Source organism: Schistocerca cancellata, chromosome 1 (assembly GCF_023864275.1).
Source record: "Schistocerca cancellata isolate TAMUIC-IGC-003103 chromosome 1, iqSchCanc2.1, whole genome shotgun sequence".
Taxonomy (NCBI): Eukaryota; Metazoa; Arthropoda; class Insecta; order Orthoptera; family Acrididae; genus Schistocerca; species Schistocerca cancellata.
In genome coordinates this window covers 890,945,251-891,089,429 of record NC_064626.1, presented here as the reverse complement: position 1 = coordinate 891,089,429, position 144,179 = coordinate 890,945,251, and positions in this window count along the sequence as shown.

The window sequence follows — 144,179 nt, the reverse complement described above, 5'->3', positions numbered from 1 at the left end:
ATTGTATCAGTTAAGAACACGCAGTTTTTCAAGAAGGTATCGGAGATAAGAAGATTGTCGATTTTTCCTGATGCAAATTATAAAGTTATAGGGGCATTGGGGAAAAAGACACAGAGTATAAAATACCTGACACAGGTGGAAGTTTCATTGGGAAATGATCGCTTATTATGCACGTTCCTACTAATGGATAACGTGTCAGTACCGGTGCGTCTGGGTTTTGAGTTCTTTCGGGAAAAGGAAGCTGTAATTGATCTCCCCCGTGGGACATGTGCACTTAAGTACCAACAGCGACCGATAACATTAATGCTGAATCGGGTTTCTGTGCGAACCTTCCACTGATGAGAAAAATGAATCTTTCTGTCAGCAAACAGTAGTTCTTAGTGTTGGATCATAAGCTCCCACAGATATGTCACAATAATCGAAATAGTGATGCACCCAGCAACGTGAGTGACATCGTCACAACAATAGAAGAGAAAGTACAGGAGGCAATTTGCATTAATGCTTCAGAGACTAGACAATTAACAGAATTATTATCTGGATACCTCGAAGTATTCGTTGAACGCCCTGGAATCATAAAAGATGACCAACATAATATGAAAGTATATATGCACAAGACCTATTGCAGAGCATCTTACTCGCTCCCCTGGATTAAGTGAAACGAAGTTAATATACAAAGGTCCAATCAGATGTGCAAGTGCACTATCCCATAACAGTAAATATAATGTTTATGGTTAAATAATTATCTCTAATAATAAGATAATATTATGTATGTATTGGTTTATAAGCTTTTATGTCAGGTATTACACTGTAATATTCTTGAATTATTTAAACAAGGAGTAGAGAATCTCCATAATAAATGTATTTTTACTCTAGAAGGAATCAATAACTTGATATACACTTGAGTGTTATTGCAATAAATGTGAGAAATTTTACCTCTCTATACGTAGGATACAAATGATTAAAATGCTTAAATAATATAGTTGTTCGTTTCTAAGAATGGATATAACAAAAATATTTTCATAAGATTGAGTCATGTAGTCCACACACATAGCGAGTGTTGGTGGTGTGTGAGCTGTGTGACTGAAAAAAATAAAAAAAAACCTACTTTCACCACTAGTGAAGCGGAATCTGAATGTTTACTGATTTACATACACGGTTTCATTACGAAGTCATATAAAATGCTCATATGAGCAACATTCCGGTTAGATAAACCGAACATGGACATATGTCCCAAAAACATGGTAAATAAAAATCCCAAATAAAAAAAGGAATATATAAATATATGTATCTCTAATAAAAATGGAAATGTACTGTTATCTGGACAGTTCAGTAATGATCTCATGGTCAAGATAATGTAGCAGATTCTGAAAGTTTTATAAGCAGCCGGCCGGGGTGGCCAAGCGGTTAAAGGCGCTACAGTCTGGAACCGCGCGACCGCTACGGTCGCCGGTTCGAATCCTGCCTCGGGCATGGATGTGTGTGATGTCCTTAGGTTAGTTAGGTTTAAGTAGTTCTAAGTTCTAGGGGACTGATGACCTTAGAAGTTAAGTCCCATAGTGCTCAGAGCCATTTTATAAGCAGATGCTCAAAGTTTTATATTGTCTTTTTTATGTGGCAGTTTAAAATTTTAGATTTTGTTATTCAGTGTTGGTGATATGAACTTATATGCAAGTGTACCAGACCTCATTACCTGAAAAGTGTCATTTGCATATAGATTGTCTGTTAAGTACTGTGGAAAACTACCGACAGCAGTCAGAACAGTGAAACGTGTTTCACAGGAACTAGCGGACTCGTGAAGAACTGTGATTTATATTGTGAATAATGATGAACAGTGATAAAAACTGTGATCACGTAATCTTATGAACGCTCTGGGAGTGTCAAAGTTAGCAGCAACGATATGAACGTTGAGTACTATTGACTGTATTAATAATTAACTTGAACTGATAACCTTTAGTAGTTTGATACGAAACGTCTTCGCGTGCCAAATTTAATGTGACAGACTGTACAGCCATCCGAGCGGCAAACCAATGATGCAACGTTGGCAACTCAGCGCGTCGCGAAAATATTTATATTCCGCTTAAGTAAACGAAGCACACTACGGACCCTTGTATGATTAACGGTGCGGTGTTCAAAATGTGCATATTGTAATAAACTTATATGTGAATCATTAAATTGTGTTGAACAGTGTTAAAATACAGAACAAACTCCAAAAACAGTGTAATTCCATCCGTGTGAATGCAAGTGAAATGGACACTAATAAACTTTTCCACAGGATAAGAACAGTAATTATCTTGTCGTTGATGCTTATATTGACATGTCATGTACCCGTCTTAAACTGAGGGACGTGGGAAAGGAGAAGCAAGACCTGCTACAGCGCCACTTCTAGCCAGCAGCAGATCCAAACCACGATGCAGCCGACGGCAGCCGACGCCCCACCGACTCGGCCGGGGGCGGTCCAGCAGCAGCCACTGCCTGTCTGCGGTCCAACGGCTCGGCACGGGGGCGGTCTTACGTCAGCGGCAAATAGTTATGATATTCGATAAATGAGTGACTTTGCAAATTTTATGATGTACGACCATGAAAAAACATTCATTATCTCAGATCTCAGATGCTTACAACAGGGCATAAATTATCATTTCCCAGCATATTTAATTACATTCACGTCAAGCCTGACTGTTAAAAGTAGGTGGCTGTACTTTCTTGAAGCCACTTGGACGGTTTTATTCCCGGTTTTCCGAGTCCAGTGAACCCAAATGGGGGGGAGGGGGGATAAGCTAATCCGGGAATTATGCACAACAAATTTCGAGATAATAGTCACTGAAGAAGAAATTATTTTCTAATTAGTCACTGTAATGAAATAACATTATCATTTTGATTTACGAATTAGTTAAATACCAAACCACTGAATAACACAGCGAACGCCACATTTGTTGTTGCCATACTGCTTGCATTATACTGTTTCTGCTGAGAGGCGACATGCAGGCTGCTATGGAACACTTATCGTCTGATTTTAAGAAAACTGTGGGTGAAAAACATTGATTTTTGCGCAGCTTACAGTTTGATATCTTCACTTGATAAAGGGCTGAATTTATGACGGTCATATGGAAGGGACACCCTCCGCAGCAGTGAGAGGGTTGGTGGAACGGGATACATAAACACACCAATAACGCTGAGGTCCCAAGCAAGCAGTACAGGGGATTTTCCGCAGCCTACGGATAAAGAGGATGGACTGGCAAATTGTCAAAGCAGGTTCCATTTCTAGCGTATCCATAATTTTTTTCCATTCTATTTTGTTCCTCATTATGTTAAACTACTGGGTATAAAATTTAAATTCATTTGAACAGATCAGTTTATATACTTAAATCAATATGTCTAGTTTAGTTACGATTACTATCCTTGTAAGTCAAAAGCCTATATAAGCCGTTACATTGTTGCCCAGTGGTAAAATTTTACTCTAGATGCATTGATTTCAAGGTTATGAGAACTTCATCATCGAGGCCTCTAAGCTAGGAGAAATACAATTCCACATAGAATTTTTCACATGTAATAACGATTTACAGAGGCAAAAGTCAATTAACAGTGTATGATAAAGCTCATGTTTACGAACAAAATTCACCTTGAAACCTCTTCAATATTATTCCGGAATGCTCCTGGTGGGCCGCTATTCTACACCACACAAATACTTTAACTACTTTGATGTTGGAATTTCTCTCCTCACCCGTACAACACTTGGCCCACTACTTACTACAGTGCTGCTTTCATGGACTGTGTGGGAAAACCTCGGGGCATTAAGTCAACTACCGTCTCTTCTGAACCTAAAATCAGGTACCCACTTATTACATTTAAGAGCAACCTTGCTGAAAGCGCCTACACAGTAAACTGTCCTACGCAAGCAAAATTCAATACGTATTTTATCGATCTTCAGAAGGCCTCTGCTTCTACTACACGAAATAATATTTTCGGACAGTTCCACGAATGGGGTTACTGGTGACATACTTATTTTTTATTTTACACGTCTAGTTCCATAGAACCTAATTGAGGAGCAAGTCCCTATGGTCGTGGGACATGTCAGTACAAGAAATTACAACAAAAAGGTAATAACAGATAAAATAAAATGTTTATGAATCCTAAAAATATGTCAGATTACACGTTCGTGTAAATGCAATCAACAATAGAACACATGAACCAGGTTAATTTTTCAAGGAACTCCTGGAGTGAACAGAAGGAGTGACCCATGAGGAAACTCCTCAATTTAGTTTTCAAAGTGCTTGGATTACTGGTAAGATTTTTGAATTCTTGAGGTAGCTTACTGAAAATGGATGCAGCAGACTACTGCAGCCTTTCTGCACAAGAGTGAAGAAAGTGCGATCCAAATGCAGAATGGATTTCAGCCTAGCATTTAATGAGTGAAAGCTGCTAATTCTTGTGAATAAGATGATACCGTTCACAAGAAAAGATAGTAAAGAACGCATATATTGAGATGCCAACGTTACGATACCCAGACTAATGAGCAGGGATCGACAAGAGATTCGCGCACTTACACCACTTACTACCCAAACAGCAAATATCTGAGCCAAAATACCCAATGAGAATGGGAATAATTACCCCAAAATATAATATAACACGTCATAAGCGAATAAAAATAAGCAAAGTGGACTACTTTTCTTGTCTAACTGTTACTTATTTCAGATACTGTTCTAACAGTAAAGATGGCAGCAGTAAGTCTTTGAACAAGATCCTGAACATGAGCTTTCCACGACAGCTTGCTATGATTTGTTCAGTCTCACTAATCATCTGTGTAATTAAAACGTCAGGTTTTTGTTGAATTACGTATTATAATCCGTAAAAACAGTTTCTTACTGTGATTTAGCGTTAGTTCATTTTCTACAAGTCTTGGACTTATGTCTTGAACTGCACTACTTGAAGAAGTGCAACATCCTTTACTTCCAAGCTAGTGTCATCAGCAAAAAGAAATATTTTAGAATCGCCTGTTAATACTGGCATGTATATCATTTATACAAATAAGGAACAGGAGTGGGCCCAGCACTGATCCCTGGGATAACTCCCCCCCTCCCCCTAGACACTGTTTAACCGTGCTCCACTCGGACCCCTCATCATAACCATTCGCAATACTGTCGAGGACGAGTTTTTACCGTCTGTTCGTAAAGTAACAGGTGAACCAGTTGTGAGCTAAAGCCTATATTTCATAATGGTCCAACTTCTGGAGCAATATTTTGTGATCAACACAATCAAACACCTTACTTAAATCAAAAAAGATGCCTAACGTTCGAAACATTTTATTTACTCCCCCCAGTACCTCACAAAGAAAAGCGAATATCGTATTATCAGTTGTTAACCCACTTCTAAAACCAAACTGTGCATATGACAGCAAATATGTGAAATATAATGTTCAGTTTTTCGTTTTTTATGGTCTTATCTCTCTCCACATTATTTTAGATGCATTCCTGCTCACATAGTTTCAACAAAGGTTACATTCTGCGGCATCGTCATCAGAACTAAACGCGGCCTCCTCTTTCTGAGTGGAATAGAGGGGTTGAACCAAGACTTCGAAGGTTCAGTGACAACCTTGGCTCTGAGTTCCAAGGGCTTGCAGCGTAAAGGTGGAAACTGTATGATCCTTTAAAATGGGCCATACGCTACACAAGGCACGCTACTATCGAGATGGCCGTTTATGTGAGGTGCACACATATGGTACTCTTCATCTCATCCAGATTATGGCTGTGGAAGACTGCGAATAATTGATGCAAGGCCAAAGGAAGTGGCAGCCATAGATGAAGCGGTTATAATCCTGGTGTTCAGCTGCCGGAGCATTTGCAGCAGTTCTAGAATTTGAAGCACTCCTATACCCGGAATACACACTGAAGTGACAAGCATCATAGGCTACCTCATAATATAATGTCGGTCCTCGTTTTGCAGGCGAAGAGCAGCTATTTGGCATGGACTTAACATATCGTTGAAAGTCTCATGCAGACATTTTGGGCCATGCTGCCACTATAGCCATCCATAATTGCAAAAATATTGCTGGTGGAGGATTTTGTGCACGAACTGACCTCTAAATTATGTCCTATAAATTTTCTAAGGCATTAATATCGCTCGATTGGGGTGGCGAAATCATTTGCTCGAATTGTCCAGAATAATATTCAAATCAGTTGCAAACAATTGTGGCCCACTGACATGGCGCATTGTCATCCACAAATATACCAGCGCTGTTTGGGAACATGAAGTCACTATATACCCATTTCCAGTTAATGATCGGTTCAGTTGGATCAGGGATCCAGTCCATTCCATGTACACGTAGCCCACACTGTTGTTGGAGACACCGCCAGCTTGCACAGTGCCTTGTGACAACTTGGGTCCATGGCTTGGGTCCATGGCTTGGGTCCATGGCTCAGCTCTTATCAACCGAACACGGGTCTCATGTGACCACGTCACGGGTTTCTAGTCGTCTGGGGTCCCACCAATATGGTCATGAGTCCAGGAGAGGCGTTGCAGGCGATGTCGTGCTATTAGCAAAGGTACTTCGTCAGTCGTCCGCTACCACAGTTCAAACGCCAAATTTTGCAGCACCATCCTAACAGATACGTTCGATGTACGTCCCACAGTGAAAGTTACCTTCAGTTCCATCTCTGGACTGCCCATTATGCCTTACTGTTCTTGAAATGATACCTTTCTGGACATACGTTGGTACTTCGGGGCTTGCCTGGGGTGTCGTTGTTAGCGAAATAGAGTTCTTCTCACACAGACGCATCAGAAAATAGAAATACTCACATAGCCTGGAAAGCTCTAGATCGCTCATACGTATTTCTAATAAGGTAACAAAGCCATATGTCTTCCACATCAAAACACATCTACTATCTGCAGTTGATGTTCCCAATAGTTCTCAGATGTCCTCTAGAAAATTATCTGGAAATACTGGACAGTCAACTACTGTTAGCTGGAGACAGATATCGTGTATGAAGAGAAAGTGCGAATTCACTTCACAGCTCGATAACCTTACTTGCGGTGGAAATTTCTCAACTTAGTATCTCTAAGTGTTAACAGAATTCTTCTGATTATCAACCGATGTGTGCAGCCATTAAACATCACGTTTCCTCACAACAAAGACCACAACCACAGAAATATTTTTTCTATATTACTCTTGTGTTTTTAACAACTGTCAGTTTTGATCTAGTTGTGTCATTCATTATCCTGAATCGCACATTCACCCATTCATTCAAGTTCTAATCTCTATGTTGCAAGGGATTTACGTTCAAGCCAGGTCATCGGTGATTCTTACAGTGACAGATTCTTCAGATACAGATGAAATCCTAATGTTTTATTCCTTCGAAGCAGCAAGTTTTTCTTTCCTTTACCGACAACAACATTCCAGTATTTGTAAACCTAGACGGTCAGCTACAGTTCTTATTTTCTTTATTCGTTTCTTTTTCTCGTTTGCCATCTTCACGTTTTGACACTGTCGTGAGTTGTACAGAAACGCAAATTTCACTGTTACATTTTACAGCACAAATCAAGGAGTCTTTGGTTTGGTAAAAAATAGATAATAAAATTATTGGCAAAGGACCATCTAAGAAGTATAATGCCACGTGAAGCTACATTAATTTACAACGTTTCCGCAGTAAAACATATCTTTGCTATGCTATTTTATAAGCATACGTAATTCTGGCTCTAAACTCCCTGCCATGTTTTAGACTCTTACGGTACCTCCTTAGTGTACAACTTTACTTAATCGAATATACATCAGTCAGCTCTTTTTCTTTAGCCGGACGCGGTGGCCGTGCGGTTTTAGGTGCTGCAGTCCGGAACCGCAGGTTCGAATCCTGCCTCGGGCATGGATGTGTGTGATGTCCTTAGGTTGGTTAGGTTTAAGTAGTTCTAAGTTCTAGGGGACTGATGACCTAAGATGTTAAGCCCCATAGTGCTCAGAGCCATTTGAACCATTCTTTTTCTTAACCGTCTGATTTGAGAAGTTATGTTCATTAAGTAACCACAAACTCTGAAATCACTGTGCTGTTTCATCTGATAGAGTTACAGTCACAGCTAGCCTTTAAAATAACTTACACGGGGTCTTTCCCTATTAGTGCACTCTTTGATCGTCCTCAAACAGACGGCTAGGCTACAAATTCACAGAATTTAACATCTACTGCTCCACTGTGCGTTGATCGAGGAAAATAACTGCTTCTCTAAAATTTATATAATTTATTTTTATTGTATTTTCCCGTGATGAATAGGCACATGAGGATAACAGAGGACAGGGACAGGGGACGAAAGCAGTGAAATCCTCTCCAAATACAGTGATCAAATCCCAAGTGACGAAACGAGATGGCGATGAAAACAGTAAATAAAACAGTAAGACTGGCATTGACATAAAACAACAGATACATGTATCGTCAGAGGTACAAAACAGAACCGTGTTTTACGTGCACGTGCGCAATTCTTTCCGTGTATCCATTTTAAAGTACGTTAAATACTTGTCTGCCCTGGTAACGAATAACACACTACGTCACGTGATTAACATCAGGCACTAGCTTAATTTTTTCATCGTTGTGTAAAGTTGCGCTTTTAGTTAAATTTTGTGGTAAGTAATGTTATACGATTAATCAGAGAAAGATTTGCAAAATATTATCTGTCTGAATATCGCCATTCATTAAAATTAAAACTGATTAACATAAATTTTAGATTGAAGTTTATAATAAAAATTTCAAAATGCACTCTGCTATAGTTTCTATGTAGTAGACCCATATGTATAAATAAAAAAGTGTGTAAACAAACAGGAACGTCCTAGATACGGAACACAAACTAGAATGAGACAAGGACTTCGTATTCAGCTTTAACCAAGCTGTTTAACGAAACCCAGAATAAATGAACGTAGGTGGGCGGATCGGGATTTGTAGGCAGATTTTGTATCATGATTGACACCAGCGTTGTTGTAATAAACAGCTTACGTTCGTCATGACTTTTCGATATGAGATTATGTTAGAGCCCAGTTCTTTTCAGCTAATTAGATGGCCAGCTATTAGTATGTCAGAGGGAGATATAGGAGATTTCCATCACCTCCGGCACACGACGTCCATTACTTTTCTTTTCCTTTTTACTCCTCAGTCTTCTGATTAGTTCGATGTCGATGAATTCCTCACCTACGCCAACATCTTCATCTTACAATAGCACTTGAAACCAGTGTCCTTAACTATTTAATGGATGTATTCCAGCCTCTGTCTTCCTTTATAGTATTTATCTTCTATAGCTCCCTCTAGTACCGTGTAAGTTACCTCTTGTTCTCTTAACACATGTCCTATCATTCTGCCCGTTTTTCTAGTAAGTGTTTCCCTTATATTCCTTTCCTCCCCGATTCTGCGGACAGCCTCCTAATTCCTTATCTTATGAGTCGACCCAATTATCAACATTCTTCTGTAGCAGTACGTCTCAGTTACTCTGAGTCTCTTCCGTTTCCATTTTCCCACAATCCATTTTTCTCTACCATAGAAAGATCTTCTTCATGCGCACATTCTCAGAAATTGCTTCCTTCAATGAAGGCCTACATTTGATACCAGTATATTTAAAAAAAGACAAGAATGCGCTTTTTGCCAGTGGTAGCCTGCTTTTTATATCCTCCTTGTTCCATAATGAAATATTTTGCTGCCTAGGTAGCAGAATTCCTTTACTTCGTGATCAGCTATTTTGATGTTCGGTTTCTCTCTGTTCTCATTTCTGCTAATCGTCATTGCTTTCGTCTTGCTTCAAGTATAAGTATAATAATACGTACACAGCTATGTAAAACTTGAGAGTGAGGTAGATAAAGTAACGCGTTATTAACTCGATGGAGGTGAATGAAAGTGCGGGAGAATGTTGCCATATAGTTTCATGAACAGAAATCTGAATATCACATGGCGTGAGATCAGCGTGACTATAATGCCACATGGGCCTCGCCTCGCAACACAAGGCAGAACAGCAGACTCAGTCTGAGTAGTGATGGCGTGATAACAGGACATGGGGACCTGGGAGTGGAAGACACTGAATCCAAGAAGCCAATACAATAAGTTTCACTTCTCACGCTAGTTATTGCATTCACGGTAGCGATAAGTACTCTTGGCCATGGAAAAGTGAAACAGCACATATCTCAGACAAATCAACATATCATAATCAGCGTTTTAGTTTTACATCCTGGAATACACATACATACAATAATAAATTAATCCTTTCTGATAAAGAAACCCCATAATCATCAGTTACATAATGGGGCAAACAACAAAACTGTTTTGCTAAATCTTTACACATGCAGTATGTTAATCATTCAAAGCTTGAACTTTACATTTTAAATCAGAAAACTGCAAGGGTTATTAGAAAATTACCCTCAGAAAGAGGACCATGGTCAAACTATTTAATATCTCATATTACTATTTAATACCTCATATTACACATGCAGTATGTTAATCATTCAAAGCTTGATCTTTACATTTTAAATCAGTAAACTACAAACGTTATTAGAAAATTGCCCTCAGAAAGAGGACCATGGTCAAACTATTTAATATATCATGAACAATGAAGATGAATGCATTAAACAACATAAAATATACGATAGTAAAAAGTACACGCCGGCCCAGCAATGAGCCTGCACTATTGAGCCTCAGGTGGCCCAGTTTACGTCACCACTAAGTGCTGCTATACAAACCGACCGTCTTCTCACAGAACTCCTGCGTGAGAAGAAGACAATTCACTTTCTGAAACAGAGAAAACCAATTATTTCAAAGCTGATAGCGCTCTTAAAAGGATTGAGGCTGAAAGAAATATATATAGTGTCTCCACAACATTGTCTTTCAACTAGCAACTGTAGTTAACGTAGTCCTTTAGTGAACGGTGAAAATTACTGCACAGCTACAATTACTAACGGCCAACCCTTTGCCTTGAATTAGAGCTGTTGAGTGTACGAAGAAAATGCTGCACATTTAATTTTGCTATCGGCGAGGTTCCTGCCTTTTGAAAACGAAAGCTCTGGTTATACTATAAAACAGTCAGTCACAACACCAAAGCTACCGCGTGATTAAAATGGTTACCGAAAATCTGCTTGCCTTTCAACTACCATCAATCTACTTTTGCAAAGTACAGGGGAGTGTGGGATGAGAAAGTAAAGGGATGGAACTGATGATATCAGCTGATTCGGGACCTCATTCGGAACTGACTGCGACGAGTGAAAATGTATGCTACAGCGTGTCTCAAACACGGAATTTCCTGCTTACTAGGCAGTTGCATTAACCAATGCGGCAGAGTTTTTATCGAAAATGCATGATGCATGGACAAGTCTTTGTCCATATCCTCAGGGGTAGCTAGTTTTTAGATTCCCGCTGGAGATCGAACGATATTGCGCACCTGCACTGAAGATTGTGGGTTTATTGCCCATCGAGGCAAATGAATTATATGAATACGTGGCGTCTGTTCTTTCGGACAGGTCTGAGAGAACAGACACCATCCATCTATGTAACCATTAACCTTCTTCTAGAAAATCAACACGGTGTTCAGTGACGCAGTGAGAAGCATTGCATTTTAGAAACTTAAAAAACAACGCCAGGGAACTAATGTCCTAAGAAAAGCGCCTCTGGAAGTCTAAACCACTTATAAGCCGCAATACATTGGAACACCAGCTTATCTCCGTTTCACTACCAGCAATGACAGAATGACGGCAACATAATATAACATAAAGGCTCGCAATTACACGTCACTGATAACCAGGTAGCACACTATCAAGAACACAGTTTAACATGAATGCTCATCTTTTCTAAAACTGAAGTGCATATGTGTTGGTGCATCCGTAAGTGAGCAACTGGGGATAGACAGACACACACATATTTGCTCGATCGCACGCAGGAATTGACGACAATCCTCGTATGTTTCTATAGCATGTCACCCCCACACAGAGGAACAATTGGCCTTCACACATTGCCCTGTCCTGTCCGCTGACTTCACATGCGACCCTCTATTGGCGTCCTGATCCTTAGCAGCACTCTCCCAATCGAGCGCAGAAACCTAGCGCTACGCTAAGAGAGAAACTGAGCGCTAGTATCGATACAGCTGTATCAAACATGTAAAGCACCCAGGAAGGGCTTCAAACATAATTGTTTTGGTGACCAGGTAGTCACCGACGAACGTTATTGTGACACTATATTCCTTACCCATGTGCCTCTTTTCAAGGGTGCATTCAGCCCTGACTTCATTTTCAGTGATAACTTCGAGCTCACGCATCGAACAGCGTTGGTGGACTCTAGGAACGAGAAAATATTCGGCGACTAGAGTGGTCTACCCGTTCCTCAGACATAAGTCCCTCTGAGCACATGTTGGATGTGTTGTGGAGTGGTACCGCAGTACGTTCACATACACGAACGACCATCTAGCAGTTGTCAGTCTCACTGATGTGCCCCACCAAGACATCTCCATACCAGGCTTGTGGCTAGCATGGGAGCACGTTGCAGAGCATGCATTGCCGTCCGGATTGTCACATACCCTATGAAGGGCCACGTCCCGCCTTTTTCAGTGTCCAGGGGACCATCATAATTCATGCAGTTACTGTCGTTGAGTAAAAGTGTCATTTCTGTCCGTATCATTTCTCTTTTCCTTCTGTTACCCTCAGTATTACACTGTATATATGGCCCAAGACTCATAAAGGTATATAGTGACACACAGTGCGAAAGTTACTTTCAACTAAATTGGAATCCATTTGAGCCCCTCTGTGTGCCGGCTGGCGTGGCCGAGCGGTTCCAGGCGCTACAGTTGGGAACCGCGCGACCGCTACGGTCGCAGGTTCGAATCCTGCCTCGGGGATGGATGTGTGTGATGTCCTTAGGTTACTTAGATTTAAGTAGTTCTAAGTTCTAGGGGACTGATGACTTCAGCAGTTAAGTCCCATAGTGCTCAGAGCCATTTGAATTTTTGAGCTCCTCTGTGTGCAGCGACAGTTAAGAATTTCAGTATTAAGAAAAGGACAGAAATCGGACGTAAAACCTGTCTTTTATTGGAGCAGATGAAGATTTCGGCTATGTAATAATATAAGACAGATTTTACGACTGACTGCTGTCCTATTCTTAATACCGAAAGTTACTTTCCTCCTTAACTTTTGCTCACCATTTTATTTAATAGTACGGTGCTATACGGAATGGGATGGTCACGTAACGTCAGTGTTACGGCGGGCGAAAAGTAGACGTGGATTTGTTGGAAGAGTTCTGGGATTGCAAGACATATGTGAAGGAAATCACACACAAAACGCATGTACTGTCTCAGGGTTTGGTGTGGCAACAGCCTCTGAAAGAATTCAGAGATGCACTGCTGGGGTCGTAAGAGGTATGTATAGCACACAATAAAATGCAACAGAATTGCTCGAGGATCTTAAATGGGAGTTCTTGGAAGAAAAACAATGACGTTGTTGTGAACCCTTGTTGGGTGAATTTGGACAACTTGTGTTCGAAGAAGACTGTACGACCACTGTGCTGCCACCAACGAATATGTCGAATACCGATTACTGGAATAAAGTAGATAAATGCGTGTACAGAGCCATGTACTAATCCAGTCACATTAACGTGACCACCGCCTATGATAGATGTCAACACGGAATAACCACTCACAGACGGTAGGGGGCAGTACTAGCAGTTGAAGGTATATAAAGCGTGTCGTGGAGAGGAGGGAAACAATGCAGTCACTTGCAGTCACTGTCGTATTCTGGACACAGAGAGATTTACCTGACGTCCAAATTGGCATGATCATTGGCTTTCGGCCACGGGTGGCAGCATTTCCGAAACGGCTAAGTTTTTAAACTGTTCAAAAATGGTTCAAATGGCTCTGAGCACTATGGGACTTTACATCTATGGTCATCAGTCCCCTAGAACTTAGAACTACTTAAACCTAACTAACCTAAGGACATCACACAACACCCAGTCATCACGAGGCAGAGAAAATCCCTGACCCCGCCGAGAATCGAACCCGGGAACGCGGGCGTGGGAAGCGATAACGCTACCGCACGACCACGAGCTGCGGACTTTTAAATTGTTCGCATGCTCCCGTGGTTAAAGTATACCGTGCATGGCAAAATGGTGCTATCCCAAACCGGCGTCAAGGGAACTGCGGTGGACCACGAGCCATAGATACACGGGTGAACGACGGCTGCGGAGATGTGTACATGAGAATAGATGTCGAACCGATGAGGTACCGACCAACCATGTCGACCGAGGGGCTACCAACAGTGTTTCCTCAAAGAATGTTTAGCGTAGGTTGCTGCATACGTCCTCCGCACCAGGCTGGTTCACTCACCCATCCTTACTGCCGTTCATCGGCGAGGAAGGTTGGAATTTGCACGCCAGTACCGCAACTAGACATCCACTGTGTGGCGACAGAGGCCTTTTCAGATAAATTACATATCATGACCCATCGGACAGATGGCAGTCAATTTCTGTGGCGTGAAACGTCTGAAAGCAAACACCCTGCAATAATCGTCTGAAAGGTCGAGGCTGGACGAAGGAGTGTTATTTCTGAAGAATGTTTTTGTGCCATCACATGGATGATCTTATTATTCTGGAAGGCACAATGCATCAGCACAAGTATGCACCTATCCGTAGGGACCATTTCGACGCCTACATGCGACTTGTTTTACCTTGGCACCAAGGCGGCTACCATCAGAACGATGCAACGGGTGACGCAGCTCACAGTGTATATGGGTGACTGGAGGAGGACCAGGATGAATTTACCGAACCCCCCGGCCACCAAACTCCCCGGCTTAAACCAAATCGAGAATCTGGGGGACTACTTCCACAGAACAGAGCTATTCGTCCCACGGACCCTCAACTGAGAATTCTAGCGCAGCTGGCGACGACATTGGAGTCGGAATGACTCCATATCCTTGTGGGTGCCTTCCGTAAGTTCGCTGACTCTTTGCTGCACGTCTCACAGGGTTCCACGCTGCAAAAAGCGGTTACTCAGACTTGTTACAGGTGGACACATTACTGTGACTAGACAGTGCAGAAAGCAATTTTTCCTCTTTCAATACGTGAATAAAATGAAAAAGAAAATTGCTATCAGCTAAATATGAGGACTTGCATTCGCTTTCCAGATTTTTAAGTGGTGGGAAAATCTTGAAAGCCGCCACTTCTTCAGCTGAAATGAGAAGCTATGTATAAAAATATCCAAGAGATTACTTTTACTAGGCTGAGCCAGATGACAGATAATTTACTTAGTACAGAAAAGATTTTAGTCTCTGTTTCGACCAAAGTGCTTCAGTTAGACTCTGTTCTACGTTTTGTGGATTGTGACGGCGTGGTCGTACAGTAGGTGGCTTAGTTCCCCAGTCACCCGAGCCTTCACAGCTCCCTGCAGCTGGTGGTGTATTTTAGATTCTACGTTCACTGCTGAATCTATTAAGCTTTCAGGAAGGTATCTCTTCTTAAACGATACCATTTGCAACAGTGAACACTATGCTGCACACTTCACCATTACAAAGAACTAAACTAGAAAGATTCATATCTGATTAGAATATTACCGCATCTATCTACTACTGCTGTACTGAATCACTGTCTAAAATATAAACTCATAACTGGGTATTTGTATTTCATAACACTAATGCTGGAGTTATTAAAGATCTTAGAGAAACAGGTATTCTAAAACATTCACTTAAAGGCTTTCCCATATTCATAGCAAGTTAAATCATGTCCAGAAATGAGGTCTAAACGCGATAGTACAAGATAGAAAGGGTGTAGCATCTTACCAGCCTCGTCGATCAGAAAGTGAGATGCGATATAATGTAGAAATGGTAACTCTACCGTCGAGAGTGTTTTAGCTACGTATCCGCATTTTCCAGTAAGGTACTACCACAACGAATGCGGATTATGATCACACGGTCGAGGTTTCGCAGGAGTTTAGTATCACCTATTTAGCCAAATATGCCAGATTATACATCAACACTGACGTCCACCTACCCTCAGACGTCTTTGTGAAGTTCCGGAGTGTATGACTGGACACGTACATACTGGATCCTGCCTTCTACTTCACGGCTTATAGTATTTCATGTGGTACAATTCTAAGGAAGACGCATGTCACTATCGAACTTTTGACTGATGTTGACAAAAAATGGTTCAAATGGTTCTGAGCACTACGGGACTTAACATCTGAGGTCATCAGTCTCCTAGATTTAAACTACTTAAACCTAACTAACCTAAGGACATCACACACATCCATGCCCAATGCAGGATTCGAACCTGCGACCGTTGCAGCAGCACGGTTCCGGACTAAAGCACCTAGAACCGCTCGGCCACAGCGGCTGGTTGATGCTGACATGCTACTCTTCTTGCAACACAAGATTCGTGGGGGACTTTGCTAGTGTGTGCACAGGTACAGCAAGACGGATAACCCACGAACGACTGATGATTTAAGTTACAGCATTTACCTGGATGTAAACGACCTTCATGGGCATGCCGTGCAATAAAGTCTACCATAAGGAAATTTCCGATGGCTGTCTAAAATGGAGCTCGGTAGATTGACATAAGGTGAATGATATCTTCTAGAGGTAGAGCTGGAACATCCCACCCATTTGCCTGACGAAGACAGTGACTCGCCTCTGCGTCTGGAGCGCCTAGTCCCGCACAACGGTTCCATCCCGAGGTTGCCGACAACGATAGCGGACAAACATCACTATAATATTCACTACAGAAACCTCCAGCTGTGTCTCAGATTGGGGATGAAACTTGTTAGCATCACCTGCAGTATCTCCTTCACCCAGCGACACTGGAGGAGTCCGTTGATTTGAATACGAGGGCTCTCCCGACGTGCGATTTCGAAAAGACTTTTACAAATTAATGAATAATTCAGTGGAGAATTTTAGAAATTACCCGGAAGTGAAATTTGTTTACCTTTGGCATAGGCGTTATGACACAAAAGATTACATCGTCAGTCCAAATTTCAAATGGGCCAGCATATTCAATGAAGGGCAAGTCGCTGTGGAGATGAGTAATGTTTCATTGCATTTCACAAAACCTGTCTATATCGATATGTGAGTTCTCGACCTCTCCAAACTCCACATATACCGCTTTCACTATGACTCTGCTAAATCAAAATTCTCTGTTTCCAAGTTAGTTTATATAGATACAGAATGTTTCATCTACTGGGTGTGATCCAGATGAAGTAATTAGGTACAATCATTAAAAATTCGAGACATCCGATTATGCAGCCGATAATCCCTCTGAGGTGGCGCCTCAGAACAAAAAGGTTATCGGCCTGGTGAAAGACGAAGCGAATGGTTCACAGATTGTGGAGTTTGTGAGACTCAGGTCCAAGCTGTATGCCTACCGTGTGGATGCAGATGGCACCCACAGCCGGGTTAAAGGTGTGCATCGTGCGACCTCAAAGGCTGTAATGATCAGAGATTACAAGAGGTGTCTTCTCGAAAGCGTTAGCACTGCTCCACAAATTGTGCGCCAGGTAGTGTTTGTTTCACGGGGTCATGATGTCCATACCGCTATGCAACTGAAAGCAGGACTGTCCCATCATGACGGCATATAGATCATCTGTGGGAGCAGGATCCGAACCACCCTGCACTTACACTGTTACCTGGAGTGAATGAGTGTGTGGCTATGTGTAAGTAGTTAGTGTGCATGTGTGGAATAATTTGATAAGCCATTTGTCATATATTTGTGTGTGTGAGTGTACATTGCCTGCACACTATGTAGAAGATATTGTATATATTTCAGTGTGTGCAGTTTTTTCTTCACATGCTGCCGCTAGTCCCTGTTTCCCATGTACATAGATAAGAAACCAGTGATATAAATTGAATCGACCGTATATATTGTAAATAGAATGATTGAAAAAATGTAAATATTCTATAAAAATGTATACAGAAAAAAATGGAAAACATCGTATTTCCGTCTTGTACCTGCTTGCCATAAGTCCTCAGGAAAAAAAACTGAAAATTCTTATATATGAAAAAAGCTGTAAATTAACAAGAAATTGTAAAAAGTGTTTATAGTTAAAAATACGCTATGTGTTTAACAAAAAACTATTTCAAAGAAAAGAAGAAGCTGTTAACGAAAAAGACTGTAATTAAAGCGTAAGTTATATTCATAATATGATGGAATTTATAAACTCTTTCACTACAGAGAATAATAGAGCTTTATAGAGATAATTATTGATATTATTTCTAACAACCTTGCACCTCTCCCAATGAGGCTGAGACTTCGAATGAAGAGGCCCATGCAGTTATAAAAAATCATAAAGAGTTGGAGGAGGATGAAATTGGTGGGGGTTGCCACTGTTTTCAGTCAGGTGACACAATTGTGGTGATGATTCCCCTTCATAAATTCCCAGTTATTCCCAGGGGGAGAAGGAGTGACGGGAAGCAAGGAGCTCAAGTCTGTAACCAGACACCGGATATCCTTATCACTAATCTTGAGATAATACCGTCATCTGGTCTTGAACCGGCCCTATATTCCTACTTATAGATGACTGAGAAATTTTTCAGTTGGTAGGTACTACGTGTGGCTTTAATTCGACTGGCTACAAAGTAAAACTGATCTTGATTAACGGATATGTGTACATCATTCCGTATCACTACAACTATGTGGCAAAATCAATCTATCATAGTAGTTGGCGTGCCACTCAATCATCAATTCGTTTCAATTGGGGAAAGAGCTGGAGGACGCGTTGGCCTGGGAAACACTCAAACATCGTTTGAATCGAGGGAGGTCAGGAAACCAGAGGCAATATGCAGTCTTGCGTTATCTTCTTGACAGATAACGTCACAGATACTGTGAAGGTAACGGATCAGTAGTGTCACAAAATGTAGCTGCTTCATACGAAACAGTATCGCCTCGAACATCGAATGAGCTAGAATTGACTGTGTTAACTACTGACCATGTCTCTTTTAATTTACCGCGACCGGAAATTTTAAGTTAACTGAAGCCAGGTATACACTACTTCTCCTCAAATTAGCTTCACATTACACTCACGCAGGCAGGTAATAACCCAAAAACTGTAATATTACCAATGATCACCCATTACTCTAAACCCAACAGATTACCACTGATAAAATACTCTCCTAAACAAACTGCAGAATACATGTTATACTACTGCCTGCTAATGTACTGGCGGATAATGGGCACCTAGAATGCTTCATCGGCACAGCACAATTATTCATATGAGATCAAACACAAAATAATAAAACATGGAGATGAAGATAAGTCCTTACAAACTACATAAACAAAGAAACATTGGCAATTAAAATGGAATGGGAAGGAATGAAACTGCTTATGTTTTACTTCATTAGTAAGAATAGCAACTGTTTCCAATAAGGATTGTGTCAAAAATTATCAGGTTTCCAAAACTGCTGTGATTATGGAAAGAAAGGCTTTAGTGGATTAAACCAGATTTCAACTACTATAGAGAGGAAGTCCGAACAGCATTGCAAAATGACAATTTACTATCATGTAACATTAATGAATATTAAAAGTTACTGTTGTTTATGCATGTTGAGCTTTTACATCACTGATCAGAACAGTATAATTCGCAGTGTCTCTTAGGCAATGTTCCTTCCAAACAGTGTCCACTTAGCTGATGTTGCCGTCGAGTCGTCGACGTCCACGTCGTTAGTCCATGATCCTTGAGCATACAACCCAGTAATTGGTGTCATATTGCCGATCTACTTGAGTGTGGGCGCCTGTTGCAAATTTAACAGGAACGCTTGAAGTCTGTGGAATTACTTCTAATTTGCGTATCAGCATGCAACGACGAATGTAATACACGCTTCATTCCAATAACGCGTGACGTAACCCGACGTAATAATGTTTGTTACACAGCTCATCCACAGTTTTTTTTATTTATGTTTTAGTATTACTTCACGATGAGACACTTTTCACAGTACCTCCGTCCGCACTATGAAAATGTATAAAGTTAATTGTAGCATGAATCATTAGTCCGCGATTAATACCGAACCATAAGCGCCGTGCACAATATCTATCTACGGAATCACTTCAGTCACGAGTGATCAGCACACCATACATTCACAGGGGGAATTCTCTGTATTGTAAATAAAAGGAAAAGCCGTTAACGAAAAAAACTGTGAATAAACCGTAAGTTACTTTCATATCATTGTCATTATTTACAAAGCCTTTTACTACAGAGAATAATTGAGCGATATAGAGAAAATGTTTGATATTTTATATAACAACCCTTCAACTCTCCCCGTGAGACTCATGATTGTAGTAGCCCATGCACAGTTCAGCTAGTTATAAAAGGTGATAAGGATTTTGAGGTGGGGCACGGTGGTGGGATTTTGCATCATTTTTATCCCAAGTGACACAGTTGTCTTCGACAGTGAATGCGTTACCATATTTTCAGTTTGATTTCACAGTCCGTGGTGCTCACTGAACAGTCTGTGCAGTTTACAGTCGAAAACTATATCCTTAAGGCGTGCACACAAATTTCCGGTCTGTACATAGATGTTTTAAACTTAATAAGTCAGACTGCAGTACCGGCTGAAGAGTAAAGTGACACGTAAAGTTACTAGTTCCTTAATTGCCGCACACGTCGTAATCATGTATGTAGCACTGTTCAAACACTGACACTTTTCGTCGGCCACAAACACCATGTGTAGTAGCACACGCGTGCCACGACGTCACGTTCACTCTCTATGTTCTGTTCCCTCCAGCCTATTTGTTGGTGCCTTCTTCTGTCGAGCTATCGATATAGTGCAGCGTTCATACTTATCGCTCCACATACCACTTTGAAAGATTCTGATTGCATCGATTTACTGCTTTATATACACTGAAGAGCCAAATAAAGAGCTACAACTGCCTAATGTCGTGTAGGGCCACTGCGAACACGCAGAAGTGTCGCAATACGACGTGACATGGACTTGACTAATGTCTGAAGTAGTGCTGAAGGGGGCTGACCCCATGAATACTGCAGGACGTCCATAAATCCATAAGAGTACGAGAGGATGGAGATCTTTTCTGAACAGCCCTTGCAAAGCATCCCAGATATTCTCAATAATGTTTTGCCTGGGGAGTTTGGTGACCAACGGAAGAGTTTAAACTAAGAAGAGTGTTCGTAGAGCCACTCTGTGGCAACTCTGGACGTGTGGGGTGTCGTAAGGTCATTCTGGAATTGACCAGGTCCGGGGGAATGCACAATGGATACGAATGGATGCAGGTCATCAGACGGACGTTTCTGTCACCTGTGAAAGTCGTATCTAGACGTATCATGGGTTGCGTATCACTCCAACTGTACACGCCCCATGCTCTTACAGAGCCTCCACCAGCTTGATCTGTCCCCTGCTGACATGCAAGGTCCATGGACTCATGAGGTTGTCTCCATACGCCTACACGTCCATCCGCTCGATACAATTTGAAACGATACTCGTCCGATCAGGCAACGTGTTTCCAGTTATAAAGAGTCCAATGTCGGTGTTGACGGGCCGAGGCGTGGCGTAATGCCTTGTGTCGTGCAGTCATCAAGGTACAAGAGTGGGCCTTCAGATCCGAATGTAAATATGCATGATGTTTCGTTGAATGGTTCGCACGCTGATACTTGTTGATAGCCCAATATCGAAATCTGCAGCAATTTGCAGAAGGGTTGTACTTCTGTCACACTGAACGATTCTCTTCAGTCGTCGCTCATCCCGTTCTTGGAGGATCTTTTTTCTGACGCAGCGATATCGGATATTGATGTTTCTTCGGATTCCCGATATTCACTGTACGCTCGTGAAATGGGCTACGGAAAAATCCCCTCTTCATCCGTACCTCAGAGATGCTGCCGTCGTGCGCCGACTATAACACCACGTTCAAACTCAATTAAATCTTGATAACCTGTCATTGGAGTAACAGCAGCCGGTGTAACAACTGCGCTACACACTTGTTGTCTGATACTGTGAAGGATTTGCCGACCGCAGCGCCATGTTCTGCCTGTTTACGTATCTCTCCATTTGAAAACACATGCTTATACCATTACTGGGTACGTCGAAAATGAATTCAAATAAAGTGATAACAAATAAGAACACATACATCATTATAAATGAAAATACTCGTAGACATCACATTCACAGCAAACACATTATGTAAATAGGAATGTAATAATACAAGAAACAAATTTACGAAACTTATCCTGATATCTCATTTCAATGTGTCACCGAAATAGGACAGAAAAAAGTAACATAAAATTTAGATATCATGGTTGAAAAGTAGATAGCGACCAGTTACAAATTAACAGGAAAAGAAACAATGAAGACCGTAAATTGTCAATTACTTAAAAATGCTGACCGGTTCTGGCCTTTCTGCAGGCTATCTTTAGTTATACTGCGCTGTAAATATATGAAATAGCGCCAAAATCGTTTCACCCTTCTTCCTCATCGCTTTTTACTCTATTGTATTTCATGAATTTTCACATTTTTTATTGAAGACTGTGATGCGATAGTGAATTTCACAAAAAAAACTCTAATGTTAATTTTCTTATTGCTGTCAAGCAATGTGTTCATTTCATTTACCGTTGAATGTTTATTGTTGAATGGTGAAAGGATGCTGGATTTTTACCAAGCTCGGTGATCATAACTTCCGATTATCATTTAATATTATGAAAACTTCGGTTGTTAATCTTTATGTTTTTAGTTTTTATAAGTATTTTATACCTACTGTTTCAGTGTTTTAATTATCCTAGTGATATTATATAGGGACATAATGCTAAAGGAGAAGCTTATGACTGTCCCTTGCTTCAGTTAGCCACACTTTAGCAATGGCTTTATTGAAACTTGTGCAGTATATTGTAATACCATTACTATGTTGATCGACATTCTCACTTCGTTTATGAACATCCAACAAACGTCTTGGTGCTGGCGACAGCATATTAACACATCGGCGCCATTACAGCCTGCAACACATTACTGCCTCATCTTTGTTGGCGCATATCGACAACCACAAATCATCATCATAGCAACGTCGTCTTATGGTACATCTTTGACCATCAACAGCCATATTTGAGGACGTCTCTGCAGCATTCGTGAAAGTGCCAATCAATACCACCAGGTGGCAGTTGATTAACAGATGCCCTGTCACATTCTCTTTTGTATTTAAAATATTTTTTAGCTTATGTCATCATCATTAACGAATTTATACAGTTATCTGAAACGCTGTTACTTATATAATGCTTAATGAATACTTTCATGCTTTTTTTATATTTTATCCGCTCTTTTGAACGTATTTTCGTGGCTGACGTCATGCAGGTTAAGCGCGGTTTTTAATACGCGCCAGATATGCCATCAGCAGCAGTAAACGACCGTATCATTACGCAACTGTTCTCTGCAACGCCGGTTGCAGCCATCCGGGTAAATGCTATGCTACATTGTTTTAACTTCTGGTAGTTCTATTGTTTTGCACTACATATTATTGCCTGACTTCTCTATTTTGGCACAATTTTATATCTGTACAGTACCGTAGATCCGAAGATGGCCAGCGTAAAGGCTAAAACCGGTCATAATTTTTAAATAAACGATTATTAGCGATCGTGACTGTTTCACGTCTACATGGTTAGTCAGTATTTCACAATTAAGTGTTTAGCAGAGGGTTCATCGAACCATCTTCAAGCTGTTTCTCTACCGTTCCACTCTCGAACGGTGCGCGGGCATAACTAGCTTTTACATCATTTAATGGGTTTATTTTAGTACTACTGTGGATGGCTTCACACTTTACATTATTTAGGATCAATTTCCACTTTTCGAAGCATACAGATATCTTGTCTAAATCATTTTTCAACTTGTGTTAGCTATGATTTCTCTTACTTTATCGTGGTTATCATTTCTCCCTATGTAGTTGTGTGGCAACAAAATATTTTCGCGGTACGAGGAGAAAGCTGTGATTGAATTTCAGGAGAAGATCTTGCCGCAAGAGAAATACCTTTATTTTAATGATTGCCACCTCAATTCACGTATCGTATCTGTGGCACTCTCTCTCCTATTTCATAATAATACAAAACTGGCTGCTCTGCTTTGAACTATTTCAATGTTCTGCGTCACTCACCTTTGGTGCAAATTCCACACCGCACAGCAATACTCCAGAAGAGGGCGGACAAGCGTGGTGCAAGTAACCTCTTCAGTAGAGGAGGATGAGGAGATTTAGTGTTTAACGTCCCGTCGACAACGAGGTCATTAGAGACGGAGCGCAAGCTCGGGTGAGGGAAGGATGGGGAAGGAAATCGGCCGTGCCCTTTCAAAGGAACCATCCCGGCATTTGCCTGGAGTGATTTAGGGAAATCACGGAAAACCTAAATCAGGATGGCCGGAGACGGGATTGAACCGTCGTCCTCCCGAATGCGAGTCCAGTGTGCTCTTCAGTAGACCTGTTGCGTCTTCTGTTTACTTTCCTCGTTCCAATTTAAGTTATTCGTAGCTGTAATCCCTAAGTATTTACTTGAATTTATAGCCTTTTGATTTAAGTGTTTTATCGTGTAAGAGAAATTTAGTGGATTTCTTTTAGTACTACTGTGGATGACTTCACATTTTACATTGTTTAGAGTCAACTACCACTTTTCGCAGCATACAGATATCTTGTCTGAATCGTTTTGCAACTGTTTTGATCGTCTTATCACTTTGAAAGATGGTAAATGACGGCATCATATACAAAGAGTCTAAGAGAACTTCTCGGACTGTTTCCTCCGTTGTTCCTTGGTGAACGCCAGATATGACTTCTGTTTTACTCTATGACTTTCCGTCAATTACTACGAACTGTGGCCTTTGCGACACGGAATTTCGAATCCAGTCATACAGCTGAGGCGATACTCCACAGGCAGGCAATTCGATTAGAAGACGCGGTGCGGAAAGCCTTCTGGAAATCTAAAAGTGTAGAATGAATTTCAGATCCCATGTCGATGGCAGTCATTACTTCGTGAGAATAAAGAGCTAGTTGTGTTTCAGAAGAAAGATATTTTCTGAATCCGTACTGACTATTTGTCAATGAATTGTTTTATGCGCGTTACTTCATAATGTTCGAACACAAGTTTCAAAGTTCTGCTGCAAATTGACGTGAGAGATGTGGGTATGTAATTCACCGGATTTGTGCATCTTTGCAGTCTTTAGGTACAGATCTTTCAAAGAGCCAGCTATGTATATAATTGATGAATGGTGCAATAGTATTAGCATACTCTGAAAGGAAACTAACTGGTGTACAAGCTGGACCCGAGGCATTGCCTTTCTTAAGAGATCTAAGCTGCTTCACTACACCGAGGATATCTACTTCTAAGTAAAAGAAAGTACAGAAAAAAAATCCATTATCGTACTGTAGTGTTGTCTTCGAAAGACCTCGGAGACAGGGCACATCTACCAACATTCACAGTTCAGAAATGTAGCAGCTACAATCCAAAATGCAGCCTGTACTAACCAGAGGTGGTCATGTTGTTTACCTAATGGCGTCCGATATCGTCACACTATGTGTGGGGCAGTATGGCAACAAAAAATGTAATATCTGAAAGGATGACGTGCTATTACTCCTCTAGCCATGTGTTGGCATTCCCCACTCCGCTAGCAAGCGAAGGGAACCTGAAGCAAATGAGGCTGTGCCGACAGTCCGTGGTCCTTTAGGTGTCGTCCCACTGTCCATCTTGAGACCTGTCTGGCAGTACTCGTGTAGAGCCATAGAGACCATGGGTCTCATCGAATCCACATCCACTCGAAAGTTGAGGAGTAAGGGCTAACTCGAGTAGCCATAAAACCAAACAGCAAACTGCAGTCTCGATAGGCTACGAACCATCCTCTGTCAAGTTCCTATTCTTGCTAATTCAGTTACTTCTTGTTGCATCAAGCATAAAAAATCGTCTCACAAACAAAGGACATTTGTATGTAATTCATGATTGAGAAACGCACTGCGTGTTCTTTCCTCACGTAAAGACTGTAGTTAGTGTTACTCCAACACGCGTTATGAAACTGCGGTGAAATGTTAATGACTTGCAGATCCAAGCATGTTGTGCACCTACTCCCAGTTTGACGTTTCTTACATTCCACTTACATGGAGTTGTAATTTTAATGGCCAATTGCGTAATACGTATGTGACATACAGGGAATAAGGGGTGTAAGAGCAGATATTTTTTTACATATTGTACCTTAATACCGGGTGGTTATAATTAAACTTTCCCTATTTAACACGTTATAACACGGTAACTAATTACTGTAAGGGAACCAAAGTTGGTAGCATTAATTTCAGGGACGTGGGGAAGGGAAGTGGTGCAGAATTAGTTCTATGAAACGATTTTACTGTGCTGCTATGGCCCATCACATAATTACATACCGGTACCATAAATGATACAAAACACACTCAATACAGAGCCCACCAGGGTCCAGTAGAGTCTGAAAGCGGAGAATTGCATTCTGCAAAACAGAACGAAGCATGTCCTTAAGTATTCTGGGTATAGATCTTAATAAGCTGCCCTTCAGATCAGCAAATGTGTGAATGTTCCCCTGATAAAACCTGTCCTTCAGGTAACCCCACAACCAAAAATCATAGGTAGTGAGATCAGGTGATCATGCCGGCGAAGCATTTGGATAATTCTATCGTTTCTAAGTGTATTACAGAGAACAATGAAAACTTCATGTAGTATGTGCGGCGAGGCCCCATCTCCCAATAAAGTTGTTGATTTCAACGCATCTCTCTCCTGCAGGGTGGGTATGAGTTGCTAAAGAAGCATTTCACAGTATCACTGGACAGTGACACTGCACGTCTTTGGTCCTTGAGCGCCAACCTGTTCAAATAAGAATGTGCCAATGATGAACGTAGCCGTGAAGCCACAGCACACGGTGACACGTTCACATACAGAGGAACGTCATGCACGGTGACTGGAGGTGAATATCTCCTAACTCGGCAATTCTGTGTGTTCACATCACCCGTCAGAGAAAAATGAACTTCGTCTGTTTATAGGATGGTCCAGGGCGAGGCGTCGTCAACTTCAATCCTTGAGAAAAGTGGAGAGCGAAGTCAACTAGTCGTTTTGCGTCCTGTGGTGCAGACTGCTGTACCATATTCATATTGTACGAATACTATTTGAGAATGGTACGAAGCTCCTACCGTACTGTGGACCACGGGGTATCCAACTGTGGTGACACAGCACGCGTACTGCCTGAAGATCGGGAATTGCGCCCAGCGTTGTCTGCCATAGCAACAGCGATTGCATCAACCACCTGTGGTGCAACCGAGCATTGACCTCTTTCTGGAGCGACGCCCAGTTCCCCAGTTTATTCGAACTTCTTCATCATGCTCCTCACAGCAGGCGATATTCTCGAAGTGCAGTTGCAGTGTTACTGTAGTTTTGATAATATAGCTTCTCCAATAATGTCCTGCTCCTTTTGGCCAAGCTAATGTTGACATGTGAACAAGTGTACAGCGGCTGGTCAGGTGCGTGAGATTACGAATCACGATGACTGATCACGGCATCTGGCAGCCGTAGTTGGAACTGGACGGTGGCGCTGTGACTCATGGAAATCACGTATCGCACGCTCTGGACCTTAATGCTACGAATTTTGGTACTCATACTGTAATTAGTTTCTGTGTTATAACGTGTTAAATAAGGAAAGTATAATTATAACCATACGGTATATAGACACAACAGTGTGTCGGTTGCTTTTATCCGTTGCTTCAAACAGTCTTCCCACAGACATGTCACATAATTTACTACCCATTATTCTCCGAACGGTCGCAACTGCGCCACTGATTGGACTACATTTATCATTATGGGTTAACCGTTTTGCATGCATGTATCTACACTTCAACACCTAACGTGCTGCCCAGTAGAGAAAAAGCACTAACAGGAGGTGTGGTCTCTCAGAATACCCGAAAATTTTCGAACTCGCTTTCCATGGTGAGTTGTGGCAGAAAGACTCTACGTATACCTCCACTACGCTTCTTTCATTGTTGCTTTATTTCTACCAACCCATATCTATTCCTTCATTATTGCTTCATTGTGCTGTCGGTCGTACATTCAAGTGATCAGCATCAGTATAAAATAAATTGCATGCTACGTCAGAAAAAAAGTGTAATCCGTACAAGAAAACGACCACATTCCGAGCTAGTGGCACAATTCCACAATGAGACAGTTGTATAGAGATAATCGGCATTCTGGTAAGCGGTTGGCTGTGATCTGATACAGCTGCTCTGTTTAATTATTCGAGTGTGTCGTTACTGCGAGGTATGACTTTTACACAGCATCAGATTGATACAATGCAAGTCTATTTTATTACATTTTAGCTAAACAATGCTTTAACTCATATAATGTAACTTTATTTTATTTTTGTTTGGTTAAACTAAGATTAAACTGTGATTTTGCTCGTTCATATTTACCTTGGTAACATGACAATAGCTGTTCTTTGAATGTGTACAATGTGCGCCACGCTGACGGTTGTGCTACGAGAATCGGCGCACCTCCTCATGGGGTAAATTGCTGACCCTACAATGTTTTACTACTTCTATTGTTGTTAACACGTTTTACTGAAGTGTGCCGACCACGCATTGTGAACCTCGAGCCTGCCTTCAGTGTGGTACCATATTGGACAAAATGTGTCGTCAGGAATCTGTCAGTTTTAACTTTCCCGAGTTTGAGGAAATTGTTAGACAATGGATGGAGGTAAGTGTCAGTGATACCGATCAAGAAACAGTCGACAAATACCATTACTAGTGATGACAGTTCTTCTATCGAACAAGAGCATTATTCAGAGGAAGATCTTCAGGACAATTGTGGTGGTGATCTGTCTGTTTCTCAAATAAAACACTTAATGTTTTAGTGAATATCAAATGTGTTGTGAGTCGTGATAAAAAACGTCGATCTCTGTGATGCATGTTAATTTTGAAGACTTTCCTTTCGTACAAATGGTTCAAATGGCTCTGACCACTATGCGACTTAACTTCTGAGGTCATCAATCGCCTAGAACTTAGAACTAATTAAACCTAACTAACCTAAGGACATCACACACATCCATGCCTGAGGGAGGATTCGAACCTGCGACCGCAGCGGCCACTCGGCTCCAGACTGTAGCGCCTAGAACCGCACGGCCACTCCGGCCGGCCCTTTCGTACATATTGAGTGCAGTTTTTATATGGAAACTGAAATCATGGAATTTAGATATATGTGGAAATTTACTTGCTACAGAAATACGACAATTTTTCAAAATGAAAAATTCGATATCTAACAGTCCATTTACGCGTACTATTTAAAAAACCACATTATAGTATGTGGTTTTGTGTGATAATTAGAGCAATAAAATAAACAAGAAGCATTTAAATAACACTAAAATAATTGTAGAAGTGAATACACAAATTAAAACTTTGAAATGATTTGTGCCTTAAATTTAGGTTTAAACATAGGGTTCCAAGAAGTCCCATATTGTAGTGGGGGTTACAGACATGTCACCTCGTGAGTTAAGAGTTAATCGCATGCCCTTGCTACGTACACTTTGAGTTACTAGTCAACATAAATCCTCTCTACTCCTAATAGCTACAATTATTAGTCTGTACATGTAGTAAATACTGACATAACGCTGTTGTGTACACTTTTCTGAGTCACCATTAAAAATATCTGCACCTATACCCGTTATGTCGACAACATATTTTCTTAATTACTTACACTGTAATAAATTTATGGGCGTATGTAACCTCACAATCGAGCGACTGGAGGCACTTTGCTAAAGAACTTCACGTCCCTTACTTTAAGCGTTCATCGACAAGGAACTCGTTACGAGGCTGAAAAAGAAGCAGCCCCAAGGACGCGCCCTCGTCTGCCCTCTCGCTGATAAGCCCACTTGTCCGCCCCCTCTGACCCGTGCTTCCCACGCGTGACCCGGCCGCCAGCCACCAGACGGCGCCTACGACGCAGTCCGGCGCTGCTCGGTGTTGCGTATCGCCGAGGTCCTTCGTTAGCCAGCCGGGCTCTCTGCTTCTTTAAACCCCGCTGCCGTCTAACGACGTTCGTTATACAGGCGAAACCGGGCCGCCTAATGATGCCAGCCGTAATGAAGTCAGGTCAGGCCGCGCCCCGACCCAAAACAGGGCGGCCGGCGCGGGGGCGTGCTCGAACACTGGCAAAGTGAGGCGTCCTGCACTTGTCAGCACAGTCTTGTGTTACTTTGGAGGGATCGCGTTCCTTGGTTGCACAACCGCAACTCACTGCCAAAGTAAGAAAGATAGGTCGAAGGGTATCATGCGACACAAATTAAATAAAAGGGAGGAAGGAGGGTATACGGCATAAAAACAAAGAGAGAAATAAAGACCTGGGCTAGTTAGCATGGTTTTTACTCTACGACTTTTCTATTTTGTTCCTGTAGCACTTACCGCAAATATGACCAATGATGCAGATAGTAGTACTCTTGGCTATTATTTAATGATGTGTGCCAGCATACCCCACATGAGAAAGTTGGAACACGCCCTAGGGGATTCTGAGGAATAAATGTAAGTTAATAACTATAACACTTTTATTTCAATACAATATGAAGGACAAATGATGTGCATGTTAAGCAACAGTATTAAAGTATTATTAAGTCGAAAGATTTACAAATAAAAGTTCGTGAAAATCAAACATAAAATAGCAATGAAGTACCGAGTCACAGCTTCATGTTCACCAAAAAAGTAGTTCGATTGCTCGTTTGAACTGGTGGTTTTAGTTTTATAACAGTTTTGCTTGCGTTATAGCAAAGCGTTTCAGGAGCGTCTGGTCATCTCCAAAATTTCATTTTGTTCACCATTGTGGAAACAAATATTTCATTACAATGAATTTCCATATCCAACCAGGACATAGACATGCACTACACTTCACCATCACGAAGTCATCCAAATTATCTCCTTGAATATATCAATTCTGTTCTTTTTAGGAGTTGGTGTTGGTTGGCGCTCTCGAGATCTACATCTACATCTAAGTGATTACTCTGCTATTCACAATAAAGTGCCTGGCAGAGGGTTCAATAAACAACCTTGAAGCTGTCTCTCTAGCGTTCCACTCCCGAACGGCACGTGGAAAAAACGAGCACTTAAATTTTTCTGTGCGAGCCCTGATTTCTCTTATTTTATCGTTATGATCATTTCTCCCTATGTAGGTGAGTCCCAACAGAATGTTTTCGCAATCGGAGGAGAAAGCTGATGATTGAAATTTCATGAGAAGTTCCCGTCGCAACGAAAAATGCCTTTGTTTTAATGATTGCCACTGGAAGTCACGTGTCATGTCTCTGACACTATCTCCCCTATTTCGCGATAATACAAAACGAGCTGCCCTTCTTTGTACTTTTTCGATGTCATCCATTAGTCCCACCTGATGCGGATCCCACGCCGCACAGCAATACTCCAGAATAAGGCGGACAAGCGTGGTGTAAGCTGTCTCCTTCTAAGTGTTCTGCCAATGAATCGTAGTCTTTGGTTTGCTCTACCCACAATGTTATCTATGAGATCGTTCCAGTTTAGGTTATTTGTAATCGTAATACCTAAGTATTTAGTTGAATTTACAGCCTTCAGATATGTGTGACTTATGGAGTAATCGAAATGTAGCTGAATTCTTTTGGTACTCATGTGAATAACTTCACACTTTTCCTTATTCAGGGTCAATTTCCACTTTTCGTACCATGCAGATATCTTATCTAAATCATTTTGCAAGTCGTTTTGATCATCTGATGACTTTACAAGACGGTAAATGACAGCATCATCTGCAAACAATCTAAGACGGCTACTCAGATTGTTTCCTATGTCGTCAACATAGATCAGGAACAATAGAGGGCCTACTGAGGAACGCCGGGTATTACTTTTGTTTTACTCGATGACCTTCCGCACTACGAACTGTGACCTTTCTGACACGAAATCACGTATCCAGTCGCACACCTGAGGCGATACTCCGTAGGCACGCAGTTTGGTTAGAAGACGCTTGTGAGGATCTGTGTCGAAAGCCTTCTGGAAATAAGATATGGAATCTATCTGAGATCCCCTGTCGATAGCACTTATTACTTCATGAGTATAAAGAGCTAGTTGTGTTTCAGAAGAACGAAAGTTTCTGAAATCGTGCTGACTATGTGTCAATAAATCATTTTCTTCGAGGTACTTCATAATGTTCGAATACAGTATATGTTCTAAAACCCTACTGCAAATCGACGTTACTAATATAGGCCTGTAAACAGTGGATTACTCCTACTTCGCTTTTTGGGTATTGGTGTGATTTGAGCAATTTTCCAGTCTTTAGGTTCAGATCTTTCTGTGAGCGAGTGATTGTATACAACTGCTAAATATGGAGCTATTATATCAGTATACTCTGAGAGGAACCGGACTGGTATACAGTCTGGACTGGAGGCCTTGCCTTTATTAAGTGATTTAAGCAGCTTCGTTACTCCGAGAATAACTACTTCTATGTTTCTCATTTTGGCAGTTGTTCTTGTTTGGAATTCAGGAATATTTACTTCGTCTTCTTTGGTGAAGGAGTTTCGTAAAATCGTGTTTAATAACTCGCTTTAGTGGCACTGTCGTCAGTGACTTCACCGTTGTGAAGTAAAGGTATTCGCGCAGTAAAGGTATTGACTGCGCTTGCCACTGGTGTGCTTTATGTATGGCCAGAATCTCTATGGGTTTTCTGCCAGATTTCGAGACAGAATTTCGTTGTGGAAATTATTAAAAGAGTCTCGTATTGAAGTACGCGCCATATATCGATCGAACTTCTGTAAAACTTTGACAATATTGGGGAGTTTGCGTTCTTTTGAATTTGGTATGCTTTTTTCGTTGTTTCTGCAACAACTATCTGACCCGTTTTGTGTGCCATGGGGGATCAGTACCATCACTTATTAATTTATTTGGTATATATCTTTCAATTGTTGTCGATACTATCTCTTTGAATACATTCGACAACTTTTCTACACTTATATTGATAAGATCGGAAAGTGTAAAGGCTGAGTCTTAAAAAGGCGTTAAGAGCATTTTTATAAAGTTTTTTAAATAGATATTCTTTGCGTTTATTTTTATGGTTGTAGGTGTTACGGTATTCAGCCTAGTAGCAACTACCTTGTGGTCGCTAATCCCTGTATTCGTCACAATACTCACTATTTGTCCAGGATTATTTGTTGCTAAAAGGTCAAGTATGCTTTCGCAACCATTTACGCTTCGAGTGGGCTCATGAACTAATAGTTCAAAATAATTTTCTGAGAAAGCATTCAGTACAATTTCGTATGACGTTTCATGCCTGTCACCGGCTTTAAACGTATAATTTTTCCAGCATATCGAGGGTAAATTAAAGTCACCACCGACTATAATTGTATGAGCGGAGTACTTATTTGAAATAAAACTCAAGTTTTCTCTGAACTGTTCGGCAACTTTATCTTCTGAGTCGGGGGCCGGTAAAGCGATCCAATTAATAGTTTAGTCCCATTGTCAGGTATAACCTCTACCCATACTATTCCACACGAACTATCTACTTCAATTTCGCTACAAGGTAAACTACCTCTGACAGCAACAAATACTTTACCACCACCTGTATTTAATCTATCCTTTCCGAACACTGTTAGATCGTTTGAAAAAATTTCGGCTGAACTTATTTCCGGCTTTAGCCAGCTCTCTGTACCTACAACTATTTGGGCTTCAGTGCTTTCTATTAGGGCTTGGAGCTCTGGTTCTTTCCCAATTCAGCTACGACAATTTACAAGTACAATACCAATCGTTTCTACAACTACCTTACTGTGTTTTACCTGTCCACTTTTAGACGGATGCCCTTTCTGTGGTTCCCTGAGACCCTCTAACCTAAAAAACCGCCCATTCCCTTCCACACAGCCCCCGCTACCCGTGTAGCCGCCTCCTGTGTGTAGTGGACTCCTGGCCTATTAAGCGGAACCTGGAAACCCACCTCCTAAGGCGCAAGTCAAGGAATCTGCAGCCTGCACGGTCACAGAACCGCATGAGCCTCTGATTCAGACCCTCCACTCGGCTCTGCACCAATGGACCACAGTCGATTCTATCGACGATGGTGCAGATGGTGAGCTCCGCCTTAATCTCGGAAGCAAGACTCGCAGTCTTTACCATTTCCGCTAGCCGCCCGAAACCAGACAGAATCTGCTCTGATCCAAAGCGACACACGTCATTGGTACCGACATTAGCCACCACCAGCACTTGGCTGCACCTGTACTCTTCATGGCATCCGGAAGTACCCTTTCCACATCTTGAATGACTCCCCCCAGATGCACACAAAGTGCACCCTGGCTTCCTTCCCCTCTTGGCAGACATGTTCCTCAGGGGCCCCATTATGCGCCTTATGCTGGAGCTCCCAACTACCAGCAAACGCACCCTCTGTGAATGCCCAGACCTTGGAGGCCGAGGAGCTTCCTCTGGAACAGGGTGGATGACTGCATCCGTATCAGAGACATCGTCAGCCACAGATAACGCCCGAAACCTTGGAAAGATTTTCGCTGCATGCCAGACTTTGGAATGATGTCCCACTCAACCACAGGTGAGGGGTTGGACCTCAGTTGCAGGGAGTACCCAGGGAGGCCACAGCAGTGGACTGATCGGAGGGCACGTGGGGCGTGCGCGACGTCCCTTGCATCACCACATTCGATCTCCCACAGTGACACCTCTCGGCAGCAGTCTCAAGTTGCAGCCTGGAGCTGTGAGTGAAGGGTCGCCAACCCAGCTCGCATCTATATATAACGATCACAGTTCCTATCCATTACTGCAGTCGCTCATGTTTGAAGCTCGTAAAAATTTGTAACAAGCGAACGGTGTACACAGCTTATTAGTAGCACGAACTAGCGGTGCTGCTCTAGCTGACGGTATAATCGATGCTGAGCTGTTCTAACCAACCAAAAAAATTCCTGTACGATACGAGGGTCGATACGAGTGTCGATAACAATGGCGGTACTGTATGCTACACAGTTATTAAAATCGTGAATTCTTGGACTTGCATTCCTCTTCAGTACGTGTACTTAGTTGGAAACCGAGACTATCCTCAGAATCAGCATATCTTGTTATATCTGACGTTTCGTCCTCACTTTCCATCATTTCTGAATCATTTCCCCTAGAACTTTCTCCCTTCTTCTTTTCTTTAGTTGGATCGCTTTTGCCCTTCTTGTCTAAAACAGGCCTACTAATTAACACATTCTTACATCCACTGCCAGTCTGTCTGCTTTACCTCGGCCTGCTTTTGGAAAAAGGTTGCTGCAAGAGAAAAACTGTGTTCACGATGCTAGATATGTCATAGACTGAAATCGTTTGACCAGGATGATTACTCATCTAAACATCACAAGTAGCACTGACATATATTTTTTAAGTGGCCCGAACACACTCCTGCCAGAGTCTGTAGTTAACGACTGCAGTGTGCGAGAAATGGTAAGACAACCATCCCATTTTATTTCAATAAATCGAATGCTACCAGGCAGTCTTCGTTCCGAAGCAGTAAGAGTGTTGGGCGATGATTTGAACTTCTAGAATAGCGAATGAACTTGATGAAATTCGTTTCTGCCATCTAGCCGAACTTGTAGGCATCACAGTCAGAGCGAGCTGGAGCATCTCGAACAAAATGTCGTTTGTATTTTGCTGTAAGAGATACGAAAAAACAGAGGAATGGCATTAGCTCTAGCTGTTCCACATGTGGCTAGAGTTATGAGGCTGCCTCTTGCAGCAGAGGTTATCCTTACAATTTGTTTCAAACGTTTTTGGGCTACCATTCTGTACGATTTCTGTACGGTTGTGATCCCCGTTTCATCCATATTCCATATATCTTGTGCTTGAAACTTTTGTCTAACCAAAATCTTTTTAAGCAGACTGAAGAAACCGTTCTCATTTACTTCATTAAAACTGGTGGACTGGGGTGGGCTTGTGGCTTCAAGTATTCTGATGAATAGAGTCGGATCCCTCTTAATCAAAAACGTGTACCAGTCATCAGTTGTGAACCTAATGTTATGATAGGCATGTATAGGGCCTTGGAGTTCAATAGGCCCACAGGCAAAAGCTAAAATAGTTATTTTTTTACGAATTGATGTCACTTGGTTGGTATATACCTTCCTAGGAGCTTTAAATCCACTTTAATCATCAGGGACTTCATGAGTGGAAGCATCGGGTTCTCTCGCTTTGAGGCAATACCTAGCTAATCTCCATACAGGAAAGTCGAATTTTTCTGCAGTGACGGCTCGTATTATTCATACATAATTCGAGCGCAAATGGCATTCTTTGTGTGCTGAGCAGGATGCTTTCCTCTTTTCGACTTCCTCTTGTAAACCTTCAACGAAATATTTAGAAAAAAAGTCAGTAGGTACCTATGTGCAAAAATGGGAGTTAGGGGTAAGTTGGCATACGCCACGTGCTCTATGCCAAAATGCGCCTAAGCTAAGCTGCCAACTTGCCCAACAGCACGTTTTCTACAAGATGGCTGTCTCACTGTTATCAAAACCAATTCAGTGCTTCAATGCAATTTTTATGTCCTTCTCTACCCATCACAGCTGCTTAAAATAACCGGACCTTTTCTAGAGCTTCACGGAATAACAAGAACTTGGAGCGAAAAAATACGTACCTGTCTGAAAAGCAAGAAGCATGAAGTCCTTCCTTTCTGGCCGGTCTCACCAGACTGAAGCAGCAATGGAAGATAGAATGTCTTCAGTGTGTTTGACTGTTGCAGGTGGCGATGTGTGTCTCTCCGCTTACTCGTCACCTGTTGGCTACTGAACATTACCGATCATTGCTATCTAGCACCATTACTGGTGACGATAAATGGCGTCTTTATGCTAACATAAGGAAAAGAAGGGAATAGTCGAGACCAAACAAAGACAGCAATCCTCCGTACAAAGATCTGCGTTGGCCAACAGAACTTGGTGGTTGGCATCTGGTGGAACACTGACGGTGTGGTGTGTAGGAATTGTTTCCCCGAGGTGTAATCATCACTAATAGCAATCATCACTACCAGCAATTCTTTTCAACAACTGAGACGTCTTGCAGGCGCAGTCCGAAAATAACGGCTAGAAAGGCTCCGTGAAGTGATGCTGCTCTACGATAACGCTCACCCGTATTATTCTAGACTGACAAAAAACACCATTCAGTTCTAGGGTTAGGAAGTCATTCCACATCCACTTTATTTACCTGATTTTCCACTCTCTACCGAACAACCTTCAAGAAACTACCTAACAGATCAAAACGAAAATTTCTGTTCCGACACTGACAACGTTGAGTGTTTATGGAAAAAGTTCAAGGCAATCGTAAAATGCGTTTTAGACAGGTACGTGCCGAGTAAAACTGTGAGGGACGGGAAAAACTCACCGTGGTACAACAACAAAGTTAGGAAACTACTGCGAAAGCAAAGAGAGCTTCACTGCAAGTTTTAACGCAGCCAAAACCTCTCAGACAAACAGAAGCTAAACGATGTCAAAGTTAGCGTAAGGAGGGCTATGCGTGAAGCGTTCAGTGAATTCGAAAGTAAAATACTAGGTACCGACTTGACAGAAAATCCTAGGAAGTTCTGGTCTTACGTTAAATCAGTAAGTGGCTCGAAACATCATGTCCAGACACTCCGGGACGATGATGGCATTGAAACAGAGGATGACAAGCGTAAAGCTGAAATACTAAACACTTTTTTCCAAAGCTGTTTCACAGAGGAAGACCGCACTGCAGTTCCTTCTCTAAATCCTCGCACCAACGAAAAAATGGCTGACATCGAAATAAGTGTCCAAGGAATAGAAAAGCAACTGGAATCACTCAACAGAGGAAAGTCCACTGGACCTGACGGGATACCAATTCGATTCTACACAGAGTACGCGAAAGAACTTGCCCCCTCTTCTAACAGCCGTGTACCGCAAGTCTCTAGAGGAACAGAAGGTTCCAAATGATTGGAAAAGAGCACAGGTAGTCCCAGTCTTCAAGAAGGGTCGTCGAGCAGATGCGCAAAACTATAGACCTATATCTCTGACGTCAATCTGTTGTAGAATTTTAGAACATGTGTTTTGCTCGAGTATCATGTCGTTTTTGGAAACTCAGAATCTACTATGTAGCAATCAACATGGATTCCGGAAACAGCGATCGTGTGAAACCCAACTCGCTTTATTTGTTCATGAGACCCAGAAAATATTAGATACAGGCTCCCAGGTAGATGCTATTTTTCTTGACTTCCGGAAGGCGTTCGATACAGTTCCGCACTGTCGCCTGATAAACAAAGTAAGAGCCTACGGAATATCAGACCAGCTGTGTGGCTGGATTGAAGAGTTTTTAGCAAACAGAACACAGCATGTTGTTATCAACGGAGAGACGTCTACAGACATTAAAGTAACCTCTGGCGTGCCACAGGGGAGTGTTATGGGACCATTGCTTTTCACAATATATATAAATGACCTAGTAGATAGTGTCGGAAGTTCCATGCGGCTTTTCGCGGATGATGCTGTAGTATACAGAGAAGTTGCAGCATTAGAAAATTGTAGCGAAATGCAGGAAGATCTGCAGCGGATAGGCACTTGGTGCAGGGAGTGGCAACTGACCCTTAACATAGACAAATGTAATGTATTGCGAATACATAGAAAGAAGGATCCTTTATTGTATGATTATATGATAGCGGAACAAACACTGGTAGCAGTTACTTCTGTAAAATATCTGGGAGTATGTGTGCGGAACGATTTGAAGTGGAATGATCATATAAAAGTAATTGTTGGTAAGGCGGGTACCAGGTTGAGATTCATTGGGAGAGTCCTTAGAAAATGTAGTCCATCAACAAAGGAGGTGGGTTACAAAACACTCGTTCGATCTATACTTGAGTATTGCTCATCAGTGTGGGATCCGTACCCGATCGGGTTGACGGAGGAGATAGAGAAGATCCAAAGAAGAGCGGCGCGTTTCGTCACAGGGTTATTTGGTAACCGTGATAGCGTTACGGAGATGTTTAACAAACTTAAGTGGCAGACTCTGCAAGAGAGGCGCTCTGCATCGCGGTGTAGCTTGCTCGCCAGGTTTCGAGAGGGTGCGTTTCTGGATGAGGTATCGAATATATTGCTTCCCCCTACTTATACCTCCCGAGCAGATCACGAATGTAAAATTAGAGAGATTAGAGCGCGCACGGAGGCTTTCAGACAGTCGTTCTTCCCGCGAACCATACGCGACTGGAACAGGAAAGGGAGATAATGACAGTGGCACGTAAAGTGCCCTCCGCCACACATCGTTGGGTGGCTTGCGGAGTATAAATGTAGATGTAGATGTAGAAAAAATGCTCTCAGAACATAGCTCTACAGGTTCTTCGCCTCAAAACCAAATGATTCTACAGTCGTACCTCAGCATAGGAAGACTCTTGTAAATAGTGAAGGAGAATATTTTAGTGATGACTTAAAGCTCTGTTATGTGTATCTGTTGTGTTACTAAACTTATAATGCTATGAACTTACGCACCAAAATAATACATCGCCTATTCTGACAAGTAATGTTTATGAGGCTATGGCCAAATACAGGTGAATGTTGTGACGGTAGAAAAGTCGGCGCAGATGGACGAGCTAGTGTTTTGACAGCTAAGGAACTGGGGCGGACACACTAGGATGAACTCATAGGCGCCGCACGTCGTAGCATTGCCAATAGATTTCAGTCCGAGTGACTGGCGGACTCTGAGGCTCCGAGAAATACCACGTCTGCAGTGAGAGAGGAGGTAAACTGGCTGCTTGGCATGGCGACTGGTGAAACCCAGAGCGTGGTGGCCGTTAGGGAAAAGGCAAGTGATGAGTAAGTCAGCCAGATAGTGTTTAATTGGGGAGTGGAAAGACTGGGAAATGGAAATTGAATATCATTCACAATAGTAACAAACTTCGTTTAATCTCCCGGCCTGGCGTACCACTAGAACAACTTATACAATACAGCACCGATGTACGAAAGATCGAGTTCATAAAAAATCAAGACGATCCACAGCAGCGCCTCTGGAGGCAGGACACAAACCCCGGCGACGCTCACAGTGGTCGGGTAGCACCAAAGCTTGGTATTTCTAAAACAAATACACAAGGTGTTTTAAAAAAATACATCCCAAAAATGTGAAAAAGAAACATGGGTCTTATCGGCCAGTGGACAACCAGTGGACAACAGTTAAGGAAAGACCAATTTACAAGCTTTCCATTTAAACCAGAATAAGACAATTCAGTCAAATTAGAACTCCTTCATATCTTACAGATAACTAATGACCAACCAGAATATGAACAAAAATTATAAATATTGGACAAATTTTTAACGGAAGGAATTTTGCTAACTAACAAATCGAAGACTACCATCAAATTGTTGACCTCGTAGTAGGTAATCTCGACCGGCAAGAAAATGACACGAACTATAAAATCACGAGAAGTTCACTATTAAATAGAAGAACAATAACAAATCTACTGATAAATACTCAGACCCCGGAGACTGAACAGTATCGCAGAGTGGAATCCGTCCCCTCTCGAACCTTTAAAATTTTCAGAGTGAACTAAAAGTCGCCCGAAATTAGAAAATCAGATTAGCTGGGTGAACGGTACATAAAACAGAACATCAACAACTGTTAATCATGCGCATATCCTCACAAGTACAATGACATTCAGTTCATAATGCAACACATTCTCTCCTCGGTCAATTCCAATTAAAAAAATACAGAATTTTTGGGGGGACATCGTAAGATATTCTCGCTTCAGGCCCTGAAGTTTCATGAAACTAGGTGGTGTCGGTATACGTAGCCTTCAACATAGCATCTGTAGCGAAGGTGTGTTCCAAGCAAAGTTTATTTTGGTTAAAACCAGAGCAGCGCAAATATTCACATGCTCTTGCATAATGTCTACGGAGATCTGGCAGTGATCGAAAGCACAGTGAGTCGTTTGGCAAAGCGTCTCCCATCATCGCAACAAGGTAGGGCAAACCCGTCCGATCTCTCGCTTGCTTGCTGGCCACAGACGGCAGTGACTCTTGCTTTTTTTAATGTGCAGACACTGTTATTCTCGTCAACGGAACACAATCAAATACCTCTCAGCGCAACTGGACATCTCTGTCGGTAGTGTTGACACTCGTACAGCAGTTCAAATGTGTGTGAATTCCTAAGGTACGAAACTGCTGAGGTCGTCGGTCACTAAGCCTACACACTTCTTAAATTAACTTATGCTAAGGACAACACACACATCCATGACGAGTGAGGACTTGAATCTCCGGCAGGAGGGCGTACAGCAGTTGGGGGTTCTGAAAGGTGTGTGGCCAATGGGTTCCTCGCCACTCCACAACCCGGATCTTGCACCTTCCAACGTCCATATGTTTGGCCCAACGAACGACGCACTCTACGGGAAGCAGTACGTGGATGAGGGGGAGATTACTGATGAAGCGAGACGTTGGTTCCGACGTCTACCGCTAGAGTTGTACCATGCGGACATACAGACCTTATCAGTAATGTGGCGTAAGATCGTCGCATTGAACGGAGATTATTCTGAAAAGTCGGGTTTTGTAGTCGGCAGTGGGCAACAATATTAAGTACTGGATTCCTGCATAAAACCGACCGGCTTACAGAAAAAAGTTGTTGCATTACTTATCGAACACCTGTCGAAGGGCCAGCGAATAATGATTCCAAGGTTAGTGCCACTATGTCACAATATAATCACAAATTAACCAACTCTAAACAGGCTCACCTGGTATATTTCAAAAATGGTTCAAATGGCTCTGAGCACTATGGGACTTAAGGTCTGTGGTCATCAGTCCCCTAGAAGTAAGAACTACTTAAACCTAACTAACGTAAGGACATCTCACACATCCATGCTCGAGGCAGGATTCGAACCTGCGACCGTAGCGGTCACGCGGTTCCAGAACGAAGCGCCGTGAACCGCACGGCCACACCGGCCGGCCGGTATATTTCCTTTGCGGGGATATGCCGCCCCTAGTAAGCTCGAGTAGTTGTTGGCGTCGTCTAGCCGTGGACCGATCCCTCTCCAGTGAGTCGCTCCCTATCCAGCCTCCCATCGACGTCCAGACAAACGTAAAATAGCTGAAGATATGTCTTCTAAATGCCGGTGGTCTGGTCAGGATATTGAGCGGGTGCAGGCTGTCTGTGTGTTGTGACCCAACGTAAAACTTCCTGGACCCGCCGCTGGAGCTAGCTAACTCTGTCCGGTCTACTTCGTCCGCTCGGTCGGCCAAGCGCACTCGTTGCGCCCTGGCGGCATGCTCATCTTCAGTCGACAGCGAATGCCGGACTGCAGAGTGGCCACTGGCGGTGGTCGACTCTTCCGTCGAGGAGGCATGTCCTGTCGTCAGCCTCCCGTTCGACGGTGCACTCAACCACTAAGAGAGCTCGACACGGGATCCGCACTCCTCCTGGTAGCGGAAGATGGCCGAAGTAATATCTGTGAAGCCAAACTGCCTGCAGCGACCTATTGATTCTTGCTGCACGGTTCAGCATGGATGGGGTACCCCCCATGGCTGAATTGAGCGACCAACACAGACATTAAATAAACCTAAAGTCAATAAAATCTAATCCAGAACAGATACAGAAAAGTCAGCAAAATCGTTACAAAAAGAAAAATTAGACAAGTGCTACATCTACAAGGATACTCTGCAATCACATTTAAGTGCCTGGCAGAGGGTTTATTTAACCACTTTCACAATTCCCTATTATTCCAATCTTGTATAGCGCGCGAAAAGAATGGACACCTATATCTTTCCGTACGAGCTCTTATTGCCCTCATTTTATCGTGGTGATCGTTCCGCACTATGTAGTTCGCTATCAACAAAATATTTTCGCGTTCGGAGGAGAAAGTTGGTGATTGGAATTTCGTGAGAAGATTCCGTCGCAACGAAAAACGCCTTTCTTTTAATGATTTCCAGCCCAAATCCTGTATCATTTCTGTGACAATCTCTCCCATATTTCGCGATAATACAAAACGTGCTGCCTTTCTTTGAACTTTTTCGATGTACTCCGTGAGTCCTATCTGGTAAGGATCCCACACCACGCAGCATTATTCTTAAAGAGAACGGACAAGCGTAGGGTAGGCAGTCTTCATAGTAGGTCTGTTACATTTTCTAAGTGTTCTGCCAATAAAACGCAGCCTTTGGTTAGCCTACCCCACAACATTTTCTATGTGTTCCTTCCAACTTAAGTTGTTCATAATTGTAATACCTTGGTATTTATTTGAATTTACGGCTTTTAGATTAGAGTGATTTATCGTGTAACCGAAGTTTAACGAGTTCATTTCAGCACTCATGTGGATTACCGCACATTTTTCGTTATTTAGGGTCAACTGCCACTTTTCGCACCATTCAGATATTTTTCTAAGTCGTTTTGCAGCTTGTTTTGATCTTCTGATGACTTTATTAGTCCACAAAGGACAGTGTCATCTGCAAACAACCGAAGACGGCTGCTCAAATTGTCTCCCAAATCGTTCATATAGATCAGGGACAGCAAAGGGCCTTTAACACTGCCCTGGGGAACGCCGGAAATCCCTTGTTTTTACTCGATGAATTTCCGTCAATTACTACGAACTGTGACCTCTCCGACAGGAAATCGCAAATCCAGTCACATAACTGAAACGATATTCCATAAGCAGGAAATTTCACTACGAGCCGCTTGTGTGGTACAGTGTCAAAATCCAGGAATACGGAATCGATCTGAAATCGCTTGTCAGTAGCACTCAGCACTTCATGTGAATAAAGAGCTACTTGTGTTTCACAGGAACTATGTTTTGTAAACCCATGTTGACTGTGTGTCAATAGACCGTTTCCTTCGACGTAATTCATAATGTTCGAACACAATATATGTTCTAAAATCGTGCTGCATATCGACGTTATCGATATGGGCCTGTAATTTAGTGGATTACTCCTACTACCTTTCTTGAATATTTGTGTGACCTGTGCAACTTTCCAGTCTTTGGGTACGGATCTTTCGTCGAGCGAACGGTTGTATATGATTGATGTATATGATGTATATGATTGATGCTAATGCATCAGCATACTCGGAAAGGAACCTAATTGCTATACAGTCTGCACAAGAAGATTGGCTTTTATTAAGTGATTTGAGTTGCTTCACTACTCCGAGGATATTTACTTTTACGTTACTCATGTTGGCAGCTGTTATCGATTCGAATTCTGGAATATTTACTTCGTCTTCTTTTGTGAAGGCATTTCGGAAGGCTGTGTGTGTTTAGTAAATCTGCTTTGGCAGCACTGTCTTCGATAGTATCTCCATTGTTATCGCGCAGAGAAGGGATTGATTGTTTCTTGCCGCTAACATACTTCACATACGACCAGAATCTCTTTGGATTTTCTGCCAGGTTTCGAGGCAAAGATTCGTTGTGGAAACTGTTATAGGCGTCCCGCATTGAACTTCGCGCTAAATTTCGAGCTTCTGTAAAGGATCGCCAATCTTGGGGATTTTGCGTCTGTTTAAATGTGGCATGTTTGTTTCGTTGTTTCTGCAATAGCGTTCTAACCCGTTTGTGTACCATGGAGGATCAGCTCCGTCGTTTGTTAGTTTATTTGGTATAAACCTCTCAATAGCTGCCGATATTATTTCTTTGAATTTGAGCCACATCTGGTCTACACTTATATTATTAATTTGGAATGAGTAGAGATTGTCTCTCAGGAAGGCGTCAAGTGAATTTTTATCTGCTTTTTTGAAGGGACATATTTTTCGCTTATTTTTTTAGTATTTGGGGATTACAATATTCAGTTACGCTACGACAACCCTGTGTTCACTAATCCCTATATCGGTTTTGATGCTGGTTATTAACTCAGGATTATTTGTTGCTAAGAGGTCAAGCGTGTTTTCACAACCGTTTACTATTCGCGTGGGCTCATGAACTAACTGCTCGAAATAATTTTCAGAGAATTCGTTTAGCACAATTTAGGATGATATTTTATGCGTACCTCCGGAGTAAAACATGTATTTTCGCCAACATATCGAGGATAAATTAAAGTCACCACCAACTATTATCGTATGGGTCGGGTACGTATTTGAAATCAAACTCAAGTTTTCTTTGAACCTTTCAGCAACTGCACTGGGAGGTCGGTGAAACGATCCAATTATTATTTTATTCCGGTTGCCAAAAATGACCTCAGCCCATACTAACTCAAAGGAAGTATCTACTTCAATTTCACGACAAGTTAAACTACTTCTGACAGCAACAAACACACCACCTCCAACCGTGCTTAGCCTATTTTTTCGGAATACCGTTAGGTTCTTCGCAAAAATTTCGGCTGAACTTATATTCGTGCTAGCGCTAGTGTGTAAACGTGCCCAATACTAAGAAACTATCTTATATGTTATTCATTGTTAAAGCCTTTGCAATTAAAACGAACTTTGGAAATTAAAATCTCAACAACGTCTTGCTGGATTTGCATAAGCTACGTGATCACGGATAGAGCTAATGAAGTTGTATCGGAACGTAATATTGCATAGTTTGTTAACATTATATATTTTATATTATAGGCCATAATACGAACTCTGTGAATAAAAACACAACTTTGCTCCAAAATAATTGATAAAGCAATTAAAATAGCTGCATTAAGACAAAGTATATTTTGACATGTAGCTATAAACGTATTTAACCTTACTCGTTTTTATTTATTAACAACAAAACAGCTTAAAGTAGCGTTTATCTTAGCAGAATACTAAGTAGTGGGTAAAACAATTAACATAGCAGGAACCCAAGGACAGCAGAGAAAAGCTGAGAAAATTTACAAGCTGACGTATCATACATATTGTGTGTATAGTGTAAAAATTAAAAGTTTTTGAGTATGCATCGGAAGACTTCACTCACAACAATGCGAGCGGTTAAATAGCCGGCAGCCATGGTGTACCGGATTTTTCCTTGGTCAGACGTCTCTCATAGCCAGAGCTGTTGTCACGCATGTATGTGTGGTGTGTCAGTCACGTCGAAGCAGCATCCAGGAAATTGATAAGTGTTAACTCGGGAACTTGTTGTTTTTCGTACGTGTCAGCATCGTAGATTTGGTGGTCAGAACGAAGATTTCGTCCCCTGTGGCAACTAACCGCAGTCATTGTCGGATACTGAAAACGGGCTCCCTAGTGACGGAAGAAATGCCAACTGGCTCCGTCTGATATCTGTAATAAAATCTCTGTAGAAGGCGAAAATTTCGATGTTGGCGTCCATCCCCAGTGGTAAGGTATGATCATCGGTTCCCTTGATGGGATTCGATTGGTAGAGAATTTGAAGGAAATGCTGAAAGTGGCATGCTTCTGGATTATGTGGATTCAGTATATATCCCTACAAAAGGTCTGCTGCAATCTACACCTGCCTCATTAATTTTGAGGGAAGTTCACAGCACATGCTTGACTGTATGGTCCGATGATGTCGAGGAGGTGATTATGCTGCAGTAGTAAAGTGGTTGCAGTTGTTTCGCAGTGGACTTAGGGGCCCAGCTGTGATAGTGGACCTTCTTAGGCTCTCCCACCTCACCTTTCCCAACAGTCGCAAACAACAGCGCCTCCCTGCTCCGGATCTACTGGACTGATACCATCAACTTCAATACCATTAGTTCTAAGGCTAAGCTACACATATTTTGTTATATGTTGCAGGTTATTCTCCTACAGGAAGTGTGTGTTGACCAGTTCTCTTTTCCATTTATGGATGCAACGTTTGCCAGTCATAGATAATACATAAATAATGACAGCGGTACAGACAATCTTGTGAAGGAATGCATCCTGACTGATGGTGTTACCTACCTCCTGTCAGTATGAGGACTTGCTAACACATGTCAGAACGTCAGGACTGTGAATGTGTATACCTCCTCTGGTATGAACAATATGAAAAAACACACAAGGTTTTACGCAAAGGAGGTCGCGCCCTTATTCGATGGACGCTACAATCTTATCAAATAGCGACTCCAATTTTCTGCTGTCACCACAGAATCAAATACAACACTTTAGCATGTGTAGGGAACTGCAATAGCTGCCGAAACACCTTCACCTCGTCGACATCTGGTGGAGTATTCATAGTGACAGGCATGTTACTGGACAATCAGTAAATCGCCTTGACTGGGTGTTTGTCACCCAGGAACTTACTGCAGAGACACTTGATGCTGAGATACGGCCGACAACCTTCACTGATCGTGACTGAGTGTGGCGCAACAGGAGCTTGTGGAAGATGAATGTCACACTCCTCAACGATCCAAACTGCTGGCAGAAGATAGAGGAGACCTGCAGGAACAATGTTTACACGATGCCGTATCGAGGGCATGCTCGTTGAGCACGTAGTGAAGATCAGATCAGGGATGAACCGCCAGCCATGCACCACATTACCAGCAAACGTCACATATGTCGAAGAGCATTGTTTTTGTGCTGGATATGCCAGGTGGCCTATACCTAACAGCCCAAAAGACCCTTCTGTGGATCGTTACCAGCGGTTCTACACTGCAGAAGATGACGATACTATGTAGACGGATCAAGCCCTCCAGTTGCTGACATGGACTCTTGATGGAGATGCGATGGCGACCCTCACGGACCCCATAACGACGGAAGACGTCGCTGACGCCCTCCGAAAAGGGGCGAGCAACAAATTACTTGGCACAGATGGTCTCCCAACATCGTATGTTCCATGATGCAGTGGGTTACAATGTACCAAGAGCTGATGAAACCTGTAGTACAGATGCCACCTGCCTTTGTGGATTTCATTCGTATATCAGTCCCCAAGCTGTCTGCTGGAACATTAATTGCATCTTACACTGCTATTTCAACATCGTTTTACCCGTGGTCTAGGGGTAGCGTCTTTAATTACGTATCAAAACGTGCTCGGTTCAAGGTTCGAACCCCGCAACGGCGTAATTTTGATTAATCATTAGCATTCCTGCATAACATGTCAACTTCATTTTGCCAACGGCCTTATCCAAGAGGGCAGAGGAGCAAACAGAAATTCGGGGCACTCTTTTGTTCTTGGGGGGGGGGGGGGAGGAACTGTCCCTAAAGGCGGGAAAAATCAGCAATGATCAAAGGCATAGGGATGCAGAAGGCACCGGAAACCACTGCATTAAGAACACATAATGTGAGTCCATAAGACATTTGGCCTGTAGTTGAAAAAGTGACATGATGATCTCTCCATTTGCAAAAGATTCATGAATAGTCCCCCATTCGGATCAGTAGGAGGGGACTGCCAGTAGGGAGGTGACCATGAGAAAATGACTGAATAATCAACGGAAGGATAACGTTCTACGCGCTCGGCCGTGGAATGTAAAAAGCTTCTGTGTGGTACGGCAGCTAGAAAATCCGAAAAGGAAAGGGCAAAGTCTCAATCTAGATATAGTTGTGGTCAGACACGTGAAATAGAAAGAAAAAAAGGATTTCTGGTCAGATGAGTATAGGGTGATATCAACTGTAGCAGAGAATTTTACAGTGCGAGTAGGATTCGTTATGAAAAGAAAGGTTGGGCAAAGAGTTTGTTGTAGTGAATTGTTCAGTGATAGGATTGTTCTCATCAGCAGACCAACTCCGACAAAGATAGTTCAGTTATACATGCCGGCGTCGCAAGCTGAAAATGAAGGAACAGAAAAAGTATTTGCGGACATTGAGAGGGTAATACTGCACATAAAGTCAGATGAAAAGCTAATATTCATGGCAGACTGGAATGCAATTGTAAGGGAAGGAGTAGAAGAAAAGGTTACAGGAGAATTTGAGCTTGGGATAAGGAATGAGAGAGGGGAAAGGGTAATTTAGTGGGTTCTATAATAAATTTCAGCTAATAATAGCGAAAACTCTGTTCAAGAATCACAACAGGAGGAGGTATAGTTGGAAAATATCGCGTGATACGGAAGGATTTCAGTTAGATTGCTCATGGTCTGACAGAGATATTGGATTGTAAGGCGTGCCCAGGAGCAGACATAGACTCGGACCACAATGTAGTAGTGATTATGAGTGGGATACAGAAGTACTAAGGGATGATGAGACAAGCTTGAAGTTCTCTAAGGCTATAGATACAGCAATGAAGAATAACTCACTAGACATTACAGTTGAAGATGAATGGACATCTCTAAAAAAAGGCAATTACAGAAGTTGGAAAGAAAAACATAGGTACAAAGAAGGTAATTGCGAAGAAGCCATGGGTAACGGAAGAAATACTTCAGTTGATTGGTGAAAGAAGGAATTACAAATATGTTAAGGAAAATGCAGGAATACAGCAATACAGCAATACACGTCGCTGAGGAATGAAATAAATAGGATGTGCAGGGAAGCTGGGACGAATTGGCTGCAGGAGACATGTGAAGAAATCGAGAAAGAAATGATTGTCGGAAAGACTGAATCGGCTTCTAGGAAAGTCAACCTTCGGTTACATTCAAAGCAGGGATGGTAACATTAAGAGTGGAACAGGAATTCCACTGTCAAATTCAAAGGAGCGAGCGGATAGGTGTAAAGGACTAAATTGAAAGGCTCTATGAGGCGGAAGATTTGTCTGATGTGATAGAAGAAACAGGACTTTCCACCTTGTACAAGCTTGGGGTTGAGTCAAAAGAAAGAATTAGTCAGAAAAAGGGCAAAGCAAAAAGGTGACTCTAAAAGACAAGAAAAAAATTCTGAAAGTTTCAAAATTTAAAATTGGGGATTATGTTCTTTTAAAAACCCACGAAAAATCTAGTGAACTGAACCATGAAATTTCCAAATTTAAATATATTTATAATGGACCATATATAATACAGAACATTCCACACGATAATGCTTACTACCTGATCTACCCTAAATCCAAGAGACCTTTAGGTGTACAAAACGTTGTGGACCTGAAACTGTATGTTCCTAGGAGTGAGTGACCTAAGTACAATCAGAAAGCAATCTGCGGTAAATGTGCTGTATCTTATACTGAAACTATTCTTTTCTAAATGTAACAAATATTTGTAAATGTATGTATACCAATGTTAGTGTGCTAATGTAGTTATGTGAGTTTCAGATTACCAAATGTACTATAAATGTAAAGATGTATGGAGAAAAGGGTTGAAAAGAAAAAGCAAATGTCGTAAGCCAGATAAAAGATGGGACTGCCAAAAACCAAAGTGGGCAGTAAATGAGTCATAATATAAAGGACTGCCAAAAATCAAAGAGGGCTGATAAATAGTCAAAGGAGAATTGTAAGTGTGGTACAGGATATGTGATAAAATGATGCAAAATGGACTGCCCAAATCTGAATAATAGGCAGCAAATAGATGTAGTGATTTTTCTAAACGATATTGTGTGTGTATTAGTAAATAAGGAAATGGACTGCCATTCAATGCAAGCAGCAACGAATTGTTTTATAGTGTATATAGGAATTTGTATAATTTGTATCTGCTTTGTAATTAAGTATTAGTGTTCCAGATTTTGAATTTATTTCTCTGAGAAATTTTATAATAATGAGTAATTTGCTATATAAATCATGTTGTGATAGGAGGTTGGACTGTGCCAAGGGCACTTAAGTAAATGATAGGTAAATGTTCTCAATATATTAAAAAGTATCGACCTGTATAATGTGAGAGAAAGGAAGTTTAGGGATACAAAATTTTATTCAGAACCACCATATAAAGTTTAATGTTCCCATCAAATTCAATGTGAATATTTATGTTTATGGCAAATGTCAAGCAATATTTCAATAGATTTTAAAGGTAACAAATGTTGAAACTGTTGTAACATGTTCAAAATTGTAACTGTGCGTCTGGTCCATACGTATTCAATGTGTTAGAATATGTAGAATGTAAAACCTCGGGTGAATACCCTGTCTGTAAGTGAGCGGTAAAAGGTGGATGGTAGGCGGGCACGGGAAAATGCACGTGAGCGCTGCACGGCATAACGGGCTCAGCAGTCATAGTCGGAGTTGGGCATTGGTCTGAGCAACACGTTCTGGAGGGAGGAGGCTCTCCTGGAAGACGTGGTTTCATTGGTGTTGAAACTTTTAGTACTATGTTCGTATGGACCAGTGTTACTTTTTCTCCGTACTGTTCAATAACAACTTAAATTTTACCAGAACTATCCTATCATTTAATAATCCTCAAAAATGACCTAGACAGGGTCCTTTCTACATGTTGTGCAATCCGAGTGTCCTGAAATGAAGAATTAAAGTTTATGTTAATAATAATTACTGCAGATCTAGCTATGTTAGAATGTTGTTTAAAGAACTATTTTGTTAATGAACCAATAGACAAATATCAAAGGTCTGACAAAGTTGGGAGATAATTTTGATATTGATTTAGTAATGAAGTTTAATTATTTCGAGACAGATATAATGGTAATTAAATAAGTAGGAAATAGGATAAAAAGAGTAGTAACTCGTATATTGGATATCTTGAGCACATAATGATTTCAGTAATAATTTTTTTTTTAATACAGTGATCATAACACTTTCAGGGTTCCTCCCCTATCCCTTTTTTATTCATTTGAATTCTGAAGTGTTCTAAACTGATTTGACCCGCAAAGTTAAAGTCAATACAAAAACCAAAATTCATCAGTGTTTTATCATTATCAAAACTGACGTTTTGTTTGTGGCTCGAAATTACTATTTCTAGGGTAACCTATGCCCGATTTTAATCAGATCAATAGACAGTACGAAGTTTTGTAGTAAACATTATAGTCTAGTGTTACGCATTTATGGTTTATCCACATCAGTACAGAAAGTGAAATTATCAGTTCAATAGATTTTCTGGTTCTAAAATTTACCATATTATGCAGTGTTACTACGTGTTGTTTTGCATGAACGTACATCAACTTGTACAGGGAAGAAACTCAGTCAATGCCTAATTAGGCTGGCGACCGTATTATTAACAAAATTGGTAGCATCTTCTGTATTGTCTCTTGTCCATCCTGACGTGCAGTTGCATTTCGTACTTGCTTGACGTATCATTGTTATTAGAGAGTGGGTGTAAGTCTTATTTGCCTCCATTCAGGTACACGCGGTCAATATCTATACCCAAATCCTTTCTCATAAGGTAAAGCCCGTCAACTTACCACAGTACAGGCTTTAAAGAGTATCGTGCGCCCTACACCCGCAAGCAGCATTACAACAGGTGCGAGAATTATCGCACAATCAGCTAACAGCTCATGCATCCAAGCTACTGACAAGAATAATATACAGAAGAATGGAAATGAAAATTGAGGATATGCTAGATGATGTTCAGTTTGGATTGAGAATAGGTAAAGACACCTGAGAGGCAATTCTGACGTTGCGGTTGATACTAGAAGCAAGACTAAAGACAAATCAAGAAACGTTTATAGGATTTGTCGACTTGGAAAAAGTGTTAGACAATGTAAAATGGTGCAAGAGGTTCGCAATTCTGAGAAAAATAGGGGTAACCTATAGAGAGAGACAGGTCATATGCAATATGTACAAGAGTCAAAATGGAATAGTAACAGTGGACGACCAAGAACGAAGTGCTCGGATTAAAAAGGGTGTAAGTTATTGATGTGGTCCCCCCCACTGTTCAACCTGTTCATTGAAGAAGCAATAATGGAAATAAAACAAAGGTTCAGGAGTGGAATTAAATTCTAGGTGAAAGGATATCAATGATACGATTCACTGATGACATTTCTATCCTAAGTGAAACGGAAGAAGAATTGTTTTATATGCTGAATGGAATGAACAATCTCCTGAGTACAGATTATGGATTGAGAGTAAATCGAAGAAAGACGAAAGTAATGAGAAGTATCAGAAATGAGAACAGCAAGAAACTTAACATCAGGACTGATGGTCACGAAATAGATAATGTAAGGAATTCTGCTACCTAGATAGTATAATGAGCAATGATGGGCAGAGCAAGGAGAACATCAAAAGCACACTAGCACTGGCAAAAAGGGCTCTTCCTGTCCAAGAGAAGTCTACTAGTATCAAGCATAGGCCTTAATTTGAGGGAGAAATTTCTGAGAATGCACGTTTGACCACAGATTTTTATGGTATTGGAACATGGATGTGGGAAAACCGGAACAGAAGAGAATCGAAAATTACGTCGAGTGATAAGGAACGAGGAGGTTCTGCGCAGAATCGAAGAGGAAAGAATATTTGGAAAACACTGACAAGGAGAAGGGACAGGATGATAGGACATCTCTTAGGACATTACGGAATGACTTCCATGGGGAGCTGTGGAGGGCAGAAGAAGACAGAGATTGGAATATATTCAGCATACAATTGAGGACGTAGGTTTCAAGTGTTACTTTGATATGAAGGAGACGAATTCGTGGCAGCCTGCATCAAACCAGTCAGAAGACTGATGATCCAAAAACAAAAACAAAAAACAAAAAAAATCGAATACTCTGGCTGCCATGACCTCAGCCAAGATGTAACTCAGCGGTAACAGTAACGTCCATACTCTCAGTGATTACTGTGATATCATATTACTTGTAGAAGCATGTCGCATATGTGGTGTCTCAGTGGCAGTGGAATTTGACAGGTATTTCACTATTATCGTAGTTGTCGTAGTTGGCCTTCCCCCCAGTTTTTTATAAACACGATCATGCGCCTTCTGCATTACATAACTTCAGAAGGTAAAATTAACGGACATATAGTGGGTAGATCACTGTACCCATTTTGTGAGGCAAGGCTGCCGCCTCTTGATTGTTGCGTATGAAACTGCAATGGAGCCAGTGTTATATGATCTATGATACTGGCTGGACGGATGCCATCGAGAGTCCTTTCCTTCGTTTGCCATGAATATGCAGGTGATCTGGTGTTTTTAGTGTATACGCCAGATGAAGTCCAAAGGTCACTGGACTGAATTGCCCAATATAGTGCTGAAGCCAGAAATTGCTTGAGCTTTGAGAAGTCTGGGGCGACGAGCATAAGCAGTGGACTTGTGGAAGGTTGATTGGCCCCATAGCCACTCCAGGATATCATCAAATGTTTCGGGGTCATCTTTAAGTGTGACAGTTCACAGACTCCATACTTTATCCATACTCGTTTCCCATAAGGTACATGTATAGATGTCTGTATCAGCTTGCTCCGATCCCTGAATACGGTACAGCAGATTACTTATGTCAACGCCTGTCTGGTTTTCAGGGTATTCTATCTGGCTACGATCCTTCTCATGCCAAAGATGGTAGCAGTTTACAGGCAGTTTTTCATTAAATCACCAATGCCAGAATTATGATCATAGTGCAATACAATACGCTTACCCTCCCAAGGGGAGGGAGATTTCTGATTGAAGAACTGATCCTCGCTTCTCATGAACCACTAATTGCAGTGGCACATATTTCACCGACACTGTCTCACCTCAATGAGTTTTCGTTGACTTCAAAAATGGCTCTGAGCACTATGGGACTCAACGTCTGGGGTCATCAGTCCCCTAGGACTTAGAACTACTTAAACCTAACTAAACTAAGGACATCACACACATCCATGCCCGAGAAGGGATTCGAACCTGCTACCGTAGCTGTCACGTGGTTCCAGACTGTAGTGCCTAGAACCGCTCGACCACTATGGCCGGCTTAGTTGACTTCAGTTATGTCAGTGCTGACTAACTGACTGAAAGGCTGCAGACAGCCCATGATGTGTATTACCAGATGATGTTGGGCCATCCCCTAAATCCAATTGAAAGCCATCTACCCTCTGTTACTTGGCCAGTGGTCTGGCGTTCAGTGTGTAGCGTTCTTCTCGATTCATATGCCAAAGCGGCCTGGTATTTGGTGGTCAAACAAAAATATATGAACCACCAGAGACTCATTTCATGCATATAACAGAGTCTCCATTATGTTCCACTGCTATTTTCCTGATGCGCATGACCATCGTCTGGAATGTGGGAATGCTGTGGACGTGTAGAGACTGAAGAGACTGATGTTGAGCCCCATTCAGCGAATGACCGCTATAGCAGTGATTCTGACATCCCTTCTTAACTCAGACATGGCGTTTTATTTACATGCTAAGATGGATGCTATGACACGGGTCAAGGGACTGACTATATTGTACCTTTATGGGGATGATGACAAACACTTCCTCTATTTTTGTACATTCCTATTGGAACGATTCACAACGACGCCATCCGCGCTACCGCCAATATTTTGCTAACTAACTGGGTATGGTCTTGTCTGACTCTCCCCACAGTTGGGTGTGTCCCATGTATGAGAAATTAATCTGATGTGCATGACAATTTCACAAAATGAACCGGAACAGGTGAGAGAACCATAGGCAGCAATTCTATGTGAAGACATGCCCAGTCCTAATGACGGGTAAGAAGAATCCGTGGACATTTTAATCTATCGTAGCAGTAGGTGTAGTGCCTAATATTCGCTCTCATCAGGAGGAGGATCTTTATCCTGTATTTATGCTTTTTACGTTTTATTTTATTTTATTTGTTCTCTAATTATGTTTTCTGTTGTTGAGTAACTTCCTTTACTCTCAGGACGCTTTTGCAGGAATAAAGATGTTTAGCTTAACCTGCCTTCCTGCCCTACGAAGGAAAAAGGTTAAGGCAATTGTTGTAAAGGAGTAGAGCATCTGGTTTTGAATCCTGGTCCAGCCCAAATTTTATGGCTTTCGCCATTGCATTACCACAGTTCCCTGCAGGGCAGGAAGACACGAATTCCCCTCATACTATCTCTCTCTTTCCCAATTCCCCATTTTATGTAAATACATTTATACTTAAATCGAAAGTAGTGCCGGCTCCTCAGTGTGGAACCGCGTGACCGCTACGGTCGCAGATTCGAATACTGTCTCGGGCATGGCTGTGTGTGATGTCCTTGGGTTAGTTAGGATTAAGTAGTTCTAAGTTCTAGGGGACTGATGACCTCAGCTGTTAAGTCCCATAGTGCTCAGAGCAATATGAACCATTTTTTTTCGAATGTAGTATGAGCTATGAACTTTACTTTTTCACCACATAAACCTGTCTGCATATTTAATTATTGAACTTTTGCGATTAGTCTTCTAGGGTAACTGCGACAAATAAGTTTGCTTGACCCATGACAGTAGGCCAGTGAAATCATTAAAAGCAATCACGCACTCTTAAACACAGGACCAGTGTTTCTGAGTAAGTCAGGGGATCGAAATCAAAAAGAACATTAGGTTTTGTAGCACTTTATTCGTTTACTAACCCATACTGTTGCGCGATACTAGTAGTGTTTGTCTATTTGTTCGTTCATTGTTGTCATGGTTCAACGGCCTTGTCACAGTGGATACACCGGTTCCCGTCAGATCACCAAAATTAAGTGCTGTAGGCCGGAAAGAGAATAGGTGACCATCCGCGCTTCTATGTGCTGTTGCCATTTTTCAGGGTGCTCTCAGCCTTGTCATGCCAGTTTAGAAGCTACTCGGCCGAATAGTAGCGGCTACGGTCAAAAAAATCATCATTACTATCGAGAGAGCGGTGTGCTGACCACACGCCCCTCGTATCCGCATCCTCAACCGAAGCTGATAAGGCCGTCGGATGGTCCCGAAGGGCCGCTTGTGGCCTGAAGATGGAGTGAAAAACAAAATGTTGTGAGCGATGTGCTGACCACACGCCCCTCGTATCCGCATCCTCAGCCGAGGATGATACAGCGGTCGGATGGTCCCGAAGGGACGCTTGAGGCCTGAAGACGGAGTGAAAAAAAATGTTTCCATGGAGACCTGGTAAAGTCGCCATACTCTAGAATAATGGAACCGGTCGTACCAGCGTCATGTAAGCCATTTCCTCTTCTGGCACAATGTTTGAAGTGGGGTTGAGTTTCGATAGTTGTTGTGGAAGCGTGGGTCTATTGGTAAATAAAATCAATATTCCGCGCTAACCGAAGTATAATAATCTCATCTCACAATGAACAACAATAAATGCAATAGAAGCTTTTCTAAAATACATCCATATATTACGTAAATAATATAACCATGCGACAGTGCAGAATGACTACACAAGTGGGGTGTATAATAAAATGACAGCTTATTTCAGCACCAGAAAAAATAAACTAGGACAAGCAGCTGAGTCACTTTATTGACAACCTACTATTGACAATACTAGACCTCTAAAGGTAACACTATCACATATAACGGTAACTATTGTATCAATCACAAGAAAATACAAATTAGAACAAACACAATAACAGCAAACGCAAATAAGCAAGAGACGGAACAACTTACTGCCAGTACACCGTCATCGAACACTCATCATGTTTACAATTTCACACTCAATAATGTTATACTCTATCATCACGGCCTTGCCATGCTTTCACACAACAACTACGGGAATTCAGCCAACTCATCAATCCTCAAGCAGATTGTCGCACTGTAACCTAATCGGACAAATGGTGACAGCTACCACTATTTGCCAATAGCAAATATGGGCCACAGAAGCACACTTCGTGTTCATCACCGCCTTGCCATTACCATCTTCTACACCATTTCTTCTCGCTGACTATGACCTGCTGTCCCCTACCAGACACCGACAAGAGGACACTGACCACCACCTCAGCTAGACGATCTCCACGTTATAGCTGGCCACGTCCAGAACTGATCGTTGCAGTTCGCTGTTGCTTTTCTCACAGTGCTTGTGGCTTAACGGCGCTCTCCATGGCTTGCCTACTCGGTGACCGCTCACAAACTCTCTCTGCTAGCACGGTCTGCCACGCCGCGCGACACTAGCCAGGGGGACTCAAGCCATCTGTTGCCGAGAACGCCACTGTAAATGACCGGAAAACTCGGCTGAAGCGACACAGTCATCAAATATACTGTGATACGCGACACATTTTGCAGGATGTCGGAAAATAGACGTTAGAAGTTTTTAGTCTACTACGATTTCACAAGGGAAGATCTCTGTTATCACATTTTTGCTACGGCAACAACCTGAGATTTCATACAAAAGCTTTTCAGAGTGGTTTCCTTCTGCAGAAATTAGTGTGTAGAGCCTTGAACTGAACAGTATTATAACATTATGAAGAACATCATTTTCTTCTGCACGTACGTCTCTGGAAATTGCAGTTCGAATGCCCTGGAGTGTTGCAGGGACGTCACTGAAGACTCTGATCTTTAGATAAGACCATTATAAATAATCACACGGAGTGATACCGCGACTACAAAGCGCTGTCCCAAACTATGTCCAGTCAATGCTAAGGTGTTGACGGCCACGATCCGGTCTCTGAAAGTCGCCTGAAGACAATGGAAGGCGTCTACAGTACGGTGAGGACGTGATCCATCCTGCATGAACCAATATCTTCATAGCGTCGGCGGCGTCGTGCATCTGGTAAAAATTCATTTTCATGGTGTTATCTCTATTTGTCTTCTGTGATAGGACCGTTAATAAATATGAGCCCAATAATTCATTGTGCACTGACAGTGCGCCAAATAGCGACTTTTGTGGATGAAATGGAGCAGCATCTTGAACGTGTGGGTTCACGGTATCACTGCTCCAATGCCACTGCTTCTACTCTGAAACGTGAACTGAGACACCACTAATTGAGCTATAGAATTTTCATAGGTACAATACATCAGTATTTCGTATTCCTCACAACTATCTCAACGAATCTAAGTCTTCTATACGTCATCTGGCTCATTTTAGGAGACTGTCTCATTTCACAATGCTTCTTGTGTCACCCCTAAATAATTATACAATGCGATATGCCCCAAATTTTAACAATTATCATGTCATCTGTTGTATGAATTATCTTGCAAGTATACTCATTTAAAGATCACTGTTATTCATTAGACCAAGTATAAAATTTGTCGATTTTCATTATCTTACAGCCACTCAATGACGTTCAGTCCTGCAGACAACAGTACCATCGGCGAACAATCGCATTGCTCAGCGTGCCCCTTTTGACGAGTAGTTTACGTATGCTGGGAACTTCACAGGTCGTATTACACTACCTTCGGGTACATAGGGTGTTAATTTGTAGTGTCGAGCGCCTGCTGGAAATTGGTAAGACGAAATCTACCTATTCACCAGGATCTCTTGCAAGATATCGTGTTTCAGTGAAGCAAGATGTGTTTTGTCAATGGTCATTTTTCCTGTATATGTGCGGACTGTTTGAAAAAAGAAAAAAACCTTGTTTCCCCCTTGTACGGGAGTGTTTGTACCTAGAGGATACTTGTACCTAGGAAAGAATGTCCTGTTTTAGTCAGTACTTCAGTCTAATGACTGATTTTAGAATCATATGAAGGGCTGAGCACTAGAGACTGCCATAAGCAGTCTCCGCCATTATCTACAGTTTTGTTGTTGTTGAACATGACATGGTGCCATTTGTAATTGTTCCGCGTTCTACACATTTAACTGCTGTATAATACTTTAAAACGTGTGAACAATGAAGGCATGTTCTTGTCCGTTGAAACAAAAGGAGATCTTCTACGATGAAACATGTGATATTTGCAAATTAGCCAATGTTCTCTAACGACTTAATAATTTAATCTGCCTTGAGAATGAAAATTTCAGCTACTTTTTAATAACTATAATAATTTCAAAATATATTTACTGTATAACTGGGTTTTCATGAAACTGTTTAATTTCATTTCACATGCCGATTGTTGGTGTTAGAGCAGTAATAAAATTAGAGACAGACTGCTGAGTACAGTATTAGCAATATTTTCTCGACTGCAGCGCTTTTAAATTTCAGTAGAATATTTGTTCCTTGGTACATGACTATGATGTACCTCGGAAAGTTTGCATACTGGGAAAAACTTTAATTTTTCGGAGTAATGTTTGTAATTTCAGAAAAAGTCTGCAGCATAGAAAGTGAATGCCATCTTTTAAAAACGGATAAGAAAATATATTAAACTTCTATTATACAGCTGGCTAGAGGCAAACATCTGAAACCTTATCTAAATAACAATACTACCCCTATGCCATAATCCTTAAGCTGGGAATATGCTCTAGAAACGTGCAACATACGGACGTCAGTATTATCGGCTTTAATTCTACGCATTCGATCTCTTACACTCTCTGTAAACAGGAGTGAGCAGCGCCCTTTTCCATTCGCGTGGAGCTGTTTGCTGCTGAAGAGATACTCGAATATGTAGGGAGATGAGCTAATTCCACAGCGTATTCGATGTGAAAAATAAATGGACTCCGTTAGGAGCTGATAAAACGTTCGCTTTAAGTATTTCTTATTATCGCGGAGTGATGCATGTTAATGGATGAAACCTTAGGAGTATTGCATAGTATTTCATTAATATAATGCTGCTAGATAATCCACTTAACTTTTTAATTGCTGTTATTTAATTCACATGATCATTTTCTGATTTGAAGAGTAAATTGTACAATTTCAGAACCGCGCGTGTAAATTAAGTACAATCAACGAAATAGCTAAACAGATTAGCCAATAAAAGTGCATTAAAGTCTTCGTTGTTTTTCAGTACTGGGGATACCCACATCGATCTCTTTCATTCGTCGGTCTGAGCGGCGCTCCAACATTGGTGCGACCGTAAGCTCATACGTGAATAAATTTTTAAATACAAAATTCAACATCACTGCTCCCTGCATTAAAAATGCAGAACAACCTCGAATTCAACGGGGATGTGACTGGAAATCGTGCAAATTCTTTTCAAAGCAACCATCCCAGCATTTGTCTTAAGTGAATTAGAGAAAGCACGGAAATCTAAATGCGGATAGCCGAACAGAAATTTACTCTCCGCTCCTACAGAATGGGCAGACTATGCCATAACCACTGTTCCGCTCTGTCGATATGTTAGCCCAGTCGGCGTGGAGGTCATTGTAGACGAACCCCAAATGGATAGTGATAGAGAAACAATTGAGCGCCTTTTATCTCGGCTTTTGCGATGGGTGTTGTGTTACAAATGACGGGAAATATAAATCAATGTTTCAATCCCTCACTTTCTCGATAGGAACCTAGTGTTCTAAACAAAGCTCTAACTTACTTCATGAACTCTCAAAATACCCCCCATCAATCTCATAACAAATGTCTTCAGTATGCACTCAAGGCGTAAAACCACCGTTCTAAAACTGAAACATATGGATAAACAGAAATATGAAGTCAACTGGTATGAGATGAGAGAGGAAAAGACTTATTGCCAACAAGGCACGCAATGTCGAAGACGTTATCTTGTCTGCAACACGCGATTTTAAAATGAAATAAGCATCTCGTAACACAAAAAATATAGAGGATTACACGAGAAAAGATTTGGTGAAAAGCATTGGTGACTTCAATTTGAGTATATCTCTATCCATTTTCGAGCTATGCAGTGTTTCGTGCACAGAAGACAAATGCTGTTGATATCACATGAAGTTTACAGTTATCTCATACGTAAGGTTGTAGTTTCCCGCTTCACCCATTCCTCATGAACCAAACAATACGTGTATAAAATGTATCTTTCTTTATTTGTGGCTGACCACAGTTTTCTGCGAAGCTTTCTCTCTGACTCTCACAGAGCGATTCCGAAACGGCTGCTGATGTTGCTTCATTCACCACCGTTTTCGATTGCCCAAATTTCTCTTTGTCTGGGACGGATCCATTTTCACTGAATTTCGCCTGGAGTTTCACCTGCTGCTGTGAGTGATGGATGGTTTGCCTGGGTGGCGATGGTTGAAATCCTTTGCGATAACACGGGTGCTCCTTTCTCCTGCTATCAGAACAATCTCAGTGCGTTTCACTTGTGTTAACGCCATTATCTTTCACGTCGCATGTGAAGAACAAACGTCGTACTTCTAGAATTAATGCAGCTATGAACGAAGGTTCCACAACAAACAGACATGTACATTAATCAACTGCTTTCCTTGTTTTCCGACAAAAAGATACTAAAAAAATTGAAAGACAATTGTTTTATTGTTGGATGTCTCATGTTAAAAGAATAAGTCGATTTACTGCGAAAAACAGTACCATAATAATCAGTACTGCCACTCTACGGATTTGAATTCTAACGGCAATCTTCCGTCGCGTGATGAAGATACGCTCCTGTTCTTCGAAAGCAAATTAATATTCGCTCCAAATAAAATTTCTTGAAATACGTCGTATGTATGCCATTTTTTGAAAGATTTTGAATTTTTTATCTTTCACGGCCTTCGTCGTGTTAATTTCTTTGTCCCTAGAATTAATCATATATACGTTCGAGTAATATAAGTCGTTTATTAAATAAATGAGTAAAAATTTTTCGTCCAGGCCAAAACGATGAAGGGATCTGAAGAATGATTCGAACAAAACTTAGTTTCTTTGTTATGTGACACTGTGAAGTCGGAAGAGTGGCGATTTTTTATGTTAAAATATGTGGATAAAAGTCCTAGGTCAATATCGCTAAGACTCCTTTATTGATTACTGATTTCTTCTCATTGACGAGCTACCTTCAGGTCAATAAAATTTATTTTTACATTCAGTTTGTATCAGCCGCCAGGTATAACACATCGTGCCACGAGATTGTAGAAAACTGCTAAAATGTGTACCTGTCTAATAGAGCGTTTCAATTCAATAGACTGACGATGAGTAATGCCTGTTGGCTGATGCACACTAAATTAAGTAATAATTTTTATTAAGCTGAAAATGCCTCGTCAATGACTTTTAGCGATCTTGCTGTAGTAATTTTTTCCACGTATTAAAACTTTTTTTATAGAGTTAAAGGCACAGAATTTGTGCACACTGTAAATAAATCTTAACACTGTTCAGAGAATTTTTTGGATGCGCGGTTTGATTGCAATTGTTTGTTGGTTACAGTTGACCGATAAATAAAAGCATGATGGGAAAGTCTGAATCATCCAGTTCTTGGAAGATTCCACAACCAAAATTGAATATTTTTATGAAGCACTACCCCGTTTCTATACAAAAATTTCATTCCTCTTATGTTTATAACCACTGATAATTCTATGCTCGGTATGTAGCCGAGAAACAAAATTGTGTCAAAAATTAATGCACTTTACGGCTGCTCACTTTCAAAATTGAAACATGAGCAAAATAATCTGCACCAACTTCCACTGTTTTCCTTAATGTGAGCTACTCTATTGCACAATAAATAGCTCTTAACATATGGTTTGGAAAATGAAGTATATTCTTAAAATAAATTTTTCGGGTTACGCAAATAAAACTTGTTTTAATCTTAAAGCATGAGAGCTTAATGCGAAGGCGTACATAAAGACAGGATTTTATTTTTTGGCATCCTGAACAGACACAAAGGCGCGTCCTTTACAGTCTTTGTACTACACCGGCTAATAGTGGACTGGTTAAGGGCAGTCAAATTGCTTTCTGGAGTAGTGGGGTTGAATACACTTCGGACTGGTCTCACTTAGGTTCTTCTGGCTACACAAAACGTCTTGAAACGAGTATTCAGAAGATTTCTCAGAAAAAATAGTATCTTCCATGAAATTTTTTTTAATAAACATTCTTCGGCTTTCATCAACATCTGACCAGTGGAAATTATGCCATAGAGTGCCCATTAAAGAATTCCTAGCCTTCAGTTGAAGCACGAAACTGGAAATGTGAGGGAGTAACATCCGTTTTCCGTTACGTATCCTGAGCAGAACATAAGCCACGTATCCCTTTTGACTTCATTCGCGTAACAGAGCTTTCAGTTAACAAACTTCGTAAGGTCCTATTGTCATGATAGTTACTCAGCTTAAAACATCTTCATCTTTACGGCCATGAAATTCCGTAATCTGAAAGGTAAACGTATTATGGCCCATATTACTCTGGATTATTTATTCCATCCCCAAGTTTCATTTTTTACCATAAAAGGCTTTTTTCATATTATGACGTCGACGTTTCCTATGTATCGTTTTTTAATCACTGCTCTAATGATTCATTCTTACCGACCAATAAACACAAGAAGCTACGCCGAGTGAATTTCGCGTAATGTAGACAAAAACATGTATAGATTTACGGAACTAATTTTCGCTCTGCAGAGGACGTATGCGCTGATTTTCTGGCCTATTGAAACTGTATGCCGGAAGCATATGTTGTACTGGCGGAAGTGAAGCTGTTAGAAGGGTCGTGAGTCATGCTCGAGAAGCACAGTAGGTAGAACATTAGATTGCGAAAGATATTGATCCCACTTTCGAGTCCTGGTTAGATACAGTTTTAATCTGCCCGTAGGTTTCAGTGTAGGTAACCCGACTGCACACAACGCTAAGTTATTATACAAGCTCAGAATGGTTAAGGGTGGAAGGAGATCGTCCATATGAGTTTCGAAGTAAACGATTTTAGAATTTATTTTAAATCGATTGAGGAAAATCACTGAAAAGCTACGTTAAGACGACTGGCCGCAAATTTTACGCTCTTCTCCATACTTCACATCTAACATAGGAAAATTATGAAGTGAACGTGAAGCCGCTGGATGTAAAAGAAAGAGGAAGCTATTTATATTAAAGCACGAAATTGAAGAATGTGAGCATATCAAGGCTGCCCTTGTCGATATTTTATAAATTCCTATGTTATAAATCGTGAAACATGTAAATTTGAAATATGACTGAAATTACGTAACTGACAGTAGTCTGAAACACAACTATTAGAATAGGAATAACACATGAACGTATATTTTATCTCGTCGCTCATGCGCTTTGCCCTGTAATAAACTTTTCTGACTGCGAGAATATAAATGTAGTTTAGATAGGATAATGTAAACTGTCAATAACTTTAAACCAAACAAAAACTGCATGAATTTACGTAACACAAAAAGTGAATATATGCACCTGGTATAAACAAAAGTTGATCAGTTTGAAAATAATTGTCCCTGTGCTTAATGAATACTATCGCTGAAATAATAAAATTTCTGCGCAATGGTAACGCTCTATGCACTGCTCTCTGTTAGAACTTTAAATTTTATAGTTAACAAACAACTATTGTGGAGGGCTGTAACTTAGCATACATTTTAATTAAATAGAATATGACATACAATAACTTCTTGAGAAAAATAGTTAATCAAAGATGACGTGGCTCTGGGAACTGGTATTGACTTGGGATAAGTGACAATATGGCACTAACTTTGGACCTTGTATTTCGACTTTTTCAAAATTAATAATTCTCACAATTAACACATTCAGTAAATGAGTGTACATTAACAATTATCTTTACAAAATCATTGGGTGTGAGTGCTATACATTGCCCTCAATCACGAACAGCATTGCATTGCATCAGTAACAAAACAATTCTCATTACCTTAATTATTTCTAACTTCTGCCGAGATTTCTTTTACAGTTAGCAAACATCATATTATCTTGCAAATAAATAAATCATTACTGCCCGTAGCGATGAAGTACCTATATATTCAGCACACATCAGATACAACATGTGTTTACACTTGAGAGTCCTCCATACATGACTCGATCTAAAGTTACTCTAACACATTACACATAACACCTTCGATTACCGATCGCTGTTGAGCAGCGACTCTACTACACAATCGATACTACGTTTGACCATCTCTACATCAGTATATTATTTTCTTAGAAAAATTGAATTTATTTATTTTACGTATATACCTTTCAATCTGCCAACCCGGTTCATAGTTCAAGATTCGTGGTTCACAATCCCTGTTGCAGGTTACCTGTGTAAAGGCTTCCACAGGGAACAAGAAATTGATTTTCAACAATTTCACATAATACTGATCGAATTAAAAAAAATGAAAATGGTATCATAATCTACTCATGAAGAAGTGTAACCTTGTGTTAAAAGTCTAACACAATAAGTCACGCATTATAGTAAGAAACTATATTATCTCTTGCAGCAGCGTAGCTCACTATCTGCAAATTACGCAGACCACATTCATCCGTTATTTGAGAACAACAACAATCAGCGAAGTTCCAACAATCTTTGAACTTAATTTCAACCTCTTATAAAGCTTTTGGCTGCTTAAATGCTTGACATAAATTATTTAACATATTAACACAATCAAGTGTTTGAAGCAGTTTTATTCTTGGTAGTTGAAGAATCGGGGGTTCACTGATTATTACTAAACTGTTAAATATTTCTAATAGATTTTATAACTATTACTTGTGTGTAGTTTGCAGAGCCGTTCCCTACCTCCAACATGGTTTTTCGAAATAAAGAAATAAGCAATTAAACTGGAATTGTATTAGAGTTTTTTTTATCAACCTCACACTACTAGCTTTTAATAAGGGACGAATTACCTGTGTATGGACCAAAAGATGAATCAGATTACCAGTTGGCCTCAGGCACAATAACTGGCACACACCGCCATGCTATCAACTCACACGACAGCCACGGTAATGTCCCGGGTTGCCTAATACCCAGGCACCCAACCATCTGTTGGCTTTCCGCTTAAAAAAAAAAAGTATTTCTTCATTGTAGTTGTACGTTGAAGAGCTACTCTGAATTAGTAAGAAATGAACATGCACATAATGTCAGAACTCAATAACACCTAAAACAGACTTAGGGCTTTATGGAATGTAGTGAAACTAGAGACAGGATAACGAGTAACTTAGCAGGATAATATCGCTGTTGAATAATATGGAAGGGCTATGAATGATGAGTCACACGTGAGGAATGCATTTAATAAAGTCACAACAGAAAACGTATATCTTATAAAATTAAATTTTATGAAGGCACCATTAACTTCTTTTTCTGAAATTAATAAAATTATGCATTCTCTCAAGAGTAAGGATTCTTATGTTTTTGATGGTGTTTCCAATAGGGTAGTAAAGATTTGTTGCCATATGCAGGTAATAAGCATGGTCCTATCTGAATATTATGTAATGCATCACTAACTCGGGGTATTTTTCCAGACAGACTGAAATACGCTGTTGTTAAACCCTTCTTTAAGCGAAGGTTAAGAGAATGTCAGGAACTACAACCTGTTTCACTGCTGACATCATTTTTCAAAATCTTTGGGGAAGTGGTGTATTCTAGAATGGAATCCCTTCTTGGTAAGAATAATATCCTCAACAAACCAGTTATGGTTTCAGAAGAGTTGCTCTACTGACCAAATTTTACAAGCATTAAATAATAAAACAGTACCGTTTGGTATTTTCTGCGACCTATCTAATGTATTTGACTGTGTGAATCACACTATTCTCCTACGTAAATTGAAATTTTATTGGACTTTGGTGTAGCCATCTTACAGGTAATATTATATCTAACAGAAAGAAAGCAGAAAGTTGTAATTAGTATCTTTTATAACTAATTAACGGATATAGTTTAACACTCCAGTTTTGTGGTTCGGGGAATTATTTCAGAGGTACATAAAATACCTGTACGAATCACTACTTATTGAAAATAAATCATATGGACGCCTTTTTTGTGTCTAGATGTGAAGGATAATTCCAAGAAGTACTGTAGATATTTTGATAGAGTTTTCACTTACAGACTCTAGAGGAAGGTCTTTCTATATAATTTATTACCACTAGACACACAAGTTGTCCTAACGCAGATATTTGGTGCTACTTGTGAGAAGCTGGCGGAGGGGGGGGGGGGAGGGGGGACAGGGGAGTGGACGCTAGTGAATTATAAAGAAATTGCAGGAGAGATGATACAAATAGCGTAAGTATATTGATTCTAGCACCTCGTAATTGGAACTTCCTGTCGCAATGAGTGTTGACCCTAAGTAGTGAAGAAGAGTCATATGTGCATTTAGATCAATACTAGCGAACCAGACAATGCTTCACAATTGCTAAATAGGTACGCGAATTGTATATACGTCCTAGTATCCCCCTTCCTGATCACTCTGTCCTTTCCTCCTGTCCTCCTCCCCCTCCCTCTGTCTCTGTCCATCACCTTCTCCCCCCTCTCTATTTCCATCACATCTTCCACCTGTCTCTCTCCACCTCTTCCTCCCTCCTCTCTCCGTCCTTCTCCAGTTTCCCCATCTCTATGTTGATCCCTCCCCTTCTCTGTCCATTTCCTCTTCCCCCTCCGGCTGACATTGAGTCTTTTTTATTGTTATAGCCAACGAAACCTCGACTGAGAATTGAGGTTGCTTAAAATAAATGGGATGGGATCACTGACATACGCAGTTTGAAAGAGACCTCTCCTGCTGTTGGATCAGTGATGACAGTACTTCAATCATACACACATCTATATATGTATATATAAATGTACAGTAAATGTACGAGCAGATATATGCTCTCTCTCTCTCTGCCCATACGTGTACTGTACATTTATTAGAGTACCGTACAAAAATTTTAAGTAAATCCCACTAGTACTTTTTTCAGATTTGTGGTAACAACATTAAGGGGAGCCGGAGGTGGTCAAATCCAAAAAAATTACGATTTTTTTTTGCTACCGAAAATTAATTGGAACATTCCTCTTTAATGTAAACTTTGAATTATTGTTCTACTCGCCATAGAAGTGGAGTTATTACCATTTTCCTTCACGCCTGCAGAAGAAATGGGCGGCCACTGAATGCATCTGACACCCTGTAGTGACTTCCTGGCGAACTGCTTGGGATTTTCTCGGCCTGTTGAGCATACAGCGCCTTATGTTACGCATACAGCGAGTGTGTAAGGGTTGGCTACATTGTTTTCTGTGACAAATGAAGCGCTAAGAGCGCGGAACATCGTCTCTTTGCTGTTTACCGTTTCGAATTAGTTCAATGTTGCGCCTGTTGTTGGTAGTATTATACTTCTTTTGTGTAAAGCTTTGTTCTGGTTACTATGCCACGTTTTAGTAACCGTGTATGTAATAAGAGGAAGAACGTAGGGAAAAGAAAATTAACACTAATAACAAGTTGCGATACTACAATTACTGGAACAGTGCGTTCTTCCACTAAGCAATACATGGCCAGCCATAACCCTGAGACATCTTCTAGCAAGAAGCTGACTGGTGGAAGTGACAGATTTCGTGAATATGTTAGTGACAGTGATGAGATTAACGAAGTACTGAATATTGGATTATTATCTTCTGCGTTGAAAGAAAGTGTTCCGTGCAAAATGTGTTCAAGCGTAGGAGTGGGACTAGAGATAACAAAGCACTTTGGTTTAGCTTGTGAGATGAAGATAATCTGTGCATGTTGCAAGTATCAAGTGACTTTCTACAATTCACGTGCCAGTCTCTTTGGTCAAAATGGACGATCTAGAGTGTTTGATGTGAATGTTTGACTTTTGTATGGTCTTCGATCCATTGAAAAGGGGTCTGCTGCTGGTAAACTGTTTTGTGGTATTATGAACTTGCCATCGCCTCCATGCAAATTTGGGTACTACTGTGAACTGGTAGGATCCTCTGTTGAAGATGTGGCTTTGAAAACCATGAAGGAAACAGTGGAGGAATCTGTAGAAATGAATGGTGGTTCTAGGGATTTGGTAGTGGCATTAGATGGTTCCTGGCAGAAGAGGGGTCATAAATCCCTGAATGGGGTTGTAACTGCTACTTGTGGTGATAGTGCAAAAGTGATATATGTTACAATATTATCAAAACATTGTAGGTGCAACAATAAAATCAAAGGAGAGCACAGTGGAACCTGTGAGTCAAATTTTAGTGCATCAAGTGGAGCAATGGAAGTTGATGAAGTGAAACAAATTTTTGAACGTTCACTTCCCAGATACAACGTTAGGTACAAATACTACCTTCGGGATGGTGACTCCAAAGGTTTCAAGACTATAGAGGAACTGAAACCATATGGAAATAAATTTGTAGTTGAAAAGTTGGAATGCATTGGGCATGTGCAAAAGAGTATGGAAGCACAGCTTCGAAGGCTCAAACAGACTTTGGGTTCAAGTAAGCTCAGTGATGGAAAGACAATAAGAGGGAGAGGCAGGCTTACTGATGAGGTGATTGAAAGTCTACAGAGATACTATGGGCATGCTATAAGGCAAAATACTAGTAATGTTAGTGACATGCGCAAAGTAGTGTGGGCATTGTTCCTTCATACTGCCTCTTCCAATGAATACCCTCAACACAGCCTGTGCCCAAAAGATTCCTGGTGCAAATATAATGCAAAAAAGGACTATGATCACAAACATGGTTTGCCAGCAGCTGTGATAAATGCAATAAAACCAATTTTTCATTAGTTAGCACAGCCAGAATTGTTACACAAATGTCTACATGGAAAGATGCAGAATCCTAATGAGAGCGTAAACAATTTTATTTGGAAAGTGATTCCTAAAAGGGTGTTTGTAAGCATAAAAACACTGCACTTTGGCATTTATGATGCAACAGCAACCTACAACCAAGGGAACAGCGTGAAGTGTGAAGTTCTGAAGGCATTAGGATTTACAGCTGGGGTGAACACTGTACGAGCACTAAGAAATATTGACAGAGAAAGGATAAGAGGAGCAGAAAGAAGAGAAAGGCATATGAAGTATGATGAAACAACAGGCCAGAAAATAAGACAGATGAGGAAGCTTTTGGAGGATGAAGATGAAGACCCTGATAATCCATCCTATAGTGCAGGAATGTATTGAGGAACTTTGATAGACATTTCCCATAAATTAGAATTTTCGAATATAAGGAACATTTTCTCAAAATCCACTCAAGCTAGAGAGATGAAATTTTTATACAGCCCTCCTAGTGCTCAAACTTACATTGTAACACAGCCATTTAAAATTTGGCAATATGTTCAGTAGTTTCATTTCAGTTTAATTATAAAGCAATTATTTGTAAAAAATTTGGGTCATTACTAAAATAAATAATTGGAAGGAAACTAGAAAAGATACTCAAAAATGCCTCTGTCATAACTGCAATACTAAACCACTCTATATGTAAAAAAAAATTCAAATTTTTTTATTTGGTAGTTTATTCATAAATGTTCCTCAAACTTAGTGATTTTAACATGGGCAGCATAGGCACCTCCGGCTCCCCTCAAACTAAGACTTTTATTTACGAGTATATAGTGGTATAGATTACTACTGGAAGGTCTTTCTATATAATTTATTACCACTAGATACACAAGTCGCCTACTGCAGATGTTTGGAGCTACTTGCGAGAAGCTTGGTGGGGGGTGGGGGGGGGAGGGGAGTGGACGTTACTGAATTATAAAAAAATTGCAGGAGAGATAATACAAATAGCATAAGAATAATATTTGCCTCAATATTTGTACAATATTGAGGCGTATGGATTTGAAATGAAGGCCATCAGAAAACTGAAGAAGAGCAAAACTGAAGTTACTGAGCGCTAACGAAGTGTGTTAAAAATAAAGTACACTCAAAGTACAAAAAGAAGGAACGGAATTCAAACAGATATTTGTTCCCAGCTACGACAACTCCAACGTTCCTGGAAACAGCAAAGTTCAAATTTTAAGCATTTATTGCGAGCGCCGTGTGTTACACTAGAAATACCGAAACGTTGGCTCATTTCCTGCCACGCACGAAGCAACTAGTCTCTCGTTATCGAATTCACAGCCACAAAAATGCAATGTCGCTGTCTTTCAAGAGTGTCTGGCGTAGGGGGGATAAAAACGCGGTCTTTTACGTATCTCCATTGATAAAAGTCGCAAGGGGTGAGGTCTGAAGACTTGGGAGGTCACCGGCGATGAAGTTCATCTTCTGCTCCTCCTCTTCCAATCCAACGTCCTGGAAAGGTGCCATTGAGGTAACGTCGGACGTGCTTAGAGAATTTCGTAATGTGGATGAAACTCCACCAACTAATATAAGCACGACTGCGCAAATAAGACACTAATCACATAACTATCTGTAACATTCTGCACCCTTATCACCTACAACGGAGGCAAAGATTAGTTGTGACAGATTTTTAGCCAAAGCATCTTAGGACAGTGTGTTGTATTCCTGCAGTACCTTACTGACTGACGAGGCTGGCTTTTCAAGTGAAGAGATCTTCAATTATTATAAAAATCACTAATCATCTTATGAAAACTCTCATAAAATTCGACAATATTGATATCAAGAGAGGCTTAGGATCAACGTTCGGGGTAGAAACTTCCACGTTCCCCTAACTGGGCCCAACTCCTTTCCACTACGTCTTAGCAGACAAAGCTATCTACAATTTCTCAGACTTCACTTGCTTTATTTACTTAATGATGTACTTCTAGATGTCATCCAATGCATGTGGTTCATGCACGATGGTGCTCAACCTCACTTCATACGTAAGGTTTGCCAGTATCTCGATAAAGAGTTTCCGAACCGTTGGAGTTTCCGAACCGCATGGCTGTCCGATCGCCATATTTGAAAACAAGTTGAGTTTTATTATTTGGAGACACAGAGGGCACGTATCCAAAAACTATTCGACCAAATACGGAACACACCGGAGTTTTTCACAGCGTACGGCGAAGTACGGAACGCATACAGTCTCTGATGATGCATAGAAGGAGGAGGTGGCCACTAGGAACAGTTTTTGTAAATGGAAATGTGTTTGGTAAATGTATCATTTTTGTGCCATGAATCATGCTTTCTTAACGAAAGATTTTCAGCTCACGTTCATATACGTTTTGTGCAAAGTTTTGGTACCAACAATAAACCTCTAAAGCATCTAACATAATTTTACAAATTATGACGGATAATACGTTATCGTGGAGAGAACCTATTAATAAAACCAAAGTTTCATTACCCGAAGAACCGAGAAACAAAATAAATGATGACATTACAGAAATTTCAGGTGGTTTATAGATGGCCAAAATCTATATAAGAAGAAGTAAAAGAAGAAAAAGCAGAAAATGCGAAAAGGAAGTTTAGGTACATTAAGACTAGCACGTATTTTAAATATATTTTGAAACGTCTCCAAATCTCATGTCAATTTTTATCTGTGTAATATTTACTTTTCACCATGATTTATAATTTCAGAAAGGCTGTTGGAAAATTCATATTCAGCATTGTCTTGGATATTTTACACCACAATAAGCGTTACATTGCGTAAATAGAACTATAAAGGAAACACTTTTTGACGAACATTTATTGACCACAGTGAAATGGGTATAAACGTAAAGAAAGTAATACGAAGAAAAAATTTATAAATGGCACGAATTGTTCTGAAATAGTATATATTTAGGAACATATTTTTTTATTGTAAGTTTTCTCTTTGTTTCGACCTCCATGTTTATCGTTATCGGCGCCAAGATTCTCGGGTATCTGATTCAAGTGTCTATGCAATAAAAATATCCTCACAGTCATGTTGCATCCAAATCCTGCAAAGCCGATAAGATTCTAACAACCTGGCAATCAAGGTAGCCCTTTAGCAACTAAGGAAATGTTTCACGACTTCTTTCCTTACCACATACAAAGGAGCTAATTTTGGGAGTCCATTGAACGTGGAGGATTGGTCGATACTTGCGACGACTCACAGAAAACCGCAAGTACATGACGAAAGTATTCCGAATCATAAATAAAAGTTTTCAATAAACTGATGAGTAAGCCAAGTTTGTCGTGAAGCGGAGGAAACATTTCCCTGTGAGGGTTAAAGATTCGTTAAGTAACTGCTTTTGGTATCCGTGCTTCCATAGTTCTAAATATAAGCCAATAGTTATGTATTCGTGATTGCGGGTGTCCATGATGTGCTCACATTTGGGATCAAGTGGGACGATTTACGTGCCTTTAATGACATATGGACTAATTATATAGCTGCAACGTTGGCTACACCGTCCTTTTGATACTTGGTTAACATTCTACATTGCCCAAGTAGAAAGCTGACAACTGTCAGATGCTGCTCTGTTCGTGAATATTTCAAAAGATATTCTCTGAACTCTCTGCAGCGTAACTACATCCACAGTTTTAAGAGCAACATGGAAGCGCGTTACCAGTCCTTTCACATCCCCTACCTCTGGAAAAGTGCGAGTAAACATTCGATTTATAGAATTGGGCCGTTGGTGGTGAAACGTCCCCTTTGAAAAATTTATACAAGACTGTGCTTAAACTGACACACAATATTTTTAGCGCAACGCAATCTGACTTTCAAAAATCCCTACAAAAGAATGGCCCTGACTAACATTAACCTATACCTTTCACAAATCTCTTACCTCACAAAAATCTTCGTTACTCAAGCTACAGCAATACAGCGAGCGCCACTACTGCCAGCTAAATAAAAGATTCAAACTACGGAAGTCACTAACTACTACTATGCATAGTTAGCAAATGAAAGATTTTAGTAGAGAACAAACAACGTATTTACCTTAATAGTGTTCAAAAGTCATAATATATACAGCAGTTCATAACATCCATTTTTACAAACTTTCAAAACTCCGCCATCTCTCTCCCCACATCCACCACTGCTGGCGGCTCACCTCCAACTGCGCAATGCTACGCGCTGTTCACATCCAGCTGCCGCTGCCCAACACTACAATGGCAGACAACAATGCAAACTAGCCACAGACAGCACACAGCACAGCCAGTGATTTTCATACAGAGCGCTACGTAACGTTGCCAATAAGAAAACATAAACATCCTACTTATAGTGGACAACGTGGGGGAACGGGACGTACGAAAACATTCACAGGTCTCATATGTGTAAGAGACATTTTTATATTATAAGCAAGTATGGGATAACACTGTAGCGCCCGAGTAAGCGATCTTTGATTGACTATGCATGTCAGAAGTATACAGCAGTTCTGGCGACGTATTTGTTGCCGTAAAAATTACAGAATTGTTAGTACAGATAACGAATATGAAATAATTGGAATAATTAAGCGTCAAACGAGAATCTTACTACGTTTCACAGACAAACAATCTTATGAAAAATATGGAGAATATCGCTAGCCAAGTACCTCTACATAGCAAAAGAACGAATATTAGTTTCGAAACCCGTGGTATAGGGGTAACGTCTTTGATTCATAATCAGAACGTCTTCGGCCCCGGCTTCGAATCCCGCCGCTGCCTAAATTTTGATTAATAATCAGCACTGGCAACTGAAGACTTCCAGCATAAGAAGTCACCTTCATTCTGCCAACGGCCTTGTCAAGGAGGGCGGAGAAGCGGACAGGGGTTCAGGGCACACTCTTGTCCTACGGGTGGGAAACTGACCCTAAAGAGGGAAGAATCAGCAATGATCAACGGCATGAGGCTGCAGAAGGCAATGGAAACCACTGCATTAAAGACACATAACGTGTATCCACAGGACATGTGGCCTGTAATTGATAACACCTGCATTGGCAAAAGATTTGGACCTCCGGGAGGGGACTGCTAATGGGGTGGTTACCATTAGAAAAAGATTGAATAATCAACGAAAGGATAAAGTTCTCCGAGTCGGGGTGGGGGGGGGGTGGAATGTCAGAAGCTTGAACGTGATACGGAAACTAAAAAAACTGAAAAGGGAAATGCAAAGATTCAATCTAGATATAGCAGAGATCAGTGAATTGAAGTGGAAAGAAGACAACGATTTCTGGTCAGATGAGTATAGGGTAATATCAACAGACAATGGTATAACGGGAGTAGGATTCGATATGAATGGGAAGGCTGGCAGAGAGTATGTTACTGTGAACAGTTCAGTAACACGGTTGCTCTTATCAGAATCGACAGCTAACAACACCGACAAAGATAGTTCAGGTATACATGCCGACGTCGCAAGCTGAAGATGAACAGATAGAGAAAGTGTATGATGATATTGAAATGGTAATACAGTATGTAAAGAGATATGAAAATCTAATACTGAAGCAAGACTGGTATGCAGTTGAAGAAGAAGGAGTAGAAGAAAAGGTTGTAGGAGAATATGGGCTTGCGACAATAAATGAGAGAGGAGAATGACTAATTGAATTCTGTAACAAGTTTCAGCTAGTAATAGCGAATACTCTGTTCAAGAATCACACGAGGAGGAGGTATACTTGGAAACGCCGGATGATAAGGGAAGATTTCAGTTAGATATCATCAAGGTCGGACAGAAATTCAGAAATCAGATACTGGATTGTAAGGCGTACCCAGGAGCAGATATAGACTCATATCACAATATAGTAGTGATGAGAAGTAGGCTGAAGTTTAAGAGATTAGACAGGAAGAAACAATACGCGAAGAAGTGCGATATGGAAGTACTAAGGAATAGCAAGATACATTTGAAGTTCTCTAAGGCTATACACAGAGCAATAAGGATTATCTCAGTAGGCAGTACAGTTGACGAGGAATGGAGATCTCTAAAAGAGCCATCACAGAAGTTGGGAAGGAAAACTTAGTACAAAGAAGCTAACTGCGAAAAAACTACGGGTAACAGAAGAAAGACTTCAATTGATCGATGGAAGTAGGAAGTGCAGAAATGTTCCGGGAAACTCAGAAACGCAGAAATACAAGTCGCTGAGCAATGAAACAAATAGGAAGTGCAGCGAATCTAAGACGGAATGGCTACTGGAAAAATGTGAAGACATCGAAAAGGAAATGATTGTCGGAAGGACAAACTCAGCTTGCAGGAAAGTCAAAACAACCTTAAGTGACATTAAAATTAAGGGTGATAACATTAAGAGTGCACCGGGAATTCCACTGTTAAATGCAGGGGAGAGATTGGATAGGTGGAAAGAATACATTGAAAGCCTCTATGAGGGGGAAGATTTGTCTGATATGATACGAGAAGAAACAGGAGTCGATTTAAAAGAGATAGGGTATCCAGTATTAGAATCAGAATTTAACAGAGATTTGCAGGACTTAAGATCAAATAAGGCAGAAAGGATAGATAACATTCCATCAGAGTTTCTAAAATCATTGGGGAAGTGGCAACAAAACGACTATTCTCGTCGGTGCGTAGATTGTATGAGTTTGGCGACACACCATCTGACTTTCGGAAAAGCATCATCCACACAGTTCCGAAGATGGCAAGAGCTGACAAGTGCGAGAATTATCGCACAATCAGTTGAACAGCTCATTCACCCAAGTTGCTTACAAGAATAATATACAGAAACATTCAAAAGAAAATTGAGGACGCGCTGGATGACGATCAGTTTGGCTTTAGGAAAGGTAAAGGCACGAGACAGGCAGTTCTGACGTTGCGGTTAGTAATGGAAACAAGACTAAGGAAAATCAAGACACGTTTATAGGATTTGTAAGCCTGGAAAAAGCGTTCGACAATGGAAAATAGTCCAAGATGTTCGAAATTCAGGAAAATAGGGGTAAGCTATAGGGAGAAACGGGTCATATACAATATGTACAACAGCCAAGAGGGAATAATAAGAGTTAACGACCAAGAGTGAAGTGCTCGCATTAAAAAGTGTGTAAAACAAGGATGTAGTCTTTCGCCCCTATTGTTCAATCTATAGATCGAGGAAACAACGATGTAAATACAAGAAAGGATCAGGAGTGGAATCTATATTCAAGGTGAAAAGATGTCAATGATACGATTCGCTGATGACATTGTTATCTTGATTGAAAGTGAAGAAGAATATATGATCTGCTGAACGGAATGAACAGTCTAATGAGTAAGAAAGACGAAAGTGATGTGAAGTAATAGAAATGAGAACTGCGAGAAACTTAACATCAAGATTGATGGTCACGAAGTAGATGAAATTAGATTTGTATATTAATACCTTCAGCTGGTAACGGGCGTTGATATATATCAACGGGGACAGGTGAAAATGTGTGCCCCTACTGGGACCCGAAACCGGTATCTACTACTTACATGGCAGATGCTCTATCCATCTGAGCCACTGAGGGCACAGAGGATAGTGCGACTGCAGGGACTATCTTCCGCACGCCTTCCACGAGATCCACATTCTCACCTTATATGTCCACACACTGCAGTCGTAGTGACCCTACCCAACACATTCATTACTCGTGGAAGAGTTTGGGTAATATGTGTGCAACCGAAAGAACAGACATGATATCCATATAAGTATATACAAAGTAGATGAAGTTAAGGAATTCTGATACCTAGGCACTAAAATAACCAATGTCCGACGGAGCAAGGAGGACATCAAAGGCAGACTGGAAATGGCAAAAAGGTCATTCCTGGCCAAGAGAAGTCTACTAATACCAAATATCGGCCTTAATTTGAGGAAGAAATTTCTGAGAATGTACGTCTGGAGTACAGCATTGTATGGTAGTGGAACATGGACTGTGGGAAAATCGGAACATAAGGTAACCGAAGCATTTGATATGTGATGCTACAGACGAATGTTGAAAATTAGGTGGACTGATAAGGTAAGGAATGAGGAGGTACTGCGCAAAATCGGAAAGGAAAAGAACATGTGGAAAACACTGATAAGGAGAAAGAACAGGACGAGAGGACATCTGTTAAGACCTGAGGGAATGACTTTCATGGTACTAGAGGGAGCTGCAGAGAACAAAAGGTTACTACCCACCTTCCACACGGAGCACGTCCGTATCTCACCGGCCTGAAGATGACGTTATTACAACGTTCAAATTAGTTGCAAAAATAAAATTGACACCTTCACTACAGTTGGAGGAATTTCATCATTTTTAATATAAAAACTGTAGAGGAAGACAGAGATTGGAATACAACCAGCAAATAATTGAGGACGCAGGTTGCAAGTGCTGCTCTGAGATCAAGAGGTTAGCACAGGAGGGGAATTTGTGGCGGACCGCAGGTGGAAGACTGAAGACCAAAATAAAAACAAAAATCGTTTCGAAAGTTCCGTCGATAACCAGGTCATTGCAGACGGAGCACAAGCCAGATTATGAAGGATGGGGAAGAAAATCGACCGTGTCCCTTCAGAGCAACCGTCCTCGCATTTCCCTTGAACATTTGGAGAAATGACGGAAACCTAAATCTGGACGTCCAGATGAGGATTTGACCGTCATCTTTCCTACTGGGAATCCAGTTTACTGACCCCTGTCACACCTCGTTCGGTTTTGATCATACTATTCTAATAGACCCATTTTACCAGTCACACACTCCAGCATAAAAGAAGCGACGCACTACGATAGAATTATCTGAATAGAACGGAAATCAGTTTTTGTTAGGTATATGAGAAGACAAAAAAAGTTCACAATTTCAGAAAATGGGAGATCTATCCAAGAGTAATAGCTTCACAAATTCAGCAAGTCAATAACGCCTTGTTTCACCTATGGCCCTTATGCAAGTTATTCGGCTTGGCATTGATTAGGTCTTCAAAATCCCGAGCTGGTTGGAGGGCGCTGCCAATCGTGCTACAAACGTTCTCAACTGGGGAGAGATCCGGTGACGTTTCTGGCCAAGGTGGGGCTTGGCAAGCAAGCAAATGGAAACTATCGGCGTCTGCGAGCGGACTTTGTTCCGATGACCAGCAAAGATTGCCTGGAAACGCTCTGGAAAGCGGTAGGATACCGAGAGTCATTCGTCACTCGGCCCGACAGCCAGCATTGGTGGTCTGAGGCGCCATTTCATTTCACAGCAGGACCCACTTGGTTGTCATCCGAGACACCCTTACAGCACACTGATACAACGACACTCTACGCCCCGTTATGTTTCCCTCCATGGCAAGTCGTCCTGGACTTATATATTAGCAAGATAATGCCCTCTCGCACACACCAAATGTTTCTGCTGTTTATCTTCTTGTTTTCCAAGCCACATCTTGGCCAGAAAGGTCGCCAGATGTTTCCACAATTGAAAAAGTTTGAAACTTTATAGGCAGGGCGCTCCAATAAACTCATGAATTTGAAGATCTGTCACGACAATTGGTGAGAATTTGGCGCGAAATCCGCAAGGAAAACATCAATCAGTACAAGGCTGAGTAACTATCTGTATAATGACCAGAGCAGGACTCAATTTCTGAAGCTCTTTCACTTGAATAAATCATCAATTTTTTTTTAGATTATGATCGTTTGTCTGTACGTCAGAACTACATCTACGTCAGAACTACATCTCATACCTCTTAGTAAATAACAGATCCGAAATTTTCCTATCATTTAACGTAGAACAGGGCAAATAACTAAGTCACCAACGTCTAATATTCAGCTCTGAGGATGAAAATAACAATTATAAATTTTTAAAACTTTATTGTGCAACACCTTAGACCAGTACGTGTCAAGCAAGGTTGTGAGGATTGAGAGATGCCCACCATGGTGTAATGGCAGTGTCAGAAAGTTGCTACTAAATCAAAATGCGCTGTATCATATGATAGATTGAAGTCAGTCTAGCTGACAAACAAAAACTGGACAAAGTCAAATTTATAACAAGGAGAACAAGACGAGAAATATACAATGAATATGGAAGTACAATTTGGACAACCGACCAAAATCCTATCTTCTACTCGGGAACTCTACTGTTAACGAAATGGGAGATGACACAGACTAGGATGAAACTGTTTGACAGAGGAAAGTCGTCTTAGGCTCCCTCCTTTCAGTCAGCGTACTAACACCAGAACTGCAAGTACGAGAGTTGGAACTTAAATAGTGGCAACTATTTATTTACAACCGATACAAAAGAGTCGCACACCAGCGTTGTGTAGAGCCCGTTGCCAGCGATGTTGAAGGCGTAGTATACCGTTAGCACAGCCAGTTCTGTTGATGGCGCGAATGCAGCGGTCTAAAGTTATGGTGATTCTCGTGTACGACTGTGATGGTGTTATCCTAACGCATTACGTTCCTCCACGGGAGACCGTCAATGCACAATATTACTGTTCGTTTTTGCTGTTCGTTTTTGGAGCATCACCTGCGACAGTGGACTTTAATTACTATTCAAAATTTTTCTTTTCTTTCCTTTACTGCTTGATCAATATACAGGTTGAATAAAATACAGGATTGGCTACAACCCTGTCTCACTCCCTTCTAAAGTACTGCTTCCTTTTCATGCCCCTCGACTCTTATAAATGGTCTTTGGTTTCTGTACAAATTGTAAATGGCCTTTTGCTCCCTGCATTTTACCCCTGCCTCCTTCAGAATTTGGAAGAGATTATTTCAGTCAACATTCTCAAAAGCAATCTTCAAGTCTACAAATGATAGAAACGTAGGTATGCGTTTCCCTTGCATATCTTCTGCGAGAAGTTGCAGGGTCAATATTGCCTCGCTTTTCCTACATTTCTCTAGAATCCAAACTGATCTTCGTTGAGGTCGGCTTCTACCAGTTTTTCCCTTTTTCTCTAAAGGATTCGTATTAGCATTCTGCAATCGTGACTTATTAATCTAATGTTTCACACCTGTCAGCACCAGCTTTCTTTAGAACTGGTTTTACTATATTCTTCTTGAAGTATGAGGATATTTCGCCTGTCTCATACATCTTGCTCACCAGATGGAAGATTTTTGTCATGGATGGCTCTCTCAAGGATATCAGTAACTGTAACGAAATGTTGTCTACTCCCAGGGCCTTGTTTCGACTTAAGTCTTTCAGTGCTTTGTCAAATTCTTCACACAGTATCGTATCTTCCACCTCATACTCATCTACGTCCTCTTCCATTCCCATAACATTGCCCTCAAGTACATCTCCCTTGTATAGACCCTTTATGTACTCCTTATATTTTTCTGCTTTCATTTCTTTGTTAATACTAGTTTTCCATCTAAGGTCTTGATATTCATACAGGTGTTCCTCTTTTCTCCAAAGGCCTCTTTAATATTCTTGTAGGCAGTATCTATCTTACCCATAGTGACAGATGCTTCTACATCCTTGCATTTGTGCTCTAGTCATTCCTGCTTAGCCTTTTTGCATTTCCTTTCGATCTTATTTTTTAGACGTTTGTATTTCAGTTCGCCTGCTTCCTTAATTGCTTTTCTATATTTTCTGCTTTCATCGATTAAATTCAATATCTCTCATGGTACCCAAGGATTTCTACTAGCTCTCGTCTTCTGCTGCCTTCACTATTTCATTTCTCAAAACTTCCCACTTATCGTCTACTGTATTTCTTTCCTCAGTTCTTGTCAATCGTTCCATAAAGCTCCCTCTTAAACTCTCTACAGCCTCTGGTTCTTTCAGTTTATCCAGTTCCTATATCCTTAAATTCATACCTTTCTGCAGTTTCTTCAGTTTTAATCAGCAGGACATAACCAATAAATAGTGGTCAGAATCCACATCTGCCCCTCGAAATGTCTTACAATTTAAAACCTGGTTCCGAAGTCTCTGTCTTGCCATCACATAACCAGTGTGAAACATTCCAGTGTCTAGAGGACTCTTCCACGTGTACACCCTTCTCTCATGAAACTTAAATCAAGTGTTAGCTATGATTAATTTATTCTCTGTGCAAAATTCTACCAGACGGCTTCCCCTTTGATTCCTTTCCCCCAGTGCATAGTCGCCTGCTACCTTTCCTTCTATTCCTTCTCCTACTATGAATTCCAGTCCCCCATGACTATTAAATTTTCGTCTCCCTTAACCATATGAATAATTTCTTTTATCTCGTCATACAGTACCTCAATCTCCTCCCCATCAGCGGACCTAGTTGGCATATAAATTTGTGCTACTGTGATGGCTGTGGGCTTCACGTCTATCTTGGCTACAATAATGTGTTCACCATGCTGTTAGTAGTAATTTATCCACTTTCCTATTTTTTATTCATTATTAGCCCTACTCCTGCATTATCCCTATTTGATTTTGTATTTACAACCCTGTATTCACCAGACAAGAAGACTTGTTACTCCTGCAACTGACCTTCATTAATTCCTACTATATTTAACTTTAACCTATTCATTTCGTTTTTAAAATTTTCTAAGCTATCTTTTCTATTAAGGGATCTAACATTCGACGCCCCGATCCGTAGAACACCAGTTCTCCTGGTAACGACGCTCTTTGGGTAGTCCCCGCCCGGAGATCAGAATGCGGGACTGGTTTACCTCCAGAATATTTTACCCAAAATGTTATTGTAGCAATAATATTTCAGACATGAAAAGTTCGCTTCATGTTACTAATGCACCATTCTTACAAAGTATCATGACGAAGTGCCATCAATAGTGCGACAATCTGTAAGAATTATATTCATCTTCAGTGAAATTAACCACCACTTGCTTGGAAATATCTCACTTAATGTGCAGAACAACTGCTGGTATGATTTAGACTGCGCTCCAAATGGCTGCTTAGGATCGATTGGGGGGGGGGGGGGGGTATGAGGTGATGTGGAATAGCTAAATATTTAGCTGAGTAACTGTGAATAATGGGATAACTTCGTATGGTACTTCATGGAAGCTACATCATGTCTACATATTTCGATAGTGTTGTAACTTTCATATCTCTGGAAGTCTCAAAGAATGATAGTACAAAAACAAGCTCCTTCCAGTAATGCAATGAAAGATAAATCCTTACTGGAGATGCGTGCAAAACAGCAGCGTAACAGGTCTGAACTTACCAGTATGCAGCAGACATTCTATTAACTTGATGAAAACAACGCCAAACTATCTCATCTGGATCTCTCTATTGCAATAACTGTCAATGTAGTTTTTTGAGAAATGTGCTTGGAGAGACCCATATCATGATACTTGATGAAATCGGTAAGAAGCAACCGAGAAATGTACGTCACATCAACTATATCAACTATATGCTTCTACTTTTAAGAAACTCTAATGTGAATTGAGAATGCAATTTGAATTTTCAGTTCTATTTTGATATCAAGGAGTTCTGAGTCGAAATAGGTTTCCAGCGGTTGGGACTGGTTTGGATCCAACCTAAACCAGTTACAGTCCACGTAGTTGCTTTTCGAAGATCACAATTTGTAGCTGCAGAAATATCATGAAAGACTGATACCTACAAGTGTTGCATATAGCTCTAGATGTGAAAGAGTAATCCTTTTGATCGGTGAGAGTCCTGCTTTGCTCGTAATAGATGAACAATGACAGGTGTCACAGGATGACAGTCGAAGGTAATTGTCGCCGCCAAACGCTCATCCGGAAGCTCTGAAGAATCATGCAGTTAGCCAACTGCCAGGCATAGTCACTATGTTTTCACATGATTTCTAAATCATTTATGATGAATGAAGGAGTATTTCCTTCAACTAGGTAGTTATTTGGGAAGGTTGCGGATGGTCACGTTAGCGAGGGCCGTCAAAGGGACGTGAAGATGTTCTTCATGTAGACTTCGTGAAATTTTTCAGGTCTGCTAGTTTGGGAGAGTCCGACTATAGCTGGACGCTAAAATATTTTCAGCAGTCGAAAAAACTTAGTTATTCGAGAACCTGGGGGCTGCAAGGTTAGAACACCTTAGAGATCTGCAGTGAGTTATGTCAAAAGGAAAAGTCTCGTTCCATTCAATCGAAAATGATTTACAGAGACGTTATCTATCCCTGGAAGGAAATGACCAGCCACATGTTAGCATTATAGACCTGACAGCAGCTTTCATAACAGTCAACAGAATAGAATACTGAGTAGATAAATCTTACATAAGACTAAATAATTCTTATGCCAATTTTAGAGACACGCCAATGCTATTTTACTTTTGTGTACGGTGTGAGTTCGAAGCATTCTAAAACAGCGCTTTTTTCGAAGATTTTAAGTCATTAGTCGAGAAGTGTTTAACAAAAAGAACACAATGCCTTACAACAATTGACTGTTGTCGAAATACTCTCTGGAGTGTAATTTCCGATACCGCTTAGGCACAGACTTGGTTCTATACGTGTCAGTGTGCCTGCAACCAAATGTGTTATTTTAATAAACCAGCATATAGGACCCAACAAACTAGGACAAGAACACAGTTGTCTGATGTGCTGTGTCGTTAGACATTGTGTAAAATATGCTATGCCACATACCTGTGGAAGCCTGGAAGAATCCACTGTAGAACTATTTTGTTATCATCTTTGATCTGTTGACGGTCGTAATCCGCTGCATGGAGTGGAGTGTAAGTCATAATAGCAGTAGTTCTGCATATTGACATTTTTCCACGCAAGTATGTAGCTATTTCATTATGATCAAGGTAACTCTTACAGGCAATCATTCTTATTATAGTACTTCACAAAGGAATCCAGAGAGAACGGTGCATATGTAACAGGAATTGCTGACAAATTATTCCAAGCGTAACACCTTGAACGCTTGTACTGCAAACTGTAGTGGAGTTACATCAAGTGTCACCTGTACGATAGTTCAGCCTGTGTTGTGAGGAGAACGTCTGGTGTCCACACAGCATTTGCATGTGAATGTCCAGTAGCTCAACGCAACAATGTCCGGCTGGTTTTACTTTAAAATGTTGACCTAAAGACTGTACTGCTGCGTTAAATCGTCGCCTCTTCCATGTTCTGAGCTGCGACACATGTTCACTTCAGCTACCGAACGATGTCTAAACTCGCAAGCTGTGTAATTGGTCATGACCCTTCAAAGTTACCATACATTCTGTCGGACGATGGAAAATCGGCAACTGTAGAACCGAAATCGGACCGGAATTTTGCAAACATTTGATGCCACATAATACTGGAAATTTATCAATGGATTGTGTCACGCAGAACCACTGCCGTGTTGGGTGTTAAAAATACTCCAACAACACTGTTACATAGTCCCTCGTTTGTACTGCTCGTATGAGTACTACTAAATTTCGTTCACATAGAAGCAAGCATACATGCAACGAAAAAGTGACGTTAGTTAAAGAAAAATGCCTGTATTAAAAAAAGGGTGTGTAGTCGTTGCAGTGTCCATGCGACTACTGTACAAGAGTTTCATCTTCTTAAAATTTGCGACCTAGGTGCGTGTGTATTCTACACAGGAAAACCTTGGATATGTGAAAGCGTGCCAAGGGCTGGAAATAAATATCCTAAATGGGAACGTTAATAATTACACATTGCAGACGACTAAGAAGCCTGAAATAGCTCCAACAAACATTACAGAGATTTCACTGAAATATTGTACTTTGTTAGAATAGTAGGCTGCATTACGTATGCAAATGTTTCAACCCATTTCTAACATTAGAGCAGAGTTAATACCTTAGGAATGCAGCTGTGTAAGTGACTACTCAGTGGGTTCCTGCTTGTACCAACACGACAGAGATAATGCCCTGAAAAGGTGAGCGGTGGCGGACATGTGACCACGTGACACCATGCGGAGCACTGGTTGCCATCACAATGTTAAATCCGTACCAAACTATTCCATCAAGCCTGGTGCATGTGGTAGTAAAGGCGTACAGTAGCCGAGGAGGTCTGGCACCCTGCATGTCAATGGTCTCCTATCTACAAGATGTCGCATCCAGTGAAGCGATGCACTGTATGACTGCGGTCCAATGCAGCTGCACTGTTTTAGATTGCGAGTGCTGTAGACAGAGGAGCATGCATTCTATCCTGTCTGACGGCAGTGGTGCTGTGCACAGCCATGAGTAGGCTTCTGTCGACCAGAAGCGATATGCATGCCCTATATATAACCCAATAGCAGCAACCCAGTGTCATCTGATGCGTCCAGAGACCTTGCGAGATCTGCGAAAGGCCCGTCGCGAGAGGCAAACGCTTAAACCAACAAAACCCAAGTTGATATCTCCCCTCTCGAGCCACATCCTTGACGCGGCAGTGACAACTATGTGACAACCATGCAGATTGCTCCAGTGAGCTATACAGTCTTGAACCAAGGATATATGCTCTAGTTCTGATTACTAAGTAGGCTGTAGCGGTGGGATTATTACTTTAGTTATTGTAGTTACATTTTTAAATTTCTCACCATTACAGCTTCTTTAACTTCTCGCATCTTAAATTAGAACGGGAGGGTGTTTTGAATATTCCTCCATTCCAATTTAGAAATAGTAGGCTATTGAATTTTGCCGCGCGGGATTAGCCGAGCGGTCTCGGGTGCTGCAGTCGTGGACTGTGCGTCTGATCCCGGAGGAGGTTCGAGTCCTCCCTCGGGCATGGGTTAAGTAGTGTGTAAGTTTAGGGACTAATGACCTTAACAGTTAAGTCCCATAATGGGGTGAGAGAGGTGACGAAGTTGTATAGTGACGTCATCGAAGACATAAACGGAAATCTGGTAACAATGCAGGATGCGCTTGAACGTCTACGGCTCCCCTTCTCTCAGTAGCAACGTAAGACAGCAGTCAGCTGTATAAAAGCGAAGGACATTGCAGTTTTTAAGAAGTGTCATTGGTCAGATGCACATATTTATAGACCTATTTCGGTGACATATATATTTTGCAGACTAATGGACAACGATTTCATGGTAACTCATTACGATGTTTTGGCAAAACGAAAATTCGTGCGTAAAAACCTGAGCTTACTCAACTCACCTTTAAGACACAGAGCAGTTTACGCAAGAACTCATTATGTGATTTCTGGAAGGAATTTGATAAATTATTACTTTGCACTTTAGTGAAGAAAATTCGAGCTTACCGAGTATCTGACGAGCACTGTCATTGTGTTCAGGACTTCCTTCCGCATAAAACTCAACAGTTCTTTCACAGGCAGAGTCCACTTAATTCTCTCCTACTACTACAGTCTACGCTCACTGTCACTATCTCTCTCTTGTTCTCTCTTACTGCTAATAACTCGTTGTTACTTCCCACTGTTTCTGCCTCTTCTCACTGTCACTATCTCTCTTCCTCACTCTCGTTGTCACATTTTCAAGTTTTCATTATCACTGGCTCTCACCTGCCTGCCCTCTCTCGGACACTGTCTCCTTCACTCTTTTCCTATTACTTTTCCCATCTGTCACTATGTCTCACTGCTACTGTTTGCCTCTCTTTCTCTCTGTCAGTGGCACCTCCTACAACACAATTACTGCCTACTGTCTTCCAGTAATTTGTCACTGTCACTGTCTCCTTCTTTCAGCATAGTAAGTCCGAGTTTTTGGGAAAATTTTTGAAGATGCGGATGAAGGTAGAATGAGGCTGTTGGTACCCCAGTTTTCAGTCAGTCTTTTAAATAAACAGGAAAGTTTCCAGAATGAGATTTTCACTCTGCAGCGGAGTGTGCGCTGATATGAAACTTCCTGGCAGATTAAAACTGTGTGCCGGACCGAGACTCGAACTCGGTACCTTTGCCTTTCGCGGGCAAGTGCTCAACAAACTGAGCTACCCAAACACGACTCACGCCCCCTCCTAGCAGCTTTACTTCCGCCAGTACCTCGTCTCCTACCTTCCAAACTCAGTTGGTAGAGCACTTGGCCGCGGAAGGCAAAGGTCCTTGGTTCGAGTCTCGGTCCAGCACACAGTTTTAATCTGCCAGGAGGTTTCAAACAGGGACGCATTCACATTTTCTTGTGCTCTGATAGGAGCATTCATCCTCTGGTTCCCTACTTTTCCCGGTCCCTGCTGCACCAGGACATGTAACTCATATGAAAAAAAATGTATCGGTGAGTAAAATGTAGATAGTTTACAATCCGAAAGTGAAATAACGCCATACTTTTATACGTCAGAACGGATTCTACGTGCAAAAAAAAAAGTGTTTGTGTTTCAGTACTACAACATGGGATTCCCAGATGATACCGGAGACGCTTTAAGCCTTACATCTCCACGTTACGTCACTTTATAAACTACGTTTTCGCCTCAGACCAGATTTCACGTGAGTATCTTACGTCTACAATCAGGGTAACTTTGAAACTCTGTAGCTCGGAAAAGGACAAAGATATGAAGAATATTTTCAAGGTTTTTCGAGGTCAGGTTTCTAAAAATGCATTGTGAAAATCGCAGACATTCTCTGTATATAGTCGTCTCGGAATTCACACTGGATTTTGGTACCCAAAACAGAAGTACTTGAGATATTTCTCGCTAACAGATGAAAATTTTTCAAAATTGGAAGATGGATCTTCAAGATAAATAACTAGATAATATACCGTTAAGATTTGAGTAAATTTCCGCCATAAATTATTATTTAGATTTTACTTGGGTAAGTAGGATAACTATGAACACCTGTATCTTGGAAACGGGTAAGAATACCAAGTAAAGTTTCAAGGTTGTTCGAGGTCGGAATCTGAGGAATACGTAATACAAGTTTCAGCCATTAGCCGTAAGTAGGCCTCTTGAAATTCTCGGCTGGGCTTTGGTCCACGAAAAAATAGCAAAAAGCCCTTTTCTTGGGATTTTTCTCCTATGAACTAAGGGGCTTCCGTAAGTCGCATCAGACGCACCGTAGACTATGTCAAATACAAAAACACAACAAATTTTCTCCATTTGCCTAAGCAAAAGGAAGTATGTAATACTCATATTTTTACCCTCCACTGTAGGGCAGTTACAGTAAGGCGATGCTTCTGTTGGGTATACATCTGGACTGTATCCCAACGGCTATTCAAAACACTTGACTCTCCATTTTTACCACCAATAGAACGCGAAGTATGCGCATTGGAAAAATCTAGTTTTTATATGCGGCGTTTAGGAATACGCTGCCGTTCGCATACCGATTCGAAAATTAATACAAAGGTAGGAAAACAAATGAATGGGCCGAGGAACAAATTCGAATGGAAGACTTACTGCAAGGTAAATGAGCAGAAGTGGATGGGAAATTTTGCAAGACAGATGGATGGTAATGGAGGGAAAGGAGCTCATCGCTAGTTATACGTGAAAAGACAGCTACACTGTTTTAAGTACAGAAGGCTGATGACGTGAGGAACAACATGGCTATGTATAAATGGAGACTGCAATGTACTGATATACAGGGCGAAAAGTATTTAAACCGACAAACTCTGGGAAACTTTTTTTTGTTTACCCTTTTTTTTTTTTTTTTTTTTTTTTGTCATCAGTCTACTGACTGGTTTGATGCGGCCCGCCACGAATTTCTTTCCTGTGCTAACCTCTTCATCTCAGAGTAGCACTTGCAACCTACGTCCTCAATTATTAGCTTGACGTATTCCAGTCTCTCCCTTCCTCTATAGTTTTTGACCTCTACAGCTCCCTCTAGTTCCATGGAAGTCATTCCCTCATGTCTTAGCAGATGTCCTACCATCCTGTCCCTTCTCCTTATCATTGTTTTCCACATATTCCTTTCCTCTCCGATTCTGTGTAGGACCTCCTCATTCCTTACCTTATCAGTCCACCTAATTTTCAACATTCATCTATAGCACCACATCTCAAATGCTTCGATTGTCTTCTGTTCCGGTTTTCCCACAGTCCATGTTTCACTACCATACAATGCTGTACTCCAGACGTACATCCTCAGAAATTTCTTCCTCAAATTAAGGCTGGTATTTGATATTAGTAGACTTCTCTTGGCCAGAAATGCCTTTTTTGTCATAGCGAGTCTGCTTTTGATGTCCTCCTTGCTCCGTCCGTCATTGGTTATTTTACTCCCTAGGTAGCAGAATTCCGTAACTTCATTGACTTCGTGACCATCAATCCTGATGTTAAGTTTCTCGCTGTTCTCATTTCTACTACTTCTCATTACCTTCGTCTTTCTCCGATTTACTCTCAAACCATACTGTGTACTCATTAGACTGTTCATTCCGTTCAGCAGATCATTTAATTCTTCTTCACTTTCACTCAGGATAGCAATGTCATCAGCGAATCGTATCATTGATATCCTTTCACTTTGTATTTTAATTCCACTCCTGAACCTTTCTTTTATTTCCATCATTGCTTCCTCGATGTACAGATTGAAGAGTAGGGGCGAAAGGCTACAGCCTTGTCTTACACCCTTCTTAATACGAGCAGTTCGTTCTTGATCGTCCACTCTTATTATTCCCTCTTGGTTGTTGTACATATTGTATATGACCCGTCTCTCCCTATCGCTTACCCCTACTTTTTTCCGAATCTCGAACAGCTTGCACCATTTTATATTGTCGAACGCTTTTTCCAGGTCGACAAATCCTATGAAAGTGTCTTGATTATTCTTTAGCCTTGCTTCCATTATTAACCGTAACGTCAGAATTGCCTCTCTCGTCCCTTTACTTTTCCTAAAGCCAAACTGATCGTCACCTAGCGCATTCTCAATTTTCTTTTCCATTCTTCTGTTTATTATTCTTGTAAGCAGCTTCGATGCATGAGCTGTTAAGCTGATTGTGCGATAATCCTCGCACTTGTCAGCTCTTGCCGTCTTCGGAATTGTGTGGATGATGCTTTTCCGAAAGTCAGATGGTATATCGCCAGACTCATATATTCTACACACCAACGTGAATAGTCGTTTTGTTGCCACTTCCCCCAATGATTTTAGAAATTCTGATGGAATGTTATCTATGCCTTCTGCCTTATTTGACCTTAAGTCCTCCAAAGCTCTTTCAAATTCCGATTTTAATACTGGATCCCCTATCTGTTCTAAAACGTTTCTTCTTCTATCACATCAGACAAATCTTCACCCTCAAAGAGGCTTTCAATGTATTCTTTCCACCTATCTGCTCTCTCCTCTGCATTTAACAATGGAATTCCCGTTGCACTCTTAATGTTACCACCGTTGCTTTTAATGTCACCAAAGGTTGTTTTGACGTTCCTGTATGCTGAGTCTGTCCTTCCGGCAATCATATCTTTTTCGATGTCTTCACATTTTTCCTGCAGCCATTTCGTCTTAGCTTCCCTGCACTTCCTATTTATTTCATTCCTCAGCGACTTGTATTTCTGTATTCCTGAGTTTCCCGGAACATGTTTATCCTTCCTCCCTTCTTCAATCAACTAAAGTATTTCTTCTGTTACCCATGGTTTCTTCGCAGCTACCTTCTTTGTACCTATGTTTTCCTTCCCAACTTCTGTGATGGCCCTTTTTAGAGATGTCCATTCTTCCAGAATGAGATTTTCACTCTGCAGCGGAGTGTGCGCTGATATGAAACTTCCTGGCAGATTAAAACTGTGTGCCCGACTGAGACTCGAACTCGGGACCTTTGCCTTTCGCGGGCAAGTGCTCAACCATCTGAGCTACCGAAGCACGACTCACGTCCGGTACTCACAGCTTTACTTCGGCCAGTACCTCGTCTCCTACCTTCCAAACTTTACAGAAGCTCTCCTGCGAAACTTGCAGAACTAGCACTCCTGAAAGAAAGGATATTGCGGAGACATGGCTTAGCCACAGCCTGGGGGATGTTTCCAGAATGAGATTTTCACTCTGCAGCGGAGTGTGCGCTGATATGAAACTTCCTGGCAGATTAAAACTGTGTGCCCGACTGAGACTCGAACTCGGGACCTTTGCCTTTCGCGGGCAAGTGCTCAACCATCTGAGCTACCGAAGCACGACTTACGTCCGGTACTCACAGCTTTACTTCTGCCAGAAAAGTTTGGAAGGTAGGAGACGAGGTACTGGCAGAAGTAAAGCTGTGAGTACCGGACGTGAGTCGTGCTTCGGTAGCTCAGATGGTTGAGCACTTGCCCGCGAAAGGCAATGGTCCCGAGTTCGAGTCTCAGTCGGGCACACAGTTTTAATCTGCCAGGAAGTTTCATATCAGCGCACACTCCGCTGCAGAGTGAAAATCTCATTCTGGAAACATCCCCCAGGCTGTGGCTAAGCCATGTCTCCGCAATATCCTTTCTTTCAGGAGTGCTAGTTCTGCAAGTTTCGCAGGAGAGCTTCTGTAAAGTTTGGAAGGTAGGAGACGAGGTACTGGCAGAAGTAGAGCTGTGAGTACCGGACGTGAGTCGTGCTTCGGTAGCTCAGATGGTTGAGCACTTGCCCGCGAAAGGCAAAGGTCCCGAGTTCGAGTCTCAGTCGGGCACACAGTTTTAATCTGCCAGGAAGTTTCATATCAGCGCACACTCCGCTGCAGAGTGAAAATCTCATTCTGGAAACATCCCCCAGGCTGTGGCTAAGCCATGTCTCCGCAATATCCTTTCTTTCAGGAGTGCTAGTTCTGCAAGTTTCGCAGGAGAGCTTCTGTAAAGTTTGGAAGGTAGGAGACGAGGTACTGGCAGAAGTAAAGCTGTGAGTACCGGACGTGAGTCGTGCTTCGGTAGCTCAGATGGTTGAGCACTTGCCCGCGAAAGGCAAAGGTCCCGAGTTCGAGTCTCAGTCGAGCACACAGTTTTAATCTGCCAGGAAGTTTCATATCAGCGCACACTCCGCTGCAGAGTGGAAATCTCATTCTGGAAACATCCCCCAGGCTGTGGCTAAGCCATGTCTCCGCAATATCCTTTCTTTCAGGAGTGCTAGTTCTGCAAGTTTCGCAGGAGAGCTTCTGTAAAGTTTGGAAGGTAGGAGACGAGGTACTGGCCGAAGTAAAGCTGTGAGTACCGGACGTGAGTCGTGCTTCGGTAGCTCAGATGGTTGAGCACTTGCCCGCGAAAGGCAAAGGTCTCGAGTTCGAGTCTCAGTCGAGCACACAGTTTTAATCTGCCAGGAAGTTTCATATCAGCGCACACTCCGCTGCAGAGTGAAAATCTCATTCTGGAAACATCCCCCAGGCTGTGGCTAAGCCATGTCTCCGCAATATCCTTTCTTTCAGGAGTGCTAGTTCTGCAAGTTTCGCAGGAGAGCTTCTGTAAAGTTTGGAAGGTAGGAGACGAGGTACTGGCAGAAGTAAAGCTGTGAGTACCGGACGTGAGTCGTGCTTCGGTAGCTCAGATGGTTGAGCACTTGCCCGCGAAAGGCAAAGGTCCCGAGTTCGAGTCTCAGTCGGGCACACAGTTTTAATCTGCCAGGAAGTTTCATATCAGCGCACACTCCGCTGCAGAGTGGAAATCTCATTCTGGAAACATCCCCCAGGCTGTGGCTAAGCCATGTCTCCGCAATATCCTTTCTTTCAGGAGTGCTAGTTCTGCAAGTTTCGCAGGAGAGCTTCTGTAAAGTTTGGAAGGTAGGAGACGAGGTACTGGCCGAAGTAAAGCTGTGAGTACCGGACGTGAGTCGTGCTTCGGTAGCTCAGATGGTTGAGCACTTGCCCGCGAAAGGCAAAGGTCCCGAGTTCGAGTCTCAGTCGAGCACACAGTTTTAATCTGCCAGGAAGTTTCATATCAGCGCACACTCCGCTGCAGAGTGAAAATCTCATTCTGGAAACATCCCCCAGCCTGTGGCTAAGCCATGTCTCCGCAATATCCTTTCTTTCAGGAGTGCTAGTTCTGCAAGTTTCGCAGGAGAGCTTCTGTAAAGTTTGGAAGGTAGGAGACGAGGTACTGGCAGAAGTAAAGCTGTGAGTACCGGACGTGAGTCGTGCTTCGGTAGCTCAGATGGTTGAGCACTTGCCCGCGAAAGGCAAAGGTCCCAAGTTCGAGTCTCAGTCGGGCACACAGTTTTAATCTGCCAGGAAGTTTCATGTCCATTCTTCTTCAACTTTACTGCCTACTGCGCTATTCCTTATTGCTGTATCTATAGCGTTAGAGAACTTCAAACGTGCCTCGTCATTCCTTAGTACTTCCGTATCCCACTTCTTTGCGTATTGATTCATCCTGACCAATGTCTTGAACTTCAGCCTACTCTTCATCACTACTATATTGTGATCTGAGTCTATATCTGCTCCTGGGTACGCCTTACAATCCAGTATCTGATTTCGGAATCTCTGTCTGACCATGATGTAATCTAATTGAAATCTTCCCGTATCTCCCGGCCTTTCTCAAGTATACCTCTTCCTCTTGTGATTCTTGAACAGGAAATTCGCTACTACAAGCTGACACCTGTTACAGAACTCAGTTAGTCTTTCTCCTCTTTCATTCCTTGTCCCAAGCCCATATTCTCCTGTAAGTCCGCCCCAGTAGCTGAGTGGTCAGCGTGACGGATTGCCGTCCTCCGGGCCCGGGTTCGATTCCCGGCTGAGTCGGAGATTTTCTCCGCTCAGGGACTGGGTGTTGTGTTGTGTTCATCATCATTTCATCCCCATCCGGCGTGCAGGTCGCCCAATGTGGCGCCGAATGTAATAAGACCTGCGCCAAGGCGGCCGGACCTGCCCCGCGAGGGGCCTCCCGGCCAATGACGCCAAACGCTCATCATCATCATCATTCTCCTGTAACCTTTTCTTCTACTCCTTCCCCTACAACTGCATTCCAGTCGCCCATGACTATTACATTTTCGTCCCCCTTTACATACTGCATTACCCTTTCAATATCCTCATACACTTTCTCTATCTGTTCATTTTCAGCTTGCGACGTCGGTATGTATACCTGAACTATCGTTGTCGCTGTTGGTCAGCTGTCGATTCTGATTAGGACAACCCGGTCACTGAACTGTTCACAGTAACACACCCTCTGCCCTATCTTTCTATTCATAACGAATTTTACACCTGTTATACCATTTTCTGCTGCTGTTGATATTACCCGATACTCATCTGCCCAGAAATCCTTGTCGTCCTTCCACTTCACTTCACTGACCCCTACTATCTCTAGATTGAGCCTTTGCATTTCCCTTTTCAGATTTTCTAGTTTCCCTACCACGTTCAAGCTTCTGACATTCCACGCCCCGACTCGTAGAACGTTATCCTTCCGTTGATTATTCAATCTTTTGCTCATGGTAACCTCCCCCTTGGCAGTCCCCTCCCGGAGATCCGAATGGGGGACTATTCCGGGAGCTTTTGCCCACGGAGAGATCATCATGACACTTTCTTCAAATACAGGCAACCTTTCCTGTGGATACACGTTACGTGTCTTTAATGCAGTGGTTTCCATTGCCTTCTGCATCCTCATGTCGTTGATCATTGCGGATTCTTCCGCCTTAGGGGCAATTTCCCACCCCTAGGACAAGAGAGTGCCCTGAACCTCTATCCGCTCCTCCGCCCTCTTTGACAAGGCCGTTGGCAGGATGAGGCTGACTTCTTATGCCAGAAGTCTTCGGCCGCCAATGTTGATTATTTATCAAAATTTAGGCAGTGTTTTTTTTTTTTTTTAAATCTAATGAACCGCTGCAGGAGCAGGACGACGGGTAGGGCAGGGGTCGACACCCAAAGCCTGGCCATCCCGCCGCCACGCCCAAGCAACGTGTTCGAGTTCGAGGATCGAAGGATCAGGAAGAGAATGTAGTGGGTTTTTCGATGTTGTTTTATTTATTTATTTCTGTAATTTTTATAACTTTTTTTATATATAGATTTAGTTTCGTTTCATTACAAAGAAAGATCCTACAACTGCCGTAGCCGTGCGTCCGAGTCGTCTTCTCGTCTGTTGGGAGGGGTTCCCCCCTATTCCGTCCGTAGAGGATCAATATGCTCCAGGATTCTTCTTCATTTTCAGCCTCTCATACCCGGAACGCCCCAGTGAGCAGGAGGATCCACAAATAATGAAATAATTTGCGAAACGAGTTCTGTACTTCGGGTGGCGGCTGAAAGCTGCATGTGTCGTCATCAATAGGGACCAAAAGTCGAGTGTGCCTTTGGGAGCATCGCAAAATATGTAGTAAACGGCCATGCCCTTTAGCCAGTTAACGGCGTTCGTTCTGGTTGATGGAAAGTATACGCTGTCGGGGCGCAATACTGCATCAGGGGAGATAGACTCCGGCAATCGCCGCAAGAGTAACGCCAGCATGCGCTGCGTCAGTAGCCAGCACTCGCTGGTCGCGGCACACGTCAGACGGTGTGCGTCCGAGTCAGCGACTGAGCATGTCGGACACAAGGGGTCGTCCGTCAGATGTATGGAATGTAGCCTCTGACGAGTAGCGAACTTCCCATTCACAACCACGAACCACAATGAACGCACCGTCGTAGGGAGAAAAGGCGTGTGTACCGCTCGCCACACCGTGTTCCAGGCAACTTCAGGATGTCTGTGGGTGATCGTATTTACAGGTTGCTGCTGTTGATAGAGGCGATAATAGTCTTTTGTGCTGGGCTTCCGTGTCGTCGGAAGTTCTGACCGTAAGTAGCTGAAGTCAATGAAGAACTCTCTGATGTGGGTGAGTGCCGGTGAAATGTGTCCTACAGAAACCGGGGGATGCAGAGAGTGTGGTGCCACTTCCGCTATCAGGGTGCCCGTCAGAGTGGCGTGGGCAGAGGTCCACTTGCGACGCATAGTGTTGAGATAAAGCGATCGCGCACGGTTATATACATGAATTAAACCGATACCGTCCGCCCGCTGCGGCAGCGTCAGGGTGGCGTATCGGACTTTAAAAACCAGACTGGTGCTTACGAAATGTCCATATGCTGCTTGAAATCTGTCGGCCATCGTAGCCGTCAAGGGAAGGATATGCGCAAAATAGTTCAGTTTTGAGACAAGATAGGTGTTGACATAACGTGTTCTGAGAAGCATATCCAAGCGACGCAGTTTGTTGTCCTGCAGCAGAGCACGCGTCTGGTGTAGGAGCCGGCGGTACGTAGCCGCCGCCGTGCGGCGGACATTGCTATAGAAGTGCACTCCTAAACACTTGAGTACGGGCACCTTGTCAAAGGGCACCGCCGTTGTGTGGGAAAGCCCCCTCCGACATCCATGTATTTTGTCTTCTTCACGTTGATGACGCTCCCAGCGACCGCCCCGTACTGGCGTAGCCACTGTAGCGCCATATGCATTTCATCCTCTGATCTGGCCAGGAACACCACGTCATCGGCGAATGCACCACAACGAAAGGTCTCGTCCCGCAAGGAGATACCAGTTAATCGCTGTCGTAGACCATGTAAAGCTGGTTCAAGCGCTGCAGCAAATAATATACCCGACAGGGGGCACCCTTGTCGCACTGACCGTCCAACAACAATGTGACCAGACTGATAACCGTTGACCATCATGCGGGAGCGCGCTCCGTGGACCAGTCGAAGGACCACCTGTGCAGACTCCGGAGAGAGGCCCATGCGTTGCAAAACTGCGCGTAAGAATCCGTGGTCGACGCGGTCGAATGCGTGGTCAAAATCTACGGCGACAAGGGCGCCTCGTATTTTGCAGGCCGCCGCAAAGCAATTACGTCGCGGTATGCTCCTAACGCCGTATGAATGTTGCTGACACCACCTAAACATGTTTGATCGGTGTGGATGGCTTTCCCGATAGCGGTGTGGAGACGCGCGCGGAGGATACGGGCGAAGATCTTGTAGTAGTTGTTGAGGAGTGTGAGTGGGCGAAAGTCCTGCCACCTACAACCACCATTCGGTTTCGGTACTGGGATCAAGATGCCTTCTGTGAATTCTGTGGGGACAGTGAAATCAGGACGGATCAGGTCTTGAAACATTTGGAGCCACTTGTCACCCATAAGGTGGTAAAAAGTGCGGTAGAATTCCAGGGGTAAACCGTCCGGTCCAGGCGACTTGTTCGGTGCTCCACGTGCCAAGGCCGATGTCAGCTCGTCGGGTGTAATGGGCAACAGCAGACTATCATCGGGTGCCACGTCCCGAGGGGCGGGAAAATCGTGCAACAGCTCGTCATAATCACGTACATTTCGCGGATCTTCCATGTACAAGGTCCCATAGTGTCTGGCGAACGTGTGCGCGATGTCCGTTTGTGTCACTGCGCGGCCGCCCTCCTCCGTGTTTACCGCCGTAATGAGCTGACGTTTGCGGTGGCGCCTCTCGCGCACAATGTGATACACTGACGCTGTTTCGTTGGGAATACAGTCTTGCACTCGCGCACGGATGCGGACACCTTCGAGCTGCTCGGTCCTGATGCGAAGTAGACGAGCTTTGATGCGTTGTACGGACATCTGACGTTCGGGAGACGGCGGTTGCGTCGCCAGCTCACGTAACGCTGTATAGTAAAATTCCTATGTTGCCCTTTGCCAGTTCGATCTGTCACGCCCGTAGGCCATCAAGGTCTTTCTGATTGCAGGTTTGACACATCCCAGCCACCACAGCAACGTGGAAGCATACATGGGCAGGCGCCTGATACATCGACGCCACGTGTCAGTGACTGCTCGCCGACACGCTTCCTCGCGAAGGAGGGAGACGTTCAGCGTCCACGGGCCCCTGCTGCGTCTTGTGAGTTGTCGGGGTAAGGTGACAGTGCAGATGTACGCGAGATGGTCCGTGAAGGCCGTCGGCCAGAGTTCTGCGTCACGGGTTGCTGTGCGGAGGGCACGCGAGACGTATATCCGGTCCAGACGACTGGCAGAATGGCTGGTAAAGTGCGTATATCCACTCTGGTTCCCATGATGTAAGAGCCATGTGTCGTGGAGCGCGAGGTCACGTATCAAAGCTTGTAGAGCCGGGCATGGGACGTAATGCGGTATCTGGTCCTCGGGCCGCAGAACACTGTTAAAATCGCCGCCCACTATGTAATGGTCCATATTGCCTTGCAAAAGTGGGGCTACCTCCTCCGAATAGAAGACATGCCTGTCACCACGGTGCGAATTACCGGAGGGAGCGTAGACGTTAATGAGGTGGACTGCGCCAAGTGTGAGTGCGATGCCTCGCCCGTTCGGCAAGTACGTCGCGTCCGTCGCGTCTATGCCATCTCGGAGAAGTATGGCCGTTCCTCCTGCGCCATCACCTAAGGGTAGGCTGTAGGTGGTGTAGCCATATAGGTCTAAACGTAGCTCGGGACGGACCTCCTGGAGAAGGGCAATGTCCAAGTCTGCCGCTCTGATCATGTCGTGTAACATGCGGGTCTTGACAATGGAGTGGACACCATTTACATTGACTGTTCCCACACGGTATGACTGAGACATATCAAGTGGCGGAGGCAGTGTGCCGGTGCAAGCCCACAGTGATCTCGCACACCACACAGCCATCCATCTGCATGCTGTGCATTACTGTGCCGTAAGAGTCCCTGACTGGCAGAGCCCTCCGGGCTCAATGTCAGCCATGGGCTCTGGTGGAGATATCGATGTTTGCTGTGCATCATCTGCCTCCATATCGTCTGCCCAATCACCAAAAGACGATTGTGATGTCATTGGGGGCTGGTCGGTTTCACAGGAGCCCACATTGAGGGAGTCGACGGAATGCGCCTCGTTTTCTGGGCCACCAGATTTAGGAGAGTGTTCCTTGTCTTCAGGCACCTTCCGGTGAATGATGCCACTGGAGGCCGTTGCAATTATGGACGAGTCAACGAAGTCGATGTCTTCCGCCGGCTTCACATCCCTGTCCTGTTCTTCAGCTGACAATCGCCTCTTCTTGTGTCGCTTGGGTGATTTTTGCTTTCGGGTCCGAGATTCGACATCCACTGGAGGACGGGGCTCGACACAGTCTCGGTCGCTAGGAACCCCTGTGTCCGATTCCGACAGTGACGGTGGCTGGGTGCCCACGACGCTGCGGTGGGCAGAGGCTGTAGGAACCTCTGCACCGTTGGGCTGCGGCGTCGTCGACGGCGCTGACTCTCCAACGGAGCTGGCAGCGGCTTGAGGAGGTAGCAGGTTTTGATCATCCATCACATCATGTCGTGCCGCCTCCACGTATGTTAGCGGGAGAGAGGTCATAGTGGATCGTTGGGGAAGTTCATTGCGGGGCACCTGAACGAGGCGGCGCTGCAGACACTCAGTTCTAACATGGCCTTCCTGGCCGCAGCCCGAGCAGGTCCTCGGTTGTCCATCATAGATAACAATTGCGCGGCAGCCACCAACGAAAACATACGATGGAACGTGCTTCTTAAGTTCTATGCGCACTTGTCGTACCCCGTTAAGGACAGGGTACGTTTCGAATGTGTTCCATTTCTCCTCTGTGTGGCTCAGAACTGTGCCGTATGGCCGCAGCGCATCAACGACTAGGTTGGCAGGAACTTCGAACGGTAGTTCAAAGATGCGCACGGTATGCACCCCCAGACCAGCATGGTCAACTCCTACCATGCTCACGTTACCGTCTGCGTGACAGAAGCGAAAGCCGTTTGCAGATCGTTGGAGTAATCTGTCGCAGGCCGCTTCGTCAATCAGTTTGAGGTACACTGTGCTGGTTTCAATAGACAGATGAATTCCTATCAGTTCTTGTGGTTCTATGTGCATGATGTCTCGGAGAAACCGTTCAATTTCATGGGCCTTCGGTCTCGTGTACGATGCGTTGAACGTTAGTTTGATTGTAGCTTTTCGATATGAGAACGCCATGTCGGGTCGGTACAGGTACTATACGGCAATACAACGACGCGACCGCGCGCTAGCGGGTAAACAACAACACCTGCGGAGCACTGCCCGGCGCGCCGAGTCCGTCCGCACGGTATCACGGCGGAAAGCCGACTGCGCCCCTTTTTTCCCTAATGTCATTTTTTCCTATGAGGATTATTTAAACCGGTGGAGGCCGTATTATGCTCTTCAGTTGTTAGAGGTCGTATTACGATCTTCAGTAGTTAGAGGCCGTATTATGCTCTTCAGTTGTAGGCAACTGCTGTCCACCAGTGTAGTAGTGCATTTTCTCTGTTTACTAATGGAGCGATACACCTGGAGTGAGTACACTGATATGGTTGGTGCGTACAACCTAGGGCACCACAACGGACGAGCTGCACAGCGGGTTTATCAACAACAACATCCTAATCGCCGTATCCCGCATCATACGACCTATGCTGCTGTGTACCAACGTCTGCGTGACACCGGGTCATTTAGGAGTTTAGCTGGCCAGGGACGCCGTCTCACGGTAACAACGCTTCAATTTTAGGAAGCTGTCTAGCAACATGTGGCGCGGGAGCCTTCAATCAGAATTCGTAAAATTGCAGGTGACATGGGGACGAATCAGACGAATGTAAGAACAGTCCTTCGAGAGCAATTGTTACGTCCATTTCACTTACAGCGTGTCCACAACCTGGAACCAGTTGATTATCCACCCAGAGCACAGTTTTCGCAGTGGTACCTGGAACAGTGTGAAATGCATCCTACATTCCCATCCTGTGTGTTGTTTACCGATGAAGCAACGTTCGGGCGTGATGGAGTCTTCAACATTCACAGTTCGCATGTTTGGAGTGCGGATAACCCAGATGCCACAGTTACTAGCGCTCATCAAGTGAGGTTCTTCGTTAATGTGTGGGTCGGTGTTGCTGGGGACTGTTTAATTGTGCCGTATCTGCTACCTAGACCATTAAATGGCAGGTACTATTACAATTTTCTCGTCAGAGCATGGCCAGAACTGCTGGTTGACGTCCCGCTCCCTACAAGACAACGCAAGTGGTTCCAACATGACGGGGCGCCGGCACATTTCAGTCGTCGTGTGCGTCGATTCCTGGACCGACGGTTTCCAGCAACGTGGATTGGCAGAGGTGATCCTGTACCATTGCCTGCTCGATCCCCAGATATGTCCCCTCTGGACTTTTTTGTGTGGGGGGAGATACGAAACCTTGTTTCTGTAACTCGTGTTGCATCAGAAGAGGATCTGGATGCCCGGATAGTAGCAGCAGCAGGAACAATTCAGGATACTCCTAGGGTTTTTGCCTGTGTCAGACAGAACATGAATCGACGGTGTAACCTCTGTTTACGTGTCAATGGAGGCATTTCTGAAAATCTACTGTAATTGAAACTGGGTTGTGTTAATCTTGGTCATAAACAAATGGAAAAGTGTTTGTTAGTTTAATTGAATTGCCGCCAGAGAAATCTTCCTCTACTGGTTTAAATACTCCTCATAGGAAAAAATGACATTAGTTAAAAATATTTGTTTTGATGTCCCCTACAACCTCCCAGAGTTTGTCAGTTTAAATACTTTTCACCCTGTATCTAGAGGAGGCCTTTATTCCGCGTGAATGTCAATTGCCTCATTACGGTGATAATGATGACAATGTTGATTATGACAGTGATACCGTCTACATCTGCATCCATGCTCAGCAACCCACCGAATGGTGCCTATCGGAGGGTACCCTCTACCACCTACTAGTCATTTCCTTTCCCGTTTCACTCGCAAATAGAGCAAGGGAAAAACGACTATCTGTACGCCTCCGTACGAGCCCTAATCTTTGTAATATTATTTACATTGTCCTTACGCTAAATGTACTTGGCGGAAGTAGAATGGTTCTGCAGATAGCTTCAAATACCGGTTCTCTAAATTTTCGCAATAACGCTTCTCGAAAAACCTGTCGCCTTCCCTCAAGTGATTCCAGTCTGAGTTCTCGAAGAATCTGCAATATATATATATATATATATATATATATATATATATATATATATATAGTTCGTACCTAAAGGTAACAAACAATTCCAGTAGCCCGCCACTGCACTGCTTCGATTTAATCCGATCTGGTGCGGCTCCAAAACACTCGAACAGTACTCTAGAGTGGGTCGCACTTGTTTCCTGTATGCGGCCTCCTTTACAGGTGAACTACACTTTCCTAAAACAAAGTGAATTCTACCACTCGCCTTCCCTACTACACTCCTTACATGACCATTCCATTGCCTTGCAACATTACGCATAGATATTTAATTGAAGTGACTGTGTCAAGTGGCACACTACTAATATTGTTTTCAGACGTTATGGGTTCACTTACATTTTTCTACATTCCGTTCATCACACCAACTGGAAATTCACTCAGCGACGACACCTTCTCTTACACCACAGCATTATCATCAAAGAGACGCAGACTGCAGCTTACGGGTCCGCCAGATCGTTTGTGTATATAGTAAATGAGAGTGGCCTATCACACTTTGCTGAGGCACTCCTGACGATACCCTTGCCTCTGATGAACACTCGCCGTCGAACACAGCATACTGAGTTCCTTTACTTAAAAAGTCCTCGAGTCATTCACTACCTAAGAACCTATTCCGTATGATTGTACCTTCGTTGACAGTCAGCAGTGTGGCATCGTCAAATGCTTTCCGCAAATATGGAATCTGAGTTTTTCCTTCATGGTTCACTGGACCTCATGTGAGGAAAGGGAAAGGTGAGTTTCGCACGATCGATGCTTTCTAGTAACGTGGTGATTTTTGGATACGAGCTTTGCTATATTTGAACTGAGAATATCAAGGATTTTGTAGCAAACCGATGTTAAAGATACTGGTCTGTAATTTCGGAGGTCCGTTGCTGTACCCTTCGTGCATACAGGAGTCACCTGTGCTTCTTTCTAGCGGCTTGGGAATTTTCGCTGGAAGAGAGATCTGCAATATGTGGAAGCTAAGCAAGGGGCCAATGCTGTGGAGTAGTCTTTGTAAAACCGAAATGGGATTCCATCGGGATCCGTCGACTTATTTATTTTCAGCTGTTTCCCTACAACAGGGGTTTTATTACTGTGTCGTCCATACTGGAGTCTGTTCGATGGTCAAATAATGGTATGTTTGTATGACTCTCCTGCTTGAACGATTTCTTAAATGCAAAGTACAGAACTTGCGGTTTACTTTTATCTTCTGCCGCCACGCCAGAATGACCCACTAGTTACTTTTAAATACATCGTGGCAGCAATCAGTGATCAATGTAATTATCAATAGTTACTATTAAAATCAGTCTTGATCATAAATTTATTTATTTTGGTAAGCGGTTTCGACCGTGCCTGACGTCATCTTCAGACCTACAAGTCAAATACAAAGTCTGATGAAAGGGCTACATACATAAAAGAAAATTATATAAAACTTCAAAGTTATAAAACGATGAATTACCAAAATGCTGTACGAGCTGGAGCCTCCTTGTGGTGGTAAATCACTGCTAAATAGAGCTGTGAACGTCTTACTTATATGGTGGAGGCTCCACCGACTTTTGACAGAATGATTTCATCGCTAAGCAGTGGGTTAAAAGTCAAATAACAACGTAAAATTTCGTATTTAAAAGAACAGTGGCAAGAATGAAAGATAGAAGTAAATCGAACCTAACTGGTTCAATAGCTATTGTCAGATAAAATATGTAAAAATATTAAAAACATGAGATAAATAGAAAACGTTTCGACAGTACATGGGTTGCCCTCTCAGGGTCTGTTGGATAACCATTTAGAAACTACTGGTTGCCATGGTAAGTATAGACGCCATTCCAAAGATGTGGCAGCTGACTACTCTTCTACGAGGCTGTTGCAATATCGATAGATAAACATTGTCACATCAGACGACGCACCATGAACAGCTGCATGTTGTTATTGAAACGATAGACGCTCAACTGGGGCGCTTTCCATTAAGAAGGCTGCAAAAATCGTTGACTGGCGTGTTGTAGGAAATGCTTCACCGGTACAATTTTAAGGTGTAATAAGAGACATCCATTTGTACAGATTATTCGATAGATGATAATTAGTTCTTGCAGATGAAACCCGAGAAAGAAAGTGATCGATAGGGCACAGTAATTGTTCATATTATTAAAATACTGCCTATGACGCTCCTATACATATTGCAAATTTTACATGTGACAATATTAAGCGACAGTACTATGTTTTATTTTACATGCCGGTCTTATAAACAAAAAATAGTTAATATATAAAACATAGTACTAGAAGACTAAAAATAAAAATAAAACAATGACAGTGTAAGGTACGAAATTAACAGGTACCTGTGACAAACACTGAAGCAGGTGACATGCATTATTGGTCAATAAAATGTATGCAGAAAATTATACATATAATAACAGTGGCTAAAACTTACGAGACAGACTATGTTATCATAGAATAAGATCACTTGCACATAAGTATATAAAAATGTTTATGAAACAAATATAGAATCATAAATCGTGTATACACCATTAGTCAGAAAGTAGAGGGAATTTAAAATACAATACTACAAGCCGTAGTGTCAGAATATTAAATGGATTTGATTTTGCATTATGCGAGCTTAAAGCGAGACAGAAGTAAAAATTATAAAAACAGATTGTCAGTCATAAAATAATATTTGGTAAAATAATAAAGGTTACAAAGTTTGATAAAGGTTTGAATAATTTTTAATAATTTCTGACCAATGAGAGACGGAAGAGTGAGAATTCTAAAGCAAATCGTCAAAAAGCTCAAAGAAATGTTCGTCTTTGAATTAAAGCTGCTCATTTAAAATCGATAACGGTTTACTTTTATAAAGTGAATAGATTTCAATTTCTTCTAAAGTATTTAGCAAAGCCCTTTTGGCACATTATGTAATATTTTCAAATTGTGGTAAATTACCAAATTTTGGGAATTCATTGTTTTATAATTTTGTAGTTTTATATAATTTTCTTTAATGTATGTTGCCCCCTGATCAGACTTTGCATTTGACTTGTACGTCTGAAGATGACCACAGGCGTGGTCGAAACCGGTTACCAGAATAAATAAATTTGTGATCAAGACTGATTTTAATAGTAACTTTTAATGATCCGCTAGTGACTGGATACGTGGCTAAGACCCAATTAGTGATTTTGCATGGGACCAGTGTTTTCTCGGGTTCTGAGCAAGGTCCCTTGCTAAAGTATGACGGTGGTAGTTGTTATAAGCTTCACGCAGAGATCTCTTCATGGACGCACTAATCTCTACTAGCCTTTATCTGTCGTCAGTTTGGTGTTCTCTTTTGAAACGAGAGTGCAGTAGCCTTTGCTTCCTCAGCATTTTCCAAATTTAATTGTTTTCTAAGACCCTACCTACTACATTACCGGGCTACACATTCAGTTTATATGTACTGTACCACTGGCTCCCCGTATGGAATTTCCATTAATTAGCATCGTAGAGCCCGAACAGGCCGCTCAGATCCTGTTACTGCGCGCGTAGCGGCTCGTAACCGTAGACGCGGCGCCCTGGGCTGAGCCGTGCGCCGACCCGACATGCGTCACCTGGAAGCGGCGACCGTAACGAGGTGGTGTACTATAACGAGCCGGCGAAGCCGCGTTAATCACCTGCTGCCCCTGAGCAGGGCGTGAACGCTGCCCGCAGCGCCCGCCGTGGTCTGCCGTGGCCGCTGAATCAGCTCACCCGCACAATGTGCGCTACCTCTGTCGGTACCCACCAACCGCATTGTCCGCTGCTGGCGGCCTCTGCTGATTGCGCAGGACGGGGACTCTGTTACAGCATATGTCTCGTGTCAGCATAGTAGCCAGTCGGACTACCAGTTCTGCAGTGCTTTGCTTCTCACAAGAACAGATATTGTATGACGGACTCAAAATATTGTTGCCTCCAACTGTTCTTCATTTTAACTACTCCATGACTGTTGGTAGCACATCCGTTTTTACAGCGGATGCAGGAGTCTGTAGCTGTCCACCTCTCTTTAAAAGTACATAAATACACAAATTAGTACTATACTACCAACTGGATAAATGAACAGCTGTCGTGTAACAGTTCCGTTCATGTGAAATACACAGGGATGACGAGAGTCATTGGTGGGGTACCATCATGGCATATGTCCTAATACGGTGTCGAACCTACTTTTTCATTATGTAGTATAGCAACTCGACGTGGCGTTGCTACAGCAAGTCGTTGGAAGTCCCCTGCAGAAATATTTAGCCTTGCTGGCTCTATACAAGTACGTAATTGCCAAACTGTTGCTTGCACTGCAGTGTTTTGTGCCCAAAGTGACCTCTTGATTATGTCCCATAAATGTTCGACGGGATTCATGGGTGACCAAACCATTCGCTCGAACTGTCCAGAATTGTTTTTCAAACTAATCGCGAACAGTTGTGGCCTTGTGACATGGCGCACTGACAGCCATAAAAATTCCATCCTTGTCTGGGAACATGTATGCCATGAATGGCTGCATATGGTCTCCATGTAGCCGAACATAACCAACGCTCCAGCAGGTCGCAGGGAATGGGTGCAGACCACAGAGGAAGCGCCTGCAGCCGTTGGTGGAGGGGGAAGGCCATAGGCATAAATACTGGACCAGGTCCACTCGAGGAGCATTCTCAGGTCGCACCTGATGAAGGTCACGAGCTACGTGACCGAAATATCGTGCAAGTACGACGCTGATATCCGGCAGAACACTCGACAACCCAAGATCTCAATTTAAAAGACCTTTGGAAGGCGTAAAATCTAATAAGGTAGAAGGGATAGGTAACATCCCATCGGAATTTCTAAAATCACTATCGAAGTGGCAACGAAACTGTTATTCGCATTAGTGTGTAAAATGTACGATACTGGCGGTACACCATTTGACTTTCGGAAAAAACGTCATCCACACAAGTCCCAAGATTGCGAGAGCCAACAAGTGCGAAAACTATCGCACAATCAAATTAAGAGCTCATGCATGCAAGTGTCTGTCAAAAATAGTATACAGAAGAATGGAAAAGAAAATTGAGGTTCTGTTAGGTGACAATCAGTTTAGCTTCAGGAAAGGTAAAGGCAACAGAGAGGCGGTTCTGACGTTATGGATAATAATGGAAGCAAGACTACAAAATAATCAGAATTTCCTAGGCTCTATCGACCTGGAGTAAGCGCTTGACAATGTAAAATGGAGTAAGATGTCGGAAATTCTAAGAAAATTGTGGGTAATGTATAGGGAAAGACGGGTAATATATCATACATACAAAAACCAGGTGGAACATTAAGAGTGGAAGATCAAGAACGAAGTGCACGGATTGAAAAGGATGAAAAACAGCCACGTAGTTTTTCGATCCTGTTGTTCAGTCTGTACGTTGAAGAAGCAATGGCAGAAATCAAAGAAATGATGAAAAGTGGGATTAAAATTCAAGGTGGAATGATACATGGATACAATTGTTGAACTATATGGAAAAAACATAAATTAGTTACAAACAACAGAGTGCACACAGTTTATTCAGCACGTAAACGTCACTACAGACATTCGGATTTAGGTTATGACATGCTCGATATGTCTGCCGTCACTGCCGATGAAGTGGCACAGACGAATAGCGACATTCTGCATGACCCGCAGAAGTGTCGGAACATCGATATTGTCGATGACCTCCTGAAATGGCTATTTTCAGCTCAGCATTTAGGATTGGTCAGATCCGGAGAATATGGCGTTCAATTGAGGCCCATGCCAGTGGCCTCTGGGTAGCCCAAAACCAGAATGCGATCCACAAAGTGCTCCTCGTCGACATCAAACACTCTCTTCCTTCGATGGGTTGGAGCTCCGTCTCGCATGAGCCACATCTATTCGAAATCAGGTCACTTTGGATAATGGGAATGAAATCATGTTCAAAACCTTCATGTGCCGTCCTGTAGTCACCGTGCCATCAACGAATATCTCACCGACTACTCCGTGACTAGACATTGCACACTACACAGTCACCCGTTGGGGGTGAAGATTCTTCTCTGTCACAAAATGCGGTTCCTCAGTCCCCCATAAGCGCCAATTTTGCTTATTGACGAGCCCATCGAATTGAAAGTCGGTTTTGCTGCTAAACCAAAACGTATTCACATACTAATTCAAATCATGCCCTGCAGCTAACCCTACTGTATGAACGTCCTAAGGTTATGGCGATTTCATTTGTATAGTGCAATCCCCCCATGAACCATGGACCTTTCCGTTGGTGGGGAGGCTTGCGTGCCTCAACGATACACATAGCCGTACCATAGGTGCAACCGCAATGGAGTGGTATCTGTTGAGAGGCTAGACAAACGTGTGATTCCTGAAGAGGGGCAGCAGCCTTTTCAGTAGTAACAGGAACAACCGTCTGGATGATTGACTGATCTGGCCTTATAACGCTAACCAAAACGGCCTTGCTGTTGTGGTACTGCGAACGGCTGAAATCAAGAGGAAACTACAGCCGTAATTTTTCCCGAGGGCATGCAGCTTTACTGTATGATTAAATGATGATGGCATCCTCTTGAGTAAAATATTCCGGAGGTAAAATAGTCCCCCATTCGGATCTCCGGGCGGGGACTACTCAGGAGGACGTCGTTATCAGGAGAAAGAAAACTAGCGTTCTACGGATCGGAGAGTGGAATGTCAGATCCCTTAATCGGGCAGCTAGGTTAGAAAATTTAAAAAGGGAAATGGATAGGTTAAAGTTAGATATAGTGGGAATTAGTGAAGTTCGGTGGCAGGAGCAACACGACTTTTAGTCAGGTGAAGACAGGGTTATAAATACAAAATCAAATAGGGGTAATGCAGGAGTAGGTTTAACAATGAATAAAAAAATAGGAGTGTGGGTAAGCTACTACAAACAGCATAGTGAACACATAATTGTGGCCAAGATAGACACGAAGCCCACGCCTACAACAGTAGTACAAGTTTATATGCCAACTAGCTCTGCAGACGATGACGAAATTGATGATGAGATAAAAGAAATTATTCAGGTAGTGAAGGGAGACGAAAATTTAAGTCATGGGTGACTGGAATTCAACAGTAGGAAAAGGAAGAGAAGGAAACACATGGTTAGGGCTAAGAAATTAAAGAGGAAGCTGCCTGGTAGAATTTTGCACAGAGCATAACTTAATCATAGCTAACACTTGGTTCAAGAATCAAGAAAGTAGGTTGCATACATCGAAGAACCCTGGAGATACTAGAGGGTGTCAGATAGATTATATAATGGTAAGACAGAGATTTAGGAACCAGGTTTTAAATTGTAAGACATTTCCAGGGGCAGATGCGGACTCTGACCACAATCTATTGGTTATGAACTGTAGATTGAAACTGAAGAAACCGCAAAAAGGTGGGAGTTTAAGGATATGGGGCCAAATAAATTGAAAGAACCAGAGGTTGTACAGAGTTTCAGGGAGAGCATAAGGGAACTAATGACAGGACTCTGGGAAAGAAATACAGTAGAGGACGAATGGGTAGCTTTAAGAGATGAAATAGTGAAGGCAGAAGAGGATCAAGTAGGTAAAAGGACGAGGGCTAGTAGAAATCCTTGGGTAACAGAAGAGATACTGAATTTAATTGTTGAAAGGAGAAAAATACAAAAATGCAGTAAATGAAGCAGGCAAAAAGTAATACAAACGTCTCAAAAATGAGATCGATAGGAAGTGCAAAATGAGTAAGCATGGATGGCTAGAGGACAAATGTAAGGATGTAGAGGGGTAAGACAGGTACTGCCTACCTTTGGAGAAAGGAGAACCACTTGCATGAATATCAAGAGCTCCGATGGAAACCGAGTTCCTAGCAAAGAAGGGAAAGCAGAAAGGCGGAAGGAGTATATAGAAGGTCTATACAGGGGCGATGTTCTTGAGGACAATATTATGGAAATGGAAGAGGATGTAGATGAAGATGAAATGGGAGATACGATACTGCGTGAAGAGTTTGACAGAGCACTGAAATACCTGTCGAAATAGGCCCCGGGAGTAAACAACATTCCATGTGAACAATTGACAGCGTTGGGAGAGCCAGTCCAGACAAAACTCTACCATCTGGTGAGCAAGATGAATGAGACAGGCGAAATTCCCTCAGACTTCAAGAAGAATATAATAATTCCAATCCCAAAGAAAGCAGGTGTTGACAGATGTGAAAATTACCAAACTATCAGTTTAAAATGTCACAGTTGCAAAATTCTAACGCGAATTCTTTACAAACGAATGGAAAGAACTGGTAGAAGCCGACCTCGGGGAAGATCAGTTTGGATTCAGTAGAAATGTTGGAACACGTGAGGCAATACTGACCCTATGACTTATCTTAGAAGAAGGATCAAGGAAAGGCAAACCTACGTTTCTAGCATTTGTAGACAAAGAGGAAGCCTTTGATAATGTTGACTGGAATACTCTCTTTCAAATTCTGAAGTAGGCACTGGTAAAATACAGGGAGCGAAAGGTGTAGTGGGACGCGAAATTGAAGCGTCACCCATCCACCAGTGTCAGCCCAGTTTGCAGGTGAATATAAGTTTAATTTAGTTTTGTTTATGTATTTTTGTAATAGCTGTGAATTATCTAAAGTTTTTGTATTTTTTGTATGTGTCATGTACGGAGAGGGCGGCGCAACGAACGGAGACAGCATCTTCGCTGCCGCGACCAGAGAGGAAATTGCTGGCCACTATACGTCGCGGGTCGACAGCCAAAGAGCAACAGAAGATCCTGGAACCGAGTTGTTGCGTCGTGCTTCTAAAAATTGAAAATGAATTTTTTGTACTCTTTTTGTATAACAATGACGTCATAGAGAGATTAATCTTATTGAGAAAGTCAGTCCTAGTTTGTTAACAGTCAAGTTCACATATGTATGTAGGAAGCTAATAAATTAGTGGAGGTTACTAAAGTTGAAACACGTGTTCTGAGGATTTATTTATGGAGAATTATGTGAACTGATTAATAATATATTTGACAAGATTATTGGATTTTGACAGCGTTCATCGCAACTTCGAATCTGAAAAGTTTAGTCAATGTGTGATTCTGATATCGATTAAGTCAAGATAACGTGTGTCAATATAAGTTCTGAGGAGAAACAAACGAAATTTAAATTGAAAGAGTTTACGCAAACCAATTGGCCCAAGTGACGAAATTCTTTGCTTACGACTCAACTGATGTTTTACAGTTTCGTTCAAGAACCATTCTGCGACAATTTAAAAAGAATATAAATCTTTTTGAAGTGGGTTGTAACTGACGTAGGTGACGAAGTCTGCTCATGGTCATAGGTCGAAAGAAAACCATTTATAAACAAACCTATACGTCGTTACACTACACCGTGGCGACCTTATAAACAGGACTTGTGTGCAATTAAGGCACACAGGTACGAAACAAAACATCAAGTGTCCTTCGGGAGAGCAACGCGAGTTTTCGTGGAGCCTTCACCAGCCAGCGGCGACTTCGCGGGTGTGGGCATCTGACGGAGCGCAGCCAAGCAGTACGGTCACGCAGTTATTCCACGAGAAGGCGCATCTGTTGAGCAGCAGCTGAACGCTGCAAACCCCGACAACCTTTTTTCTCCCTAAGCTAACAGGCCCAGTGCGTCACCTGGGGGGCGTTCCTCCGGCTGGTATTAGAGGTGTTGCTGAGGGCTTCGCCTGTCTACGGCGGTGCCGGGCGTGGTTGCAGCCAGGGACGTCTCCGGTGTTCGACTCAGCGTCCTGCTGGTTGCGGAAGCGGGGTCGCAGCATCTCAGCGGCATCGACGGCTGTTACTTCTGCAGCCCATAGCAGCACACTGATCATCGAGAACTACAAATTACAATATTAGTGTCCGGTGAGTCTGTTTCAAGTTGGAAGTGCAGTGTTGTACATAGGGAGTGTGCTTTTACAGGATTGTTGATTACAAGTCTGCGTGTGTAACTAGTTAATATCTTACAATAATGTCGGGAAGTGAAATGTCAGACGAAGAGCAGTCTATGTCCGATAGGAGCATGAGATCCCTTTTTAGGGCGATTGCTAAATTAAAACAGTCTAACGAAGAATCTACTGCTAGATTAAAAGAGGAATTAAAACAGTCTAACGAAGAATCTACTGCTAGATTAAGACAGTCTAACGAAGAATCTACTGCTAGATTAAAGCAGTCTAACGAAGCATCTATTGCTAGATTAAAAGAGGAATTAAAACAATCTAATGAAGAATCTACTGCTAGATTAAGTGATAAAATAGAGGCTTCTAAAGTTGAAATGCAGGAAAAACTAGTAGGACTTAGTAGTAAGATTGCGGATAATTGTAAAAGGTTAGAAGAACATATCCAGGAATCACGTGAGGAAAAAGCTCGTATGCGAAATGATATTACTGACTTAACCGAGAGACTAGATAATGTCAATATCTTAGTTGTAAATGAAATACAGAAAAATAACGAAATGTTACGAGATGAATTTTCTATGCAAGCAGAAACTGTTCGTAGAGATTTATTAGAATCTATTAAAGAGGTCTCTGCCAAACCTGTGGAGATTTCTTCAATAGATAATGTAGAATCAGAGACATTAACTCAGGAAGTAGAAAAAGATCATACTGAAATAGAAAACATGAAAATTTTAATTACTGAAATATGCAGTAACCTTGAGACCTCCAAAGATAATAACATTGACGAAGGTACAGAGCGTTCACATCGTGAACACAGTGCAGAATCGATACTGGCTAATCGCGTATCCAATACAGAAATGCGAATACATGAAATTTCTAAACGGTTATCGGAATTAGATAATAATGAAAACATTTCAAGTAGTAGAAGTAACAACGTAATCAGAGACAACAGTTGCTAGCTCGGACGACAACAATACAAATAAAGAAATCACGGCAAGCCAATCTGATGCAACTCCGTCTCTGCAATCTAAACAAAATCCAACTATGTCTCTCGCAGAATGTTTGGATGATATAACGACAAATTCAAATGTAGCAAGTCGATTTCCTGTATTCAAACCAGGAGGCGAACTTCACCCTATAATCTTTATAAAAGCTTTTGAAACTTCATTATCTCCTAAATGGAGTAATGAAAAAAGCATTCAATTTGTAATAGGACATTTAGAAGCAGAAGCTGCGGAGTGGGCAGTACTGCATAGAAATGAATTTAGGGACTGAGATGATTTTGTTAAGCAGTTTAAACAACATTATTGGTCAAGAGGAAAACAACAACACTTAACTTTAGAGTTGCTAGACCCTCCTCCATATTCTAAACGGTGGGGAGGTTATAGGAATTATTTTGAATGGCATTTAAACCGTGCTAAATTAATTGAAGAACCAATTATTGAAAGTCACCTAATACGAGTCCTAATTAGTAGGTTACCGTATTATGTAAAGGAAAGAATGATAGAAAGAGAATGGTCACAACCCTGTGAATTATTAGGATATTTAGAACAGTTAGATATACTTAACAGAGAAAGGGAAGACGAGAAATTTAGATTTGGTAGAAATGACAATCCTCGAAATAATAATAATTCAGAACCACGAAAATTCAACAACAACAATCATAGCCGGTTTTGTTATGTAAAACGTCAATCTAAAGATAAGGAGAGTCAACAAAATCATGGTAATAACTCTAAAATGCGGAAATTACACAATAACGATCATGAGATAAACCACCCTCAAGTAATTAATGAAGGTCAAGTTGTAGGTGACATTATCATAGAAAGTTCGGAAAACTAGTAAAGTCCTTTAGTACGGGTCAACTAAAGGGAACTGTTAGTCGAGATTATACAAGACCCAATTGCAGTTTATCATTAAGCTGCCAAATGGAAGGTAATTGGCAACAAGATTTACTTCAGGAAGACAATCAGATAAGAGAGAATGTAACTTATAAACCCGTTATTAAAGGTTATATTAAAGATACCGAAGTAAATATTATAATTGATTCGGGTAGCGAAGTAAGTATTTTATCGAAAGAATTATTCCAGCTTAAAAGAAAATATTGGAATTTCCCAACCTTACCTGTAACTGGGGTGAAAATTATAGGAGTTACTGGCAAAAGAAGTCAAAATATTACTGAGGAAGTTTATTTAACTTTTGAAATTGCTAAACAATTAATTGCTCACTCTGTACTTGTCGTAGCCAACTTAAATGTGACCATAATTTTAGGTATAGATTGGCTGTGTAAATATAAAGCTATATTAGATTTTAAAGACTCTTCCTTAACCATCCATAAGGAGGCATGTGCTTTTAAAGTTAGGTTTTCTGATAATCGAGTATCTGAAAATTTCTACGAATCCTTACAGATTAAGTACACACAGACCATAAACGTATTACCAGATTTTAGTGATCTTGAATATGAAGTATATCAATGTCAGGCTAGTAATAGTATCGAAACCGAAGTGAAAGAAAAATGTTATTCTACGAATTGTCTATCCGAACAAGAAAAGGAAGAGTTGGAATCTTTGTTGTTAGAATTTAGAGCCGTCTTCTCAGATGAACCGGGGAGAATTAAAGATTACGTTTGTAAACTTAAGATTAAAGATCAAAAACCATTCTTTAAGAAACCTTATCCTATTCCAGTACAATTCGAAGAACCGGCCAGTAGAGAAATAAGTAAGATGCTAGAACAAAACATTATCGAACGATCATGTAGCGCTTTTAACAGTCCTTTGTGGGTAGTTAAGAAAGCTACTGGTGGGGTACGACTGGTTCTGGATGCCCGTGAGTTAAATAAAATTATAGAGATGGAGAGAGACAGACCTATTCCTATGGAGGACGTACTTCTTAAGATTGCTGGTTCACGTTATATGAGTACAATGGATTTAACTGCTGGCTACCATCAAGTAATATTACACCCGGATTCATGGCAATATACGGCTTTTCTTTTTGAAGGCAGATCATATCAGTTCCAAGTTTTACCCTTTGGACTTAATATATCAGTGTCAACTTTCATTAGGGCATTAGATTCTGCTTTGGGTCAGCAATTGTTACAAAAGATTATTTTATATGTAGATGATATTTTGGTAGCCACTAAAACGTGGGAAGAACACGTAACGACATTACGGGAATTGTTTGACCGTTTAATTGACAGAGGAATTACTTTAAAATTATCTAAGTCTTACTTCGGAAAGGAGGAAGTGAGATTTTTGGGGCATATAGTGGACAGTAAAGGTATTAGGCCAGACCCAGCACGTATTGAAGCTATTGCTCGATGCCCGAGTCCTAGAAATCGGAAACAACTGAAATCATTCTTAGGAATGGTAGGATTTCTGAGAAGATTTCTCCCAGGGCAGGACATTATCAATCCTAAATTACTGGATTTATTAAAAGAGGAGTCAGTATGGCTCTGGGGAAAAGAGGAAGAGGAAGTTTTTAATAAGATAAAAAGAGCGTTAACAGAAGCCAAGATGTTATACCATCCAGATTTCAATCAGGACTTTTGTATGTGTACGGATGCCTCTGATTATGGTGTGTCTTGCGTAATATTCCAAGGTGATCTGACCAATGAAAATGGATTACATCGGCCTATTGGATTCGCTAGTAGAACTTTAAATAAACATGAAAGGAATTATTTTGTAACCGAGAAGGAAGCTCTCGCAGTGGTATGGGGTTCTCAACGATTTAGAGGATTATTAATGGGAAGAAAAACAATTGTATATACTGACCATCAGGCTTTAATCTTTTTGAACAATTGTCGGTTACTTTACCGTAGACTATTACGTCGGGTATTATGCTTGCAGGAATTTCAGTACGAGATTAGGTATATAAAAGGATCTCAGAATGTAGTTTCGGATGCTTTGACGAGACTCCCCGTAGGAATGGAGAATATTAACATTGCAGAAGAATCAGGAACAAATTACCATGTTTATTTCCTTTTAACTCAGGAGAACGAACGGAAGCTTAAACGGATAGTAACTGCTATTAGATGCAATCAAAGAAATGATGATCAATATAGGGACCTTATACAAAACCTTAATAATGGGGACGAAACAGTTAACACCCGGGGTGTGTGGTTATATTTTAACGACTTGTTGTATTGGAAAGCACAGAGGGAACACCAGAGATGGAAAATCTGCATTCCGAAAACTGTTGTGTACGAGTTAATTACTTATATTCATGAAGGTTACGGGCATTTTGGAATTCATAAATGTATTAAACATCTAATGAAGTATTATTATTTCAAAAATATGTCCCGTATTGTGAGAAGTATTATTAGGGCTTGTGAAACCTGTCAAAAGGTTAAAGTTAATAACAAATCTAAGCGTTATAAATTATATGCTGTAATTCCTCGAGGTCTGTGGGATCTACTGTCATTAGATTTTTTCGGCCCTCTGCCTCGTAGTTCAGGAGGATTAACTTATGTGTTTGTTGTAATGGAATGTTGGTCCAAACGTGTGAAGCTATATACTTTGAAACGAGCGAATACAGCAAGCGTTATACGCTGCCTCACCCGAAATTACTTTGTTAACTGGGGCATTCCTAAACGACTTATGTCTGACAACGGTAGTGCCTTTATTAGCCAAAAGTTTCAAGATATGATAAAACAATATGGAATCAAACATATCTTAATTTCGAAATATCACCCTCAAAGTAATTTAGTAGAAAGAGTCATGAAAGAATTAGGACGACTATGTAGAACTTATTGTGCACATAAACATACTCGGTGGGCCAAACTAATGCCTGAATTCGAAAAGATATTAAATGAATTGCCTCACCTAACGACGGGATTGTCACCTATAGAAATTTTAGGCAAACGAATTATAGGTGAGCCTTTACTAGCTGCTCTACCTTGGCCACCAGCAAATGAGATCCAACAAGGCATCCCAGACGAAAAAGTTTGCGAACAGATTATTAAAAATGCCGAACGGAGAATTAAAAGTTATAATCAACATGCTATAGAACCCTCATTTCAGGTAGGAGATCTTGTGCTAGTACGATCTCATCCTAAAAGTTCTAAGATCGGTAAGGAATGTAGAAAATTCTTCTTTATCTTTGAAGGTCCATATGTTGTACATAAGATTGTACATCCCAAAGCGTTACTTCTTATGGAACCTTCATCAGGTGTAATTAAAGGATTATATAGTGTTGATCAAATGAAACCCTTCATTCCTAAATAAGTTAATATTTAGTATATGTTACATACGGAAGGGCGTTCATAGTTTATTCATGTGAAGATTTTCGTGATAATTACGTATTATTTTAAAGAATTAAACAGAAAGCTTAAACAAGTGTTCTACAATAATCTACCGGTACTTCAAAAAGAGAAAGATAAGCAAAAGGGGGATTTATATGGAAGAAATTTTGCCATTAGGTCAAGAGGAATTTTGTATATTTTATATTTACTCGGATAGTAGGAACGAAAGGGGATGGTCAATAATTTTAGGGACCATGGGCGTCCAGAGCTATATGGCTCACGAGAACATAGCAGAGTGCCTTTAATAGAGGTTTGTAATAGTGTTAATATAGAACACACCAAACGGGGCTCTCTCGCATGTTTCTCCTAAATAAATTGCCATTACCCAACAAGGTGTCCGAAGGTAAAGAAAGCCGTACCGAGATTCTAAAGAAAGTTTTGCTTGATTTCTTCTTGACCTCAGGCATAAATAAGGCATTAGGGAAAGAATGAAGTAAAGTAAGTAGTACTATTAGTTATTGTGAGAAACTTATTAGTAATGTACATTTTTGGAAAGAGTAACTCTTGGAAATGAATAAAACTGAAACTAATTTATCACAATTTGAACGCTCTGTCCTAATGTAACCACGTGAAAAAACGTACTAAATTATTATTTACTAGCAACTATTAAATGAAGAGGAGTAATCTCCATATATTCGGTTATGAATTACCATGATGGCACAATTAAGAGTAAATGACAAATAGTCACAACAATATCGTATTAAAAGGATTAAATCTATCTGAGAACAAGGACTCTAGATTACGTAAAATGTGAGGAAAATGTATTAACAGTTAAATATGGTATATAGAAAAGGTCTTATTTTCGGTTAAAACCTGACAAACTGAGCTTGTGGGTGGGGTATGTAGTGGGACGCGAAATTGAAGCGTCACCCATCCACCAGTGTCAGCCCAGTTTGCAGGTGAATATAAGTTTAATTTAGTTTTGTTTATGTATTTTTGTAATAGCTGTGAATTATCTAAAGTTTTTGTATTTTTTGTATGTTTCATGTACGGAGAGGGCGGCGCAACGAACGGAGACAGCATCTTCGCTGCCGCGACCAGAGAGGAAATTGCTGGCCACTATACGTCGCGGGTCGACAGCCAAAGAGCAACAGAAGATCCTGGAACCGAGTTGTTGCGTCGTGCTTCTAAAAATTGAAAATGAATTTTTTGTACTCTTTTTGTATAACAATGACGTCATAGAGAGATTAATCTTATTGAAAAAGTCAGTCCTAGTTTGTTAACAGTCAAGTTCACATATGTATGTAGGAAGCTAATAAATTAGTGGAGGTTACTAAAGTTGAAACACGTGTTCTGAGGATTTATTTATGGAGAATTATGTGAACTGATTAATAATATATTTGACAAGATTATTGGATTTTGACAGCGTTCAACGCAACTTCGAATCTGAAAAGTTTAGTCAATGTGTGATTCTGATATCGATTAAGTCAAGATAACGTGTGTCAATATAAGTTCTGAGGAGAAACAAACGAAATTTAAATTGAAAGAGTTTACGCAAACCAATTGGCCCAAGTGACGAAATTCTTTGCTTACGACTCAACTGATGTTTTACAGTTTCGTTCAAGAACCATTCTGTGACAATTTAAAAAGAATATAAATCATTTTGAAGTGGGTTGTAACTGACGTAGGTGACGAGGTCTGCACATGGTCATAGGTCGAAAGAAAACCATTTATAAACAAACCTATACGTCGTTACACTACAAAGACTATTTACAATTTGTACAGAAACCAGATGGCAGTTATAAGAGTCGAGGGACATGAAAGGGAAGCAGTGGTTGAGAAGGGAGTCATACAGGGTTGTAGCCTCTCCCCGATGCTATTCAATCTGTATACTGAGCAAGCACTAAAGGAAACAAAAGAAAAGTTCGGAGTCGGTATTAAAATCCATGGAGAGGAAATAAAAACTTTGAGGTTCGCCGATGACATTGTAATTCTGTCAGAGACAGCAAAGGACTTGGAAGAGCAGTTGAACGGAATGGACAGTGTCTTGAAAGGAGGGTATAGGATGAACATCAACAAAAGCAAAACGAGGATAATGGAATGTAGTCGAATTAAGTCTGGTGATGCTGAGGTAATTAGATTAGGAAATGAGACACTTAAAGTAGTGAAGGAGTGTTGCTATTTGGGGAGCAAAATATCTCACGATGGTCACAGTAGAGAGGATATAAAATGTAGACTGGCTATGGCAGTTTCTGAGGAAGAGAAATTTGCTGACATCGAGTATTGATTTAAGTGTCAGGAAGTCGTTTCTGAAAGTATTTGTATGGAGTGTAGCCATGTATGGAAGCGAAACATGGACGATAAATAGTTTCGACAAGAAGAGAATATAAACTTTCGAAATGTGGTGCTACAGAAGAATGCTGAAGATTAGATGGGTAGATCACATAACTAATGAGGAGGTATTGAATAGAATTGGGGAGAAGAGGAGTTTGTGGCACAACTTGACTAGAAGAATGTATCGGTTGGTAGGTCATGGTCTGAGGCATCAAGGGATCACCAATTTAGTACTGGAGGGCAGCGTGGAGGGTAAAAATCGTAGAGGGAAACCAAGAGATGAATACAATAAGCAGATTCAGAAGGATGTAGGCTGCAGTGGGTACTGGTAGATGAAGAAGCTTGCACAGGATAGAGTAGCATGGAGAGCTGCATCAAACCAGTCTCAGGACTGAAGACCACAACAACAACAGTTCAATAATTTTATCAGCGTTAAGATTCGCTGATGACATTGCTATCTTCAGTGATTTCGAAGAAGACTTATAGGACCTGTTGAATGGAATGAACAGACTTATGTGTGCAGAATACGAATTGACAGTAAATGGAGAACATAAATAACAGTGAGAAACCCAAATTCAGAACTAACGATCACGAAGTAGATGAAATTATGGAATTCTGCTACCTAGACAGAGAAATATCGTGGTGCAAAGATGACATAAAAGGCAGGCAAGGACTGGCATAAAGGACATTCCTAGCCATGAGAAGTTTAGTAGTATCGAACATAGACCTTAATTTGAGAAAGAAACACAGCACAGGTCATCATTCTGCGATAGTGAGACATGGACTGTGGGGAAAAAGAAACAGAAGAGGACAGAAGCACTGCGACGTGATGCTACAGTCAAATGTTGAAACTTAGCTGGACTGATAAAATAAGGAATGAGAAGGTTATCCGCAGAACCGGCGAGGAAAGGAATATATGGAAAACACTGGCAAGAAGAAGGGACTAGGTGGCATAACACCTAGTAAAGCATCACGGAACAACTTCCATGGTACCAGGGTGAGCTGAGTTAAAAAGGTTCACACAGGAGAGAAAAGGGAAGTATTGCTCATTGGGGGTGATGCGAGGGGGGGGGGGGGCATGAGAATAAGTTATTTGTGTGGAAAAATAATCCCTAACTGATCCTGACCGCGTCAAAATCTTCACGCGAATCTGGGAACATAGAATCTCCCTCTTGTACTTGATCCATGGTTCGCAGAACATCGTGTGAGAAAAGATCAAGCTGTATTTAGTACCAACGATACTTTATAACTCCGCGCTGATTTCTGAACAGAAGCTTTTCCTTCACAAGGAAAGTTACTATCTTCGAAATGAGAATATGCCCAAGAATTCTGCAGAAAACCGACGTTAAAGACATTGGTCTATAATTTTGCGGTCTGTTCTTTTTCCCTTCTTATGCACGGGAGTTGCCTTTGCTTTTTTTTTTTTTTTTTTTTTTTTTTTTTTTTTTTTTTTTTTTTTTTTTTTTTTTTTATATCGAGTGTCTTGGGACTTTGCGTTGGGCGAGACTTACGCAATAAAGGCTTGCTAAGGAGCCAGTGCCGTGGAGTACTCTCCGTAAAACCGGATTGCGCTTCTATGCGGAACTGACAACTTTTTTGTTTTCAGCACTTGTAGATGCATCGCCACACCAGAGATGCCTACTGCTATCTCGTCCTTACGAGAGTCTCTGCGGCGGTGAAACGACGATACATTCCAATGATCCTCTTGGGTGAGTGACTTCTTAACGTAAAATTTAAAATTACAGCTTTTCTTTTTGCTATGTTACATTTCCAAAGCAAATTGATGAACGAGTGCTCCTTAGTGATATTTCGTAGACAGAATTTTCTCGGGTTCTCGGCGAGATATTTTTCTAATATTTATATGATTCACGCATTTTTTTTTGAAGAAGCACGAATTTCTGCGTTTAAACTTAATACAGTAGCGAATATGAACCACCATCGGCTGTATAGTGGAATAACGACAGTGAAAATTTATGGCGGACCGGGCCTCGAACCCGGATTTACCGTTTCACTTGTCGATCCATCGCCAGCTGCATTCGTACGCTACGTATGTTCCTGTGCACGAAGGACGTATTTCTTGAGGGTCGAGGGCCTGTATTTGGCAGCGACTGAAGCTGTTCAAATTGTAGCTCACATGTTCCTCTCCAGTGGGCGTACCTGTCATCATCACCATCCCGAGGCACATCGGCTTCACCATCTTTTTCCTCCAGTCAAAGAAAGCCTCTTCAGACGATTCTCATCTACTTTCAATCAATGCCTTCCTTTTGTACTTTACATTAGGACTGTTTGCCTTTCTTAGTGGGCATGGGCCTCTGCTCTGGCTAACTGGTTTACGCGATCTTTCCCTGGGTACATTTTCATCATACAACAGTCCTTGGTCTCCATGACTGAGATCTATTGTGTGTTGGATTCTGCCAAGTTGCTCTTTATATTTCTCCTGTCACTCCTACTCTCTTGCATATTGGTGCAAGTACGGCGTTCGCTGTTTCGATTATGAGATTTAAATCGTTGTAGATGTACGTTACGTCCACCAGATCCTTCCTGATACATTACACATTCGTCCGAAGAATAATTTGATTGGTGTGTGCCCAGTTGCACTGAGTGATGTGGTCCTATGGACAAATACGATGTATGGAATTCAGGTGTTCCATGCGATCTGCGTTCAGTTCACTTAATACAGAAACGTCTCTGTTATTTACACCGATTTCAATCCTATGCTCTGTTCGTCTGTAGGTGACAGGCTGCAGTCTCAAAGTTTTGAACATGGCGGCCGCTTGGTTCAGTGACCGTTTATAAATTAAAATTGAAACAAGCGGTCATGTTCAAAACTTTGTGATTCTTGCCTACCCAAGCATCCAAGGCTGCCTCTAAATAGAAAGATCTAAAGAAGAAACTACTAAGTACAAGTATGGCCATTCAATTTAATAAGCAATGTGAAAAAAGGGTTCTAGTCCCTACTTACACTAAAGCTTATGTTAATTTTACTACTAAGTGCAAGTATGGCCATTCAATTTAATAAGCAATGTGAAAAAAGGGTTCTAGTCCCTACTTACGCTAAAGCCTATGTTAATTTTGATCCCAAGATCTTCAGACCTATCATTAAAAATCTCATTTCTGACAATGTTAAAAAATCTATATACGAAAAAAGACCTTCTTAATGAAGAGGCATATTACCTGTGTTTAGAACTCACAAATATTTTTCTTATTAAATATAACTTCAACATTGACTATTTCTGGATACAGATTAATGAACATTTGGAAAATTGTAAACAAGGCGTAATGCGTAAACATGGTGAAAAGTGTCCACAAAGCACTTTTAAAAAAACAGTCATGTTGTTTTATAAAAGAATTATAAGTAAAACCAACATTACTTTTACACATAATGAAACTGTATTGCTGTAAAAAGGGCTGAAGTATAATGTCATGACCAACTTGTCTGACAAAAAGTTGATTGGAAAAATGCTTGTAGATTTAAAAATTGGTCTTGATTGTAAAAAAAATAGATAATGCCTGTCAAACTAGAATTTCTTATGATTTAGCTAACATTCTTAGAAAAAAGCAGCGTCTTTTAATAATGTTACGCATAACGATAGAAAATTGGTTAATTCCATTAATAATAAACTTAAAGAAGCAGATGCTCCAATAACTAAGTCTGACAGAGGTTGCTCTTTAGTTATTGCTTAAAATTCTGAATATATTTCCAAAACCTTAGATTTTTTAGCGAAATCAATATTTCGGAACTGCATGAGGATCCGACTCCTGAATTACAAAAAGAAGTCAGGTCAGCTATCAACAACACAAAATTTCTAATCAAACCTATTCAGAAGAAAATGCTTATTAACATGAACCTTCAGCCACCAAAACTTCGGTCTCAATTTAAAATCCGTAAACATAGCCATCCGCCGGCCGCGGTGGTCTAGCGGTTCTGGCGCTGCAGTCTGGAACCGCGGGACTGCTACGGTCGCAGGTTCGAATCCTGCCTCGGGCATGGGTGTGTGTGATGTCCTTAGGTTAGTTAGGTATAAGTAGTTCTAAGTTCTAGGGGATTTATGATCTAAGATGTTGAGTCCCATAGTGCTCAGAGCCATTTGAACCATTTGAACCATAGCCATCCGTTACGTCAGATATCTAATAGTATGAATAGCGCGTACCGTGATTTGGCCAAATTTCTACATAAATATCTAAAAAATCATTCGTTTTCAAGAAACATTATTCCATTCCCAATAGTCACGCCTTAGTCCATAAAATAAAACATTCAGAACACAGTTCAAACACCAAGCTATTTTCATTAGACAACAAAAATCTTTATACTAATGTCCCAGTACAGGAAACGCTCACAGTCGTAGAAAAATATTATGTTACTTCAAAAAGGATTTGTCAGACGAACAAATCAGTGACTTCATGAATCTCATCACAGTCGCAGTCAAGTGCAACTATTTTGAATTTAATGAACAATTGTACCAGCAATCCGACGGTCTTGCTATGGGAAATCCCTTAGCTGGTATTCTTGCCGATATTTTCATCAACTATCTAAAAGAAAACTTTTTTAACTGTTTTTCAGCTACATCATTAGGCATTGTCTCCTATCTCAGATACGTTGATGATATTTTAATCATCACAATGAACTTCATGAGAAAATATCTTTCACCATCGAAGTTGAAAACGAGGCCTGCCAATTAAACTTTCTCGACTTGACGCTTACGATAGAAGAAAATAAAATCTCATTCAATATTTTTCGTAAAGAAACGTATACTGATCAGATCGTTCGTGGCTCTTCTATGGATCCACAGTGTCATATAAACGCCTTCTTTCACTCTGATATTCACCGAGCTCCTTCCATTCCACTTTCGAAAGAAAAGTTCAACGACGAAATCAGTTTACTCAAAACGATGGCAGTTAATAATGAGCACAAACCTGGCATAGAGTTACCTTTGGCACCTGTATCATTGAATCTAACCCAAAAAATTTTCTATTCATTTCTTGGGGCCCATCTCCTATCAGATCCAACGTCTTCTGTGTAATAAATACAACTGCAACGTTGCCTTTTCTAGAAATGATAACTTGAAAAAAACTTCATTCATAATTTAAAATCGATTCATTTCCCTTTAGAAAGGTCTGGCATTTATAAGATTTTATGCGATACCTGCTCTTCTTACTACATAAGACAAACAGGACGTGCCTTTACAACCAGATATAAAGAACACATATTAAGAAAAAATGGCACTACCCCCCAAAATTCGTCTTTCGCCGAGCATCTTCTGATTACAGGTCACGAGCCTGAAGCTATTTCCTATATCAACATCTTGCACACACAGAAGAAAGGTCGTGGATTAGATATTTTTGAAGAATTAGAAATTTTTGAACATATTTCTCGAAATGATAGCCTCATTCCCAAGCAGCTGCAGTTGCGTAACAAAAACTTCTTCAACGGTATAAAGTCGTTACTTGACATTTAATTTCGGGTCTCCTCGTGCAGTTCATCGAAATGTTTTTTTCCATCTAAGTCTTCTCATAATGTTTCATTTATTAAAATTTTTATTGGCTGTATTTCATGTTATATCGCTTTCTATAGGCTGTGTCATTCAGCCTGTTCTGTATTTTCTGTAATGACGTTTTTATCCTTCAAACTGTACTTCTAAAATCTGATGTAGACAAGATGTTACTCTATCTGTCACTGTTAAACAAAATGTTGCCTTTTATATTATGTACTGAACAATATTTATTATAATTTTCGCCTGTTTACATTTGAATGTTAAGTAGCCAAGTTGTACCTGCGGCTACTAGATGGCGCTCTCACTGCAATATCATGTTCACCTGCTGCACTTGTTAACGTGGGCGCCTCAGTCCAATGCAACCTGTGGCTGTACAGGTATGAGCAGCCCTTAGAGGCTCGCCTTCACACATTCCTTTTAAATACTTTTGTGACTAAAGCCTTTCTGGCCTGTTATTTATTTTATGCGTGACATGTAAGTACTGTCTCTGTCTTGTATTGTTAGTCAGTAATTACACTTTTTATATAAAGAACCTTTTTCTTCCCATAAATTTGTAATTATGTTATAGACCACTTTAAATGTCTGAATTCTGATAAAGGCACTCTTAAAAGTGTCGAAACATGATTAATAAGACTAAAAGACTGTGATCCAGGGCTGATTTGTTTCAATTTTAGGCTGTAGTCTGTATTTAACCTATTTGTAGCATCTTCCAGACATGCTTCGTTGTGTTTACAGTGAAACTGTCACCCATATTACTCAACAGTACAGTGGGAACAACAAATTTAAGTATTATTTTCACCACTAGTAGATGTGCAATGGTATCAGTGTCCTGTCATTTTATCGGTACCAGTGCTTCATCAGTGCATATTGTAATTTTTCCTCACTCATGACGTTTAGGGGTCCGCAAAATTCGATGTCACAATGTTCAAAAACGTATTTTGGATGTCATTGTTAGTACTAAAGCTATTCTTGTCTTTAATTGGGCAGTTTTATTTTTGTGACTACTCTCGCAATACCGTATATAGTCGTTAATATCGGCTTTCATACCTTCCCAAGTATGATACTTTCGAATTCTCAGATGCGTATGGCCTATCCCTTTATGGCATCCTGTTGGTGAGTTGTGAAATTCTTTCAAAATACTTTCTTTGTCTTGGTCCGCTCCTGCAACGATTTCCTCATTCATTGTCTGCGTCCACATACAAAATATTTTAGTCGTACACTTCTAATTTCAGCCGAAATTTCATTAATCTTGACAAGGAATCGGACACACTACTGACACTCATCAACAGCGTATGATATGTACAGATCTTAAATTTTCCGACCGAATACATTTGGTCTAAAATACTTTACTGCCCAGCATTTCTGTGTGTATTGTGCTGTACCCTTGAATCCACATACTCAAAGACGTAGATGTAGATTACTGGTAAATCTTCACCTAACTTACCCTGACTGAGTACAGACTCTATGGCAGTGTAACTTTAGTCAGTAATTTTGATAAATTCTTGCCTCTGTTACTGGGTGTGGACCTAAAATCTGGGTATTACAATACTGTTTGATTTATTAGCTTCTCCCTCACATGTCCAAACACTTCTTCTTGTGTGGCGCACCAACTGTATACCACAACTTTCTTCCATAGGCCATACAATGGTTTTACCATCTTTCTAAATTTACTGATGAAGCATTTGCGATGGCTGGCTAATCTAAGATATGCTTTTAAGTGCATCAGGGCCTTCAGCTGCAAATAGTTCTGTACTGCAGTGACTTTACTGTGGTTTGGCTTCAATTTAGCGTTAGTCTGTAGGTGATATACATATGTCACTTCTTCCTACAGAAATTCGTATTCGTCGACCAGCAATTTTTAAATGTATTTTCCAAATATTTTGAATTTTCCTTATAGGTTGTTATTGTGCTCTTCCATAGACGACCCAAAAATTACAATACCTTTTATAATATCTTCTTCCTTCCTCTATGGAATCCCGTTAAAATAGAATTCATCAATTTTTCAAAAGTAAGTGCAGTGCTCATATATCATGCTAAATGCCACCTTATCTATGCCCATTTCATCTAGTAGCTCTTGGTAGTAACCCTTAGCAAGCTCAAGAGTCGGAAGACATTCTACGTTAAAAAACTAGAAACCCGCCTCGATTGCGAAAAAAGCATCTGGTGTTATCCTAGGTTTTGGCGTAGATAACTACACCTTCTTCAGAACAATAACACTAGGTGCTTTTTTCGCAATCGAGGCGGGTTTCTAGTTTTTTGATATATTAACCAACGATTGCTGACACGTTGCGATGTTGAAGGTTCTTACATTCTACGTTGTCCAACCCATCTAAAATTTCGTCGGTTCTTGGTAATGGGTATATCACATTTAACAAAATGACGTTATTCTTCAGTAACCACTTAGTGTTCGTCATTTGCGCGTTCCGCTTTTGTCGAGCTTTATCATAATGATAATGAAGGGAAATTCCAGGCAATTCTGCTAGGCATCCTTCTTCCTTCAACGCTTGTTGATTGTTGTGCAGACAGCCTAGGGAAGCAAAGTTAATCAGTGCATCACAACACCTGTATACGTTGATTTCCATCTAAATATAACACAGCATTACAAGCCTTTATCTACAATTACGACGTTTCTTCACTGTAGAGATAGTCTGTTCTAATATTTTATCTTAGACTACTTATCCTAGACCTACATATAACTCTAATCACTTTCAGCATTACTTGATAAATATTGGCTGTATTTTCCTCTGTGTTTAATATGCTTGTGATACACTTCCGATTTTCTACTCGCACCAATGCTTTGGGTGCATATACTCCTGAGTATATTGCCTGAATAAATGCTACACTAACTAAGCAATTGATTTTCTTTTCATGGCTCTATTTATATTGTGCTGTTTCCGTGTTTCTAACTATCGTTTTGAGTACTTTTGCTCTAAGTATGACACTTTTTCATGGTGTCATAAGTTAATGATATTTGCTCCTTTTGCCTTGTTACTCCAACCATACATGCTCTAGTTCCTATCACGGTAGTTTCTAACTTTTCGGACCCACAATTTCGACCGTGTTTGACTTTACTTCTGTCATTCTTAGGTTATGACCCCTTTCGTGCTACTATTCGGTGTGTCAAAATTCTGTTCGCTGTTGTACAGGCCTCTACCGAGTGTATACCTCTGTTTTGTGTGCTTATGGCTTCCACCGTCTGTGCACAATTATTTTTCAGAACTACAGCACTGGCCGCATTTGCCCTTATGACTTCCACGCATGTGCGTCTTTTATTGGATTTTTCAACTCTAACCACTTCCCGTCTAAAATCCAGTTAGCGATTTTTCTGGCTCTGTCCAGAGTTCGAAACATTTCCCACCAATGCACATCATTATCTTTGCATGTTCGATTTTGCATAATTTCTCGACCGATCAATCCTGTAAGTGGATTGTCTGTCGCGTCTCAAGCGTGGGTTTTGCCTGAGACTTAGAGACACGGTTTGTAACCACAACTTAGCTGGTTGGCCTTAGTGAGAAGGAGACTTTGATCTGACTAAGAAGTGACTATTTCTGGTGTAAAGGTAGCAAAAGGCTGGGAGATAATTAAGCAGCTCTCCAGAAACGTTTTAACAACTTGAAGTTTATTAGAAAATGTGCAGGATGAAACCATACAGCTCTGGCTGAGATGTTTCCTATGAGCGACCAAGTCTGATACAGAGACGGCACAGTGACACTACTGTTCTGTCTGCTCTTAGAATGCGATCCACACAGCTGTTCCCCGTCGACTCCTGCACACTATCTGCGCACGGCCTACTGCTTCTTCGCGCGTCGACTGCCTCTGTCTGACTACCTTTGTCTTCTCCGACTACCTCTATCTCAGAGCATCTTGCTACCGAGTGTTGTATCATTTTCCCCTTTGACGCGGCTGGCTAACGCCATGACGTAACATTGAGGGCTACTTGCCTCCTTATTGGCTGTCATTGTGCACTATTCTTGAGTGGTTCTTCAGAGGCTGGTTAGAGCGGTCGAGACGCCTCTCTTAATATGCTCACACACTGCATCCTAAGCCCTGTATTGCCTTCTCATGATGTAGTGCCTGTGAGGTAATGGGTGAGTTGCGGCACCCTAAAAATTTTCTAAGTTTGGAGTGGGCGTGGCTGCACAGGCTGCTCAGCAAGCCGGGGCTCGTCAGCAACCGCGTGGTGCCGAACATTAGCTGGAGCAAGAGGGGTAGCCCCAGTGTGTGGTCCAGGAAGACCGCGTGCCTGGGAATTCCGTGTTGATGCTGTGTTGAGGACTGTGCTTTGTGTCAATGAAGGAGATTTGTATGCTGGGAGTGCCAAGGATGGTGGACTTTGTGAAACCATCATGCCAGACATTTCACAGCTCATGTAGAAATTAATAATAGCCAGCGGAACCACGATACCTTAAAAAGAAACATGTACATTACCATTATTTGCACAATGATTCTCATGGTGTAATCAGATTTTCTATATCATTATTAGTTTAAAGTTTAGTATGAGACTGTAAATTACACAAGTAACACCCAGCAACGAATTTCTAAAATCTAAACGGTTCATCCGATTTTGTCGATCGACGTGTCTTTAGAAAGCTATTAGTGTAAACCTAGATTGGTATCAGTTACAGGTATGTAACGTGAATAGTACATGAGTTATTGGAGGTCAAAGTGGCCAATTACTGTTGATCCCGTCAGGCCATAAGTACTCCACAGTTACACGAAAAAAACGGTAGCAGCATGCTGATAAATATATATATTTATTCGTCTATGTCTTTGTTTGTAACCGATATATACTATTCATGAACAAAATGGTCAAATATTTACTGTCTTTTAGAAAGCACACAGACATTAACCTACTGGCCTACTTTTGCTTCTGTTCCTTTGATATATGTTTATTTAATTTGTTTATGTATTTAATAATGTTCGTTAGAGCGGGTTTATGGTCAAGCATAGGGATATTTATTTAATTTCAAGTTATTTAAATGTAAATCCAGTATTTCGTATATGTTTCAATATGTTTGTGAGTGTGTGTTGGCTTGGAGACATGGAGGTAGCGCTCTAGCCAATCACAGCGCTCGTTACTACGTTGGGCGACTACTGAATTCAATGGAGGGACTGTATGGAAGAGAGGGAGGAGGATTTGGTGTGTACAGGAGACGGGGAGTGCTGGATGGGAAGGTGCGACAGACGGTCGCAGGAAATACTTGGAGAGTGTGTGGTCACGGGAGATAGAAATATTTCGTGGCGCCGACTTGTGCACTTGTGAGACTTCCATGGCTTCTGCATTGAAGACACAATATGCGTTTAGAAGTGAATATCTCCCAAAGTTATTTGCTGTTCATAACTAATTGCGTGAAGTAGGAATCTATTGTTTCCCCGTTATTCAACTATTATATTATTTTATTGCTGGACCATTGACACCAATAAGTGTTTCGTAGAGATAAATGGCGTTCTTAAAAGTACTTCCGTCGTCGTACTCATCATTTAAAGTTGTTAAAATAGGACTTGCAGATTTTATATAATTGCAATTTTTAATTTATAGGTTTCTGTTACAATCAAAATTCGCAATTGCCGAGTGATAGTAGGAACCTTCGACCATTCGATTCATGTGTGTATTCATGTAGTATAATGTAGACTCAGGAGTATTTCGTATGTGATGTGGCAACTACGAATGGCGATCTCTCTTTCTGCCTGTCATCCCATTCTCTCTCTCTCTCTCTCTCTCTCTCTCTCTAAGCAGAAGTGCTGTTTGCCTTTTAACATGAGTTCCAATCCTCATCAAAGACCTGTGGTCTAAGGTCTCAGCGTGCTCGGTCAGAGGGTTAGCCGCCCTCTGTAATAAAAAAACTGAGTTAACAGATCAACAACGAACTTAAAAGGGTGTCTTCCGACGTCCGCCCCGATCACATACAATGAATGAAAACGAACAAAAATGAAATAAAAAAAAAGGGGTAGCGTCTTTGATTCATAATCAAAACGTCGTCGGTCCCGGGTTCTATCCCCGCCACTGCCTAAATTTTGATAAATAATCAGCATTGGCCGCCGAAGACTTCCGGCATAAGAAGTCAGCCTCATTCTGCCAACGGCCTTGTCAAAGAGGGCGGAAGAGCGGATAGAGGTTCAGTGCACTCTCTTGTCCTAGGGGTGGGAAATTTCACCTAAAGGCGGAAGAATCAGCAATGATCAACGACATGAGGATGCAGAAGGCAATGGAAACCACTGCATTAAAGACACGTAACGTGTATCCACAGGACATGTAGCCTGTAATTGAAGAAGTGTCAAGATGATCTCTCCATTGGCAAAAGATTCCGGAATAGTCCCCCATTTGGATCTCTGGGAGGGGACTGCCAAGGGGGAGGTTACCATGAGAAAAAGATTGAATAATCAACGAAAGGATAACGTTCTACGAGGCGGGGCGTGGAATGTCAGAAGCTTGAACGTGGTAGGGAAACTAGAAAATCTGAAAAAGGAAATGCAAAGGCTCAATCTAGATATAGTAGGGGTCAGTGAAGTGAAGTGGAAGGAAGACAAGGATTTCTGGGCGGATGAGTATCGGGTAATATCAACAGCTGCAGAAAATGGTATAACAGGTGTAGGATTCGTTATGAATAGTAAGGTAGGGCAGAGGGTGGGGTCCTGTGAATAGTTCAGTTACCGGGTTGTTCTAATCAGAATCGACAGCAGACCAACACCGACAACGATAGTTCAGGTATACATGCCGACGTCGCAAACTAAAGATGAACAGATAGAGAAAGTGTATGAGGATATTGAAAGGGTAATGCAGTATGTAAAGGGGGAAGAAAATGTAAGTCATGGGCGACTGGAATGCAGTTGTAGGGGAAGGAGTAGAAGAAAAGGTTACAGGAGAATATGGGCTTGGGACAAGGAATGAAAGAGGAGAAAGACTAATTGAGTTCTGTAACAAGTTTCAGCTAGTAATAGCGAATACCCTGTTCAAGAATCACAAGAGGAGCAGGTATACTTGGAAAAGGCCGGGAGATACGGGAAGATTTCAATTAGATTACATCATGGTCTGACAGAGATTCCGACATCAGATACTGGATTGTAAGGCGTACCCAGGGGCAGATGTAGACTCAGATCACAATATAGTAATGATGAAGAGTTAGCTGAAGTTCAAGACATTAGTCTGGAAGAATCATTACGCAAAGAAGTGGGACACGGAAGTACTAAGGAATGACAAGATACGTTTGAAGTTCTCTAACGCTATAGATACAGCAATAAGGAATAGCGCAGTAGGCAGTACAGTTGAAGAGGAACGAACATCTCTAAAAAGGGCCATCACAGAAGTGTGGAAGGAAAACATAGGTACAAAGAAGGTAGCTGCGAAGAAACCATGGGTAACAGAAGAAATACTTCGGTTGATTGATGAAAAGAGGAAGTACAAACACGTTCCGGGAAAATCAAGAATACAGAAATACAAGTCGCTGAGGAATGAAATAAATAGGAAGTGCAGGGAAGCTAAGACGAAGTGGCTGCAGGAAAAATGTGAAGACATCGAAAAAGATATGATTGTCGGAAGGACAGACTCAGCATACAGGAGAGTCAAAACAACCTTTGGTGACATTAAAAGCAACGGTGGTAACATTAAGAGTGCAACGGGAATTCAACTGTTAAATGCAGAGGAGAGAGCAGATAGGTGGAAAGAATACATTGAAAGCCTCTATGAGTGTGACGATTGATAGAAGAAGAAACAGGAGTCGATTTAGAAGAGATAGGGGATCCAGTATTAGAATCGGAATTTGAAAGAGCTTTGGAGGACTTAAGGTCAAATAAGGCAGAAGGCATAGATAACATTCCATCAGAATGTCTATAATCATTGGGGGAAGTGGCAACAAAACGACTATTCACGTTGGTGTGTAGAATATATGAGTCTGGCGATATACCATCTGACTTTCAGAAAAGCATCATCCACACAATTCCTAAGACGGCAAGTGCTGACAAATGCGAGAATTATTGCACAATCAGCCTAACAGCTCATGCATCGAAGCTGCTTACAAGAATAATATATAGAAGAATGGAAAATAAAATTGAGAATGCGCTAGGTGACGATCAGTTTGGCTTTAGGAAAAGTAAAAAGACGAGAGAGGCAATTCTGACGTTACGGCTAACAATGGAAGCAAGGCTAAAGAAAAATCAAGACACTTTCATAGGATTTGTCGACCTGGAAAAAGCGTTCGACAATATAAAATGTTGCAAGCTGTTTGACATTCTGAAAAATGTAGGGGTAAGCTATAGGGAGAGACGGGTCATATACAATATGTACAACAACCAAGAAGGAATAATAAGAGTGCACGATCAAGAACGAAGTGCTCGTATTAAGAAGGGTGTAAGACAAGGCTGTAGCCTTTCGCCCCTACTCTTCAATCTGTACATCGAGGAAGCAATGATGGAAATAAAAGAAAGGTTAAGGAGTGGAATTAAAATACAGGTGAAAGGATATCAATGATACGATTCGCTGATGACATTGCTATCCTGCGTGAAAGTGAAAAAGAATTAAATGATCTGCTGTACGGAATGAACAGTCTAATGAGTACACAGTATGGTTTGAGAGTAAATCGGAGAAAGACGAAGGTAATGAGAAGTAGTAGAAATGAGAACAGCGAGAAACGTAACATCAGGATTGATGGTCACGAAGTCAATGAAGTTAAGGAATTCTGCTACCTAGGCAGAAAAATAACCAATGACGGACGGAGCAAGGAGGACATCAAAAGCAGACTCGTTATGGAAAAAAAGGCATTTCTGGCCAAGAGAAGTCTACTAATATCAAATACCAGCCTTAATTTGAGGAAGAAATTTCTGAGGATGTACGTCTGGAGTACAGCATTGTATGGTAGTGAAACATGGACTGTGGGAAAAACGGAACAGAAGAGAATCGAAGCATTTGAGATGTGGTGCTATATACGAATGTTGAAAATTAGGTGGACTGATAAGGTAAGGAATGAGAAGGTTCTAGGCAGAATCGGAGAGGAAAGGAATATGTGGAAAACACTGATAAGGAGAAGGGACAGGATGATAGGACATCTGCTAAGACATGAGGGAATGACTTCCATGTTACTAGAGGGAGCTGTGGAGGGCAAAAACTATAGAGGAAGACAGAGATTGGAATACGTCAAGCAAATAATTGAGGACGTAGGTTGCAAGTGCTACTCTGAGATGAAGAGGTTAGCACAGGAAAGGGATTCGTAGCGGGCCGCATCAAACCAGTCAGTAGACTGATGACCAAAAAAAAAAAAAAATCAAAGACCCCGTTGTCAATAGATAACAGAGTCACCTTTGTGCCTTTACGGCTTATAGCTTTTATCTCGTTATCAAACATGGCTGCCTATGGGCCTGGTGTCGGCTAGCTGGCCCGCTTCCGGGTCTGTGGGTCTTCTCGCCAAGCCCTAAGTACATTACTGTTGCTTCTTTATAGTTTACCATTTTTTATTAACAATGCCATAACAATTATCCGTTTTGTTGTTACTAATGCAATTCAGACTTGGCTTTACTCATGAATGTCTACATCATTGCCCACTATTTGAAACATGTATTTTACTCACAAATCTTTTCGCGCCTGTGTTTCTGATTCTACTTTGTCATCTATGTTAGCCACAACATTGTCAATACCCCGTATCTTTATACTCTGTTATGCTTCAATCAGACATTCATTTAAACTATGTTTACTGACCAAACTTACCTGTGCACCACTGTAAACCGATAGCTAGATCGGATTCCACTTAGCTTCACTACAGTTTACTGGTATGTACTCAGTTTTATTTCTGCACCCTGCAATGTAAATGATACCGTATGTGATGCAACTTGGCTGCTACATCACAGCTGAATTTAGTTTCACTTTGGCTGTTGTTTTCTTAAAGCTAACCAGGGGCTCTCCCGACACTCTCGGTCCTAGCATTTATTATATTTAAAGCGTTACCGAATCTCGTAATTCCGTGCAAGTTGTGGAATGTCGTGGCAAGTTACATGTTGTACACTTGACCGGTACTAAGTGTGGTTTGGCGCCATGTCCCCTATACGGTTGTGTGTCTATCACACCTGGCTCTTTTCACTCTCTGTTATCAGATTCACTTCCACTCTGCATGCTGGTCGTGCTTTCTAGGCGTCTATCCTGACATTCCACAATTATAACATTTGATGCATTTATTACTTAACTTTTCATGATACTACATTCTACTAGTTGTTTTGGTGAAGGCAGAAAGTTACTCTTCTAAAGCGGATTTTGGTTGTGGGACACAGTGCCACTTTCTTTTGCAGACAATACAGCTCAACCCAGCTTCTCGATTAACTTGTTGATTCTCTGTAAATGAGAAGTATGTAGTTCTCTTAAAGTAGCTTACATGAACTGATATTGCAATTGGTCTACCATGTAACCACATTTTACTATACTTCCCACTTTTTCCTGCTGACTAGCAAACATTTGACAGGCATAACAGTCAGCCGTAACTCTGCTTCGATCATTCGCAATGAGTATTGCAAGGACTTCTGACCAGGTAGTAGTCCCACATGTAAGTAATATTCGTCCTTTGACTGTGTCTACAATTTTCACCTTTACCATTTTTGGCAATTTTATCCAAGAACTCAGTAAAATTCCAGCAAAATTATGAAGTGACAACTTTAAAACCTTAGCTAAATTTACGTACTGCCTATTGAAAGTTCACTGCATGGCTGGTTCTACATGGTTACCTTGTGCCATTTTCAGAATTGTTCACTAACCCTTACTGTTGGTTGGCTGCTTTCTCTGTTGCTCCAAATGGTGCAGTGGTACGGCAAGGTGTACCCTCATACTGGAGTGCAGGCTGCTGTGTTGTGGTCCTCCGCTCGCGCAGTCGCGCTGGTGAAGCTCTGCGCCGTAACTCCTGAAGGTCTCTGCTGCTATTCGTGAAGGTCAGCGCTGCTTCTTATGAAGGTCTGCACTGCTGCTCGTGAAGGACTGCGCTACTACATCTAATGTGGTCTTTTCCTTCACCGTCTGTGCTCCTTCTCTGTCCTACTTCTCAAAGCCATTAGTCTGTGTCGACAGGATTAACTCTATGACCGACCTATCTGGTGCACCATAGTGTGGTCAGCTAATTAATTGTCTCAAACATCCAACACAACTGCCGCCAAAATCGAGTATCCCATGTCATATCCTGGAAATGGAGCTGAAAACAGCAGAATTACTTGTGATTGTGGATACTACATAGTACTAGGTGCTTTTGGTGGAGGCTGGAAGTTACTCTTCTGAAGCGGATCTTGTTTGTGAGACACAGTGCCACTTTCTTCTGCAGACAATACAGCTCAACCTAGTTTCTCGATTAACTTGTTGCTTCCCTGAAACGAGCAGTATGTAATACTCTTAAAACAGCTTCCCTGAACTGATTTTGCAATTGATCTACTGTGGATCTGCAAGGAGAACTTTTGGACCTGTCAACTACTAAGAACTTGAAGAAGGAAGATAACGAGCGACTAGTGATAGCATTTTGTAAGATAAGGAACTTGGCAGGTAACTTGCTGGAGATGGAAATAAAATGTGTGAAGAAGGTGAAGTGTTACAGAAAGAACATGAGGCACTCTACTGAACTGCGTCTATCACCTATTCCTATCCTATCGTATGAAGCGATACAGAGACTGCTCCCTAATACTCCCATTTATCACCGAGCGAGGTGGCGCAGTGGTTAGCACACTGGACTCGCATTCGGGAGGACGACGGTTCAATCCCGTCTCCGGCCATCCTGATTTAGGTTTTCCGTGATTACCCTAAATCGTTTCAGGCAAATGCCGGGATGGTTCCTTTGAAAGGGCACGGCCGTTTTCCTTCCCAATCCTTCCCTAACCCGAGCTTGCGCTCCGTCTCTAATGACCTCGTTGTCGACGGGACGTTAAACACTAACCACCACCACCACCACCACTCCCATTTATCGAATGCTCTAGACTCTCATAACTCAACAGCTCACAACATTCTGGCTGGGTCACTGCAACGCCCAGCATAAGAACCCTGTAATGATGTGCGGTTCCTGTGTCACACCTCAGAGTCGACGCACATGTTTCCCCTATGGAATGATCCACTGTACTCCCAGATCACGTGTAATTTGCTCTGTCACCGCAGGCTGTACTTGCCCCTCGTGATTTCCACTATGTCTCTGTGTGTTCGTGCTCGGTGGTTGCTGTTATCCAGCAAGTGTTATGTGAGTGGTGCAAGACAACTGAGAGTACTCTGGAGGAGGAGGAGGATATTAGTGTTTAACGTCCCGTCGACAACGAGGTCATTAGAGACGGAGCGCAAGCTCAGGTGAGGGAAGGATGGGGAAGGAAATCGGCCGTGCCCTGTCAAAAGAACCATCCCGGCATTTGCCTGAAGCGATTTAGGGAAATCACAGAAAACCTAAATCAGGATGCTTGGAGACGGGATTGAACCGTCGTCCTCCCGAATGCGAGTCCAGTGTGCTAACCACTGCGCCACCTCGCTCGGTGAGTACTCTGGATGCATCTGCTGTTTAGCACCGGTCCCTCAGCCAGTCTCACTGTTTACACTATTCCGTCCTGTCGTAAGATACAGCTACTTGTCTGTTTTGAAGATTTTTACCCGTGCATGACATTACCAGTGAAACGAGCTGCAGTAACAGCAACAAAATTGTAGAAATGACGAGGGACGGATAAAAATAGCTACGAGTTAGACCGGACGTCCCACACTAAGACCATTGCACAGCCTGAGTACCGCATTGTCAGAAGAGACTACATGTTCTGGGTTTCCTGCAGACACCTGCTGTACAGGTAACAGGTGCATTACATTGGGGTGGAATGGCATGGCAATGTACTCCACAGTTGAAGTACACGGGACAGTACAGTCCTTTCGGGTAAGACGTCTATATTACACACAGATGTACCGTGAAATTTTGGCGGTATGTGGACCAAATGCATTGTTTCATCCAGCAGTGGTGAAATAGTACCAAAAATTTGACGAAGGCCATGCAGACGCGGGGAACGCTGATCTGGAAGGAACGCCAACGACATCGACCACTGACATGTGCTTGCGTCTACGCAAGAAAGGAGCTAATTTGCAACAACTGCCGATTTTCCGACGATGAGGAATCCTCAGTTCTCGAATGTATCCGTGACCAAGGAGTGGATTTCTGTCATTGAAGAACTAAAAGATTAGTAGACGTACAGCCCATTGTGTACAGACTCTATGTTGAAAAATTGTGTCGTGAAATTGGGACGCTTTCAAGTGTAGTACAGCATACAATAAGAATTACTTGGAATACCATAATAATGTGTAACTCACTTTCTGAAGTCACCTCGTACCTCAACAAGATGTGGCGTTTGGTGTCATATGATGACGACGATGATGGCGAATTAAATTGTAAATTATCGACAATGTGCTCTAGCTACGCACATGTAATTCACTGTTTAATGGAAATCTAATCACTTTTACATGAAAGGTCAATGAGTTAATTTCATTAATGTGTTATCAGAGTACGCTGTTTAATGGAAGTGTAATCGTTTTTACATGCAAAGGGCAACTAGTTAATTTCATTAATGTGTTATCAGAGTAAGCCTGACGGTATTCCTGAACGTGAAGAATGTTATTCTAAACTCTCTGTACTGGCTATGTAGTGGACACTTATGGCTACAATCTGTCGCAGAGCGCTCTCCGTTAACCGTCTCTTTGCCATTGAAAAGTGAACGAAAGCAAAAAAACTGAGTGTCGTATTACTTTTAAGCGTTAACAAACTAACCATCCCAGGAACCATTCATTTCGTAACACGTCATACATAGGTACAGGAAACGTGAATGAATATCCTAAAAGTGCCCATTTCCCCCATAAATGTGCTTACACCCTTGTACGTTCCAGATGACAACCTTCCTCCCAAGCACTGAATCGCTATTTTTACTTTATAAAGTCTTCGTAGCTCCACCCCTAAAGGTGGATACTTGATGGAACAAATAGTTATACGATTTGATCTGATTATTTCATTCGTTCTTCATATCTTCAGACATAATTTAATCCGATTGCTGTATACCATCTGATCAAAAGTATCTGGACACCTATTAGTGGTCATTAATGTGGAACGTGTCCACACTTCGTCATTAAGATGGTTTGAGTTCTGTTGTGGACACTTTCAAGAGAGATGTCTAAATTATTTGTGGAGGAATGGCCACCCATTATTCCTGAAGAGCAGTAGGAAGTTGAGCGCTGGGGTCTGGAGGGAAGCTAACTCATCCCAAACGTGCCTCATTGGGTTCAGGTTGGTACTTCGGGCAGGCCAGCCCGTTTCAGGAATATTATTCTCCACACACCATTGCCTTAGAAAAGCTGCTTTGTGTCAGCGTACACAGACATACTGATACCATCAGCCATCCGCTCCGAAATGTTCCTCTACTGTACTAAGTACACAATGGTGCAAGTGTGTTAAGGTCAATAAGGTGACTACACCCCAACCGCGAAAATCATTCCCATGCGTAATACCACCTCCTCCGTACTTGACAGTTGGCACAAAACATGATGGCAGGTTTTATTCTCCAGGGATTAGCCAAACCCAAACCTTTCCTTCGAATTTCCAGGGGGTACAGCGTGATTCATCAAATCACTCGTGTCCAGTCATCTACCAATGCGTCGCTCTTTACACGACATCACGATCGCTTAGCAGTGACTAGTGAAATGTGTAGCTTATAAAGAGTTGCTCGACCGTAATTCCCCGTTCTTTTTAACTTCTAAGGCACAGAAATTGTGCCAGCTGGACTGCTGATAGCACTTTGGAACTCTCGAGTGATTCCTTCCGCTGATGTCATGCGATTTTTTACAACCACCCTCCGTAATGCTCGCCGCTCCCTGGGCATTAGTACGAGAGGTCGGGCAGGTCTCGCTTTAGCTTTGGTTGTGACTTCAGGTTTCCACTTCACAACGACCTCAGCAACAGTCGACTTTACCAGCCTTAGAAGAGCAGAAATGCTCCTGATGGAATTGTTGCTCAGGTGACATCTAATGAGTAACTGCACACTCCCGACTGACCTATTCCTCTGTCACTGCTTCTCTACTGACAACCCAACAATCCCCGTCTCCTTTTACTCTGCCGGCTCCGCCTCTCGTGACATCTAGTGGTGAATTCCTCATTAAATGGAGGTTTCCGGACGCTTTTCATCATGTAGTGAATATTTTTAATTACAGAATGCATTCAGCAGCCGAACAGCGACATTAAATATCTATTTCTCCTTCTCTCACTCTCTTTCTTCCTTTCCTTCTTTCATCTCTTCACGTAATATCTGAAGTTTTTTTTTTTATTTTTTCGATTTATTTTCCTGTTCGTTCTTGGGAAGTGATTGTTAATGTCTATTCCCTAATAGACATAAATAAAGTGTCTGTTTCCTAGTTTGCTGAATTCTCTCGAAAGTACATTAGTTTCTGCTTCGTTATACTCACAAACTAGTATGAGTATCGCTTCAATCCATTTAATTTTTGGAAGTTATTTTAATTTGCGCTACTATTGTAATGTTGGTATTACGAGGTGCATTCAAGTTCTAAGGCCTCCGATTTTTTTTCTCCGGACTGGAAAGAGATAGAAACATGCGCATTGTTTTAAAATGAGGCCGTGTTCATTGTCAATACGTCCCAGAGATGGCAGCACCGTATGGCAGATGGAATTTTACCGCCAGCGGCGAGAATGAGAACTGTTTTAAATACTTAAAATGGTGACGTTTTCCTTAACTGAACAGCGTGAAATCATTAGTTTTCTGAATTTGTGTGGTGTGAAACCAATTGAAATTCATCGACAGTTGAAGGAGACATGTGGTGATGGTGTTATGGATGTGTCGAAAGTGCGTTCGTGGGTACGACAGTTTAATGAAGGCAGAACATCGTGTGACAACAAACCGAAACAACCTCGGGCTCGCACAAGCCGGTCTGACGACATGATCGAGAAACTGGAGAGAATTGTTTTGGGGGATCGCCGAATGACTGTTGAACAGATCGCCTCCGGAGTTGGCATTTCTGTGGGTTCTGTGCACACAATCCTGCATGACGACCTGAAAATGCGAAAAGTGTCATCCAGGTGGGTGCCACGAATGCTAACGGACGACCACATGGCTGCCCGTGTGGCATGTTGCCAAGCAATGTTGACGCGCAACGACAGCATGAATGGGACTTTCTTTTCGTCGGTTGTGACAATGGATGAGACGTGGATGCCATTTTTCAATCCAGAAACAAAGCGCCAGTCAGCTCAATGGAAGCAAACACATTCATCGCTACCAAAAAAAATTTCGGGTAACCGCCAGTGCTGAAAAAATGATGGTGTCCATGTTCTGGGACAGCGAGGGCGTAATCCTTACCCATTGCGTTCCAAAGGGCACTACGGTTACAGGTGCATCCTACGAAAATGTTTTGATGAACAAATTCCTTCCTGCACTGCAACAAAAACGTTCGGGAAGGGCTGCGTGTGTGCTGTTTCACCAAGACAACGCACCCGCACATCGAGCTAACGTTACGCCCGCATCTCGTGGTCGTGCGGTAGCGTTCTCGCTTCCCACGCCCGGGTTCCCGGGTTCGATTCCCGGCGGGGTCAGGGATTTTCTCTGCCTCGTGATGGCTGGGTGTTGTGTGCTGTCCTTAGGTTAGTTAGGTTTAAAGTAGTTCTAAGTTCTAGGGGACTGATGACCATAGATGTTAAGTCCCATAGTGCTCAGAGCCATTTTTTTGAAGCTAACGTTACGCAACAGTTTCTTCGTGATAACAACTTTGAAGTGATTCCTCATGCTCCCTACTGACCTGACCTGGCTCCTAGTGACTTTTGGCTTTTTCCAACAATGAAAGACACTCTCCGTGGCCGCACATTCACCAGCCGTGCTGCTATTGCCTCAGCGATTTTCCAGTGGTCAAAACAGACTCCTAAAGAAGCCTTCGCCGCTGCCATGGAATCATGGCGTCAGCGTTTTGAAAAATGTGTACGTCTGCAGGGCGATTACGTCGAGAAGTAACGCCAGTTTCATCGATTTCGGGTGAGTAGTTAATTAGAAAAAAAATCGGAGGCCTTAGAACTTGAATGCATCTCGTACTCAAGCATTTGAGATTCACGCCATGAGACGCAGCGATGCCACAAACTTTGTTACCCGCTGGAAGTCGAGATATGATTTTATCGCTACTTCTGTTCCATATATTCTTCAAGCTCTAATTCTGATACGAGATGGCACGTCACAAACATAAACGTCCAGTAGGGTCGTTTGGGTTTTATCGGGGAACTTCTGTGGTGGTTCAGGGTCACAAACAACTATCCAAGTCTTGCAAGTCATGCCTCGGTTGTAAATAAAAATTATATTATATATAATGCTTAATGCGGACTATTGCAGAATGCGGTTCGTAGGCAGTTAAGAGCAAGGTAGTTGTCATTATATTGCTTCTGAACTTTAGTTTGGGAGACAATTCTAGAAGGTTATTTGATCTGTTTAAAATCCACATTCCCAACATGTCCACACCACTACATTCGTAGTGCGCCTAATGATGGGCAAACATCTATTAAGCGCACTACGAATGTAGTGGTGTGGACATGTTGGGAATGTGGATCTCACGGGGACCGTGCAAGGGATAAGTCCCTGCTGACGCACAATCCTCTGTGCCCGCGGTGGCTCAGATGGATAGAGCGTCTACCATGTAAGCAGGAGATCCCGGGTTCGAGTCCCGGTCGGGGTACACATTTTCAACATGTCCCCAATTAAGTGTATCAACGCCTGCTTGCAGCTAGGGTGTCCATTTAATTATCACTTAATTAAAATAACTTTGTTCGTACTTCTAATGTTTAGTTGCCTATAAAATTTTCCATTTAATGAAAATAAAGTAATTTTATTTTTATAACTAGGTGGTTGTACCAAAGTGTTTGCATACAGGGTTTGACAGAAATATTAGGACCCATCGAGAAGCACTTGTTTGAAAATAGGTGCAGATGCAGTCCAAGGCTGTTGTATTTGACGATGAACGGCTAGTGTGAAATGTACTCAATGCGTTCCAAGTATTATTCGTATTGAAAACTTTGTTCCATGTTGTCGTGATTACATTCAATCGGAGCTAAGAGAAACCGAAATTTAGCAATTTCTTGGTGCTCGAACTTGGGTGCTTCCATAACCAAAGTAAGTTTGGTGTTTCAAAAGGCACCATATCGAAGATCTACAAACGCATACAGAGCAAGCGGAAAAACATCATACGCTATGTCGCAAAGTCCACGAAAATGTGTGTTGAACGACCATGACAGACGATCATTGCCGGAAAATTGCGACGAAGAACAAGAGGATGACAGCTGAAAAAGAAACTGCAGAACTCGAAATCGCACTCACGAACCGTGCCAGCACAAAACGATACGAAGAGATCTCCATAATATGGAAACTCCAGGGCGAACTGGAATTCCAGATCCACTCATTAGTGATACAAATGCCCGTGATAGGAAAACATGGTGCCAGAGCTGTAAACCCTGAAGTATGAAGCAATGATAGGAAATCATTTGGTCAAGTGAAGCTTGTTGCAAAAGTTTTTCCGAATTCTAACCGAGTTAACGTCCCTATAGTGAAACGTAGGGGAGAGAGATGGGGGGCGGTGGAATCGGCGATGTTTTGGGCAGGCATATCCTAGTATTCCACTGACGCCATGGCTACTCCGCAAGGTCGCATTCCTGACAAGGATTATGTGACTATTTTGGCTGATCAGGTCCATCCCATGGCAGACTGTTCGTTCCCGAGTGGTGGTTCTTTGTTTCGAAATGGCAACGCCCCTGTTCAACAAGCTCGACCGTCCAGGACCGGTTCTGTGGGCACGAGGATGAATCTTCTCCCTTCATCAAGACAGACACCTATCTCACTATTATTGAGCCTTTGAGGTCTTCTTTGGAGAGAAGGGTGTGTAATCGTTATCTACCTCAACCACTGTTACCTGAACATTCCGCTATTTTGCAGGAAGAATGTTACAACATTCTCTTGATAACAATAGAGCATCTGAACGTATCCCTCTCGAGAGAACTGAAAACTCTTCTGAATGCCAATGGTGTTCCTACACCGTATTAGGTATGGTAATGGTTTATGTGTTTGATGTTTTACATATGTTTGTCCACTCCATTTACCTACAATTATGAAAACAATACCTAATATCCAAGAAAGGCATCTTCGTCAAAAGATGTGACTAACCATCCTAATTTTAAACTCTTTTGTATTCGTGCAGTGAAAACTACTTGTCTTCTTAGCATTATTCAGTGCATTATACTTTCATCTA